Below are 143,748 nucleotides of genomic sequence, written 5' to 3'. Positions count from 1 at the left end.
CCCTGCTTTGGCCCCACTGGACATGGTGCCCGAGATAGCTGGTGCCAAATCAAAAACTGGCAATAAAACCTGCTTCCCTCGGGCATGGTGGTGTACCCATAATCCTAGGATTTGTGAGGCCGAAGCAGGAGGATTGTGGACTGAAGATCAGCCTGGATTATACACCAAGTTCCAAGTTAAGATGACCCACGCAAAGCTGGGCAGTGGTGGTGCACACCCAGCACTTGGAAGGCAGATTGCTGAGTTCTAGGCCAGGTCCTGGTCTACAGAGTGAGTTCCAGGATAGTCAGAGCTACACAGGGAACCCTGTCTGGGTGTGGGGGAGAACAACAAAACAAAACAAAAAGGTGGCCTATATAGCAAGGCCCTGTCTCAAAAAAATAAAATAAAATAAAATAAATGAAAACCTAGTTGGCATTCCCAGCTAACTTGACACTCAGTGACAAGGTAAGCGATGAAGACCCGGGATGAGACTGTCCCTGCCTCCCAATCTAGTCTGGTTTACCAGCTCCAGGAGCGCCGGCTCCCTTGACTTCTGGACTGGTTCCTGTTGGTGTACCAAGTGCTGTCTCTGCAGGCATGATGGGGCCCTCCAGCCTTAGGTCAGCATCACTCCTGGCTTCACCCAGATCTGAGGCGGATGAAGGATCTGTGGCCTGCCTCCTGCAGGAGTTCAGCAGCTGCAGTGGGGAGCAGCCCGCCTGCTAGACACCCTCGTCCTTTCAGGCTGCTAAGTAAGTCAAGTCGGAATTCAGGGAGTCCCCTCCCCAACTCCTGCACCCAGTGGCTCCTGGGCGCTGCAGTGTCCTACCAGGGACTGAGCAAAGGTCTAGAAGGAATTGGAGGAAGGAGGAGGAAGGAGGATTGTCACAGGAAGTGGGTTCTCTGTCACTGTGAGGCAGTACCAAGCATGCAGAGTCCCTATGGAGCAAGACTCACCCCTTGAGGAGCTGATGGCTCTCACGCGGGGCTTCCTCAGCCTGGAGTGGAGGGTGTATCTTGGAACTCTGCAGAGATTAAGTGAGCCCACACTCACAGGCTGGCATTCCCTGAGTAGGAAGGAAGCTCCCAGCAGGCCCTCGTGTCTCCCGCCTCCTGGCATTCATGCCCTTTGTGATAGCTCTTCCTCAAGCCTGGCTGAATTCTTCCTGAGTGGTCACTACTAGCAAACCTTCTGTTCCCACAGAGGGTGCTTCAGCCCCAAGAAGCCACTAACCTGACCTCAGGGGCGCCATCCCTGTTCTCAGCTCTGTTTTGGGGCAGGTCACCTAGTCAAAGGATCAGCCCATGGCAAAGGTTGCTCAGCATCTCTGTCTCAGAGCCATGCTGGGCACCAGTACCTCTGCTCTCTTAGACCTGCCAGGTGATGTCTTTCCTTCTGGGCAGCCACATGGAAAGGCTTTGCGTATGGCCCACAGTTGATTTCACCGGCAGGTTGTTAACTGTGCAGTCTTCAAGTTAGGAGTATGTGGTATTTGTTGGGTATGGTAGGAACCCTTTTGTCCCAGTGAGTCCAGTGGTCCTCCCAATGGTCTTTGAAGAAAGATCTAGAAGGATCTATTATTACCCACATTTATAACTGAGCAACTGGAAGCTTAGAGTCCGCAGGAAACCACAAAGCAGAAATTTGAACCTAGGCCTGTAGATCACAAAGCCCATGCATTGCCCACTTCCCCTCACCCTCTAGACCGCCTGGGTGACACACGGTGCCACCTACTCACCACACTCGCCAGACGCTTAGGGGCCCAATTTGGTTTCCTGCCACAGGATTGGTTGCACTGGTTCCATGCATCCTGAGTCTGGTCTCTCTGGCCATAGACCCCAGCCCAGGGGGGCCAGAAGAGGCCCAGCCCAACCCCAGTCAGCAGCTCCAAGTCCCAGAGAAGCTGCATGAGGATGGGAAGCCAGAAAATGAGGGGAGCCACTCCGCCTTCTGCATCTGCTTCCCCCATATGTGCTGGCCTCTACCTTCTCCTGGGCCCGTAGGCTCTGCTCCATCTCCAGCAGCGTCATGGGCAGCTCCAGCCCTGGGGGACCATCCCAGCCCTCGTGTACCTGGAGTGGGGATCATGGGTGTCAGGTCCCTGTCTACTTGTCCCCTGGAAGCAGCCCTCAGCCTTCCGTACCTGCTCTGTTGCAGTTTGGAGCTGGCCTAGACCTGCAGGGTGCTGGAAGAGAAGTTGGTGAAGGGTCAAGGCTTGCTTGAGGCTACAGGGGAGTCTTGGACCCCCAGGGGTGGTTGCCTGTGCCATGGGGAAGACAACAGGACAAAAGTCCTCTTCCTCTTTCCTATCTGAATCTGCCACAAGGGCCTCAAGAGAGGTAGAGGACAAGGAACAAAAGCTTGGATCTCAATAATGCAGGGCCCTGACACCTGAGCCTCCTAGGGACACTAGGCTCGCTCTCGGGTAGGTTTCCTGGACCAGAGGTGGAGTACAGAGCATACCTCAGCACACGTACCTATTTCCAACCCTAGTGATATTTACGGATGCATTGTTCTGGTTTTCTGTATGCTGCTGTGGTAAAATGGTCCAACAAGAAGCAACTTAGTGGGGCTGCAGAGATGACTTAGCAGCTAGGAGCACTTTGCAGAAGACCCAGGTCAGGTTCCCAGCATCCACTTGGCAGCTCACAACCATCTGTCAAACCAGTTCCCAAGGATCCTCCACCCTCTTCTGGTCTCGGTAGTCACCGGGCATACGTGCCATGCCCTTATAAGCACGAGGCAAACACAGACACATAAAAGAAAAATAAATGCATCTTTAAAAAAACAATTTAGGGGAGAGCGGTTACAGCCCATCACTGTGGGGGAGTCACAGTAACAGGAGATAGGTGGTCACATCACATCTGTAGCCAAGAGCAGAGAAAAGAAAGACACACGCTTAGCACTCAGCTAGCTTTCTCTACCTGCATACAGTCCAGGGCCCCCAACCAGGGAACAGTGCCCCACAACATGCCCGGAGGACAGCCTGATCAAGACAATCCTTCATTACCATGTCCTTCCCAGGTGCTTGTTGGTTGTGCTGAGGATTAGAATTAACCATTGCATGAATACATCCATACTTACAAGAATTTCCCACCTGTGTGATCTGGTCCCCAGGTAAGTACGCTATGTATGGATCATGGTGACAGCAGCAGCTCCTGGCAGTCTAACATGTCAGGACCCACACGCCTCTGCATGTGATTCTCTCACACATGCTATGATCATCCTAATCACACATCACGAGACTGGCAATGCTTCCCTCACTTGGAGGGACATGACAGACGCACTCTGGGAAAGCATGATTCAGGGACAATCAGTAGGAGGTGAGCGTGAGCAGAGGAGTCAGCCCAGCAAGAGCACAGCCTCTGCCTACCCGCTAAACATTCTTCCGAATCATCCCACCCATGCCTCTTCCTTGCAAGACACATGCAATTGCTGTCCTCATGTGACATAGGCAAACTATTGGAAGGAGAAGGACCAAACGCAGACAAAGGTCTACTCTACAGTTGGGATGTCAACTATTCCCGGGAAGACCTATGTGTCAAAGGCTTGGTCCCCAGGCTGGCACTACTGGGTGATGCTGTGGTCTTTTAAGGGATGAAGCATTGTAGAAAATCCTTAGGTAATTGGCAGTTGAAGCCTATTTTGGGGCCCCTGCCCTGTCTTGTCTCTCTTTGTTTCCTGGCTCATGATGTGAGAAGTTAACTCCAATGAATAATCCCTGCTGTTACCACCTGCTCCCCTCACCAGAGGCCTAAAGCAACAGGGCTAGCTAATCTTGGATGGGAGCCTCCAGAATTGTGAGACAAAACAAGCCTTTTCACTTATAAATTAAACGTGTTGGGCATTTCATTGCGGTAATGAAAAACGGAACTTGACAGCCTGTGTTGTCTGAGCAGTGGGGCTTTCTTGCAGCCTTGCCATCCCTGCTAGAGCAAACTTTTCTTTCTGGCCCCCGAATGGAAATGGGCTGCGCTGGGGGGGGGGGGTGGGCTCTAATTCAACTTAGCACACTGTTGCCTAAGAAAATAACAAAGATCGCCGGGCGGTGGTGGCGCACGCCTTTAATCCCAGCACTTGGGAGGCAGAGACATGTGGATCTCTGTGAGTTCGAGACCAGCCTGGTCTACAGAGCTAGTTCCAGGACAGGCTCCAAAGCCACAGAGAAACCCTGTCTCGAAAAACCAAAAAAAAAAAAAAAAAAAAAGAAGAAGAAGAAAATAACAAAGATCTTGAGCCCTCACTTTCAGAGCTCATATATGGCAAAGAGGACTCAAATTCTGGATTATTTCTATTTTAAAACCCACGTTCCCTCCCCTACAGTGACGTCTTGGCAAGCTGTTTGTACTGACTCCATGCCCACCTGATGCTGTGACTGCGAACACACACATGACATGCATGTACGTGACATATTTCTAAGGGTACTCATAGATGCACATGAAGCTGTGTATACTTGTATTATCTCTCTTCCTAGATGATGAGCCTCACGTCACCAGTTCTTAATGTGACCAAGAAGATGAAGCACCTAGTACTGCCAAACCCAGAAGAAATAGGAAGACTTGGTTTGTGCCTCTTCTCAGAGGCTCTGCAGCCCCTGCAAGGCCCCACACGGATCCACAGAGGGTCTCACATAAGAGTCACAGGCAGTGGTGGCACACGCCTTTTGATCCCAGCACTCAGAAGGCAGAGGCAGACAAATCTCTGAGTTTCAAGACCAGCCTGGTCTACAGAATGAGTTCCAGGCCAGCCAGGGCTACACAGAGAAATCCTGTCTCAAAACAACAACAACAACAAAACAAAAGCAATCAGTCATGCCTACCACACAGACTAGGCACAGGGCAGGGACCAAGGCACTTGGGTCATTCTTTCCATTTCAAAGTTTCCCAGACAGCACCAGGAAGTCACGAGTGCCATGAAGAAATAAATACACACACAAGGAAGTCATGGGCAAGTGCAGAGTTTATTCTTGTGTTTTGGCACTATAGATGTCTGGAGTACAGGCCCAGGATCCCATTGCCTGAGCAGGACACTGTCTGTCTCTCTACAACTGTGGCCTGGAGGTTGCTGCTTACCAAGGGTGACGTCTGACCAGATAAGTCCTGGCTGAGGGTATCCTTAACTCAGGGTGGGACAGGGGGCTGCTCCTGACTAGTACTGGGCAGCATGTGAGCTGGTTAGTCGCCAGTAAGCAGGACTGGTGGGCAGGCCTCAGGTGGGATGCAGTGGCCTTCATGTTCCAGCAGGCCCGCAGGACACCGGCAGCCTGGAACACAGGGCCTCACACAGTGGGCTGCCAGTTCCCCTAGGGGTATGTGCTGGTTGAAGCAGGTGCGGGGGCAGGGTGGTCCACACTCATCAAACACAAAGCCACGGTCCGTGGGGCAGCCCACCACTGCAGGCAGAGGAAAGCTGTGTCACAGAGGTCCCCTAGCATCTCTCTGGTTGTTAGGACATTGGGCTATGTCTCCCTGTACCCTCCCTGCCCAGACTTCCGTCTATTGGGCTACCCCTTCTTTCTGAACTGGGCCTTCATTTCACGCAAACTGGTATCACCCCCTTACCACAGAGTGTAGGGCCCCTCCAGACAGGAGTCGCCCCAGCCTGGCGACAGTAGCTGGCATAGGCTTCCAGGACATCACAGAGACAAGCGTCAGCTGAGGTTCCGGGTCCACAAGCACAGAGGTCATACACACAGGCAGCAAAGAAGGGTTCTGGGGGTACCACAGCATGGCAGTGACTGAACGGTGAGGTCTTCAGGAGCCCACACCGGGCATTGGCCTCACGCCTGGCACGGTAACCTACTGCCTGACATGGGTCCACCTCTCGGCCTGCAGAACAGGGCCGGCTAGGACCCAGGCCTTCAGGGACCTACATGGAGAGAGCAACCATGATATGAAAACATCCCTGGCAAAATCTCCCTTTGAGTAGAACATGTCACGCTCCTGTAAACAAAGTCTTACCTACAACCTTAAATGGAACTCATTGGATTGGGGGGGGGGGAATCAAAAGGAAGGCCAGGGGGTGGTGGTGCATGCTTTTAATCCCAGCACTCAGGAGGCAAAGGCATGTGGCTCTCTGTGAGTTCGAGGCCAGCCTGGTCTACAAAGTGAGTTCTAGGACAGGTTCCAAAGCTACACAGAGAAAACCTGTCTCGAAAAACCAAATTAAAAATAAAAAATAAAAAAGACAAGAAAGTAGAAGTGGGGGGCTAGCTGGGAAGAAGAAGGGGATTAGTCGGAACAGGGGAGACCAAGAGAGGGCGATGGGGAAGATAATCAAAATATAGTAAATACATGTATGAAAATGTCAAAATGAAACACATTATTATGTGTACTTAATACATGCTAATGAAAACACATCGTTCAAAGAGCCAAACATAGTGGGGCACACCTGTGATTCTAGAAGTCTGGGGGGGGGGAATCCTGGGCGAGATAGAAAGGTCCGGGCCAACCTGGACAACATACTGGGACTTTGTATCAAAAAAGAGAAAGCAAATGAATCAAGCACTCCCTTTGGGAATATTTGGGAATAGCAAAGGATGGGTTAGGATGGGGCGCAGTTGGGAGTGCTTCTCTCTCACAAAGCCTTTGCTTTGATACTCTGCACCTCAAGGAAAAACCAGGATGGTGCTGCACTTTGGAGACAGAGGCAGGAGGGTTAGTCACACAGTTCACGGCTACACAGAGAGTTCAAGGACAGTCTTCTCAAATCAGAAAAGAAGGAATCAAAAGTGCCCATCGCTCAGGTCTGTGATCCCCATACAATGGAAGCTGGGAGAAGAGGACCACAGGTGAGACAACAAAACAGCAAAGAAAAGCACTGTCCCTCTTTTGAGATAAAATAAGACTAGAGTAGGTAGACCTTGACCTGTTCAAGGTCACACAGCCTGTGAGTAATGAGAGACAGAGCAGGCTTTAGGGATTCAGGAGATAAGGCTTCCAACAGGCCATCCTACCTCTGCTATTAATCGAGACAGGCTTCAAGCCTCCAACTTCCATGAAAACCCCCACATCTGTCTTGGGTCCCTTTTCGCAGCAAGGGCCAGTGCCCAGTTCTTCTAGTGCCCAGACTCCTTGCTCCCAAGTCACTCACCTTCCAGCTGTTCCCAAACACAGCCTCTGTGGCGTGGAGCCTCCCATCTGGACCCTGCAGATCATCCTGGGCAAAGCCATTGAGGTTCCCACAGAGACCACAAGTCCGGCCCCGGTAGGAGCTGGGAACTCTCACCTCCACCTGGGACTGCCCATCCCACAGCACCTGCACGAGAGGCCCGGGACTAGGGATGCGGAAGGAGAGAGACCCCAAGGAGCTCATGTGCTAGTCTGATAGTTTCCCTGCTGCGGGATGAACGGGTGCACATTGCACACCGAAGGGCCACTTCCCTAATCCTGGCCAAACACTGATGGTGGAGAGGCCTGCCCACTATTCCTGGGTGCCGTTCAACTGGGTTTCCGGTGGAACAAACCCACTTCCTGAGATTCACTGTCTCGTGGCCTTAAGGTGATACAATGTAATTAGAGTCTGGATCAAGGGCACAGAAGCATGGGTTTGTCAGTTACGACTCTGGCTGGAAGCAAGAGAGCAAGCCACCTTCCCCCATGAGTTAGCAGAGCCCACAGAGATCACCTTGAACACCTTCATGGCCGCTTCCCTATCCCTATCAACTCCCCACTTTACAGACAGGCAAACTGAGGCCCAGAGAAGGCTGATGACGGCTCAGAGTCTCAGGATATGGAGGGCTGAGCCAAGACTGAAAACAGGCTCGGGACAGAGCCTTTTAAGGATGTAGCTGTGCGTTCTCCCTTCCGCCTCCTCCTTTCACCTGTAGGATGGAGGAAGCATGGGACCCCAGGCCCACCCAGCGTTGCCCTCTAACCACACCTGAAGTCCAGGCTGGGCATGCAGGATCACAGTGTGACCTCGAAGTTCAATGTACAGCAGGGGCTCCTGAAGGAAGGGCAAGGTCACCGTGTGCTGGTCCACCTGGGAAAGAGAGGGAGAAGGGAGGGGCCGTGCTGGGCCAGACAATGAACTGTGCAGGACTGACCTTCCCCCGGTCCTTGGCTCACCACGACTGTCCTGCCCTGCAGCAGCCTCACAGCCACGGTTCCCAACAGCACCGCCACCTCTTGGGTCCAGGCCACACCCCTCCGGCCCCGGTCATCATTAGTCACGTGGACACTATGGGGAGGAAGGGCCTGGGTGCCAGAGGTCAGAGGCGCCAGGTTTAGGCGGCAGAGAGTAGGGAGAAGGGTGCACACCTGAAGTCGTCGCCGTGGCAGTCCTTGGCCAACACGTAACTGCAGCTGCCCTGGAAGTGCAGCAGGCGGCCATCGAAGGTGCGGTAATGGGGGTCCCCGAAGGCCATGCAGGAAGCCGGTCGGGGCAAACAGCGGGGACAGCAGCTGCCGGGGCTCAGGGCAGGAGCCTCATCCTGGCCTCAGACCCAAACACGGTCAGTCACAGGACACTCCCTTGTCAAGTCTCAGCTGTCTCTCATAGTAGTCTGAGCATCCGCCCATCTTCTCTCTGACCCCTTGAACCCAGATTCACTGAGACCGGGTCAGGTCACCCTCTGGTGGTCACTCCCGGAACAGCACCATCCCTGGCTCCACTAATAGCTCATGAAGGCAAGACAAGGCCAAGCCCCCCTCACGGCTCAGGGATGGCAGTGCCCTGTGCACCCCGCTCCTATCACCTTGGACCAAAACACTCACCGAGCCACATGCGAGCTTACTGCAGCGTTGGCTCTGGCATCGCACAGTGCCAGCCAAGCAGGAGCAGCTGGTGCAGGCATCCACGGCCCAGCGTTCCCCAGAGGCTACCCGGCGGCCCTGATGCATGCAAGACTGGGTAGAAACTGAGGGAAAATGAGACAAAGAGGGTCAGTGGCCTACTCAAACACTCCCGTGCCGGTGGAAGGACACACATTTCTCCTTCTTAAGCTGAGTGGCGGAGGATCTCCTTCCCATCTGCCCTGTTGTACGCTCCTATGGGGCAGACAGACGGGATCATCTGTGTCGCCCTTCCTCCGCCGCCACAGCCCTCACCTTGGCGTTGCTCACCCTTAGGCACCTTAGGCACCTCCAGCCAGTCATGAGGACAGGGCAGCTCTTGGCACTCTTAGGTGCCACTCCACACGGCACTATTGCTGAGGGGCTTCCTGCCGGAAGCAAGCCTGCGATTTCCGGGGGCCTTCTGAGGAGGGTCGTAGTTCCATCTGTCCCTCCTGTCTGCCCCCAACAGTGCAGGTGGGAATGAAGCCCAGGTCTCAACTCCTTGCCCAGAACAATGAGGCCACCACTCACACGGCCCATATTTGCTGGCGGATGTTGGACCCTCTTCCCTTGGCACACCCGCCTGTCCCCAGGTCCCATGACAGGTGCAGGTAATGCAAGCGTTGCTAGGATTCTGCCAACCCACCATCCCCCACACTCCTGCCGAGCCCCCCCCCCCCATCAGTCTAAGGAGGAGGAATGCGTTTCCTTTCAGCAATACTCTCCCTTCTTGGAACTCAGCCCCATTCCGCAAGCACCCTGAGGGTGTTCATTTCCTCGGCAAGCCTGGTAACCCTGACAGGAATCAGGCTGATTGGTTATGGAATCCCGGAGATCCAAAATGCCAGTCCCTAGAACCCCCTATTGGGCCAACCCCCAACTGCAAAATGCAATGCCCACAGTGGGCCTGGGGACCACAAGGCCCCTGAAAAACCCTCAGGCTTGAGAAAGCAGGCTTTGTTCCCTACTTCTTCTGCCTCCTGGAGCTCCCCTCCATCCCAGTGGGTACCTTCTCCATTTCCACAAAAGAACGGAAGCTGCATTCCGCCTGCAGACCTCAGGGCACCCATGAATGCCACCCCTTCCCTCCTCCATCCCCAGGCTCCACTCTGGCCACTCACCCTTACACACGGGGCAGCAGACGTCAGCGGGTGTGTGGCGCTCCCACGGGTGACAGCTGAGCTCAGGACAGGTCCGGCGAGTACAGATCCATGTCGGATTCTATTGTGGTCATGTAAATATGATAGAGAGAACACAGCAGGTCTTGTGGAGTCGTGGGGGCAGAGCTGGGAGTAGGGTGTAGGCAGGAGATGACATTCAGGACAACTGTCAGAGTGAGCAAGAGCTCAGGGGTAGCTACGGGGAAGAGGCCAGCCATAGCTCACAGAGCGGGAGAAAGGGGGATCTGGGAGTCCCCACAGCAGGAGGGATCACCTGACATTGGCAGGTATAGCAGGGGTCTGGTGGCATCAGCTCAGTCCCCCGTAGGTCCTCTGTGCAGTTACTCAACGCCTCTGTGAAGGCAAGAATCCAGTGTGGGGTGAAGGGGTCAGGGGACAGAACTGCCATTCAGTTCTCTCCATACAAAGAAAAGTTGGACCTCCTGGGATTTTTTTCTGTTTGTTTGGTTTTGTAGGTGAGCTCAATGAGACAGAGAAAGTGGAATTACTCATGAATTTGCATCTCATCCTTGCCACAGGGGCCATGATAATCCCCACAGCAATGGTGTATCTGCCCTTTACCAAGCCAATTTTAGTACATATGCTGCTGAAGTCCCTTCAGCCCCTTGGGAGAAATCTGCTACTAAAAGGAGTGGGACTGGAAACCCACACAGCATGGCTCCCTCAGCCTGGGGTTACTGAGCATGGAGCACGGCCAAGATGCCTGGCCCATTCTTCTTTGTTCTTTCCCTTCATGTAATCTGGCCAGAGGGGGAGTTAGTGAGGGATCCCAGGTTCTGGCTCCATCACCCCATGAACAAATGAATCTACTCCCGAGTCTCAGTTTTTCATGTGTAAAAAGGGAACTTTTTACGCACTTTTCCTGACTGGGTCACTGTGAAAATTAGATGAGATACAGTTTATGAGAAGCACCGAGTGGTGTGTGATATGCATTAGGTGCTTAATAAAGGAGTCTTTCGTGCAGTTCGTGCTAGCGAGTGCTATAAGAACATCCCGACAGATGGATGCTCTCACAACGTTATGCACGTACTGAATAGCCCCGAGCTGTAGCTTAAATATGATGAGGATGGTGAACTCTGTGTTACCAAAGAGTTGTATGTCTCAAAGAGGACAGAGGGGCAAGCAATCCCCCCCTCCCGGGGAATCCTGTCTGTGTGTAGGAAAATGTGCGCGTGCATAGCCAAGCTGAGCCATCATGTCGCTGATGGCTTCCACAGCAAAGATGGGGAGGCCGAGTACACGCCAAGTCTTAAATCTAGGAAACAACTGTGCTATTTTTCAATATTTAGAATTAAAATATGACTCTCTTTACTTCCACATATCTTTATGAATTCTTTTTTTTTTTTTTTTTTTTTTTTGGTTTTTCGAGACAGGATTTCTCTGTGGTTTTGGAGCCTGTCCTGGAACTAGCTCTTTTAGACCAGGCTGGTCTCGAACTCACAGAGATCCGCCTGCCTCTGCCTCCCGAGTGCTGGGATTAAAGGCGTGCGCCACCACCGCCCGGCTATGAATTCTTACTTGAAGAAAAGAAACAGAACGGCTCTCCCTATCCCTGCTGCTGAGCCATTCAACGTCCCTATGGTATTTGCTTCGCGGCTCCCATAGAGCCAGCCGACAACTGCTACCCTACAGCGCCCCCTGCCGGGCAGGATGTTCCACGAAGCGCACCTGGCAGCAGAGGCCAGCAATTCCTGCCAGCTTCCACTTAGGCGTGGAATAGGCTTCACCCATTTAGGTCAAACAGTACACTTGAGTCTAGAGAGGGCTGAGGCAAAGCGGGGGAGAGCTAGCTGGCTCCTCTAGCATTTCTCCAGGGGTGCAGCCCTGCCCGCCTAGTTTATCGCCCCCTTCGCCTAGGACTCACCGGCGCAGGTGGGGCAACAGTGCCGGGGCCCAGGGGGTAGACGCTGGCTTGGTGGGCAGCCCACCAGAACGGGGCACTGCCGCCGGCGACAGTGAAGGCTGGGAGGTCTCCCAGGCTGCAGCTACAAGAAGAATGAATGAGGAGAGAGAGATGAGTCCAAAGTCGTGGCAGCTGAGCTGCCCCTGGGCACCAGGATTCCCAAGGGTGTCTGCTGCACCCTCGTCTTCAGGTAGTGTGGGCATGTCACCTAGCTCTTAATCTGGAGATGATGCCCCTTGGGGCTTGAACCATCACGTGACCTCTAAACCTTCTGCTCTCTTCAACATCCTCCCCACTCCACTGCCTGTCTTCATACCCATAAACCGTTCATCACTTTTGTTTCTGGCGATAGGGTCTCATGAAACCCAGCCTGGCCTCAAACTGGATATGTAGCCAACCCCGACTTTGAATTCCTGGCCCTCCTGCCTCTACCTCCCCAGTGCTAGGATAACCAACATATGCCACCACGCCCTATGTATGTGGTACTTAGGACTGAACCCAGGGATTTGTGCATACCAGGCCAGCACTTTACCAACTGAACTACATCGCAGCCCTCACCACTACTGCTAAAGTAGAGAGTAAACACTTCCCATGTGGGCTGCTCGCTGAACACCACCACCTCAAAGACCAGGTCCATCGACAGCTTCCCCACTTGGACCCTGTGCTCTGCCTAAATCCAGACCTGGTCCCGCTGACCAAGCTCAGCTTCTGTCCTGGGCCCAGGGACACACTCTGTCTGATTGCCATGGTTCTGCTCCATCAAGCAGTCAGTCCCAAACCCTGCCCTCTCCTACCTCACAGATGCAGACTTCACAGGGGTCTGTCGCAGGCTGGAAGCTCTCCCCAGGCTCGTACTTCCGACCCTCATGCTCACAGCCTTGGGGACAAGAACAGAGGAGAATGAGGAACCTTCAGGCTGACTGCGATGTCAAGAGGGGGGCTCCTCCACGCCCCAGCTCTTGTCCCTCGCCCTGGGGCTGAGGAGTGTACAAGAATGAAGGCCACTGCTCCTGGAGTCCCCTCATACCCACCGCTGCCACCCAGCCCAGCACTAAAGCAGGGAGGTGCTCACCACCTGCCCAGTGCTCCCTCCCACACCAGGTTCCAAGTACCAGAACACCGAGGGCAGCAGTCACCGGCCTCCTGCTGGGGCTGGATGCAGGCGCTGGCACACTGGACTTGGGCACAGGTGACGACGCCCTTGTGACACATGCAGACGGAGCAGGGGCTGTTGGCAGGCACCCAGCTACTACCTTCAGGATGCTCCTCCCCATGAGCGAGGCAGCCTGGGTCCCAGGCAGGCAGGTATAAGCTTCGAGTCCAAGATCTGGCTATCTGCACCCCTCCCATCCCACCTGTGGTCAGCAAGACATGGAGGTGGATGGGGCTGTGGCATGGAGATGGCAGGGATGTGGCATGGATATGGGTCAGGACAGAGTGCATGTCTACAGTGGTGCAGGGAGTCGTTTGTGTGTTTGATCAAGTTGCAGGCAGCAGGCGCTATTAATGAAAGCCCATCGGGCAACACTGACATGAACATGGGATGAATCGCCCTATGCACCCAGGATATCTCTCCAAGCCTCAGTCTTCTCCCATATCCAGTGGGGATCATGTCTGTCCTGACTTGTTTACAAGGCAAGGGATGCTGAGGGGGTTCTGGGTTGGCTACATAGGGTGGGGTGAGAGGCAGCAGACTGCCTGAGAAAGGCTGGGATTCTGGAGCCAGAGACCGGAATGTGCAGCTTGACCTTGCGACCTGAGAGCTGAGTGGCCAGGAAATTTAGGTCACCTTTTTGTGTCTCTGTTTTTCATCCTCAAAACATGAGAGGAAGGGGACCAGGGAGACGGTTTAGCCAACAAATCCACTGGCCACCAAGCTGGACAACCTGAGCTGGGTCCCTGGGACCCATGTGGTAAAATGGGGGTAAAAAGATCCCCATGAGCTGTCCTCTGATCTCCATGTGCAGGCTGTGATGGGCTCCCCAAACAAAATAAATGAACAAATGTAATAAAAAGTAGGAATGAGGGGCTGGAGAGATGGCTCAGTGGTTAAGAGCATTGTCTGCCCTTCCAAAGGTCCTGAGTTCAATTCCCGGCACCACATGGTGGCTCACAACCATCTGTGATGAGGTCTGGTGCCCTCTTCTGGCCTGCAGACATATGCACAGACAGAATATTGTATACATAATAAATAAATTTAAAAAAAAAAGTAGGAATGAGGACAGCATATCCAAATAAGATAGCTGTGCTTTTAAAGTGAGGTGAGTGTGTGTGTTTGTGTGTGTGTGTGTGTGTGAGAGAGAGAGAATCTTTTACCTGTAATAAATGTTCTAATAAATGTTATTTTTTTTAAATATTTTATTTATTTATTATGTATACAATATTCTGTGTGTTTGCCTGCAGGCCAGAAGAGGGCATAAGATCTCATTTTTAGATGGTTGTGAGCCACCATGTGGTTGCTGGGAATTGAACTCAGGACCTCTGGAAGAACAGGCAGTGCTCTTAACCACTGAGCCATCTCTCCAGCCCTAATAAATGTTATTAATCGTGATTATTATTACTACTGAAATAGACAGGAATCTAGCCTGCCACTAAGAGTATGTTGGTCCAGGAGAGGAAAGGCTAAATGTGGATTAGGGGGACAGCCAAGAACAGAGGCACGGTGGGGGTGAAGGAAAGGTTATAGGATCAGGGGCTGAAGTGTGGGTACAAGGTCGGGTATACCTGCGCATTGAGGACAACAGCTCCCTGGCTCTGTGACCTGAAGCAAGCAGGGCAAGGGCGGGCACCGAAGCCTCGTACAGCTGACCTGGCCGGCCTGCGGGCAGGAGATGCAGGGTCAGGGGCGTGCCATGCAGGCTTGGACCCAGAAGCATGGGCCGCCCTGGCTCAGCCTTGCTTCTACATACCCAACAGCGGCAGTGCTCGCAGCTGCCCTCGGGTCCCTCAAACTCCTCCCCATCTTGGTACTCCCGACCCTGAGAGAGGCAGCCTATGGGAGACACACATTCTGTGGGGAGTGGGTCTACCTGGCAGAAGGAGAGGGAAGGAGGAGGGGACAGGTGCCAGGCACACAGAAAGATGGTGGCAATCTATGCTCACTGCGACAAACAGGGCAGAAGCAGGGGCCTGGGGAAGGCTGTGTGCAGAGAGCCGGAGGACATGGTTTCTTCTGGCAGTGCATAGAGCCATCCTGGATGAGAGATCACAGTGTTACTTGGACTTCCACGTCACCTTCCAATCAGACGGCACTACAATCCTGGCAGGTACCCTGCTGAGCTTATCAAGCCCGAGCCCCTCTTCCCTGGCAGACGAGACCTGACCCCACTTTCGTCTCATCGAATATCACAAGCAAAATATGTTTATTGCTGCCTAAATGCAGACAACCCGTCCCAGGCCAGGAAGAAAGATAAGGGATGAGAAGATGCCAAGACCCCAAAGATTCCCTTCACCTGGCAGGTGCAGAGGGAGCAGGTAGGGTCAAGAGGATCAGGAAGGGTCTCTCCAAGAGCAGCAGTGATCCCATGGTACAGGCATCCTGGCAGAGTGGGGAATGGGACAGGTGGGCCACTGTCAACAGAGCCCTCCGCTGTCACGTGCACACGTGCACACATTCCACACACACACACACACACACAGCTTAGCTAGAGCTAGTAAGGCAGAGAGGGGCGGGGAGGGGAGGGAAGAGGTGCAGGGGAAGCTATTATCAGGATATCAGATTTTGCACAGAGATTTGCATGCATGAAGAAGCTGTGGGAACAGTGGATGTGAAATGGAGATGAAAGGCCTAGGAGAACATCCTGCCTCCATGGGAGAGGACAAGGTGGCATAGGCCAGCTGGATAGGTGACCAGCTGGGTTGGGTCAGAGGAGGTGGGTTAGAAAAGCTGCCCATCCTGGTTGGTGACTGGGGGCAATGGGAACCACTAGGCTGCTTTCGAGAGGGTGACATTTTAAGTAGGCAGCGAAACAATTTAAGAGATAGGAAAGTTTAGAACACAAAGGACCAGTTGGTGAGGCGACAGTGGGAACAGAGAGGAGGGCAGATCATGCGTATGGGGATTCTGGGAGTAAGAGAATCTCTGTGTGTCTATCTCAGGGGGTTCAACTGTATGCAAACCTCCCGCCCACTGGTGCTTAGCCCCAGGGAACCCCAGCAGGAGTAAGGGAGTGAGGCGGGTAGCTCATACCCTGGCAGGTTGGACAGCAGTGCTCAGGTACAATGAGCGGGTGGCTGCAGGCTGGAGGCTCACAGGGCTGGCGGGTGCAAGTCACAAAGCCTCCAAGGCAGGTGCACAGGTTGCAGGGTTCCCGAGGATCTGGAAATTCCTGGCTGCTCAGATAGGATACCCCCAGATACTCACAGCCTATCAGAGATGGGAACCGAATAGGAAGGCAGAGAAGGGAGAGAGGAAAGCAGTCATTCCCTGAGCTTGACCGGGCAGGAGGCCAGAATCTCCAAGACCTGGCACCTGGGGGCTTTGGGGTGAGGCTGGGTCCAGGCTCTAGTAAAGGAGCCTTGACCGACGGGGTGGGGTTTGGACTGGCCAAAGGGCAGGTTTTCTCCCCTGCGCCCTGCAAGAAATACTAGTATCCAGCCGGGCCATGGTGGCGCACGCCTTTACTCCCAGCACTTGGGAGGCAGAGGCAGGCGGATCTCTGTGAGTTCGAGACCAGCCTGGTCTACAGAGCTAGTTCCAGGACAGGCTCCAAAACCACAGAGAAAACCCTATCTCGAAAAACCAAAACCAAAAAAGAAAAAAAAGAGAAAAAGAAAAGAAATACTAGTATCCATCTATAAGGAAAACACACAAGCTCTGAGACAGGGTTAGATGCTCAGCAGGCCCCACTGCTAGAAGGCTCCAGTTCTCCCAGACTAGAGTTGGGGAAGCAGTGATGTAGATTCAAGTTAGCCCCATTCCAATCTACGTCAACACAGGTTGATTAAGGAGGGAGACCTGTACTCCTCTATGACATTTTGCTTGCATCCCTTAAAAAGGGGAGTAGTGGGGGTGATTCAGAAGTTAAGACCACTTGTTGTTCTTGCAGGAGACTGGGGTTCAATTCCCAGCACCCACATGGCTTGTGATCATCTGTAACTCCAGTTCCAGGGGGTCTGACGCCCTCTTCTGCCTTCTGAGGCCATTAAGCACACACATGGCACACAGGCATACATGCAGCCAAAACACTCATACACACAAACTAAATAAACCTAACAAACAAGCAACCAACAAGAAAAACCTAACGAGGTGAACAGGGTGTAACAGCACATGCCTATAATCCCAGCATCTGCCAAGTGGACGATCAGGAGTTCAAGAGCAGCCTCAGCTACACATAGAGGGGAGGCAAGAGAGGTGGCTCAGTGGCTAAGGATAGGTTTGCAGTGTGCACAAGGACCTGAGTTCAACTCCCAGTACCCAAGTAAAAAAAGCCAAACAGGGTGGCCACACACCTATAACCCCAGCTCAGCGGGGACAGAGTATACACATATATGCTATTATGTATGTATGTATAGATAATAGATGATAGGGAGATGATAGATATCTAGATAGATAGATAGATAGATAGATAGATAGATAGATAGATAGATAGATGTTTTTTGAAACAGCACATTGCTGAGGTTGGCCTTGAACTTCTGATCTTACTGTCTAGATCATCTCAGTCCTAGGATTACAGGCATGGGCCACCACATGCAGGCAGAATTTAACAGTATTGTGCTTTGGGGGGGCGGAGTTCAAGACAGGGTTTCTCTGTGTAACAGTCCTGGCTGTCCTGGAACTTGCTTTGTAGATCAGGCTGGCTTCAAACTCACTGAGACCTCCCAAGTGCTGGTGGGATTAACGGCATGCACCAGCACCATGCGACAACAGTATTGTCCTTTAATTGTGTTCATTTTCATGGTAATCTGTTCATGACAAGCCTAATTTTCTCATTTAATCCATCTAGGAGGTTGGTGAGATGGCTCTTGCCAACGTGCCTGGTGACATGAGTTCAGTCCCTGGGAATGGGTGGAAAGAGAAATGACTCTCAACACTTAGCTGTCCTCTGACCTCCAGCTGCATAAACTTAACCAGTATGTTCATTTGAAGAAAAGGACTGGGGCTGGAGAGATGGCTCAGAGGTTAAGAGCACTGTCTGCTCTTCCGGAGGTCCTGAGTTCAATTCCCAGCAACCACATGTTGGCTCACAACCATCTATGAGATCTGGTGCCCTCTTCTGGCCTGCAAGTATACATGCAAGCAGAACACTAAATATGTAATAAATAAAGATTAAAAAAAAAGAAAAGGACTAAATAAATAAATAAAATTACATTTGGTAGAAGATGTTAAAATAGATTGGGCTTGCTGATTAGCGCCTGTAATCCCAACATTTGGGAGGCGGAGGAAGGAGGAGCAGGGCAAAGGTCATCCTCTGCTATACAGCAAACTGGTGGCCACCATGGGATACATGAGACCCTGTCTCAAAAAGTAAAGAGTGCTAAGATAATACAAGAGTGACGAGGAGGGAGAATTTCTCTGACAGGAGTTAAAGCTTAGGCACGATGGGATTTGGTAATTTGCCCAAATTCATGCTCTTAGATTGTTTCAAGCTCAGGAAAAAAGCATAGAATTTTGTTGTTTGTTTTTCGAAATAAGGTTTCTCTGTGTAACTCTCAGTGGCTGGCCTTGAACTCAGAGATCCGCCTGCTCAGCCTTAGGGTGCTGGAACTAAAGTCCCGCGTCACCACCGCGCTTTCTTTCTTCTTACAGTAGAAATTGTTTTACTCTTTTGATCGACTTTGGGGCAGTGAAGAGGAGGCTGGCTCGGCTCTCTCATCAGCACCCCCTCCGAGTCCCAGCAGGGTGTGTCCTGTTTTTCCCAATCCCCAACTCACCATCACAGGTAGGGCAGCAGTCTTCCCTGGCGGGGAAGGGACACTGTGCAGGGGCACAAGCCCGGGGCTCGCAGTTGACGCTGCCCTCCCAGCAGAGGCACACGTGGCACGTGGTGCTAGGAGACGGGAAGCGCTCTCCACTGGCAAACTCCTTCCCCTGGTACAGGCAGCCTAAGAGGGAAGAGCACGGACTGGGGGAACGTGGTGGCTGGTGGCCAGACCCTGATATTGGGACTTTGTCCTTACATTCTTATTAAAGTTCCCAGGTAGGAGAGACCGCCCGCCCAAGAAAGGAGGACCTCTGGAGGCATATTCTAAGAGCAGGGACACCGAGGCTGGGCGACGGGTAGCCGATGGCAAAACGGGATCGGGGGGGGGGGTGTGCCACCCGGATCGATACCATCACAGGAGGGGCAGCAGGGGCCCCGGCGCGGGTGGGTGCAGGGTGCTGGCGGGCAGGGCAGTCGCTGGCAGGACACCGAGCCGTCCAGGCAGAGGCAGCGGCTGCAGGGGTCTCCCGGTGGGAAGAAGTGCTCCTGGTGGCGGGCGGGAACCGCATCCCCTGACCGTGGGCAGCCAGCCGGGACATCTGCGAGAGAGTGTGTCACGTGGCACGAGGGGGCAGGAGGAACCGCGGGGAGGGACTGCCTTGGGAACGTTGCCTACCTACCACGGCACTGCGGGCAGCACTCTCCCGGAGGCAGGACTGGCTCGGGACAGGACAGCGGCGGACAGCGACGCGCCAGGCACTGTACGTTGCCGCTCTGAGGATGGACAGAAATATGAAATCAAGTCGGATTAGTGCGAAGTGATCCCCAACCTTTACACACACTCCCTTTGACTCCGGGTCACACACTCACCAGACAGTGACACAGGCGACACGGGTCAGTGGGGTGAGGGAAGTCCGCTCCGTTGGGGTACTCTTTCCCACCAAAGGCACAGCCTAAAGAGGGGGCAGCTATGGGCCGCTGTCTACAGGGCTTAAGTACCTGTTGGGGAGTTCTCCATGCCATGTGCATCCATTCCCCAACCTCGCGACCTCACCTTTGCAGTCTGTCCTGCAGCAGGTGCTGGGCAGAGGGTGACCACAGGGGGCGCTGGGGCAGGCACGAGGCTGGCAGCGAGCTTGGCCTTCCTGACAATGGCACTCTCGGCAGGGGTCTCTTGGATGAGGGAAGCGCTCTCCATCCACAAACACCTGTGTCTCCAAGACGCAGTCTGGGTGGCAGACAGTGGAGAAAGGTGTGTCGGCAGAGGGTGACAGGGCTAGGTGCCACCTGAAGCCTCTCCAGTTCTCCCAGAACCCAGAGCCACCAATCAGGGAGAGGAGGATGGGAGCTACGGGTAGCAATGTATATCTCTCTCACTAGTGTGAAAAGTCTGAGTCCCTTTACTTGCAGATGGAGATGGGTGTGTGTCTCTGGGGGTGCTGAGTAGAGCTTACACTAGTGTGTGCCTAGGACACATATCCATGCACACAGGATCATGCCCCATGCACGCACCCGCACTGCAGAAACCTGTGCTACCTGGGCTACTGAGAAGAAATGTAGGGTCACTGAGAAGGGTGGTCTGATAACACAAAAAGGTAGCAAGTCTCTCTTTTCCTTCCAGCCTTGCCCTTGTGAGTTCCAAAATCAGCTCCGAAAGCCCTGGCTTTGGAAGATATCTGTTGGTCCCATCCAGCTGTGTGACAATGGAGTCCGGATCTCCAGACCAGTCAGACACAATAAACACATACCTGGACACTTGGGACAGCACTGGCCCGGTCCAATTTGAGGCTTGGCACAAGTCGTGGAAGGACAGTTGACCAATGAGCACCTCACAGTCCCGTCCTGGGAGCAGGGAATGGACAATGGGAGAGGGCCCAGGAGGGGCTTTGCAGGGCAGCTTTAAGCCCAGGAATGTACCTCACAGTGGCAGGCATGACAGGGGTTGTCCACATCTGTGAAGTTCTGCCCATTGGCATACACGAGGCCATGGTAGGTGCAGCTCTCACAGCTGGGGCAGCAGGCACCTAAGTGGGGCAGGCTGGTCAGGGTGGGCTGGTCAAAGCCAAAGAGGAAAGATGAGATCTGGCGGGACACTCACCAGGTGGCTGGGTAGGATGTTGGCAGGGTATTGGGGAGCAAAGCACAGCCCTGCACACAGGCACCCCATCTTGGCAGGAACAGGTGGTGCAAGGCTGTCCATCTGGTTCCCACTGGATCCCCTCAGCAAACTCCTCACCATTGAGCACACAGGCTACAGCAAGGGAAGGGGACCTGTCACCATGGCAATCTAAATAGCCTCATCCATCCTTGTCCTTCCTAGTCCAGGGGGACCCTGGTTTGCAAATCCACCATAGCCTCCTTACTGGCAGTCACTCCCCAGAACATACACAGACACACCTGAGCAGAGCTGAGGGCCAGAGGCAGACCGAGTACAGGGGGCGACCGGGCAGTCCTGTTCCTCACAGGATACGTCACCAGCCTAGGAAGAGGGTCGAGTGAGCGGCCCTTAAGGAAGGACACAGAACTGGGCAGAAGGTAGGCACACTCACCTGGCAGGAGCACCGGAGGCAGCGGCCATTCTCTTGGAGGGTGAAGGTGTCCTCGCTCTGATAGTCATGTCCCTGGTATTGACAGCCTGGACAGGAGGACAGACAGGGGTCTGGGGAACAGGACTAGTGGCTGAGCAGGAGGCATCATACCATTCCAAGGCATATCATCCCACCCTGAGGAAGATCACCTAGGCAAGTCCTCCAGGAGGCCCTGCCTGCCTCCACCACACACACCACAGAGTGTGTGCCGTGAGAGTGAGGTGAGAGGGGGTAGGAGCATAGGTGCGAGGAAGGCAAAGCTCACCATCATCCTGAGCCTGTCCCTAGCTGGTGCCTGCCCCTGGCACTCACCATCACACACAGGGCAGCACTGCCCAGGAATCCTGCCCGGATATCTGCAGGGTGCAGGCGGGCAGGGTAGAGGCTCACACTGGACACTCCCATTCTGCCAACAGGGCCCAGTCAGCAGGGAACAGGCCCTGAAGCCAGGCCCTCCCTGCCAGGCAGACATACTCACAGCACAGCGGCAACTGGAGCAGGGGTCCTGGGAGCCCACGGGCTCCCCACTGCTGTGCTCCCGCCCATTTAGGAAACAGCCTGTTGGGAAACTGTGCTCAGATGCTTCTCAGGGCAAACTCAGTACCTCAGACCCCCAGTCCAGACCGTCACAGGTAACTCATGCTGGGCCTCTGCTCCACTCCTGACTCACCATCACACACTGGGCAGCAGGTGCCCGGAAGGGGCCTGGCGGGGTACGGACACAGGCTGGCACACTCCTGCTGGCGGCACTGGATCTGGCCCTCCTAGCAAGGGTAGGCAAAGGAGAGATCCCCGTCGCAGGGTTCAGCCAAGAAACAGAAATGGCATTAGAAGTCTCTATGGGATGAAATGCGCCCCCCCCCCCCCAGATTCGTACATTGATGCCTCAGAATATGGTTGGTCTCTTTGGGAAACAGAGTTAGTGAAGATGTAGTCAGTTAATGAGGTATTACTGGAGTAGGTTGTCCCCTAGCCCACTATGACTTAGCATCCGTATATAAAGAAGAACTCAAGACACACAGAGGGAGAATGCCCAGATGAAGCCAGATCTGGATGCTGCGGCTGACTCAGCCGTTAGAGCGCTCAGTGCTATTGCAGAGGAAGCAGGCAGCCCCAGCGGCTCAAGGGGTCTGTTGCCGACAGTCTTCATGGGGGCTGCACTCACACACACAAACCCACACTCAGACACGTGTGTATTCGCACAGTTAAAAAAGAAAAACAAGGCCAGCTGTAGTGCGCACGCCTTTAACCCCAGCACCTGAGAGGCAGAGGCAGGCAGATCTCTGTGAGTTCAAGGCCAGTCTGGTCAATCTAGTGAGACTTTCAAAAAAAAATTTTTTTTGACAAGTGAAAAATAAATCTAAAATCTTAAGAAAAAAAAATACTTGGATGCCATAAGAGCCACAGAATGGCAACAATGATGAGAAGCCAGGAAAGGCATAAAAAAAATTCCCTTTCATAGCCATTGAAGCAATCAAATCTGCCACACCTTGGTCTTGGACCTCAGGTCTCCAGAAGCATGGAGTATATTTCTGTCGTTTGAAGTGGCTTAGTGTGTAGTCCTCAGTTACTGAGGCCCTAGGTAGCTAGTACAGACATACAACCTAGCATGTCACTTAGCTACCTGTGACTCAGTCTGTCTTTCTGAAAAAAAAAAAAAAATAGATGACCATAGTCCGCCGCTCAGAGGCTTGTGGGTTAAAATGAAAAGTGTGGGCGGGCCTCTACCTCAGGACGCCGGTACTTTCGACTGCGCCCTTTACCGATTCCTAGGGTGTCTTTCCCTACATCTCCCTCCTCACCCGCTCCCCAAGGCCTAGGCGAACAGCACCCTCACCCATGAACTTCTAGATCCAAGCAGCCGAAGAACAAGGTAACTCGAGCCACTGAACCCACGCAAACTTTTTTCAAGATCAACTTTTAGAACTCAAAAGGAAACAGAGAAAATTAAAATTTCATATTGTAATCTACTTACCCATCACAACATATGACCAACACAGAGTATTCGAGATATTTCGCATTCCTTTCACTCCTAATATCCCTCTCTTGTCTTTTTGTGGGTTTTTTGTTTGTTTTGTGTGTGTTTGTTTGCTTGTTTTGAGGAAGGATAGTTGAGACAAGGTCTACTAACTACGTAACCTGTGCTGTCCACATATTCATGATCTTCCTGCTTCAGCCTCCTGAGATTTGGGATCACAGGCAGGTGCAACCACTTCCAGACAGGGTCTTACTACGTAGCCCAGGCTAGCCTCAAATTCATAAATTTCCTGTCTCTGCCTCCTAAGTGCTGAGATGAGATGAAAGGCATTTGCCACCACATCTAGCCCAGAGCCGTTCTGGCCAGCCACATCTTAAGAGTTCTGGTGTTGGGCTGGAGAGATGGCTCAGCGGTTAAGAGCATTGCCTGCTTTCCAAAGGTCCTGAGTTCAATTCAAAGCAACCACATGGTGGCTCACAACCATCTGTAATAAGGTCTGGTGCCCTCTTCTGGCCTGCAGGCATACACACAGATAGAATATTGTATACATAACAAATAAATATTTTTTAAAAAAGAGTTCTGGTGTCACAGGATTGGCTACTGCCTAGTCCAACTGTATTCCTCTCTCTCTGGTGCTCTGACCACCCAGTGTGTCCTGCCCTATTGGCTCTCCTCCCACCTATGAACTTCTTGAGCTAAAATTACCAGCCTGCTGAACAGAGCAGGAGAACAGGCAAGCCCACCAGGTCACATGCTCACAGGGCCCACAATACAATCGTCTCTATCTCTGCATCTTTTCAGTGCCCCCGGATGTGGCCGGTGGAATAAAATCAAGAATCCAGCAGGCCCGATGGCAGGGCAGGGTGAGGGACAAGCCAAGGGCGCCTCAGGACTCACCAGGCACTGGCAGATGCGGCAGGGGTCTCCAGGAGTGGTCCACTCTTGGCCATGGTCCCTGTGAGAGTTACCTTCTGTGCAGCCCGGGGCTAGGGACGGAGAGTGGCAATAATGGGAATCTTCCTGGACCCCATCTTGCCTTCCTCTCTCCGCTCCTCTCATGCTCCTACCTCTGTCTAGACCGGTGGTTTTCAACCTTGCTAACTCTGTGGCCCTTCAATACAATCCTTGTATTGTGATAACCCCAACCACAAAATTATTTTCATTTCTACTTCTTTAGCTGTAATTTTGCTACCGTTACAAATCATAATATAAATATTTTTGGAGATAGAGGCTTGCCAATGGGGTCGCAACCCACATGTTGAGAACCACTGGTCTAGACTCTCAGGGACTCTCAGTGCCCCAGACAGGGTGAGGTCCTCATTGCTCCTCAGCTTGCTCGTCCATGCCTTCCCTAGACAGCACAGCATACCCTCAGTTAGTGAGGACTCCCCTGGAATGCCCTCCCTTCCGCGGTCAGATGGACTAAGCAGACAATAGTCACTTATTATACAATACCAGAAGGTACATCAGGTGCACCTTACAAATGGAAAACAAACGGAGAAATAACGGCTTAGAGTCGCGTAATCACTAAGAGACAATGGAAAAATGTGAATTCGGGTATTGACGATCCAGAGTATGATTGGCCTGGCATTGCTTGTCCACTGATCAGACATCAGTCTAGAAGGAAGGGCTCTGGAGTCGAGAAAGTGTGACACCCTGCTGAGGACTCTATAAAGAAAGAGTCATAGAAACTGGAAAGATGGCTTGGCATTTTGAGGGCACTGATTTCTCTTCCAGAGGACCTGAGTTTGATCCCCCGCACCCTCCACAGGCACTGCATACACATGGCGCACAGATGTACGTGCACCCATATACGTTAAATAAATACATGAATAAATGAATGGGTAATGGGCTCTCACCTTGGCAGACTGGGCAGCAGTGTCCAGGCCTCAGGACTGGCTCAGGGCAAGGGCTTGGCAGGCACTTCACAGGCACACAACGGACCAAGCTCCTCTACAATGGACAATGTCTGTAAAACCCCTGGGTGTGACTTTCCACAGGTTCAAGGTGGGCCGGTGTTTAGCAGCAATGGCACCAAGTTCAGACGGCATGGACAAGGCTAACAGTGGCGGACACAGCAGGGTGGGACAGAGATGGCCCAAGCAAGCAGGCCTGGGCAAGGGCTATAGCGACTCACCAGGCAAGAGCACTGGAGGCAGGGGTTGGAACTGGACAAGAAGCTGGCCCCTTCCTCATGACGCTGTCCTTCATACTCACAGCCTGGAAGGTTGTTGGCCAGGATGGCAAGGGTCACTAGAGAGCAGGGTAGGTGGGCAGCACCCAAGAGAAGGCATGGCCCCAAGCAGGTGTGGATCCATGGAGGCTGAGGGGACCCATGGGTAAGAACAGGGAGTCACCTGGACGGCAGACGGGGCAGCATTCCCCAGGTGGGGTGAGGGTCTCCAGGCAGTTGAGCTCAGAGCATGAGGGACCTCGGCATTGTACAGCTCCTGCCTGCAGAGCAGACATCAAGTCCTCCCCGGAACTCTCTCCACCGTCCATGCTGGGGTACCCTGCAGGCCTCAAGGCCTAGCAGGCTTCAACTGAGATGCTCAGAGGCAAGGCCAGGCCTCGGGTAACGCAGAGCAGTGGGGCGGGGGGACATAAACATTGGTGGGGGTTATACCCTAATTCTCTTACCTGGCCAGTGGAGAGGACATTGGTCTCTGGATGTCACATTTCAACAGCCCTGTGGCCCCCAGAGCAGCCTTCAGAACCAGGCATGGATCCCCAAGTAGGAGACCCAGATGCTTGGGGCGACATCAAAAGCTGGACCGCCTATTTTTATATTTCCTCCATCTTTCCAGCAAGCGGCAGTCAAGGGTCTGACTCTGACAGTGTGCTGGCTTTATTTATAACGGGTGGAGGAGGGTGTCCTGAAAGGTGAGCCCATTGCCCCCTCCTCCAAGCCTGTGCCACACAGGACACAATCATCAAAGGCTCTTGTCATATGGAGTAGCAGTGGCCCCAAGTCACCATGTACCCTGAAAGCTCTCTGTGTGTGTCCATGGCTTTGAATTATACAGTTTGGGGCATGAGGAGAAGACTGCTGGGGCTCTAAAGCAATGTCTCGTTTATGCTCATCAAATACACCAAGCTAGCCCCAGAGTCCCTTTAAAGTCCACCAACTCCCAGGACTTCAGCCTTGGTCTCTATCCTGGGGCTGGCTGGAGTCCTTGTCCCCTCCCTAACTGACCACCAGCTGGGATGCCTCTCCTAGTAGGATACTAGACAAAGAACAGGTGGCTCAGTTACAGTGGAATTCCAGAGAAGTGACACTGGACAGCCTGGCCTGGTGATGCAGGTCTGTCATTCCAGCTACTCTGGAGGCCGAAGCAGAAGGATCAAAAGTTCAAGACTCGCCTGGGCTGTAGAATGAATCCAAGGCCAGCCTGAGCAACTCAGCAATGAACTCAAAAGAAGCAAGAGAGTGAGCAAAGACCATGGCAAAGAGGTCTGTGAATATAGATTAGTGTGGAAGTGCTTGCCTCACATGTAGAATGCTCTTGGTTTAATTACCAGTCACACACACACACACACACACATACAATGTGGTGGCTCACACTTGTAATCCTGGCACTCAGCCTGAGTCAGAAAGATTGCTCTGAGTTGAGCCCAGTTTGGGCTACCCAGTAAGTTTCAGGCTAAAGCCAAGTATGGTGGAGGTACATTTAGAATTTGGGAGGAGGAGACATAAGGATCAGGATCTCAAGGCCAGCCTCAGCAACATTAAACAGTCTAAAAAAAACAAAAACAAGAACAAAAAAACAAGAACAGAGAGTATGTCCTGAATACTGTATGGTGTATACTGTATATATTTAAATCATGTGTTTTTTGAAATTCAAATTTTGCAAAGACTAATCAAAGAAGAAACAATGAACTTGGGAGGCAGAGGCAGGAGGAGCCCTGTCACTTTGTGATCAGCCCGCTCTACATAGCGAGTTCCAGACCAGACATGGCTACATGTGAGACTCCGTCTCAAAACAATAAAACTCCCACAGAGTCACGGCCTCCGTCCTCCCAGCTCTTCTCAAGCCTCTGCCATCGCTGCCTTTCTAGTTTCCCGTCTGACCTCTCTTATTCCATGGGATCTAACTAGTCACTGTCTCCTGCCTGTTCTGTAGGAACAGCCCCTGCCTGCAGCCCACTGCCCTCTCTGACCCTGTGTAACAGCCTTCCAGCTGGTCTCCGCACCCCTTCCATACCAGGGGGATATTCCTAACACTCTTTGGCTCTGTGGACTCCAGTGGAATCCCACCGCCATAGAAGGAAATCCAAACTGCGGAAAGGGCAGTATCCTGGCTCTTCTGGCCTTCCTAGACTGTCAGTCCTCAGTACCTGAATACAGAGGGCTCGCTCTCAAGCCTTCCTGTTTCTAGTGCAATTCCACCAGGCACCTCTGGGGGCCCAACAAGTATGTGGAGATTGAGCTCCAGAAAGTAGAACCAATGGAAATCCCAAGGACGAGAGTCCCGGCAGGAGAGGCAGACAGCCGCCAGAACAACCAGCACAGCATGTCAGTGACAGGTGGCTAGAGAGAGGCAGACAGGACACAGGGACAGGTCTGGGATATCTAGGTGGGTCTCAAGCACTCACCAGACAGTGGCAGGTGGTGCAGGCGTCTGGGGAGAAGGTCTCCCCATGACCGTAAGACTGGCCATTGTGGCTGCAGCCTGAGGTGGAGACAGTAATGTCATTTGGGACCCTAGTGCCTTCTCCAGGCCCCCAAAGAGCTGCAGTGGGTGGACGAGGTGATACTGACCGTGGCAGTGGGGCAGGCTGGGCTGGGGGACACAGTGTGCAGTCCCATCACGGCACACACAGGTCGTGCAGACATCAGGCTCCCAGCGAGAGCCTTCAGGACAGGTGCGCTGCAGCCCGCAGCACTGGGGGGCAGCGGAGCAACAGTCACGAGACTCCAGTCGCAGCACCCTGGCTTGCAGGTCCCTGTTCTGGGGAAACAGAGTGGAGGGGCAGGCTCAGCTCAGCTCCCATCATAGACAATTCCTTAAGGATTGTAAAATGGAGAAACTGAGGCAGAATGAGGGTTCCTGAGCAGAGGTGGGTGCCCGTCCATCAGTATGTTTCAGGGAAAGTAAAACTATGGTTTGGATAGAGGAACTATGGATTTCTTCCCTGTACTAATAATTAAAGAATAATTTGGAGTGGGGACAAACCCTAGCTGGTGGTTACATGTTATGAAGCCTAGTCTGGTCGTACACTTATGCCTCAGTCTCTCAGGTGCTGGGATTACAGGCATACATCAGCTTGCCTGGCTTTTAAAGACCCCACTACCCATGACAGCCTTCTCTAGTGGTGTCTTATGCCTTCGCAGTATCCCATTCTCTGACAAACACATGAGGGAATATGTAAACCTGAATCAAAAACACATACCCTGGCCGGGCGGTGGTGGCGCACGCCTTTAATCCCAGCACTTGGGAGGCAGAGGCAGGCGGATCTCTGTGAGTTCGAGACCAGCCTGGTCTACAAGAGCTAGTTCCAGGACAGGCTCCAAAAAACTACAGAGAAACCCTCTCTCGAAAAACCAGAAAAAAAAAAAAAAAAAAAAAAAAAAACCACATACCCTGGAGGCACCACATTCCGAAAGAGGTATTAGGACCAGTCAGACAAGAACCTCTCTCTGTGCACTTATGACAGAATTCTTTTTTTTTTTTTTTTTTTTTTGGTTTTTTTCGAGACAGGGTTTCTCTGTGGTTTTGGAGCCTATCCTGGAACTAGCTCTTGTAGACCAGGCTGGTCTCAAACTCACAGAGATCCACCTGCCTCTGCCTCCCGAGTGCTGGGATTAAAGGCGTGCGCCACCACCGCCCGGCTTATGACAGAATTCTAAGGGCTGGTGATATACACCTTAGTGGCACAGCCCTTGCCTAGACCGTGTGAGGACCTGGGTTCAGTCTCAAGCACTGTCAAAACAATAACCAATGGGCAAAATAAGGGCAAGAGGATGGCTCAATGGTCACAAAGCTGGCTGCTCATGCAGAGGACCTGGGCTTGGTTCCCAGTCCCCACGTAATGGTCCGTAATTCCAGTTCAAGAAACCCAACTCCCTCTTCTGGCCTTGACGAGCAACAGGCACATGCATGCTGCACATATAAACATGTGAATAAACACCCATACGTGTAAAATAAAAATAGATCTTAAAAATAACAACAAAGGCTGGTCATGATGGTGCACGCCTTTAACCCCACACTCGGGAGGCAGAGGCAGGTGGATCTCTGTGAGTTCAAGGTCAGCCTGGGCTACCTAATGTGTTCCAGGACAGCCAGGGTTATGTAGAGAGACTCTGTCTCAAACAAAATGAAACAAACAAAACCTACTGTTTTCGTGTCCTTGGGTCCTCTAAACTCAATCCTTTCTTTTTCCCCAAAACGCAAAGTGCATCCTACCCCATCCCTGCCAGCCTGCCTCCACAGTACCTGCTTCCTGAGGTCAGTCACCTCGGCTTCCAGCCGCTCCAGCCTCTCCTCCAGGGGGCACCATTGCTGTTGGTGGGCCCCAGCAGGGACCAAAGAGCGGGAGGGTGCCTGCTGTTGATAGTCCAGAATGTCCGCAAGCCTCGGGCGCTCTCGCTCTCTGGAGACCTCCCCACCTAAAGGGCGCAAGAAGCCAGCTTGGCAGCAGTTGGGAAGGTCTCCTGGGTTCTGGCCTCTAGAGCACGCATGCACCCCACTGCGTCCCACATCCGTGGGAGGAGACACGGTCTGTGAAGGTGCTGGAGTGGAAGCAAGCAGGGAAGACCACGACAGCAGAAACGCACGGAGACAGAAACCCTGAGAGCACCGGAGTAGCCTAGTTCAGTCTCCAGAAGGGACAGAGAGCAGCATCCAGACCAAGGCCTCCCTGAAGCCTACTCTGACTCTGCGGGGATCCTTTGGCACGGAGCTGGGGAGTCCGGACCATCCATCCATTGTGGGCCAGAGATAGCTTGGAGACCTGACATGTTATGTTTGATCAAGGGTCCAGCACAGGCTGAATTGCAAGGGAGGGTGTTGGACATGTGCAAGAAGGGCTCTTTAAATATTTGGAGGTCTGGTATGTGTGTGTGCGCGCGCACATGTGTGCAGATGTGCGTGTGCACACGTGCACGTGTGCATGAATGATGTGTGTGTGCACACGCACATGCTCACACATGCCCCCACTCATCTATACCTGTCAGTAAAGGAACTGCTTTGGGAAAAGGTGCTCCTCACCCCACTGTTTATAAGTGTGTGTCAGAAGCACAGGAGGCCCCATATTGGATGAGGTGGGCTCTGGAAAGCAGAACCTAGCTCTGCTGTTCTGGCAAGGCCCCCAGTAGATGCGGCACAGTGAAGACAGCCTGTTCCTGGTTCCAGATAACATATGTCCAGGAAGGAGGAATGTGCCTCAGAGCCTAGGCCTGGAGAGGGGCACAGCCACGTTCCCCTCAGCTCATCCCCCCCTAAGCCGGGAAGGTAAAGGCAAAGGCCACTTCCCACAGACATCCAGAGAATGGAAGGGAGTGGAGGCTCCCCAGAAGAGGTGACAAAGGATGCTGAAAGTGGCTGGCCTTTCTTTCCCATAGCGGCAACTCAACCAGGACCAGCTGGAATAACCGAAAGCCTTTTTCCCAGGGACACTAGACCTGTGAGGCAGAGGGGCATCACCTCCTTCTTTCTTGACCACCCCCTGGGGAGGGGGCATTCCAGTCCAATATCTACCCATGGCTCAGTTAGTGCCACCCCAACTCACTCAGCTACCTAAGGCAGAAACCCGGGACTCAGCACCACCCTTCTGTACCCCTCTTAATCCCCACCAGTTCCCCGGTTTCCCAGCTGTCCCATAACCAGCCCATCCTTTCTTCACCAACATGAAGGGTGTTCGTGGAAGGGTCTCAGTATCTGAATCCCTCCACCCAAACATGACCTCCTCCAGCTCCGCTACTCCCACAGACCCAGCACTCCAGCCTGCTCCTCCGGTTCAGCTTAAGCAGGCACAGCAGAGGGGGGTCAAGGAAGAGAGACCTGGGCGGGGGGTTGTCCTCTGGTCCACTGGAATCCCCAGCTGAAAACAGGGCCAGTCACTTTCCTGGAAGATCTGCAGAAAATCCTCCTGGAAGTGGCACGAGCCTGGCTGCACCCCAGAAACTGAATTCTGGTTCCCCCTCAGCCTTCTCCTACCCTGTTCCTGCAGAGACCATACATTCGTGCAAGCCCCAAAGGCTACACAGTCTGACAGGACAAAGTCAGTTCCCACAGAGAGCGTTCCCCCCTTCCCCCTCCCCTTCTCTCAATAGAAATAATTAACTTCAGACACCCAGATACCAGGACAGCCTCTGCTTCATTGTTGCTCAGGACTCCTTGGCTGGGACGGCAGGAGGACCTGGCCCAGTGCAGAAACCCCTGCCTGGCCGCCCCTCCCCCACTCTGCTCGCCCACCGACGGGGAGTACGGAGAGAGAGCACTGAGGCCGGCCGGGGACAAGTTACTCAGGCGGGGCTAGAGAAAAGGTCTAGCCCCGTCTGACGGATTGCCGGGCCGAGCCAGAAGTGGGGGCACACCCTGGACGCCCCGACTCACCGCACGCGGCCAGCACCAGACTCCCGAGCTGCAGGAGCAGAGGTAGCAGCACCGCCCCGGCCCCCGCCATGCTCTCTCCTCCCGCCTTGCTGTGGGTCGGTGCTCGGCGGGCGCTGCGGGAGGCGGGGTGCGGAGACTCAAGCCGCCGCCCACCCAGTCTTTGTTCAGGGAGGGCCCAGCAACTCTCCGCCCCTTGGTGCCTGCTCCCCTACACCACCAAGGGCTGGCTTCTTACCCCCGGGGGCCCCTGCGGGTCCTGACCCATAACAGTCTTCCAAACTCCGCAGGAAGCTGGGCGCAGAGTTGAGGGGTCAGGGCCAGCCATCTCCCTGCCCTTTGGGACTACTCATCCTTCAAGGGTTCTGAGTAACTTTTCTTCCTCTACCTCATGGGGATTATAAGAACAGCAGGCTCAGCTGGGTTCAAAACCTTCAGCAAGGGGCTGGAGAGAAGGCACTGTGGTTAAGGGACCTTGCTACTCTTGTGTAGGACCCGGGTTTGGTTCCCAATACTCACATGAATGCCCAGAGTCTGTAATTCTAATTCCAGGGAATCCAATTAGTAACTTCCCCAACACCAGGCAATACGCCCATGCAGGCAAAACACCTCATACATATAAAATAAAATAAAATAAATAAATATTACTCTATCCTAATCCCTATGTAGTCAATTCCCCATGCTTGTAAATAACCTTTAAATTCCCTCAGTGCCTGTGCTTTTTTAAAGCAGTGAAATCCACTGTCCACTTAAAACTGTACAGTGAAGAACAAGCCAAGTCTCTTAGATGAAGAATCTCGGGGGCTGGGATACAGGAAGCCTGGGTGTAAAGTGGGGGGGCACACACCCCCAATCCTGGGTGTAAAGCGGTGTGGGGGCACACACCCATAATCCTGGGTATAAAGCGGTGTGGGGGCACATACCCACGATCCTGGGTGTAAAGCGGTGTGGGGGCACACACCCACAATCCCAGCTTTCCCAGTTGAAGCAAGATGATCATAGGTTTCAACGCTACACAGCAAGTTTGAGGCCTGCCTGGGATACATTGAACAAAACACACACACACACACACACACACACACACACTTGAAATGGGGAGAGGAATCGAGGGGAGTGGTTGACAGATGGTTGACGGTCACTTTCAGTCAGGAGTACCCATTCTTCTCTTATCCATTTCTTTCCTGGACCCCACTCACCACTTCTAACCCAGACCCGGTCATGGCCCCAAATGCCTAGACCTTCCTTCTCTGGCTGGATGAGCCTCCTTTTCAGACACTGCTCTCAGGCAGGCCTTCAGCCCCCTGTAGGGAGCACGATTGGGCCCTTAGCAGGAAGGAGACAGTGTGGGAAAGAGGAAAACTGTCCACCAGGCCTAGGACTGGGAAACGGCTCAGTGCAGCTGGGAAGGCAGGATGGGGCCCCATGTTCACAGGCAGAGGGACATTGAGGGTGGAACTGTGAATCCAGCCAAAGTCCCTCTCCTGGCCTTGGAGATCTGGAATGTGAAGCCACCCTCCCCCAACAGAGGCAGGGCAGGAACTGGAGGTCTCCCTCAGGAGTCAAGGCTTGAGTAAAAAGAGGGCAGGGTCTCTTCCCCAGATGTGTGGGCCCCTCTTGGGGCTGAGCAGAGGGGTGAGGGAGAGACTGTGACTCAACCTCGCCTCTGTGACCTGGAGCTGGGGTCACACAGCAAAGGGAACGTCAGAGCCAGTGAAGCCAAGAGAACCAGGAACTAGCAGCTCTCATCCAACCCCGAAAGTAATGAGAGCGAGTGAGAGACAGATAGACAGACAGAAACAGAGAGAGAGAGAGAGAGAGAAACAGAGACTGACACAGAGAAACAGAGACTGACAGGGAGAGAAAGAGGAGAGAGAGAGAGAAACAGAGGAGACTGACAGAGAGAGAGAGAGACAGAAACTGACAGAGAGAAAGAGAGAGGAAGCGTGAGAGAGAGAAAGAGGAAGAGAGAGGAGAGAGAGAAAGGAGGGGGGAGAGAGAGAGACAGAAAGAGACTGACAGAGAGAGACAGACAGAGACAGAAACAGACACTGACAGAGAGAAGAGAGACACAGAGAGAGAGACAGACAGAAACAGAGACTGACAGAGAGAGGAAGAGAGAAAGGAGAGAGAAGAAGAGAGAGATAAGAGAGAGAGAGATAAGAGAGAGAGAGAGAGAGAGAGAGGGGGGGGGTGTTCAGGCATGTGCACGCCACACCAGTGTGGACCAGGAGGGCAATCGCAGCAGGTTTCTTCCTCCACTGTGGACCCAATTCAGACGATCAGGCTTGCGCTGTAAGCACTCAACCTGCTAAGCCATTTTACCAGCCCACGGTAGCCAGTTTTCCTTCTCTTTGGTCCTAACTTCTAATCACCCTCCTCAGTAACTATTTGTGCAGATGAAAATATTAATTCCCAATCTGGCTGTGGTGGCACATGCCTTTAATCCCAGCACTCTCAGGGGGACCTCTGTGAGTATGAGGCCAGCCTGGTCTACATAGTGAGTTTCAAAACAGCCAGGGCTACACAGAGAAACCTTGTCTCAAAAACAAAACAAAAAGCCAAACCAATCCAAACCAAAATCCCTGGTACAAATACCCACCTTTTCTCATGATCTCTAAACTGTACCCCAACAATGCAGGGAAGAGTGCCTCTGCCCCCATTTCACCCATGAAGTAGCTGAGAGAAAGTCTTACTGAGCATCAGCCGTGGAGCCTGCACTCAAGGCCCGGTCCCTAGCATGTCAATCCCTCCCCCACATACACACACTTCCTCACAGAACTGTGCCTAGTCCTGCCCCTCACCTTCCGAAAGATCTTGGTAGATGCTGAAACTTCTCTGGAATGTCAGTGTGACATTTGGATAATGCTCAGACAAAAAAACCAAACAGTTTAAAAGAAAAAAGAAAAAGAAAAAAAAAAGCTGGGTAGTAGTGGCGCACGCCTTGAATCCCAGCACTTGGGAGGCAGAGGCAGGTGAATCCCTGTGAGTTCGAGGTCAGCCCAGTCTACAAGAGCTAGTTCCAGGACCGCTAGGACTGTTACACAGGGAAACCCTGTCTCAAAGCCAAACAGTTTAAAATTAGTCTTGAGTTTTGGTATGACTCAGTTTCCCCAAATGGTTATCTCTATTAGTTATACATGATTTATTCTGGTAAGACAGCATTTACAAGTGTTGTCTTGAATTGATTCAGGTATTTTCATAACCTTAAATCATCAGATATATATCATCTTTCATCCCATCCCCTCATATAACTTTATCTTTCTGTAACTTGACTTTAAGGTTTTTGGTTTTCTTTTTATCTTTCCTTTTCCATTTTAAAAAACTTCAGTCATTTTGTATTTTACTATACAAAATGTTTTCTATTCTAAACTTTTCTCTTTCCCCACCTTTTCTAAAAAGTATAGCTTCCTTTCAACCCTTCTCCCTTTCAACCTCTCTCTTTCTCTAGACACCACACACACATACATACACACACACACACACCTATACACCTATGCACTGTTTCTTTGTTATAATTAATTTTGAGATTTATTTACTCTTATTTTGTGTGTAGGGGTGTTTTAACTGCATGTAATGTCTGTACACTGTGTGCGCCCTGTGCTCTCAAAGGCCAGAAGGGGGCGCGGAAACCCTTGGAACTGAAGTTACAGATGCTTGTGAGCTGCCTCATGGGTGTTGGGAATGGATGAGCCATCTCTCCAGTCTCTACGGTTTCTTTCCTATTTCATTTCTCAAAACAAGAGCTGAATCCAAGTTGCACACGTGGCGGCCATTGTGGCATATTAAGAGTACCCGCCCATTCGCATTATTAAGCTACCAAGCTTTCTTTTTTCCCCCTGATGCAAGTCGTGGGCAAGTCTCCCTATTGCTTGGATTTTTACAGCACCTCCTTTTTCTTGTCTCCCCCTTGATCTCACAGCATCTGATATACAGAGGACGTTTTACATTCTAGCAAGAGCCTGTGACGGTATCGGTGACCTTGATCAGGGAACAGTCTTTGCAAGCAAGAAAAAGCAGAAAAGACAGTGCACAAAGACCCCCAAATCTCTACACATCACCCAGGAACTGCAGAACTGCAGGCGCACGGGCACAGACTCCCTTGTCATCCCAGCTGTTGACGTGTAGGCGCCTGGGTGTCGTGGGTGTCATTTTTCCTTCCTCCACCAGTGTTGCTGTGGTCCTATAAGTCTCCTTTCATTTTTCATAAGAATCAGTCCTTCAAAACAAATATGGCTTCTCATGGAGCCTACTTATGCCCATTATGTGCTGTACGGTTTGAGAAATGTTCTAGAATGGCCATCTTTTCATTTCGAATGAATGAATTTATTAAGTATACAGATTGATAGACGAATCGATAGAAAACGCCCAGTGGAAATCAGCCGGGGAAGTCCTGTTGAGGCAGTCAGCTGGAGTTCCCAATAGAAGGGGCCCTGGGAAGAGCAGAGTGTCCCTTTGGGAACAGAGTGTCCCCTCGGGAACAGAGTGGCCCTTCAGGCGAGGCTTTCCAACTGAAACAACAAAGGACAGCAGAAAGGAACTGGCAACTCAGACACATCCCGAGGAAACCGCTGGAGAATTTGAGGCCGTCAGCTGGAGCTCATCATTGGCTCTCCTCTTATGGATGAGCTTCGCATGGCTGAACTGTCCTCTCCCTTCCCAGTCCAGGCTTCAGGGCCACCGGCTTGGACTCTAGGAGCACTGCCAAGCTTCAGGATGTCTGCTGAAGCAGGAAAGTCAATCCACACTCCTGCCCGTCACTGCTCACAGGACAGTACAGTTAGGACTCTTCTTCTTTGTCCCCTAGAAGTGTGGTTGGTTTCTGCTTTGTTTTATTTTTGTGGGAGAACATTGAGGTTATGCCGAACTCACCTCACAGCCAGCCCTGGTGGGTGGGCACATCGTAGAGCTGGCAGTGACAGCCAAGCCCTGGGTTCTGAAGCCAGAGGCAAGCTTCACCACACCAGGTCAGTCAGCAGAATGCCTATTCCCAGCCAGGGCTTCTGTCTGTCTGTCTGTCTGTCTGTCTGCCGTCTGCTCTTTTTAAATAGTTGCTCATTGGTTGGTGGGGACAGGTGTGTACCACAGCACACACACAGAGGTCAGAGAACAACTCCTGGAAATCAGCTCCCTCCTCCCGTCATGTGGGTCTTGGGGATTAAACTTGAGTTGTCAGGCTTGGTGGCGAGTGCCCATCTCGCCATCTTCCCAGTCTCCTCTGACTTGCTTTTCTCAGGTACTGGCACTGGAGATCCATTGGAGTTTAGATCCGTTAACAACTAAGACATGGCTGCCTGCAGAGGTTCTTTTCCCTCCCTCCACTCTCTTCTTCTCATCGCTCAGGCCCTCCGCCTTCTGCATTGCCTCCTGGGGCAGGGGCAGGAGAACTTTTGGTGCTAGGAGATATGACCTGTGCCTGGGCTGTGCAATAGTGTGGCCACGTGACTCTGGAGTGCCCTTAACAGGCTACCTCGCCAAGGGTCTCTATCTCACACTGTGATTAAGTTATAACAAAATAAATAGCCATATCATCTAGTGGCCCGTATTTTAACCATAAGGCAACTTGTGTGCATTCATAAAATTATCAGGGTAGTTTACGACCGTGGCTTTGCCGCTGTGACTCCCCAACTCTCCGACACCACTTATGTCTCTGTTGGGGATTTTGGCCGACCCTCCGGCAGTGGGCTGGATGAACTCCTTAAAGGTCTTTGCCCCTCTGCTCCTCCCTGGATGGGGCCTAAGCCCCTAAGCCCAAAGATGAAGTTGGGGACCCTGAAACTCAGTGGTTCCCCTGGTCCCTAACCCGGGGATAACTGGCTGGAGCCTCAGAAGTCAGACCTGAAGGAAGACATGCTCACTGGAGTTTAACAGACTTCTCCAAAAAATATAAGTAGTTAGTTGTCTTAGCATTGGCCATATGTTATTAATTGACTCTCAAGTTACATCTCAAATGGTTGCTAAGCCGTATTCCCCCTTTTCTTTCTCTTTTGATGGGAGACACATGAAGTGACTCTAGAGAGGCCTTGAGGGAATTATGACTTGATAAAGAAAAGGCAGAAGCCACGAGAGCTGTTTAAGGGATTTTGGATATGTCTTTTCCTTGTAAATGGGAGTTTTTGGTGAGGTTCTTAGAGAACTGTAGGCTCACGACTGGGAAGGGAGACAGCCTCAAGTAGTTGCTAATTGTGTTGGAATTCTTTCCTGGCAGAGACTTGCCCTGGATTGCAGGTTGGGGGTCGTCTTGCCCCTTCTCATTTCCCCAGGGCTTTCCTAGTCTTCCTGTCCTGTCTCATAAACAGTTAGCAGTTCCAGTTTCTTTAATGTTTTGTATTTTATACAGAGACAGTTGTGTCACCCACAGGCAAGGACAGTTTTCTTTTCCTTCCTGGTTTGTGTGTGTTTTAAGCCCTTTCCTCGTCTTGCCACATTGACTAAGACTTCTAGGACAGAGCTGACAGGAAGTGGAGAAAGTCGACTTCGTTGTCATCTTAGCGAGAGCTTTTAACTTTCTTAATGAGCTCACTATGGAGACCAGGCTAGACCCTAACTTGCCTCCTCTGCCCCCCGAGTGCTGGGATTATAGGCCAGCACCACCATGAGTGTTGGGGTTATAGCCTGCACCACCATGCTGGGGTTATAGCCTGCACCACCATGCTGGGATTATAGCCTGCACCACCATGAGTGCTGGGGTTATAGCCTGCACCACCATGAGTGCTGGGGTTATAGACCTGCTCCACCATGAGTGCTGGGGTTATAGCCTGCACCACCATGAGTGCTGGGGTTATAGCCTGCACCACCATGCTGGGGTTATAGCCTGCACCACCATGCTGGGATTATAGCCTGCACAACCATGCTGGGGTTATAGCCTGAACCACCATGAGTGCTTGAGTGCTGGGGTTATAGCCTGCACCACCATGAGTGCTGGGGTTATAGCCTGCACCACCATGCTGGGGTAATAGACCTGCTCCACCATGCTGGTGAGTGGAAGGCACTGTGGCCCTGACATGCATAGCCTCAAACCCCTACTTTCTCCAGCTCGAGACTTGCCCCCACCTCTCCGCAACGTTCTCTGGAGACCAAGGCTGAAGCATACGTGCTTTGGGGGCACATTTAAGATCCAAGCATATTGGTTATTTTTTCAGTGATTTCCTTAGTGTCTATCCATGGACAGTGCACAGTACTACATTCCTGTCCCCTCTAGGAAGCTGTCCATAGAGCATACCTAAGGAAGGATGGCCTTGGACCAGAGGTCCCCAGGAAGTGGGACTGAGGCACCGAGATGCTCATTAGTACCGTAGGAGCTGTAGCTTTGATGAGATTTCACAGGCTTTACAGCTCTAGGATTGTGCGAGTAAAGACAGTGTCAATGCCTTAGAAATATGTGTGTCGGTATCAGCAATGCTGCTGTCAGGTTCTCCTGGTAACCACCCCACTACCTGTTCTCCTGTGTCTCAACTGTGCCAGAATGGGCTCCTGAACTGTCCAACAAGTGCCTCAGCGCCAACACGGTTATCTGAGCAGGGCATTTCCTTTCCTGAGCATTGTAAAACCAGGACCTGAGCTGGGACATGCTGGAGGCAGGTGGGGACTGAAGGGCAGACCATGGCGTCCCAACATGGGGAGCATTGGGATGAAGGGGCTCTTGAAGGATCTTAAGAGGCTCTGACTTCTTTATTCATCACAGACTGTCCTCTAACCCTCAGCCAGGCCCCCACCCCTCATTTCAGCAATGCTTGGCTTCCTGGCATGCTAAATTCAGTAACAAGAGTTGCTACCTGCCAAGGTCTGCTTCAAGGCAGAAGAGGACCCACGAGAGAGACCCCTGAGGAGGAGATCAGACTTGGGCCGTTAGCCTCCCGTTCTGTTCCTCACCCTCCCTCCCAGTCAGAGAGCTGTCCCTCAGACCTCAAAGCTTTGCCGCCTTCTGTAGTGAGTCTAGAGTGTGGCTGGCAAGCTGAGCAGGACGGTGGCCGGCCCTGTGAAAGGCAGAGAATACTCCTATACACGTCTGCAGGTGCCTATCGCTGCTCCAGGCCCATCTCTGGCCGCCAGGGGGCAGGAGGGAAGTCTGCCCCACCAACTGCTACCAGCCCTGTCTCCGTGGCAGCTTTAAAATATGTGTGGTCATTCTCCGCTCCTCCCACCAGGAGGCGTGCGTGGAGGAATTCAACAGCTGCCTTGCAGATGTGCCCCGTGTCCCGTGTGCTAACCACAGACCCTAGTTCTGCACACAGCTGTCCCTCCCATCTCCTGAGAAACAGACAGCTAGCCGAGTCCCAGAAACTCAATCTGCATCCCCGAGCAGCCCAGATGGAGAAGGCAGTTCTCAGGGACCCATATCTTGGGGAGGTGTCCGGGAAGGAGGGCTTGCAGGTTCCCCAGAGCCTGGTAGCGGTTCTGTGATGGCTTCCCTTCATTGTTAACTTAGCTGGGCTTAGAATCACCAGGAAACATACCTCGGGGTGTGCTTATGGAGGTGTTTGCAGGAAGTCTTAACTAGAGAGGGAAGATCTGTCCCCAGTATGTGTGGCATCATCCTGTGTGCAGGGATAAATAAAAAGGGGGAGATGAGGGTGCTACATCCTGCCTGTGGATGCCGTGGGATTTCAGCCACTACGCCCTCCCCGTCGTGGTGCATGAACCCCCAAACCATCACATATTTGGTCCTAGCAGCTAAAAAGCAACTAACGCAGGCATCTGATCCCACCCAGCCTGACCCCTTCTCACGTCCACAATGTGTGTAAGACCCAGACTGAGGTCTCAGAAAATTGTCCCTAATATCCTGGAAGGATGGGAGCCCTGGGAAGCGGCTCACTCAGACCCTCCTCACACATCTGCCGCATTTCCATCCACTAATTCATCATCCGTTCCAGACTCCCAGCTGCACATCTTTGGCTATCTCAGGGGTGAAGGTGGGGGCAGCAATGGTCCTCAAGTGTTCTCCCCATGTGGCTTAGGTTTTTCTATCTACCATCCCGCCCCGTGCTATCCTCCTGTCTTTCCTGCCTTACTCCTACCCAGACAGAATCTGACCTACAGTGCCAGATTCCCTGTAGACTCTGGGTCTGACTTGTAGGAAACATTTGCTGTAGTCAAGACCACAAGAGAGTGGACCAAATAGAATTTCTTTTCTCTGACCCCATCCGTTGTACCCAACTTCTGAGAGCAGCTTTTCTGAGGAAGGCCTGGCTCTCCACGGATGGGACTTCCAAAATGCCTTTTGTTTCGCTGGCCATGCCTTGCTGGATGTTCCCTTCATAAACCCACCTCTGTTCAATATCACCCATGTCCTTCTGGGACCTCAACTCCCATGCCTGTCAGCTAAAGCTACTACATGAGGGTGGACCTGGGTCTCTGGAGCATCCAGGAGTCCTGGGAATCCTTGGGTGTAGACAAAGCTGACCTTGAACTACTGATCATTTTGTCTTTCTCTCACAAACGCTGGGATTACAAGAGTATGCCATATGGCCTGGGGAGTTTCTTAATTTTTGTTTTAAGCATTGTAGTTTAGTTGCAATATTTGCCCAGCATGCATGATGACCTGGGTTTGATCCCCAGAACCAGGTATGGTGGCACATATCTGTGACGTCGGCACACACAAGGCAGGTGTTTGAGGCCAGCCTGGTCTACATGTTTCAATATGTAGTTTTAGTTTGCTTATAGTTGAATTCATCCTTTGTCAGTTACAGTTCTGAGAACTTTTTGTTGTTGCTTTTTCAAGACAGGGTTTCTCTGTGTAGCCCTGGCTGTCCTGGAACTCTCTCTGTAGACCAGGCTGGCCTCAAACTCACAGAGATCTGCCTGCTTCTCCCTCCTGAGTGCTGAGATTAAAGGTATGCACCAGCACCTGAGTTTTTTGTTGTTGTTGTTCTTTTTTTTTTTTTTTTTGGCATCAGCACAGCTATGTTAAGACATTGGAACCTACTGGGCAGTGTTGGTGCATGTCTTTAATCCCAGCACTTGGGAGGCAGAGACAGGGGATCTTCGTGACTTCAAAGCCAGCAAGGTCTGTCTACAAAGTGAGTTCCAGGACAGTCAGGACTGTTACACAGAGAAACCCTGTCTCAAACAAACAAGACATGGGAACCACGCCAGTCACTTCGGACTATCCCCTTGAGACCAACCAATCCCATATTCCCTGGGTTTCTTTTTGTTTCTATGGTTTCTCAAGGGTCTCTTTCTAGCTAAGGATGCTCACTCTCCTGCTTTCCACAGCATCGCAAGGGCTCAAAGCCACCTCTCATGCACAGACAATATTGGATCCCAAATGTGGGGAAGGAGGCTGCCTTCCTCTGTCCTCTCTCTTGCTATATCTGGCTCAGGGAAGAAGAAGGAGAGCAAACGTTGGGGGCATGTCTCAGGGGCAGCCTGTCATGGGGGTCAGGAAGCTCCAGCTGTCAGAGTGTGGGGATCTGCATGTCCCTTTGGTTTCTCCTCCTCTGAAGATATAACCAGTGTGGTAGTTTGAATGAAAATGGTCCCATAGGCCCATAGGGAGTAGCACTATTAGGAGGTATGGCCTTGTTGGAGGAAGTGTGTCACTGGGGGTGGGCTTCAAGGTTTCGGATGCCCAAACCAGGCCCGGTGTTATTCGCTCTTCTTGTTGCCTACTGAACCAGATGTGGCACTCTTGGCTCCTTCTCCAGCACTACGTCTGCCTACATGTGGCCATGCTTCCTGTCCTGGTGACAATGGACTAAACCTCTGAACTGTAAGTCAGCCCCAATTAAATGTTTTCCTTTATGAGTTGCCATGGTCACAGCATCCCTTCACAGCAATAAAACCCATACTAAGGTAGCCAGGAAAGGGCACTCCCTAAAGCAGCTGAGAAGCAACGGAATGTAGGACGTGCCCTATGGCACAGCCGCTCTTGTGTTTATTCCTGTCGCCTGCACTGCGTGCAAGGCCCTGGGCCTGCCTCATCTTTATCCCGAGCGGTGCATTTTGTTGCTGACAGTGTACCGAGTCCACTTTACAAATGAGAACACTGAGATGCAGAGAGACTGCACGGGAAGCTAAGGCCAAGCAGCTAGCATCACCTGTCTGCATGAGAGAAGACACCTACGGGGCAGCTGGCGTCAGGTCCCAGTGTCTCGTTGTCCTGTTGCTATATGCCTACGGGTAGGTCACCTCCTCTTGCTGAGTCTCAGCGTCTTCAGGTGAAGAGCAAGCAGACCCTGCTCTGTGCATGAGAATGAACTATGGTCTCGGGATTAGTGCAGCCGGATGTGTGAAATACTCTCATAGGCTGAGCTGTGCCCCCTTTCCCTGCATTCGTATGTTGAAGTTCTACCGTCTAGAGCCTCAGAATGTGACCGTCTTTGAAGCAGGGTCACTGCACATGTAGTTAGTTAAGTTGAAGTCAGTAGAGGCTCCTTACTCCACGACAACTGGCGCCTTTATGGAAGGGGACATTTTGGGGGATGAGGGTTAGCTCAGTGGTACATCATGTACCTATCACCTTGTGTTTATCATGCACAAGGCTCCGAGTGTGATCCCAAGTACTGCAAAAGGGGGCACACTTAGATGCAGATGCATGTCTGTCCACAGAGAGGATGCCTTGACTTTGAAGATGAAGGCAAAAGTCTGGGTGGCATTCCTACAAACAGTGGGTCATCAGAGAACACACAGGATGAGGTGGGGGATTTAGTTCAGCAGTGTATAGCAAGTCCAAGTCCTGGGTTTTTGTCCCCAAATCTATTTTTAAAAAAGCACATAAAGTGACGTCAGTAGGTAAAAATACTTGCTGCGTAAGCATGAGGACCTGAAATAGAAATCCCAGCACACACCTGGGGAGTAAGCCCGAGACCTGAGTGTGGTGCCTGGAAGTCAGGCTGGAAGAAGAGAATGAGATCCTGAAAGAGGTCCTACAAGAGCATCACATCATGCACTTCCCTGTGTCCACAGCACACATTCACACACACTCACACACTTATACACACACACACTTACACACACATATTCACACATACACATTCATATGCACACTCACACATACACATTGATATGTGTACTCACTCACACACTCACTCACATACACACACATTCACACATACAAATGTTCACACACACATTTAACACACATAACCATAGTATGTGTGTTTTTTTTTACTTTATAGTAAATAAACTTCCAAAATTATTTTAGCTGGGTGTATGCCTTTAGTCCCAGCACTGGGGAGGCAGAGGCAGGTGAACCTGTGAGTTTGAGGCCAGCCTGGTCTACAGAGCAAGTTCCAGGACAGCCAGGGCTACACACACACACACAAAAATAACCTGTCCCAAAATACATACATACATACATAGTTTTTGTTTTTATTTTTGTTTTGTTTTTCTAGACAGAGTTTCTTTGTATAGCCTTGGGTGCCTGATGCACCTTTATGGAAGGGGACATTTGGGGGGATGAGGGTTAGCTCAGTGGTACATCATGTACCTATCACCTTGTGTTTATCATGCACAAGGCTCCGAGTGTGATCCCAAGTACTGCAAAAGGGTAGTTCTTGGCTGTCCTAGAACTCACTCTGTAGACCAGGCTGGTCTCAAGTTCACAGAGATCCTCTTGCCTCCGCCTCCCTAGTATTAAAGGTGTGCACCACCAAAACTGGGCAATAAAATTCAACCCCCACCCCATACAGAGAGAAGTAAATTGAGGAGGGTTCCAAAATTCGTGAAGTTAATTAGCAAGGAAGGAACTCAGCTCACTTCTTTGGTAAATGGAGGCACAAATAGCATCCACTGTCTAGTGAGTGCCTGCAATTAAACAATTAAGATATCAGAGGGCTTAACCTGTGGAGGGCATGTGTTAAGATCTCATTAGTGTAATCTAATATCTGTCTGACTCCAAAGGGTTAAAGTGTCACTTATGGTTTAGTTGACTTCAAAACCCAGCATCTGATGTCAGCAGTAGTCCTCGCTCCCCTGGTGAGGATATGGTTGGGAGTGGAGGGGAGGTGGTAGGATCATGCCTGCTTCTGTGTGGTTTAGGATAGGCTGTTGTGTGCAGAGATCCCCACTTCTATCCTGTTTCTTGGCTCACCCTGAACCTCAGAACTGCATCAGGCACCCAGGATGGAGCAAACTTGCCAAGACCCAAGGTGATTCGGGATGTTTGCCCTTGCCCTGTGCCTAGTCCCGGGCCCTCTTATAATCTGCCCTCTCACAACTCTGTAGACTTTGGGGAGCTGGTACAGAGGAAGAAGCCTGAGCAGGGGCCTCTTCTTCCCTCTCGTCCTGCATCTCCATCTCCCAGAAATGATTTCTGGTCAAGGCACCCAGGCATGCCAGCACCCCTCTGTCTTGAAAGAGCTGTTGAGGAAAAGGATGCAGGACAAACAAGGAAGGAGTCGACCACCTGGGCCGAGGACCTCCCTACTCTCTAGGCCCTTCAGCTCCTTAATGGTCTATTGTGCCCAGCACCATGGTTTGGCTGGGCATCAGGGTCTTGGCTTAGAAAACTGCAAAAAAGCCGGGCAGTGGTGGTGCACGCCTTTAATCCCAGTACTCAGGAGGCAGAGGCAGGCGGATCTCTGGGAGTTCGAGGCCAGCCTGGTCTACAAGAGCTAGTTCCGGGACGGGCACCAAAGCTACAGAGAAACCCTGTCTCGAAAAACCAAAAAAAAAAAAAAAAAAAAAAAAAGAAAAGAAAAGAAAAGAAAAGAAAGAAAAGAAAAAAAAGAAAGAAAACTGCAAAAATCCCTGAGGATGCAGGACACTAGCCTTCAAAGAGCTCAACGCTAGGTCCACTCTGGTGAGAACTGGCACCCTCTTCTTCTCTGTAAGCACCAAAGAAAGGAGGGGGCCCTGACCTGCAAGCCCCCCCCACCAGGGCTGTTAGCTCCCAGTTTCCTGCTTTCTTCCCTCTGAGAGCTCCTCAGCTGGTTCTGTGGGGCCCATCCATGCCCACTGCAGGAGTCCCAGAAGGCCAACTTCCTCCCTCCCCTTTTCCTCCTTGCCAGCTACCTGCTTCATGAGGACACAGTGTGTCCTCTAGAAGGGCAGCGACAGGGAGACCCTGTCCCTTCAATGGCAGAGTTCAGCAATGGGGAGGGAAGTTGTTTGGGGCTTATGCTGAGTTTAGCAGATTCTAAGCCCCAAGTGCAGGGAGTCTGGGAGGGGTGGCCGTCTAACCCAGTAGAGTCTGGGTGCCTTTCTAAACAGGCCAGAGGTGAGGCGGGCGCTAACACTAAGTGACCCAAGGAAGGGCAGTGGGAGAGGAGTCCCAGAGGAAAATGGCATCTTCACCACAGCCATTAAAGGGAATACTGAGAAGCCCCTGGATGTGGGGGTTTAAATAAGAGGTCAGGAAATGCTGGAGCTGGGAGGGACAAGGTCCAAGGGAAAAAGTCAAAATGGAGTTCATTGAGGACATCGGCGAGAGAAGTGACCGGCAAGGGACAGAAAGGGAAGTGCCATTTCCTTTTTTAGTAAGACAGAGGAGCAGAGAGCCAGCCTGGAAGTGGTGTCGGCACCGCTTCCTAGGCCCCAGGTTGTGGAAGAGAGACTGGGTGTGGGCTGGCAAAGGTGAGAACCTAAGGTCTGGAGGGACCCACGTGACAGTTTTGACTGAACGGGGGACTTCCAAGTCACACCTCAGAAGGCAGGGAGGAGGTGGCAGTTAGTAAAAACGGAGAGGAACCTCTGACAGTAATATCCACAGCACAGGTCATAAAACCGTTGGAAAATTCCAGGCCAGAACAGCTGGATTACATCTGCTGCAGCTCTGAGTTCTCCACTGACCCCAAGCAAAGCCGCCTCTGGGGTGGCCCTTATGGCTCCTCCCAGTCGTCCTGCCCAACAGGGGTTGAGTCTAATTGTCTCAGCCCATAGACTAGAAGCTCCAGGACAGAATAGATTTGTTTGCCACTCTATCCCGGCACGGGCAAGGAGCTTGATTGGCAACCTGGCATCCTCCATCCGTGAAAGGGATGGAGAGGGGCCTCCAGCGGAGCGGGTGTGTCATACAATTCCTGGAGAGTAGATCTAGGATTGGATCCCAGTTGGACCCAGTCTGATGTCTAGTTCACTCTCAGAAGTGTGGTGTGTCTGACAACCACGCCAGCCTGGAGACCCTGTAAAGTCTAGGCCAGAGAAAATGGGGTTCCTGTACGGGAGGTGTTGGGCAGCAAAGGCAGCGGGCACCTCTGAGGCCCTGCCTAAAGCGGGCTGCCCTCCAGGTGCTGGGAGTCCGTTTAGCTTCTCTTGGTGCGTCTGTCTGCCTTCTGTCACTCACACTGGGTTTCTTTCGGTTCCCTCTGGTGGCCCGGCTTCCTCTAACCCGCTTGTGCCTCTCCTCATACCACAGTTTTGCCCAAAGCAGACGGATGCACCTCTTCTCTTCTCACATGCTCAGAGGAAGTGAGTGACAGGGTCCTGTCACTGGTGGGGAGTCGCCAGGGCTCTTGATAAGCCCCTGGGACTGCAAAGACCAAGTCTCTCTGCACCCTCCTGGGCCCCCGGCGGCACAAAGGGAACTGAGATTAGTTTCAAGCAGAAGATTGGGGCCTCACTTCCCCTTAGCTTGTGATGGCGCAAGAAATCTAGAGGGCCCTTCGTCCTTGGGAGAGCTAAACAGAACACACAGGGCAGTTTTTGGCTAGGGAGCTCCTTGGCAAGAGAAGACAGGATCTGAATGGAACAGAGTCTGTTCAGGGCTCTGTTTATCCCCTGGCCTGCTGCCGGTGCTGCAAGCCCAGAAAAATCATCTTCCCTTCTGAAGACAAGCGGATGAGACACACCGATGTGAATGGTGCCTCGGCCACACATAGCCCCTGCTGGTTCTTGGTGAAATTCCAAAGCTCTATGGGTGGGGCCTCATGTGAGAAAAAGAGAGAGTGGATGCGGACTGGGCACAGATTGCCTGGAATCTCACGGTCCCCAGGATTGTTTGTGTGTTGGGAACATTTGACAATAAAAAGGCTTTTCTTGGACATTACCCCAGATACATTTCTAAACCAACAGAATAGTTTTCTGTTAAATGTAACCGTCCAGGGAGCTGGGATACACATAGCCCAGTGGTACAGCATTTTCCTAGCATGCAGAAAGCCCTGAGTTCAATCCTTACCACAGCAAAATGTAAGTGACCTCCAATGAAAGCAATTCTTATTTTGTGGAGGATATTGTTCAATTCTGTAGAAGTTTCTCTGTCCCTGGACTCCTGGCCATTCCCTTGCTTCAGTCCAAGGTCTGGGATTTCAGGTAAGTGCCTACCCAGGAAGCCAGCAGTTGGTTTTGTTTTGAGGCAAGGTCTCATGTAGCTTAAGCTGGCCACCAACTCACTACATAGTCAGGGATGGCAGTGAACTTCTGACACCCTGTTTCATGTTGGGATTACAGATATAGCCCCACACACCTGCTGAGACGTTCTCTGTTTTATGAAATAAGCCCGATGGGGTGGTACCTGTAATCCTAGCATTTCTGAGGCTGAGAGAAGAGGATTGCAAGTTCAGCATATGGGCTTGGGCTACATTGTAACTCTCTCATTAGGATGAAAGGGGCGGAGCAGTAATCAGAGGAGGCGGGAAGAGGTGGTGTGGTAGGCGGAGAGATGGCTCAGCAGGAAAGTATACTGCTTTCAGACAAGCCTGACACCTTGACTTTTATTTCTGGGACCCACATGGTGGAAGGAGAGAACCAGTTCCTGAAAGCTGTCCTCCGACCTCCAATGCTTATACCACAGCATGCATGCTTGTGTGTGCACACACAAGTACACACATGAGCATGCGTGCTTGTGTGCACACACAAGTACACACATGAGCATGCATGCTTGTGTGCACACACAAGTACACACATGAGCATGCATGCTTGTGTGCACACACAAATACACACATGAGCCTGCACACAACATAAACAAACGCAATAAAAAGAAATTTGAAAGAGTGAAATAAAAAAGGAAGAAACCCAAGCATCCACACACACCCCTTTCCACTATTTATTTACCTCATGAGAAAAAGCTCTCTCTATGCAGTCCAGGCTGACTTGGAACTGGATGTGTATAAGGCCTTCACGCCCCAGTGCTGGGCATGTGCCACCACGAATGGATCCACACATGGTTTAAATTTAAAAATATGAAACAGAAGGAGGTGTGGCTCATTGGTAGAGTGCCTAGCATATGTAAGATAGTGATTTATTCAGCAGATACAAATGATATATATTTTCATTTTATCTTTTTAATTATTTTTATTTTATGTGCATTGGTGTTTTTCAACAGGAAATGGGAAGTCACAGAGAATCATGAGCCTCCATGTGGGTGCTGGGGATAGAACCTAGGTCCTCTGAAACGACGGCAATTGCTCTTAACCGCTGAGCCATCTCTCCAGCCCCTATATTTCCATTTTATGTCCAGGTCACAGTGAGATATACAAAGAGAAGGAAAAACAAAGCAAACCTACAGGATTCTTTTCGCTCACTGAAGTTCAATCCAGGTATTCCTGGAAGGCAGCAGAGGTGGACAAAGAAGCCAAAATTTTAATTCATCTAAATAACACCACTGTGTCTGTTAGCAACTCCAGGCTCTAAAAATGGAAAGAATAAACAGCGTGTCTAGAATGTATATGTTTTATTTGCTATCTAAAAGTGAATAACTGAGCAGAGAGGGGTAGCAAGATGGCTAGGCAGGCAAAAGTGATTGCTGACAAGCTTGACAACCTTCATTCAATCCCTGGGCCCCACATGGTGAAGGAGAGAGCTGACTGACCCCAGCAAGCTGTGCTCTGACCTACTAATCCTCATGCGTACCCACAGATAAGCACGCAAAAGAAATTCAGGAACAATTTTAACTTAACAATTAATTCAGAACATTTCTTAATTAAAAATATCTTTAGGGCAGGAGAGGTGGCTCAGTGTTTAAAAGCCCTTGGTGCTCTTGAAGAGGACCTGGGTTCAGTTCCCGGCACCCACCTGTCTGGTCACAACCGTTTGTAACTCCAGGTTCAGAGGTCCAACTCTGTTTTCTGGGTCTCTGCATGTTCATGATGCACATACATGCAGACAAAATACTCATATGCATAAAATAAAAATAAATAAATCATTAAAAAGAATTAAGATGGATACTACACCTGAAATCTCAGCTACTCAAGGAATCTGAGCCAGGAAAATTGACCAGCATAGGCAGCATATCTTTTTCCTTTAAAAAAAAAATCCAACAAACAAACACAATCATCTTTTAAAACCATGATGGAGCAGGGCAGGTATATAGGCATGTGCAAGGTCCAGCATCAGTAACAAACACAAAAATAAAAATTTCTACAGATCATGAATGATGCAAGACAGGACTGGTCAGCTGGACGGTGGTGGCACACGCCTTTAATCCCAGCACTTGGGAGGCAGAAGCAGGCGGATCTCTGTGAGTTCGAGACCAGCCTGGTCTACAAGAGCTAGTTCCAGGACAGGCTCCAAAACCACAGAGAAACCCTGTCTCAAAAAAAAAAAAAAAAAAAAAAAAAAAAAAAAAAAAAAAAAAAAAGACAGGACTGGTCCCCACTAAGCTGAATTTCACTGAAAATCAGACATTAACATCACAAACCGGGACCTGTGAAATGGATCATCGATTGGATAAAGGCACTTGCCACCAGAGCAAAACAACCTGTGTTCGGTCCCCAGGACTCTGCGAAGCTGTCCCAACGAAACAAGCCAACAAATAACACCAAACACAACAACAAACCAGAAGCTGACTCAAAGAGTAGACCCTTCGGGAAAAACTACCTAGACTCCCAGAATATGCGATGCTAACCAGAAAGGTGAAGAACGGGAGTCAGCGAGTGAAGAATGTTCCTACACGAACAGGATGTGTGAAAGTTGAGGCCGGCATCAGCAGGTAGTCCGGTTTATGGAACCGGAAAAAAAAAAAGTTCAAATGGCAAACCCACTGTGAAGGTAGGAGAGAAAGAAGAGGCGGGATTGCAGCCACAGAGTGAGTCGGAGTCGGAGTAGGTTTATGTATGTGAAGGCTGAAAGGCTGACGACAGACAGCGGCCCAGGGTATGTTGAAAGGGGTCTCTGAGTTCTGCAGCCTACAGCTGGGTCGCGGTGGGAAGCAGAGGACCAGGGGATTCTCAGTCGCCTCGAAACGCCCTGGAGTGTGGCTCCCTTGACGCCTGTGCACAGCGGATCTCCAGCTCCAGGCGGGCGCGGACTGGGTGGGGACCGGCTACGGAGTATCTGGGGACCGGGTGATGGGTGACTCTGACTCTCCGGATTCCCGAAGGAGCCAGAGCCTTCGGTGCGGGCCGCCGAGCTGTCTGCTATGTCGGCGAGGCCCCAGGCCTGGCGCCTCGCTCCTCGCGGTGGGCGGTGGCCGGGTCGGTGCAGGGGACCCGGGGTGGTTGCGTGGGACGGGGCGGGGCGCTGCCCGAGGCGGGGGCGGCACGATGCGGAAGTGCGGGGCCGACTAGGCGACCCGCGGGAGACGCAGCTCGGGGAGGGCTCAGACCGGCCGCAGCGCCCGGCCGGGGCTCCTGGCTCCCCGCGGGCGCACCGCAGACAGGTAGGTCCGGGAGCTGTGGGCTGTGCTGGGTCTCGCTCCCGGAGGGTGGTGGGAACCGTCCCCAGCTACTGCCAAGTCAACTGCTTCGTCCCACGGCGGCCTGCGCCCCTGGCACCTGCCCAAGAGGGTCGGCGGGGCCGCGATCCGGCTGCTCCCCGGTGGGCGCTCATCACAGGCAGCGCCCGGACGACGCCAACGTCTTCAAGGCGCTCCACGCCCAGGCAGCTCGGAGTGCTGGGCTCCGGCCGCCATCATCCCACAGGCGCGGGGAAAACCCCGACAGGCGAGGGACGAGGAACGAATAACGAGTGCGCATCCTCCTCGCGCCTCGCCAGGGTCAAGGATGCCAAGCGCCCTCGCGCGGGGCCGCAGTCTGGCATCGAGGATCCTTTCCATGCACAGCCCCGTCCTTCCTCCCCGGCCACGCCTCACCTTTTCGAGTAAGAGGCTGAGGTTTCAGTCACCCTTCCCAAGGATCTTAAATTCAAGGGCAGGAATTTGTGGAAATACAGTTAGTGGGGAGATGGTGTCAAATAGTGGCGCCGCCCCTTGACTCGTGACTCAAAAGGGACACCGATTTTCTTAGCAGTCAAGAAGAATGAGGGGCGCAATGCTTGGACTGGTTTCTTGACTGCCTGCTTCTAAACTTAAGAGGAAACAACTTAGAATCTGAAAGTGGAGGGAAAGTGTTAGCAGTATGGCCGCAGCGCAGGCCAGGCAGGGAGATGCCCAGGGCTGGCATCCAACCGCTGTGCAGTTGTCTCCCAGAGCCGGTACCTAGGTGCAAGTGGAGGCTTTCCTGGCCTCCTCTTGGCGTAGCAGAGCGGGGCGTCCCCAGCCAGAGCAGTGATCCAGGAACGGATACTAAAGCCAGAACTCTGCGGTGACTTCTGGGGCCGACCCAGAGAGGGGATCCAGTGTGGGGATAAGTGAACAGGACCAGAAAGGACATGGACTGGGCTGACTGAGGAGGCTGGAGAAGCTGGGGGCCCCCAGGTGAGGAGTATCCGTCCCTACTCCTTAAGCTCCTGGTTTAGGACTAGGAAAGAGGTAGGAAACCACCCCTTTTAACTAAAAGCGCTGCTCCGGGGCTTTCCCTTGCACTCTGGCCTTTCCCCAACCTGACCCTGGGAGGAAGCTGAGAGAGGGTTCTTCCTGCCGCACCTGCTGCCCCAGAAAGTCAGCCTGTCTGCACTCCGCAGGGGCGGGGCCCCGGGTGTGTGGCTCACCTGGAGAGGGCGGGACTTAGGCTCAGGCCTGATGCAGGTAACCCCTTGCAGGCTCCTTGAACTGGGTGTGGGGCTTAGAGCCAGACAGGAGGAGTTTGAAGTTCTGCCTCTATTACTTCCGTTATGGCACCATATCCCCCACCAGCCCTCGTAGCTCTCAGTGATCTGACGACCCAGGTGACCTCTCCTGGGACTTCAGGACCCTGGGGTGAGCTGTGGGAACTCTCCATTGCAGCAGGGGCTCACGGACTGCTTCTCAGGACGCTTCTGTGCCTAATTTTATGTGGGATGTTTCCTCGAGTTTTCAGCAGTCTATACCCATCTTGACATTTCTGTGGTTTCTCCTTTACGGGGCTGATAGCCAAAGATCTCAGTCTGGGTGCTGCATCCATTTTACTCCAAACCTCCAGACCCAGGAGAAGGCATCATGTTTAGACACTGGAGTTGGGAACTGGCAGACCCAGGGTCAGACTCAGAGCCACTTCCTAACACTGAGGTCAGAGTAACAATTTCAAAGCCTTCCTCTGAATTAAACATCAGATTGGGACGGAAAGCTGCCCTGGTCCCTGAAGCATGGAGAGAGTCCTGGCCTTCCTTTCAGAGCACCTTGGCCAGCTACAGGCTGGATTGTGTGGGGTTTTCAGGGTAACTCGCCTGTCCTTGTGTCCACTTTCCTGTGAGCAGAACTGCCAGCTGCTCTAGGATCAAAGCTTCTTGAGAGCCACAAAGAAAGACGCAGGTGGTTGTCAGTATGTCTGAGAGAAAGGGAATGATCTTAAGAAAGAGGATGGGGGTTGCAGACTCTCATGAGTTTTCTCTATGCCCCCTCCCGCCATCAGCCCACAGTTCAGCCCAATGAGTCAGATTTCTGAATTGTCCTATCAGGGCCACTTTCATTTCCCTTAGGTCAGGGTGGAGGCTGATGTAGAAAGAGGAACTAAGCCTCTGTCTTCTTAAGCTTGGGGGCAGGGCTGGGAGCATCTCCACCCTCCCTGTCCAACGCTGGCGCTGGCATTACTGTTCATGGGTCACTGACAGCTGAGCTAGGCACTGCCCTGCAGTCTGCAGAGTGACAGTCTGCTAGCCTGGATGTGGCGTGTAGCAGCCACAACCCAAAAGATACTGGGTGGGGAATTGCAGGGGAAACGGAGGCTCCATGCTACAAAAGGCAAGCCCGCTCATTTTGTCCCTTAACTTGCCGAATAAGTGACCCCTTTCTAAGGAGCTGGTGGCACCGTGGCCTCCCTCTTTCCTGCCTCTGCCTCTGAGTCCAAGAGTTCAAGACCCAGGGCGTGGCCAAAGGAGGGAGAGAACTTTCCAGAGTGAGGGTGGCTAAGAGGGAGCTCTAGACTGCTGTAGATTTCCAGTTCTTTTTAGAGGAGAGTAAGCAGGGAGAGGGGAGGGTACCAGGGTCGTCCTGTTGCCTGCCCAGGGGCTTGCCTCCAGTGGAGAGCTGTTAGATCTTGGCTTTACTTCCTGCCACTGTGTGTGTGTGTGTGTGTGTGTGTGTGTGTGTGTGTGTGTGACAGGTCTGTAAACACTAGAGCAGTATTTCTCAACCTGTGGGTTATGACCCCTTTGTGGATCAAATGACCCTTTCATAGGGGTCATATGGCAGATAATTACCTGATAATTTGTAACAGTTGCAAAACTGTAGTCATGAAATAGCAACAAAAGTAATTTTATGGTTGGGGGTCATGAGAGACTGCATTGAAGGGTCACAGCTTTGGGAAGGTTGAGAACCACTGTTCAGAGGCTTTCTAGGCACTGAAGGAATGTGAGAAAAGGGGCAGGAACTGAAAGCTAGGACATCGATGGTGTCATTGAAGCTGGCTGCCCAGTGTCATTTGAGTAGACTAATGGGATTCCTATAAGAAGGTCAAGGGGGATGAAAGCATCACCCCTGAGAGAAACTGAGGAGGGATAGCAGCGCAGCACGTGATCTTAGCCAAAAGGCCAGAAAGTGATGACAGAGCCCTGCGGGCTGGGGATGAACTCACCCCACCCCATCCACACAGTCTGCTTCTGTCTAAAGCTGGCCTCTGTTGGAAGCCTGAGGTTGGATCCTAGTTTAGAGGATTTGGTGGGGATGGGGAGGGCAGTTCAGGGGACGGAGCTGGAGTAAACTGCAGAGGGAAAGACTGAGCAAGGATGGGAGGGATAAGGCATGGTGCCAATAGCCAAACGCACAGAAACACCTGTCACCCGCTAGCCCACTTCCATGTTAGGGAGCCAACTTTGGCTGCGGCCACGACTCTAGAGTGATGGGTGTCCTGACCAGGGACACTGGGACAACTGGGACAATTCTCCACTGAAGCAGCAGCTGGGTACTGAGTGCACCCTTGAAAACGGATGGTCTGTTAGGAAGGGGCCCACAGCACCCAGCAGCACAGAAACCACGGGGCGAGTGAGCCTGCGACAAGAAAGCCGAGGAGGCTGGGAAAACAGGCTTGACCTCAGCCTGCACTGAGCCATATCCGCAAGGCTCCACCCACGGCCTTCAGGGAGCATCTTATGTGAATCTGCTGAGGTCTGCTGTCCTTTCTTCTGCAGAGCCCTTTGCCATGAACCAGCCAGCCCCGGGGGTTCCCCCACCACCCCGCCGTGTGAGACTGAAGCCCTGGTTGGTGGCCCAGGTGAACAGCTGCCAGTACCCAGGACTTCAGTGGGTCAATGGGGAAAGGAAACTCTTCTATATCCCCTGGCGCCATGCCACAAGGCATGGGCCCAGTCAGGACGGAGACAACACCATCTTCAAGGTAAGCCTTGGTTAAGGTGCTGTCTAGACCTCTGGGGCAGCCCCTCCCCCAGTGAAGATCCACAACCATCTGGAGGTGGTCCACTCTGCAGCTACAGTGCTCAGGGGACCCCATGCCTGGACTTGGGGACACAGGATCACGTCTAAGCTGTAGCCTAGAGCAAGGTGGACAAGGAAGGTCTCTGGGAGGCCCCCTGTAAGTCCTTGTAACGCTCCTCGCTCTTGACTCGCTGTCACACAGGAGTACACGTTGAGGGTATGCACGTGCACTAAATGAAGCCACCAACTCAGCCTTCAAACACCAAATCTTTCCGTTTTGGTCTGGTTTTTGAGTCAGGGTCTCTCTATGATGCCCAGGTGGCAAGACTCTCGGTTGTAGTCAAGGCTGGCCTTGAGCTTGTCCTCCTCCTGCCTCAGCCTCCCAGGTGCTGGGATTATAAGCATGTGTCACAGGTCCAACAGTCTCTAACCCTGACCCCCGGCAGGCTCCCTACAGTAGTTTAACACAAGGCTGCACACTGCAGCATCTTAAGGCTTCAGTACGGGTAGATGATAGGCAACATTGGAATCTTTTTAAAATGTTAAGATGTGTTTTATTTTGAGATGGGGTCTCATTATGTCGTCTTGGTTGGCCTGGAACTCATTCTGTAGATTAGATCAGCCTTAAATGTGTGGCAATCCTCCTGCCTCTGCCTCCAGAGTTGGGATTACAAGCGTGTACCAAAATGCCTCTTTCTCATCAAAGAAAGCTTTATGCTAGGGATCAAGACCAGCCTTGCTCACGCTGTGCTCACCATCTGCTACTCGGGACCCCCCGATGTGCTATTAATTATTTTATATGTCTTAAAATGTTCTTAACATCGCTCAGGCTGGCTTCAAACTTGCTATGCAGCTGCCTCTGGCCTTAAACATCCGATCCTTCCGCCCTCCCGTCTGAAGGGCCCGGATGACGGTGTGTGTCAAAACAGTCAACCCATACATGTGCTTTCATTTTTGCTTATTTGTTTACTTACTTGTGGGGAGTGTGTAGTTACCACAGCGTGTGTGTGGAGGTCAGAGGTCGGCTTGCAAGAGCTGGCTCTCTCCTTCCAGTGTGGGTCCAGGGATCAGACTCAGTAGTCAGACATGACAAACACAGGGACAAATGCCTGTGTATGTTGACCCATTTCGCTGGATAAAGCCGTGCTGGTTTAGAACCTGCATCTTTCCACCCAGCATCAGGATTAGCTTTCTTTTCCAGCGCGCCTCTGCCTCACTTCTTGTGACCACTGAGTGGCCACTGGAAGGATTCGCTATACCGTACCTAGACTCAGTGTTTGGACACTTCAGACCGTGTTAGGAAGAAAACATAATTCCTCCTGGGTTCTACCCTTTGTTATAATGGTCGATCTAGGTCTGGAGTTCAGAGTTAAAAATTGTTAGACCAAAGAAGTGCTGATTGTAAAAACTTTAAAATCATATATGTTTTTTAGCTTTTATACTTGATTCTTACCACAATCTGTGTGGATATTTCTATATTCTAACTAAGTCTATCAAAATTGTTAGTTTAAAGAGAAGAAACACCTATAATCCCGATGTTACCGAATTGCCATGCAAAATAAGATCAGTTGCAGGTTGAGGGTCAGTGGTAGTGAGAAGGGGTTTAGTAAGTGTGAGGGTCTGTGTTCCATCTTTAACACCATGATGACGACGACAGTGACAACGACGGTGATAATTTGGCTGCTGATATAGTGACATGTTCCTTTCAGATTGTACCTGTTGGCCTTCCTAGCAGCAGCGAGTAGCACACAGACTTCATTGAGCTTGTTCCAACTCCAAGGGCTGGACAAGGCTTAGTCCTATTCACCTAACACAGACAAAGCCATAGCAAGGCTTAGCCTGGTGGCCAAAATTCTCAGCAGTGACGTCTGTAGGACAAGAGACTTGCTGGGGTCTCAGTGACAGGTACAGCTCCCTGTAATCTGCAGTCTTCTTTTCCTTCCGTAGGCCTGGGCTCAAGAGACGGGGAAGTACACCGAGGGGGTGGACGAGGCTGACCCAGCCAAATGGAAGGCCAACCTGCGCTGTGCCCTTAACAAAAGCCGTGACTTCCGCCTGTACTACGATGGTCCTCGAGACATGCCACCTCAGCCCTTCAAGATCTACGAGGTCTGCTCCAATGGCCCTGCTCCTGCAGGTAGGATGCTTGGCCCTGTGTGACACTGGGAAAGCTGTGACCTCTGGGTACAAGGAAGCCCGAGGACCTTCCAGCCAAGGGCTCCAGGGTGTGCTGTGTGGGCCGTGCCAAGTCATAATCTCAGGGCTCCTACCAGTATCTGAGAGTGGGGCAAGGGCTCTTGGCTTCAGGGGAGGCCTTGCTTGCTCTGTTGCATTTTGATGCTGGGTCCTTTGATTCAACCACATTTGGCCAGCTTTGCGAATCATGGAACCCCAGAAAATTTTATTCTTTTGAGACAGGGCCTTGTGTAGCCCAGGCTAGCTGGCAAATTTGCTAACTAGCTGAGGATGACCTTGAATTCTTCATCCACCTGTCTCCACCTCCCAAGTGCTGGTATCATAGGCCTGAATCACCAGCCAAACAGCCAGCTTCTCTGGTTGTTCAGATGGAGCCACAGCCTGGCCTGGTTCCTGTTTTGTTCCTGACTCCCTGTCTTGCTCTGTCTCCCTCAACATGCAGAGTCCCAGCCCACTCCTGGAGAAGATTACACTCCTGGAGAAGAGGAGGAGGAGGAAGAGGAAGAGGTGTGTGGGGTTGAGTGGCGGGCAGAGGGGCTGTACTCATAGGGCTCCTACACAAAGCTGATGAGGCTGGCCCTGGTGGGGTCCCTGCTGCCCTGCCCCACTTTAGGATTGAGTGATCCCTCCCTCTGGAGCCCACTCTCCTCTACAGCTCCTTTGATGACTCTGAAGGAGAACAGAGTGCCCGTCTTGCCCCTCCTAGGGCTTTGTTGCTGTACAGTGGTCACATGTTTGCCCACCGTCCACAACAGTTAGGCTTGGTGGTTAGTTCTCCCTGCAGAATGAACGTTTGGGAATGGGGAAACCGGTAGTTTTCATGACCTACTGAAGATGGCAGATCCGGGACCAGCAGCGGGGTCTGGCTGCCACTGGACTGAAGCTGGGGGACTGCCCTGTTTGTTGAGCACCGTTTCCTCGGCATCATACGAATTTAATAACTTGTCCTGCCTTCCCTCCCCCCTTGCCCGTGTCTTCCCTTCAGCTCCAGAGAATGTTGCCGGGCTTGAGCATCACAGGTGGGGCTCTGGGTGGTGTGGTGGTGGTGGTGGTGGTGGTGGTGGTGGGGTTGTCTAGCATAAGAAGTGACAAGTCTCCTAGGTAACTGGGAGGGTGCTGAGGAAGGCTGGGGGAGGCAAGGCTGGGGGTCAGGCCTGGGAGAGTTCTTGGAGGTGGTGAGGTGGCATTAACAGCCGCATTCACCATATCCTCTGTAGAACCCGTGCTACCCGGGCCTCCCATAGCACCCTACTCCTTACCCAAAGACAGCGGCATCAAGTGGCCACCTGCTCTCCAGCCATCTGTAGGGCTGGGTCCCCCTGCCCCAGATCCAAATCTCCTGGTCCCTCCCTCCGGAAATCCTGCTGACTTCCAGCAGCTTCTCCCTGAGGACCTGGATCCTGGACCGCTGGCTCCCAGTCAGCCCCCTACAGAACAGCTCTTGCCTGACCTGCTGATCAGCCCCCACATGCTGCCTTGTAAGGACTCTGGTGGGCTGGGGGGTTGGCAGGGATGGGGTCGGGTTGACTCAGAAGGAGGATGATGAAGGAGAGCTTTTAGGCCAGTCCTCCTGGATCAGGGATAAACTGGGGAGGTTGGGCCTACACCTGGCTCCCTCAAGAGCCATTGGGCTCACAGCCTGGGTGACCTGATGCTCTGTCCCATAGTGACTGACCTGGAGATCAAGTTCCAGTACCGCGGTCGGCCACCCCGTGCCCTCACCATCAGCAACCCCCAAGGCTGTAGGCTCTTCTACAGCCAGCTAGAGGCTACCCAGGAGCAAGTGGAACTCTTTGGCCCCGTGAGCCTGGAGCAAGTGCGCTTCCCTAGCCCAGAGGACATCCCTAGCGACAAGCAGCGTTTCTATACAAACCAGCTGCTAGATGTCCTGGACCGTGGGCTCATCCTCCAGCTGCAGGGCCAGGACCTGTATGCCATCCGTCTGTGTCAGTGCAAAGTGTTCTGGAGTGGGCCCTGTGCCTTAGTCCAGGGCCCACACCCCAACCCCATCCAACGAGAAGTCAAGACAAAGCTCTTTAGCCTGGAGCAGTTTCTCAACGGTGAGGTCCATTCCACGCTCCTCCTGGATGTCCCTCCCTAAGGATAGGGTTCTAACCTCTAACTAGAGGCCTTAATCTTGATGCAGAACTCATCCTGTTCCAGAAGGGTCAGACCAACAGCCCACCGCCTTTTGAGATCTTCTTCTGCTTTGGTGAAGAATGGCCTGACCTCAAACCCCGAGAGAAGAAGCTCATTACTGTACAGGTGCGCTCCTGGCCAGCTCTGCGTAGGGATGGACCCTTGACCCAGGATAGAAATGGGACCCTCTGGACCATGAGGACTTGGTTGCTAGGGCTGGATGAGACAGTCCACCATCTGCCTCTGGATGTCTTCATGCCCAGCTAGATCGAACACTCCTGGCACAATTCTCCATGCCCTGTCTTTCCTTTGTTCCCCAGGTGGTACCCGTTGCAGCCAGGTTGTTGCTGGAGATGTTCTCTGGTGAGCTCTCCTGGTCGGCGGACAGCATCCGGCTGCAGATCTCAAACCCAGATCTCAAAGACCACATGGTGGAGCAGTTCAAAGAGCTCCATCACATCTGGCAGTCCCAGCAGCGGTTGCAGCCCATGGTCCAGGCCCCTCCTGTGGCAGGCCTTGGTGCTGGCCAAGGGCCCTGGCCCATGCATCATCCAGTTGGCATGCAGTAACAAGGCTACAGATAGCGGCTGGCCTGGGTTTCCTGGGGCAACTGTGGAGATTGACAAGGCAATGCAGTGGCCCCAGCAGGCCTGGCTGGCTGCAGGGTTCTACTTCTGAGTCTGTTAAGAAAGAGTTGGGCCAAAGAGTTGGACATCAGAGAGGCCTCAGGTTACAGTCTCCCTAATTCTTCGATTTGAGCATTGTCTCCCGGAGATCTGTAATGTTTGGCTCTGAAGTGTAGCCAGCAGCTCAGTGGGAGGCAAGGACCTAGCTACATGGGTCCCGTTACCCCAGGGTAGCCAACATTTATGGTTACCCCATTCCTCTAGCAAAAAGTACCAAGGAGTGTTCGTGGGACTTCTGCAGAGAATAGGACTGATTTAGGGGTTCCCTAGCTTGAGCCTTTCTCATCTTCCTTCTGACAAGAACATCACTAGACACTTGGGGCTGACAGCTGCCTTCCTTCAGAGTCTAAGAAGCTGGGGTACAAAGTAGAATTTAATATATTTTTGGATTAATAAATGTTAAAAGCAGATCTGCTCATTCCTTGACTGTTCCCAGGTCCAGAAACTCCTCTGTTCTACCAGACCGTTCAGTTGTCGGCCAGCCTTGCCTCAGTGGGGTGGGCTGCCTGGCACTGGGATGGGTGGGTTGGGGAAACCCTGTCTTCCCATCAGGAAGTCAGCTAGGCCTTCACAGACATTTACCTGGCTGACTCTGCTTCAAGGAGAAAGCAGACTGAGGTAGATGTGGAATTTGAATGTGTGCCATCTTAAAAACTGCCCAAACCTTCCCAAAAGAGTGAGAAAAAAAAATTTGGGTGCTACTCCCCTTCGGACTGTCAGAATCTGGGATTCTTTTCTCTGATACTAGGCTGGCCTTAAGCTGTCCTTGAACTCCTGACCCTCTGTCCTTACCTCTATCTCCTAAGTGCTGGAGTAATCTAGGATCTTAACAGCCAGGGATGTAGCTCAGCAGTTGAGTGCTTGCTCAGCAATGCCCAAGGCCATGTTTGATTCCCTGTAACACACATTCAAAATAAAAAAGGCTGACTGGGCGGTGGTGGTGCACACCTTTAATCCCAGCATTTGGGAGGCAGAGGCAGACAGATCTCTGTGAGTTCGATGCCGGCCTGGTCTACAAGAGGTAGTTCCAGGTCAGGCTACAAAACTACAGAGAAACTCTGTCTTGAACCACCCCCACACACACCTCAAAAATAGATAGATAGATAGATAGATAGATAGATAGATAGATAGATAGATAGATAGATAGATAGATAGATAGACAGACAGACAGATAGACCTAGCTGTGTAAAAACCCTTAGGGAGCCTGCACTACTGAACCATTCACGAGCCAGGCAAGGGCCTGGAGATTTAAACACACAAAGACACACAGAGACACGGGTCATCCTTGAAACATAAATGCCCCAAGAATGCCCTTTATTGTGTACCAGAGCCGCTTATATAGGGATCCTTAACTGATAGCCACACCCCAGCCAAACCCACCAGAAACTACTCTCCTGCCATCAGGAACTCCTGAGGGTCTCATGCTCAGAGCAGCTGCAAGCTGTCTCAGAGCAGAGGAAAACAAGTTGTTTACAAGAAGTTCAGGGTCTGGGGGTTCACTGCTCCCAACATAGCTGGGTATGGTGCTTATGCCTGTAATGTAATCCCAGTTCTGAGGAGAAGACAAGAAGCTCAGTAGTTCAAAGCCAGTCTGGGACAGCGTGCCTACAAGAGTGGAATGTGACTAAAAGGTAGGTCTTGTTTTCATGCATGCGCTACTGATATTAGGATACTGCATGCAGATTGTGGCTCATCACTGGAACCTGGCTCACAGCAATATTATCTAGCCTTTCATTTCTCATTCCAACTCCCATTCGGTTTCCTACTGTTATTCTGAAGTAAATATGAGAAATAATAGTATCTAGTGTGTATTCCAAAAATATTTGGGGGGCACTGAGGATGTGACCTGTCACTGAGCAAGATCCCCAGCTATTAAAGAAAAACATGTGTGTCCTCCACTTCAGACGTACACAAATAAAATTTGAAAAATAAGAAACAAGGCTGGGGAAGCAAGCTTGGCTATGGGATGTGTGCTTTCCATGGGAGCCTTCATTCCCTATCTCAAGATGGAAACCTTCATTCCCCCACTTGCCACTAACACTTTAGTTAATTCTTTTGGTTTTAGGACGCCATCCAAGATTCTGTATTTGGTTGTTAATTTTTTTGTTGCTGTTGTTGAGACAGGCTTTCACTGTGTGTCCCTGGCTGTCCTGGAACTCACTATGTAGACCAGGCTGGCCAGATCTGCCTGCCTTTGTCTGCCTCCCAAGTGCTGGGATTAAAGACGTGTGCCACTACTGCCCAGCCCTATGAGGTTTTGATATCATGGTTTTAAGTACAGAGGGCCACAGAAATGTCCCTCCTCTGGTCTCCATGATGTGTGACCACCTCCCATGCACATATATACATATATCACATACACACTAATTGTTCACCATTTTATTAGCTATGGCATAATTTCACAGGTGTATCATGTCAAAGGTGATTGAACTAAACCTTTTTAAGCTTCTGGCACGTGCGCACGCACACACGCGCACACACACACACACGAGCACACAGTTTGTTCCCAGTTTATGTGTTTGAGACTATATGATGTGAACACAGTTCGCTCTCACTGAGGCTGCATGAAAAGTGAGAAGCAGCAGGAGAAGCTACAGAAAGGAAGAACCAGCAGTTTCTTGAAGGGCCTCACTCCCAGGGCGGAACCTGCCATTTTAAACTTTGCTCAGATGCCTGTTAGGCTCCACAAAGGCTGATTATACGGTAGGTGGACGAGCCAGATTCACTTTTAAGCAGTGAGGTAGTGAATGGAAACAAAAACAAAGACCGGTAAAATTTTAAAAATTGGGTTTTTATTTTTTCTTTTTTTTCTTTCTATTTTTTTTTTTTTTTTTTTTTTGGTGCTGTTGATTCATCTTGAGATGGTTACACCACAGGACAGAACAGTGCCCCTGTAATCTAATGGCAACACAAGACCACACTCCCTCATTAAGGTCTGTTCTGGGTTTCCCATTTCAGCCTCATGTCCCAAGAAGTCAATTAATTTTCACACTTTTTAAGCAAAATACAAGTAGTCTTGTAAATACATTTTCTCCATAGCCTTTTTTGTTCTTGCCCCTCCTATGTCTGGATGAATAATTCACTAAGAAAAAGAAATATTTAACACACATTTATATCCCTTCCACCCACCTCAATTTTGGTTTCTCTCCCCAAGGTTGATGACTTAGCATGTGAACCGGAGTGGACTCAGCAACTCAACAGAGCAGGGTTGGGCTCTACAGGAATAGCAACTTTGGCCCTGGCTAGTTCTGACTTTCATCCCTGATGGTGACAGAAAGCAGAACAGGCTCCTTGTCTGGACGCCTCTAAAGGTGGAACGGCTGGGGTGTGCATGTGATCCTTCTACTCATGTTTAAAGGAAGGACAACAGAGGAGACATGAACGACTCTTTAATTCAAGTGTAGCCATGTTTCTCATTTGACTTCCACATTTCCCTTAGGGAACGTGCCTGTCTCACAGAAAGTTCTCATGTTATGTTTCTGTGTGTGCACTGCATGCTGGTGTGTGTCTATCGTGTGCGTCATCTGCTACCAGGGAATGGTACAGTTCTGCTTTCAGCCCAGCTTCCAGGGTTTTTTTTTTCTTTCTTCTTCTTCTTTTTTTAAATTTCCTTGAATTATTTTTCCTTTTAGAAAGAAGTTCATCAGGAAACTAGTTCCCCTCCCACCACGCCGGACAGGCTGCGGCCACCTTTAAAACCGTGCTGTTTCTCCCTCACACCCCAAACAGGAACTCCTCAGGATGCCTCGGGAGGTTGAAGCTTCTCCCTGTCTGGCGGCAGTGAAGGTCCCTCTGCCACAACGGAGGTTTCTGATTGTGGGACACAGTCTGGGTTGTTTTCTTCCTGTCTTCTAATAAAAAAAGACATTCCTGACAAAAGAGAAGAGACGGTTGAGAGTTGGGCTCCAGAGGACAGTGAGCAGGATGAACGCCGCCTTCAGGCAGCACGATGCGTGTGCTCAGGCACTCACTGGGCTGATACAGGGCTCAGGTTAACACGCATGCAAAACCAAAGTTTGGCTTTTCTCAACTTGCAATTAATTTCATGGCAACATCAACTTCTCTAAACCACTGCCTGCAACATGTCTCCAGTGCTGAGCTGCAGACACTAAGGATGATGTAGAGGTTGGGAGGAAGCCAACAGAACTGAGCCTTCCATGGTAAACCACCAGAAAAGCTCCACTTTAGCCTGTTAAATACTGGGTTTTCATGCAAGATTTAGTTTGGAAAGAGGGCTTTGTTTACTAACAATGATTTAAACTCTATGGCAAGACTGCTGAACAGATGTGCCATCTACTGTGATGGCTAAAGCGAGGGCTCTGGTACCAGAATCCTACTCCTGAACTCTGCCTCCCCCGGCTTCTAACTAACATTTAGCAAATTGTTAAACATATTTGACTTTCAATTTTCTTCTTTGTAAAATGAGTACAGTAGCAGAAACCCATAGGAAGATTGTTTTGGCTAATATATTCAACACACAGAGATGGTACCTGACACTTAGTAAGGGCTTGAGGAAGATAAGCAGAGAACATCTACAGCTGCCTACAAGCAACCTCTTGAGGTCTATCAATGCACTGACAACCCCAGATTACTTACTAAAGAACCAACCTTTAGAATAATTTTTGGCGTGGTGAGATACTACTGAACATCACCTTGACCTAATAATGCATTCACTACAGAAACAACAAGTGCAGGATTCAGAATATTGCCTATTGGGTGGGACAATAAATCTTCCTTATGATGTCAAAGAGCGGGCTTACAGAATTGCCTTTCTTAGGCAATAAACTGGTAAGTAAATTTTACCACCTACTCATTCCTTTCCTTAGCCGAGCCTCTCACACATAGAGAAAGTCGACCATCAGGAGACATCTCGAGAAACTGCTGCTTTCCTACAGCTCCTTGGCATATTTCAGTCATAGAAACAATAAGAATAAGCTGCTCACACATTGATTCTTGCAAGCCTGCCTTAGATTGGTGCCAGGAATTAGACAGTCACCATTGTTCTCAGCAAAGGTTAAAAAGTACCAATTTGATTGTTACCACACACTTATTAGGCTAGAAATAGCTATTAGGGAAAAGTGTTTTCAGGTGCATCCTGCAACAGTTCCCCTCTATAGAATGGAAAATGGCATCCAGATACATGGTTAATCTGCCTGCTCTGGTCCAAGACAATCAAGGTCCTGAAAAGTCCCAAGCACTGAGATAACTGCACACTAAGTTCTTTCTTGATTTCAGCAATGAGCCTTAAATATAACCCCATTCTCAAGCCTCCCCACCAATCCAGAAAGAACCCAAAGCATATACAACTCACCTGGACGACAGGCACAGTGCAGGAGTGTGAGCTTGAGCTACCGAAACAACCTGGTGAAGTCTCGCAAGGCCCAGCAAACTTGCTTACATTCCTCGGCACTAAAAGAGAAAGGGTGGGTGGGTGGCGCTTGACTGCAGACAAGAGAGCCAACAGGTTGGGGAGTAGCGCAATGCCAAGGTTCCATCAACTCATGACTGAGATCTTCCCAGAACTCAGGTAAAAATGAACTTCCATAAATGAAGATAATTATAAGCTTGGTGGTTCTCAAGGAATAATGAACTTTGGAGACAAACTGTTGAGGGCTGATTCCTGGTCCTTGTGTTCATGGACAAGACGCCCATCCTCCCTCAGTTTCCTCACCCATCACTTACTTCATGTTGCTCGGGGACTCAAATTCATTCATATAAATGAGACATTTATGACAAAAGAGCAGTGAGCAAAACCAACTCAATAATGTGAGTTTCTATGACAATTCTTGAAGTTCCTGACACAAGGGAACCCAGAAGCCCTCAAAGGAAGACAGCCAGCAGGTTCCCTCAAGGCTGGGAGCATTTCAACTCTATGAGCTCTGCTTCCCTGTTCTCAAAGACAGATGCTTGTTTACAAGACCTCGTCCAGTAACTAGGACTATCAGCCACTGATTCTCTAGTGAACAGGATGCTCAGGATTTCCTCTTGGAAGGAGGGGGAGAAAGAAAAGGGTTAACATGCAGAAAAGGAGAACAGGACTTGGTTCTTGGCAAATGCTGAGATGCCCCAGTATTATCATAATATATAAGCCCAATATTCACCTGACTCTTCCCTTTGACACCTATCTAGAAATCAGCTGAGGCAAATCTCATTCTCCCCAACAGCTTTGCTAACTGAACCTGGGGCTAAGCCAAAGCAAGAGAAGCACTTCTTAACACATCCTCCTGAAGCCCTCTCCTGACTAAGAAACTTAGGCATAGGGATATAGCCTAGAATTCAAGAAGACTTGCCATCCTGTGCTGGTTAAATACCAGAGGAAGTAACTGGTAAAAGCTAGCAACAGAAAAGGTATCAAATGCCTATCTACAGATTCCCTCACCAAGTAGAAAGGTCCAAAATTGGTGTTTTACAAAAGAGTGGCGCCCAACATGGTAACAAACTCCACGTAAAACCTGAGAGGGCTTGAAAAGGAATTCTAGACACACACACAAAACCAGAGTTTAACACAACTTTTTGCTGTTTTCTAGTGCGTGCTGCAGAGAGATTTCCTGACTATGATAGACCATGCCCTCCTGAAAGATCACCATGAACACCTTCACAAAATTACTTCACTCAACTGCCGACTGAGATGAACCTAGCATACAGAATACACCACGAAAGATCTGATTAACAGTGCCCCCATACAGCATGAAGCAGTTTGGAGAGAAAAAACTACGTCCATATTCCCAAATCTTGTTTATAAATGTTCTTTTACATTTAAAGGGGGATATGATAGAGATATGGATAATTTGCATTGGTATGGATTTTGCTTTAGTGATATAAATTTAAGGTCAATTTTGTTATATGTAAAGGTATTTCTGATCTTGATTAAGATATTGTGATTGTGTAGTTCATTAAAAAATGTAATGTATAATTAGGAAATATAGGTTGTTAATGGATAATCATCAATAATAGTCAAGCTTGTAGTCATGTTAGTTAGATTTTCTAGATATATATCAGTTAGACAGGCATTCTTCATATCTTTCAAAGACTACAGAATATGGCATTTAATGTTTTAATAACTCAGGGTTTTTCATGACAATGAGACACGTCTTCTCCTGGTAGCACCAATCTACTTCAAGAGAAAGATGGGCATCGAAGAGGCTCCTTATGGAGTTTGATAGCTATTTGGGCAAGAAACTGTTCTTGCCTGGACTGATGTAGGACTGCTAAACTTGTCTAAAGGTGAGATGGTCTTTCAGGGTTCCTGATTCATGAAAGAGTCTGTGAGACATTCTGCAGGACACAGCAGATAGTGACTGAACTGCCTTTGAAATTTCCTGCTTTGTGGAAATGTCTGCTGGATACTATGGGCCTGAAGGCCGAAGATGGATGCCCCAATGGTACAGAAGAACTTTGGGTGACTGTCAAGGCAGCTAGATGTCTCTGTCAATTCTAGAGTTTCGGAAGTTGCTTATTTCTGGTTTACTTAGGTAATATTATATCCTTCTGGAATCTTTGATTTAGTTGAAGAATAAATAGATAGTTATAGTTTTCCTTAATTATGATAAAAGATAAAATAGATATAAATATAAATATTCTAACTGTAATTCTTGCTTGATAACTGTTTTGTTATATGTAATTTTACTATGTTAAAGTGGAAGCCTTTCTTTTTTGTTTAAACAGAAAAGGAGAAATGGTGTGGGAGGTCCTTCTATATATGTACTGATTTCATTGGTTCAGACTCCAGGAGCTGACAGAGTATTTCAGAAATTTTCTTCTAGTTTTTCTCCGCCATAGGCAACAATACTCTCTATCTAGCATGGTGGGAAATTGAACCCAGGGTCTTGTGCATGCTGTGCAAGCAACCTACCACTACCTATATCGATATACCTAACACTTCTACTGATTTAACAAGCTTTACTAACAACCTACCACTACCTATATCGATATGCCTAACACTTCTACTGATTTAACAAGCTTTACTAACAAAATTATATTTTTTGGTCTATTTAAAAATCAACAGCAATTCTAAGGAAGCAGCCAAGTTCATGCAAGCTCATGTCATTCATGTCTCCAATATCAGGAGGGAGGGTAAGTAACCCACCAGAGGCTGCTGTGTGTGTTACAACAAACCACTAAGAGAGAGGATACACAAGGACCCCCAAAGTGCTGGAGACTCAAGATTCTTTTATTATCCCAATATCCTATATGTTTAAAATTTTACCCAGTTTTCAATGGAGATCTTTCAATTTAACCCAGATGGAGGAATACCTCTATATATTGAAACTGAGTGCTGAGAATGGTGGTGTGTGCCCTTAGTCCAGCACTTGTGAGAAAGAGACAGGACGATCTCTGTGAGTTCCAGACTAGCTTGGTTTACAGAGTAAGTCCTAGGCAAGCTATGGCTACATAAGGAGACCTTGTCTCAAAAAAACCAAACCAAACCAAACCAACTAACCAATCAAATAAACTCCAAATAAGTAATGTTTAAAGACAAGAGAACTGTGGTAAATAGCAAAGTAAGTGTGATGATTTGAGTAAGACTGGACCCCATAGACTCATCATATATTTCAATGCTTAGTTACCAATGAATAGAACTGTTTGAGAGGATTAGAAGGATTAGGAGGCAGGCCTTATTGGAGGAAGTGTGCCACTGGGGTTTCAAAAGCCTATGTCAGGCCCAGGCTCTCTCCCGCTGCTGCCTGTGGATTAGGGTGTAAAGCTCCCAGCCATAGGGCCGTGCTCCCAGCGGTGGTTTAATAAGAACGGCCCCCACAGGCTCATATATTTGAATGCTTAGTCACCAGGCAGTGGAACTCTTTGAAAGGATGAGAAAAATTAAGAGGTATGGGCTTGTTGGAGGAAATGTGTCACTTGTGGTAGGGTTTTAGGAGTTTTGAAAAGCCCATGCCAAGCCCAGAGCCTATCTGTTTCTCTCTCTGCTTAAGAACCAGGATGCAGACCTCACAGCTACTTCTCCGGCACCATGTCTGCCTACATGCCACCATGCTCCCCACCAAGATAATCATCGACTGACCTCTAAAACTGTAAGCAAGCCCACAATCAAATGCTTTATTTTTATAAAAATTGTCTTGACTGTGGTGTCTCTTCACATCAGTACAATAGTGAATAAGATAGAAACTGGAGCCAGAGGCAGGCAGATCTCTGTGAGTTCGAGGCCAGCCTGGTCTACAAGAGCTAGTCCAGGACAGGCTACAGAGAATCCTTGTATTGAAACAACAACAACAACAAAAACAAAAAAGACAGAAGTTGGTATCCGGGACTAGTAGAGCATTGCTGCATTAGACCTGACCATTTCGTTTGTTGGAGGAATACAGAAGACTTTGGACAAGAAAACTGGTTAGACACTTTAAGCAGGGTTCAATGGGACATTGTGGTATTGAGATCAATATAGATCATGACAGCTCAGCTAAAGAGGTTTCAGTGGAGGAGACTATTAGCAAGTGGCCTGGAGACCGTTCTTGTGATTTTTTTGTTTTGTTTTGTTTTTTAAGATAGGGTCTCTCTGTGTAGTACTGGCTGTCCTGGAACTGCCTCTGCCTTCCAAGTGCTGGGATTAAAGGCACTGCATCTCCACCACCTGGCGATTCTTATGCTATTTTGGAGAAGAGTATGTCTGTTTTCTGCCCTTGTCCAAAAAAGTCTGACTGGGGCTAAATTGAGGAGTTTTAGATTATTAGCATTACCAGAGGTTTCAAGACAGCCCACTACTGACTCTGCCCTGCAGTTAACAGTGGTCACTCTATAATGAAAAGGATCAAGCTGAGCAAGGAAAAATACAAAATGTATAATTTGAGGAGAAAAGGAACACCAGAAAATGTAATGGAATAATGAAGCTTAGTCCTGTGCTCAAGGAGATAAAAAGTTTAAAGAAAGGCCTGATGCTAAAAGGAATAAAGGGAATGGTGACCTCAGGGCAAGATCCCACCTAACCTAACTAAGCTTCCAACTTGGGCAAAGGACTTAAAAGAAAAGCTTAAGCAGGGAAGGGAACCATCAACAGAAAGTTGATACAAATGTATTTGAATTAGGGAGCCAAGTTCCAGCTCCCACAGCAGCAGAACTTGGCAGCTTCAGCTATGTGGTTCTGGCTTTCCAGTTAAGGATACAAGAAAGGGGTTGGGGAATCTCCCTTCTTGGTTAAATAAGGGACAGGTGTGTGCCAGGGGTACCTCTGCATGGAGGCCCAACGATACCATTGTAAGAAGTTGTAAAGGTGAAGACCCCAAGATGCTGGAGATGCCAGAGCAGTGTGATACCCACTGAAGAAAGCCCCCAACAGGGTGAGGAATCAGCCCAAGAGAGAAGTGCATTGCAGTCAACAAGCTGAAAGGAGTGGAGATCTGAAGACTGATTTGATATGAGACACGGGGAAAGAGAATTTGGAATTTGCCCAGTGCTTTTGGTCTCAATTTGGTCCAGTATTTCCTCACTATACTCCCTTTCCTCCTCTATGAAATAGCAATGTATATTCTGTGCCATTGAATGTTGGAAATAGGTGATCTCGTTTTTTATTTTGATTTTACAGAGAGTTACAGTTAAGAGACTGTTATGAGTCTCAGAAAAAAACCTTGGTCTTGAGACTGTGAAAGACTATGAGGACTTCTGAAATTGAACTGAATGCATTTTTACATTAGGATATTGCTACAGGCCCATGGGGACCCAAAATGATGATGGACCAACCCTCGGAAACCCACAATTAAATGTTTTCCTTTATATGAATTGCCTTGGTCATGGTGTCTCTTCACAGGAATAGAACAGTGACTAAGACAGTAAGGATGACGTAAGTCTCCAATCAGCTCCACTTCTGTGCCCAATCCTATCAATTACTGACCTAGGTGGCAAGAGCTCCAGCTAATTTTGAACTTAAATGACCTTGGTGGGTAAGCCCACAAGAAAGGATCAAAAAGCTCAATGAAAAGATAAAACAAAAATACCCCCCTACACACAAAGAAAATGTGAAAACAAAATTTTAAAAAGCCCTTAAATGTCAACACTATTTTCTTACTGTGGTTCTTAATGGCACTGACTAGTTTCTGGTCTCAGATTTTACTTTCCAACCCCTATTACTATTTTCTATATTATAGTCCCATAATTCCAAGTCTTTCCCCAAATATGCTTGTGGCCACTATTTCTCAACCCTCATAATCCTAGGCAGGTGCTAGGAAATTTTTTCTGGTGTCTTGGTAGGCAATGACAACCTGACCAGTGAAGCACCTCATCTGGTCTCTAATTCCAGTGTCAACACTTCCTATGTTCAGCACCTTTTAGCTTTAAGAGTGTCATGCAGGGTATGATGTCATGTTAGGCACGGGCAAATAGGAAATAATGGCAGGATTTCTTTTAGTCTCAATCAATCTGAACTGATGATGGTTTATCATGCTTTTTCTTTTTTCTTCAGAAAAAAAAATGTATTGTAAGATGATAAAGCTCAGCTTTCTTCAGCTGGAGAATTCATTACCAGCACCATTTGCAAAGCAGGCCAGGACTTGCTACAATGAAGCTGAACCAGTTCACCCTCCCTGCTAGGAGGGCAAACAAAACAGCATGTTGAGGCAAGAGTTAGAGAACCTTAAAACCAAAGGGGAGACTGAGTCATGCACAGGTTCAAGGACAACACACACTGGAGAATTACTAAGAGAAGGTGAGCAATCTCAAACCCCTTTTTAGCTCAAGACTACACACACACACACACACACACACACACACACGCACACACGCACGCACGCACGCACGCACGCACCTGCCCCAACCTGCTCTGGGAGCTGCAGAACTTGTTCAGCAATGAAGGTCAAGGCTACTTGGTTCAGTTGCCACCTTCTCACTGAGCAAGGACCAAGGATACGGTTACTCACAATACTGCTTTACATAGATCCTTTTCTCTAGCCCTTTCACGAACTAGAATGCTGTCTGTGACTTGATTTTAGACTTACTCATTATTCTATCCATCACATATTAGCCCCATCATAAGCATATGGGCCTGTGGAGACATATTCCAGAATGTGTGGGTGGCTGCTGGAAAGCTGGCAGGAGACATGCCCCAGCTAGTTTTGCAAATAGGCAATGACAGTCTGGCAGTTTCTTTTCCAAACAAAAAGGAGTTAAACTTCACGGATTGTCTATTTTGTGTGGGAGCTTTGGGGTTCCATTTGGCATCTCTTAATGACCTTACAGGGTAGAACTAACCTTATTTAAAGACGAATTAACCGAAATGAAAATAACAGCATACAGTCTCTGGAGGATTTCCCCTAGGTTTCCATTTGCTTCAAGGAAATTAGAGCCAACAAATCATGGTTTCTGGTGACCAGCAAGATGAACAGACAAACAGAAGCAGGGAGAAGCAACCTTCTCCAGAGACCACAGTCATGTGAAATACCACCCATACTACAAAGTCACAATGAAAGGAAATCAAATCATTTCATAAGGTCACCCCAGTCTATATATGCTTACCTGGTACAAGGGAATCCCTACTTTGGAGAAATGTATCACAAAGGCCAGTTACTGTGCTAATTTTCAGCCATGCATATCAGCTGATACAAAATTAAAATATCAGTTCTAGGACATGACCTTTAGACACTTAGTAAGCTACAAAATAAACAGTTCTCCCCACCAACCTCCAACATTTAACTAAGACATTATAGCACAGGGTGACCCGAAACTGTATAGCTCAGGTTGGCTTTGAACTTAAAATGGATGAGCCTCTTGCCTCAACGCCCCCACCCCCTTTTAAGACAGTTTGATGTAGGTTAGACTGTCCCTGAACTCCCTAAGTGGCTGGGGATTTATTTTAAATTTAAATTTGTCACCTTTGCACTTCTGCCTTCCCAGTGCTAGCCACCACACCCAGCCCTGAGGCTTAATGTTGTTGTCTTATCAGCAACAGCCAAAGAAGTCTACTGATTCAGTACGATAACCACAAAACTGCAACAGTATTACAAAGATTTCCACAACTCACGTGGTATCTCAAGTACTCCAAATGCCCAAAACAGTCTTGAAAAGGGACAGCAAAAATTGGAGATCTCATAATCCCTGATTTCAAAATTCATGATATTGTCAAAGTAATCAAAACAGCATGACACCGGCAGTGAGACAGACAGCCTAGAAGCAAACCTCATGTATATGGTCAAGTATTTCTTGACAAAGGAGCTAAGACCATTAAAAGATAAGGAATGGTCATTTGAATAAATGTTGTTACAAAAACTGAATAGTTACTAGCAAAAGAGAGAAATGCCCTAACATTATATGAAATAAATAAGCTAAATGAAGGAAAGAGGGAGGGAGAGGGGGAAGGGACAGAAGGAAGACAGATCAAGTATTATAATTCTTCACAGAAAACCTAGGGGAATTTTTACGATGTTAGATCTGACAATTCTTGGCTAGGATAAGAACACAACAAACAAAAATAAAAATGAATAAATTGAACTACAGTAATATTAAAACCTTTAAGAAACTGGCTAAATATCTCAACAACAGAATGCTTGTAAGGTGCTCTATCCTTAGCACTGCAAAAATAAAAAATAAGCATGTTCTAACCGAACATCAAAGGATACAACCAACAGAGCTAAAAAGCAGCCACAAGATGGGAGAAAAAAACCTACAAATCATGTATCTAGTAGGGAATTAACAGGCCCAATACACAAGCAACTCTACAACCCAACAAGAGCTTGGAAGGCACCTCACACAATAATCCTAGCACCAGAGAGGCCAAAGGTGGGAAGCTCACAAAGGGCAGTAAGCTCCACCCAGCCCGTGCTATACAGTAGGGCCTTGTCACAAGAAAGAAAAACAAAACAAAACAACAAAACCAACCAACCAACCAACCAAACAAACAAACAAAGAACCCAAAACACAGAAAGGTCATTGTTGTTTAGATACAAATATCCAAAAAGGATACTAGGCTTAAATTGCTAAAGTAGCTACTAGTAAGAGCTGGAAAACACTGAGAAAAAGAAACCCTGCCCTCAATAACCATAAACAAATCAATAAATAAAAAATAAAGAGTCCACAATAAAACATTTTGCCAGGTGATGGTGGTACACGTCTTTAGTCCCAGCACTCTGGAGGCAAAGGCAGGCAGATTTCTTAAGTTCCAGATCAGCCTAGGCTAAAGAGTGAGTTCCAGGATAGCCAGGGCTACAAAGAGAAACCCTGTCTCAAAAAACAAAACCAAAAATCCCCCAAACCAACCCAACAAAATAGCCTGGAGGAGTAGAGGGACAGAAAACTGTAATTAGGACATTACTATGTGATGGGGGAAAAATCTATTTTCAATAAAAGAAAAAAAATACTTGGGGGTGGGGAGCCAGTGTTATTCAGAACAAGCACTGTATCAGTCTATAAAAAATAAAAAAAAACCTTGAAGTCCACTAGCACCTCCCATATCAAAAAGGTTGATAAGGATGTGGAGAAATTAAAACGCTGTGCACACCTAGAGGAAATATAAGTAATGAAGGTACTCTGGAAAATAATGTGGCTGTTCAAAAAAATTCTTTTTCCTTTCTTTTTTTCCCCAAGTACAATAGTTTCCAGTCTAGCATAAACGCAAAAGGAATGAAAGCATGGTCTCAAAGAGTATTTGCATATCCATTTTTCTCTTGTTTTTTTGAGTGAGGGATCACTATGTAGCCCTGGCTGGCCTGGAACTTGCTAAGTAGACCAGGCTCACAGAGATCCTCCTGTTTCTGGCTTGTGGATACTGGGATTAAAGGTTTGTATCACCATATTGAGCTCACACATCCATGTTTTAGGAGCTATGTGTAATAATGGTATCCATGTTTATGATAATATTATTTATACCATCATGATTCACAGTAGACAAGAAGAGAAGCAACCTTAAATATACACAAACAGAAAAATAAATAAAACAGGGCATATACATGGCTAATGCTGACTGTCAACTTGACAGAGTCTAGAATCACCTGAGACAAACCTCTGGGCATGTGTGTAAAGGAGTTTCTAAAACTGTGTTAACTAAGGAGGGAAAATCTATTCTAAATAAATGTAGCTGAATACAAGAGAAATCCAGCTAACTACTAGTGCTCATCTCTTCCTGCTTCCTGAGTACAAATGAGATGTGCCTCCTGAGCTCCTACACCTTAACTCCCTTCCAGATCCTCCAGAGCTAGAATTACAGGTGGGTTGAGCTGCCACCGATGGTTCTGAACCCGCCAGACTCTCAGAACACATGTATCTTATCCTGATACCACTCTGTCTGCCTCTGCTTCCTGGTTACCATAAGATGAGCAGCTTTGTTCTATGTCCTTCCAACATGACGTTCCTTTCTCATTATGGCCAAAAATTTTAAGAAGTAAAAGCATGTGTCACCATGTCTGAATTGTATGATTTTCTCATCTATCACATGTACTTCTTTTTTAATGACTATTTACTAGTGCAGACATATAATGAATTATTTAACCATTGTCTATTGATAGATAATTTTATTTCCATGTTGTTTTTTTTCTTCTGACATTATCACCCTGGCTACAGCACTCATTCTTTGGCTTACACATCATCCCATAAGTATATGAATAAAAGACTGTACTGAAGGTTTAGCCAAATTTTAAATCCAAAATCCAAATCAAGTAACTGTCATGAATACTATGTAGAGACCATAATGTCTCACACAGACTTTGATTCAAGGTTACATTTAGAAAACAACACTGTATTTTTATTTTTGAGGTTTTAATACTGAAAAACTGAAAACCCATTTCCTAATAGGAGCAATAAAAGGTATGAGTACTTTAATGACTATAAGACAGTAACTAGGAAGACAGTCACATTACATTTAAATTAAGATATAATGTACCGTAAATGACTCATGAGCCTAAAACATCTCAGAAATGTTTTATTTGCACAGTATTAAAACTTTAAAATTTCAAAAGAATCTGAGTGTTTTTAGGTTGGGGCATTGTGGTAGTCTGAATGTAATCGGCCCCCATAAGCTCAGGGAGTGACACTATTAGAAGGAGTGGGTATGACCTTGATTAGAAATGACGTCTCTGTGGGGGTGAGCGTTGAGGTCTTATATGCCCAAGCCATGCTCAGTGTCTCTACTTCCTGTTGCCTTCTGATCAAGATGAAGCCAGCACCATGTCTGCGTGCATGCTTCCATGCTCCCCTCCATGATAACACGAAGCGTAAGCAAGCCAGCCCTAATCAAATGCTGTGACCCTGGTGTCTTCACAGCACTAGAAACCCCAGCTAAACAGGCACTATAGTTGATTAACTGAAGGCCACACATCACTTGTAAGGCATGCTGAAGTTGCCACCCGCTGACTTTTTATGCCGATTCATGAAAAGCAAGTGTAAGCAGTTACTTTTGTCTTCCTTTCACAAGGCCCCAGCACCACTCACCTAGTGACTTGCTTGTGAAAATCTGTAAGCTGTTTATGCGTCGCCGTGACGGCCCCCACAGCTGTCTCCTTTGGCAGGCCTTTCAAGGAGTTCTCCAGCCACCGACAGAAGGTCTGTACAGAGAAATTAGATGCGAGTTTCAAAAGGAATAAGACCTGGCACCTACAGAGTCGGGCCAAATAAGATTAACAAAATAGTATCCCAGGCCTTCAAATGTTCTGGGTTGAACAAAACAAAAGCAGGTCTATCTTCTCTTCAGAGGGACAGAGGATAGCCATTCTTGTAAGTGAAGTCTCTTCTGGATGAGACTCTTGGTCTGTTCCTGACATTAATATATTTATTTAAAAAAATTACTAGGTGTCAGAAAACTCTTGAGATCAAATAACTTAAAGATCAAAAGCAATTTAAAATAAACAACTGGAAATCAGAAAGACCAAGGAAGGTGTTGCTAGCATGTTCCTACAGTCTAACTTTGAGAAGACAGAAAGAAGCTTGGAAAAGATCAAATCAAATGATGAAGAAATGAAAAACACCTATGGATATTACAGACAAGCAAGGTATAATTGAAAATATTGATACTGACTGTCCCACAACAGCTTAATTTTTTTTTATTTTATTGTATGTGTATGTAGGGTGAGTATATTGCCTGCATAAATGTCTGTGTATCACACAGTGCAGTGACTGTGGGGCCAGAAGAGGTGCTAGATCTCCTGGAACTGGAATTGCTGAGGGTTGAGAGTCACCATGTGGGTAGTGGGAATCAAACCCAGGTCAGGAGAAAAATTAGCCAGTTTTCTTAACTGCTGAGCCATCTCTGCAGTCCACAATGCGTGGCTTACATAGCCAGGTATGAAGACACAAGCCTTTAACCCAAGCACTTGGGAGATGGATGCAGGAGGACTGAGAATTTCTGGCCAGTCTGGAATACATAGGGAATTCCAGACTAGCTGAGGCTATATAGTCAGATCCTGTCTTAAGAAAAATAAAAAACAAATCAAACATCAACAAGACACAGACACACACCCTCTCTGTACACACTCACACTCTCTCTTTTTGCTTTGTTTCTGTAATATGAACTAAACACAAACCCTCAGCTAACCTAAAATTCACTATGTAACTAGGCTTGCATCAAACCTGTGGTCCTCCTGTCTCTAGCTCCCAAGTGCTTAGATCAGCTGGGATCAGTGTGTGTCATGTACCTGTGTTTTTAAAGCAATAAAGCAGATAGAAAAATAAGGAACTCAGAATTAACTAAATGAGAATTTTCTCCTTTACAAGTTTTCAAAATAGTACCATGGCCTAAATGGACCTCCTACTCTAGGTATCTATATAAATTTTTTTTATTATAATTATGAATTGTGATACTTAATTAGAAACATGCTAAAATTGCAGTTAACTAAACCTGAGTTGCTTAAACCATGTACTTTAAAGGTTCCTTTAGACACTTATTAAACTGGTAGTGATCAAAAACACTTCTTTTTTAAGACACATGCATGTGCACACACACACACACTCGCACATGCACACACAAATGCATGCACCCTTTTTATACTTGTACTGCTATTTCTTGGGGAAAGAGTCAGGGATATATAATTTCTGGGTCAGGTGATATAGAAACCATATCAGAAAGCATCGAGAATCAGGATTTTAAAGTCATCCTGCCGAGGGACTGTATTAATTCAGTTTCCTTGTAATATCTACCTATGAACTGAACAAATAAATAACTGAACTATAGTACAATTATGCATTTTTATTACTTATTTATTGGTTCTGGAAGATAGTTCATTTTGGGCCCTACTGTGTATTTTCATAAACGGCTTATAAATTAACATTAAAAATTAGAAAACATATTTTTCAAAATAATTTACAGGGTATTTATACCGTGTCACTATGCTCAAAGCTCTGACATGGTAGCTGGAGATATGACTCCTTATTAAGAATTTGCTTCTCTTGCAGAGGACTATGGTTTGGCTCCCAGTCCTCAAGTGACAGCTCACAACTGTCTATTCCTCTAGTTCCAAGGGAAGCAATGCCCTCTTCTGGCCCCTGCAGGTACTACGCACATGTGCTGTAAACATATATGCAGGCATTCATACACACATAAGAAAATCTCTTATTTTTATATAGTAGGCATAATATCATTTATGATTACATAGCTAGTACTGAAACTACTTGAGGAAGCGAGGGTCATTTGACTGCAGTATCTGTCACCCACTGAGCATGAGGGTTGAAATAACCTGTGCATTATTACATACCCTTATAAAATGTCCAAGGCTAGGGTACAGACAAGTAGTATACCACATCTTTAGCATGTATGAGCAGTTCCACCACTCCAAGTTGAATGGAAAAAGGACCCAGTCAAATCTAGGTGTGTATACTATGGTTTACTTCTAATACTTGTATCCCTACAGAAACTCTAGTTAAATAAGCACCAAGGATCAATGTCATCCAGTATAGAGTCCAGAGTGATTGTACATTTCTTGAATAATATGCATCTGGGTATAACTAATATATAAGTATCTCTTTTCCAGGCAGTGTTGATGGACACATGCCTTTTATTCCAGCACTCAGAAGGTAGAAACAGGTGGATCTCTGTGAGTTCAAGGCCAGCCTCATCTACAGAGTTCCAGGATAGGCTCCAAAGCTACAGAGAAACCCTGTCTCAAACAACCCCCCCCAACCCAAAGTATCTCTCACAAATGAATAGATTTCCCATGGACTAGACACAAGTGAATCCAAAGCTTAGTACACACTTCTGGTGATATTACAAACCTCAAGAATCCAATAAGGAATTACTAGCTTTCAATGGGCCCCTTGACTTACAAATTAAGCTTAGTGATATGTCTAAATTTGGTTTCAAGGACATATACAATAGAGCTGGTTCAAACTGAGGGCCAGTTTCAAGGAACCAAAGCTTATTAGGTTTGGGAACTGCGAGAACAGGCACCTTATGAAAGAAACTTACCGGTCTGTCAACCTGCATGATCTCCCAGAGCACCTCAGCCACATCTGGTAAGGTGTAAGGGGGCAGACAGAAGCAGCAAGTGTGGAGCAGCTGGCTTACAAGCTGCTGTCCAAGCTGGTTCATCACCTGTCCAATCAGTTCCTTACGCAATTCAAAATCCTCTTCGTGCTGTAAGACAATAGGAGCATACACTAGGAACCAGGGTTGTGCAGTATGCAGCACTTAGCACAGATGGCTGACATCCAGAGGTTAGTAACTTGGTCAGTGACTGATCCCCTATGGTACAGGTCAACTAAAACAAACCAAGTACACAAAAGAGACAGAAAAAAGCCACACACACACACACACACACACACACACAAAGGCATGTTTATACTCACATCATTTGCTACTCCTGTGTGGATGAGGTCTCGTAGGAACCTCATGACACTGCAGTTGGCATCTCGGTGGTCCAAGGTGGTAGACGCAATGGCCCACTGTAAGATGGGGATGACTACTTGGCTTCTCAGTAAGGTGACAGGGCTACGCTGAATAAATCTGGTATGTGAGGAGAAGTCAGGTATTAACAACAACATTAGGCTACAAAAGCTGCCAAGATAAAGGATAAAAACCATGGAAACAGTAAAAGCTATCGGGTGCTGGGAACTCTAGGGAAGGAGGGTTAAAATAGAGCACAGAAGACTTCTAGTAAGATCACAGCGGTAACCACTCCTTAGACCCTTCTCAGAACCCAGAGCGCAAAAATATCAGAAGTGAATGCTAATGTCCACTCTAGAGTCTGTGTTTCAAAAGCAAGTGTAGGAGAATGGATTTTCGTAAATGGACCATTCTGGAGGAGAATGCTGATAAAAGGGGAGGTGTGTATGCGCGTGCGTGCGGGGACAAAAAAGGGACAGGGAACCATACTTTTCACTGAATTTTGCTGGGAACTTGAAGTTATTCTTTCTCAATTTCAACTCAATGAGATCTGGAATTACCTGGGAGACAGGCCTCTGGGAATGCCTGTAGGGGTTATCCTGATAAGGGTAACTGAGGTGGGAAGGATACTTGTTTTGGGCGGTCCCATTCTTTTTTTTTTTTTTAATATTTATTCATTCATAATATATATATATAAGCCGGGCGATGGTGGCACACGCCTTTAATCCCAGCACTCGGGAGGCAGAGGCAGGCGGATCTCTGTGAGTTCGAGACCAGCCTGGTCTACAGAGTTAGTTCCAGGACAGGCTCCAAAGCCACAGAGAAACCCTGTCTCGAAAAACCAAAAAAAAAAAAAAAAAAATATATATATATATATATATAAAATATTCTGTGTTCATGTATGCCTACAGGTCAGAAGAGGACACCAGACCTCTTTACAGATGGTTGTGAGCTACCATGTGGTTGCTGGGAATTGAACTCAGGACCTCTGAAGAGCAGGAAATGCTCTTAACTGCTGAGCCACCTCTCTAGCCCTTGGGCGGTCCCATTCTTTGGGTTGGGATCTTAAGCTGCATAAAAAGGAGAAAGTCAGCCTAGCGCAGCTGCTTCAAGCTCCTACTGCTGTAACTTCCCCACTGTGACAGACTAAAGTGTTAGATTGTAATCAAAAGAAAACCCTTTCTTCCTTAAGCTGCCAGACAGGGTATTTCATCACAGAAAGAGGAAAATTAATTAGCAGTCAGACGAAGTTGGACATGGTGGTGCACATCATTAATTCCGGCAGGCAGATTTCAGCCAGACTAGTCTACATAGTGAGCTTTCAGGACAGTCAGGGACATGAAGGGAGACTCTGTCTATAAAATAAACAAACAAAAACTAGGAATCACTGGTTCTATCTTAAGGATGTTCAGTTTCTTCAAGAAGTAGAGTGGAGCAGGAAACAATGAGAGCAGCATGAGACAGTAACACTACTGGGGATTACCTGTGTGTGCTGGCTAGTTCATGTCAACTTGGCACAAGCTAGAGCCTTCTGAATAGAGGGAGTCTCAGCTGAGAAAATGCCTCCATAAGATCAGGCTCTAGGCAAGCCCGTAAAGCATTTTCTTAATTAATGATTGATGTGGGAGGGCCCAGCCTATGGAGGGTGGGTTCAACCCTTGCCTAACAGTCTTGGGTTCTATAGGAAAGCAGGCTGAGCAAGCTAGTAAGCACCCTCCACGGCCTCTACATCAGCTCCTGCCTCCAGGTTCCTGCCCTCACTGCTTTTGATAATAACTGTTATATGGAACTGTGAGTGAAATAAACCTTTCCTCCCAAAGTTGCTTTTGGTCAGTGTTTCATCATAGTAATAATAACCACGAAGACATTGGGTAAGCACTATTTTATTTTCATTTGATAGTGGGCACTGAGCTTGGAGTCTCCACTGAGACACATTCCTAGCCTGCCCAAGTACATTTTTATGTTGTGCACATTCCTTCCATGTTCCCACCTAATACCCCCTCACCTCTGCACATAGGGCAGTTCATAAAAAGGCTATGAATCATTAAACTACTTTTCTTGATGACCTCATTTTATAGAGAAGGAAATAATAAAATGTCAGATGGCAAAATTAGGCAGTGACAAGAGATGAGCAATTAACATTAAAAAGTCCTGTTCTTCAGAAGGACTTACCGGGTGGCTAACCTGAATAGGTCATCTACAGTGTCGGGGTGATTTTGGAGGCCATTCTGCTGTTCTAGGAGCTGAAAAGTGGGAATGCATAGTGCCTAGAACAAAACAGTAATTTTTAAAACAAATGCTTAAACATAAACGTCAATATTTAGACTTGCCAAACATAGCAAACACAAGCAGAAGCACGTAGGAAATGACAAGATTGTGACAGACAGAACAGAAAAAGAACTCTTGACCAATTCAAAGAACAAGCTTATATGTTTAAGAGAGAGAGAGAGAGAGAGAGAAGAAGAGAAAAGATCAAAAAGTCACCTATTAGGGACTGAGGAAGGAGTCAGCTCAGTAGGGAAGAGCACCTGCTATGCTAGCGTGAGGAACTGAGTTTGGATCTCCAGTGCCTGCATAAAGAGCCCGATGTGCCTGTAACGTCAATTTTTTTTTTTTGGGGGGGGGGGTTAGACAGGCAGATGCTAAGAGCTTACTAGCCAGCTGGCCTTGTGGAAAAAGCTTCTGCTTCAGTGAGAGACCCTATCTCAAGGCAATAGACAGAAAGCAGGAGAAAGACACCTGATGCTCTATTCTTGTCTCCAAATGTATATATATACAACTATATACTGATGTGTGTATATCACACACACAATACACTTAACACATACACAGAAGACATTTAAGGGACAAAAGTACATATTTCAGTTGATGCAACAAACTGATTATGTCTCATCCCCACTTAAAATCTTTTTACTTTGGAAGATAGTGTCACAGAACTCCTGAAACTGGAGTCACAGTATATATACCAAGGTTGGTCTCAAACTCACAGTAATCCTCTTGCTTCAGATCCCTGAATAATGAGAATATAGGCATGCACCATCATATTTGAATCTTTCATGGAATGTTTAAAAACGAATCTGTTTGTTTATGAATGTGGAGGTCAGATGACAACCCTAGGTCTGGATCCTTTGTTGTTTCTCTGTCGCATGTGCCATCCAAGTCTGAGAGCTTCAATTTCCACAGGAACCATGAGATTATAGATGCTTACACCACTGTATCTGATGGAAATTACTGGCTCTGAGAATTCAAACTCAAATCCCTATGTTTTTGAAGAAAGCACTTTACCTAGTGAGCTATCTCTTCAGCTCCTTGTTGATTTTAGGCCAGGCTGGCTATGAACTCAAGAGATTCGCCCGTCTCTGGAGTGATGGGATTAAAGGCGTGCACCATCACCACCTGACTCTACTCTTTATATTTTTGAGACAAGATTTGGTTATGTAGCTCAGACTGGCTTTCAACTCACAAAATGCCTATAGACACGAAATACCATACTTGGCACGGAATTAGAAATAGGATTGTTTTATGTGTAGGAGTATTTTGCCTGCATGTTACGTGTGTACACCATCTGCATGTCTAGTGTATTTGGAGGTCAGAGGTCCAGATCCCCTGGAACTGGAGCAATGGACAGCTGAAAGCCACTTCATGGGTGCTGGAATCGAATTCAGGTCCTCTGCAAGAAGAGCAAGCGCCCATCCCAGCATTAGGGAAGACTTTATGTATTGCACTAGATGTGGTCGAGTCATCAAACCTGGTATCTGAGTTTCATCTTCTGGGCCCACATGATGGAAGAAAAGAATCAACTCCTTAGCTGTCCTCTGACTTCCACACTCTGTGGTGATATATGTACCCCACACCCCAACAAATGCAGTAAGAAATTAAAAAGCCAGGCATAGTGGTATAAGCTTTTAACCTCAGGACTTAGAAGGTAGAGGCATGCAGATCTCCGTGAATTTGAGACCAACCTGGTCTACATAGTGAGTTCCAGGACATAGTGAGACCCTGTCTAAAATAAATAAATAGAAGAAAATAAAAACAATCACCAAGTGTCTACCTCCCCGACATTAGAAAATCAATATGCCATGGCTGTGATAAGAATAAAGACACAGCAAAGGTCCCCAGGCCCATAAAGCCTGGCATATTCTCCCCAGGAAAAACACACCTGGAGCATGTCTAATAATCCCTGCCGACAGCCTTCTTCCATGCCGTACTCATCCACAAGGATACTGCCAAGGTACAGGAAACAGGAATGCTGATGTACACGGTACACATTCACCATCTGCAAGAAGAAACTACCCAGTCAACTCATCCCTCACCCCTCAGAAAGAATCTGGAGTATCAACAATCTATCTGCAGGAAGAAAATCAGATGGGGCTTCTCTCTCTTTTTTAAAAGATTTGTTTATTTACTATGTATACAGTATTCTGCCTGCATGTATGCCTGCAAGTCATAAGAGGGCGCCAGATCTCATTATAAATGTCTGTGAATCACCATGCAATTGCTGGTGGATTGAATTCAGGAACTCTGGAAGAGCAGCCAGTGTTCTTAACCTCTGAGCCATCTCTCCAGCCCCTGGGGCTTTTCTCTTTAAGGCAAAGTTTTACAGTTTATTGGCAATACTTTCTGAAACACAAGGCTCAACTTAATTTTCAAGTTTTCTTTTTTTAAATCTCTCTAAAAGATATATTTATTCTTGTAACAGTGTTCTGTCCTCATATACACCTGCTGCAGGCCAGAAGAGGGAACCAGATCTCATTACAGATCGTTGTGAGCCACCATGTGGTTGTTGGGAATTGAACTCAGGACATCTAAAGAGCAACCAGTGCTCTTAACCTCTGAGCCATCTCTCCAGTCCACAAGTTTTCTTTTTAAAGAGTTCTTTCATGCCTTTGACTAGTTTCCTTCTGAAGACAATGTTGAAAGAACTGTCAAATACTTCAAACTACATACAAGCAATTTAGTACTTGGGGTAGTAGTATTTCCAAAATATAGCCTCACTGTCTAGGATTAAAGGTCTGCACCAACTATGCCCAACCCTCATTTTTCTTTTATTTTGGTTAAGGGACACACTGTAAAAGTGTAGTCTCATTGGCATAGTCAATGTTTTAACTCTAATTTGACAGTGTAGCACAAAAATACCCCCCAACCTCCCCAAAGATTAAATGTGCTATATTGACACAGGAGGCTAACATAACACAAATTACTTAATGATCTAAGGATAAGTGTTTCATGTAGGTCTAAATGCTACTACTTCAAATCACACCACCACAATTACCAATCTTAATGATTAAAAGAAAAAAAAATTGGGACCAGGAAGGTGACTCATGGATAAAAGCACAAGCATTAGGATCATCAGAGTTCAGATCCCCAGTACCCATGTAAAAGTTGGGAAGGTGGGATGGACACTTGCAATTTGAATACTTGAGAGGCAGACAAGGCACACCTAGAGCAAGCTTGCTACCTCGCTAGAACAGCCAGATCTCCAGGTTCAGGGAGAGATCACACCCCAACAAGAAATTTAGAATTTGATTGAGGAAGACACTCTTTGTTAACTCTGGACAGCACTCTCCCTACATACATGCATGTATACTACCCCTTGGGGGAAAAGGAAAGAATCACATCCTTTTTTGACAAATAGAAGAGACCCATGTGAAAAGCAAAATATAGTCAAGATAGAACAAAATCTTGCTGGTTCAAGAAACAGCAAGTTTGATTTGTTTCATTGTCCCCAAAGACATTAATTTACATGTTTACCGCTGACACATAGTCTGAGAACGAGCTCTTCACAGGATCTTAGCCAGTCTAGTCAGACTGCTGCTACACAAGCTCCTTCTCTATGGACAACATACGTACTTCATGTACTTATTTATTAAAATGTATTTTCCTTTCTAAATCAATCAATCAATCAATCAATCAAAACGGCTTCATTTCATCAACAGAGTTTTTGCGCTGAAGGTTTAGTTGTGTACACAGCATGTCCCTCAAGGAAAACTTACCTGTGTGACTAGTGGCTGTAGAAGGGCTGCGGACCCTTTGCCTACACAACGAACAGCAAAGCGCAGGCATCTGCAACAACGTTCTACAATCCGATTGTCAGCTCGGTGTTTATTTAGAGTCTCAGACAAAACTGGCCATATCTGAATCAAAAGTTAAAATATGAGAAAGAAAGCATATCAACTAATAGCTGAGAAAATAATCCTAAATTGGTAATATCTGATTTGTTTTAAACTAAGTAGTTATTATTAGTCTTACACCATAGATTGGCCTTCAAAGCTATGACAATCTTCCACATCAGCCTCCCGAGTTACTGGGATTACTGCATACATTATTACACCTGTCTGACTTGGACAGGATTTTCTTTATGGTAGTACGCACGGCCTGATTCAGCAAGTATGTATACAGATGTGCACAGGTTCATATATTACACATTACTAAAACCCAATTGCTTCTTGAGAGAAACACAGTGACTCGTTAGAACAAGACCACCAACTCTATAAAAATCAGATACCCATTTTCCTAAATTTCAGAATTCCTCAGTGAAGATAAAAAAGAATTTCAGAGGAAAAAAAATCTTTAAAGGTAGCTTTAGGAAAGCAGAAAACACACAAAAGAACTGGGGATATAAATAGTTATCGGCTACACTGAAAAATTAAGGATATCTAGTATTTATGTAACCTCCAAAATTTGCAATGCACTTCTAGAAACCATGACTTTGGCTATAGAGATGATTCATCAGTAAAGACACTTGCCACCCAAATTTATGACGTGAATTAAATCCCTGGGCAACACAGAATACAGAGAACCAACTCCTGCAGGTTGTGCTCTGACCTATGTGCCCTGCGAGTACATGTGCACAAATACACAATTTATAAAATAAGAAAGAAACTAACAAATAAAACCCCATATCTCTTGATCCTCATATTATTCTGAGTGGATAAAGTACAAGGGAGTATTTTTTTGTTGTTTTTTGTTTTTCGAGACAGGGTTTCTCTGTAGCTTTAGTGCCCATCCCGGAACTAGCTCTTGTAGACCAGGCTGGCCTCGAACTCCCAGAGATCCGCCTGCCTCTGCCTCCCGAGTGCTGGGATTAAAGGCGTGCGCCACCACCGCCCAGCACAAGGGAATATTATACTGAGGGAAAGCTAACGTCACTTACTTTGTCACAATATTAGGCTACGACTGATTAAACCTCTTAGCAATCAGTTAATCTTAGAATTTCTACCTCTTACCATGCCAACAAATTAAATCTCACTATGAACATGTGAAATCAGTGTCTCCTCAATACAGCTCCTCAAAGGGAAAAGAAAAAAGCATCCATTAGTACTTACTTCCTGTATGACTTTTTGGCATGGATGAGTCTGTCCATTTTCTACAATAGGATTGGTGTGCCTGGGAAAAGATAATAGCCCCAAATAGTGAAAGATAAATTTAACTAAGAACCCAGACCTCGCTCTGCTCATAAAATCAGGTGGTAGAGTCATTTACTTACACCAACACAGTTTTCTTCTAGCCCATTTCAAGTAAAACAAACATACTTTAAGCCACCCCCCATACACAAACATCAAACTGCCACTAAGGCAGTTCTACTAGAACAAGGAAATTTCATGAAACTCTGGTTATATGGGCTGCAGGGCAGGCTCTACTACTTTTTCTACTATTTCTCTTTATAAACCTAAATGTGTTTGTTTCCACATTAATAAAAATACATACAACCTACCCTGAGCATTAAAACAAAGTTCAGCCAGGTGTGATGATTCACACCTTTGATCCCAGCACTTGGGAGACAGAGGCAGGCAGGATCTCTGAGTTCAAGGCCAGCCTGGTCTACAGAGTGAGTTCCAGGACAGGCAACGCTATAAAGAAACTGCCTTGTGGAGTGGGGAGGAAGCTATTAGCAGGCTCTCACAGCTATGAAGGGAAAAGTGTTGCATCAAGTCACTTGATAGTAATAACTAATAAACAAAAACAATGCCTGGCATAGGCTTCTTCTACACAACTATGCAACTAATTACTCTGATACTCTAATTGCCCATGAGCCTAATAAACATATAAGCTATACAACTCAGCCAAGATCAAGTTTTGGTCACCATTACTCAATCATCTTTTTAATCATGGCTCCTCTTGAATGCAAAGGACTTATTTCATCCAGCATTGAAGAGACTTTATTAATTTTTGGATATATATAATATATACCAATGATCCCGAAGAGTATTGTCTCTGTAACAGCAGGAAGAAACAACAATATCACTACAGAACTTAAGAGAAATGTCAACTGTTTACATGTTACTAAAGATCCAATGAATCAAGATACCTCGGTGGACGGGAGCTAACAATCTGTTTTCAAAGAGTTTCAAGGTGATTCTGGTACACACTAGCTTGAGAACCACCAAAATAATAACCAAAGTGATGGGGATGATGGTGGTGTGTGTTTGTATGTAGCAAGGCAGGGTCAGAGACAGGATCTTCTTATGTAGCCTAGGCTGGCCTCAGCTTGCTGTGTAGTAAGCATGACCTTCAACTTCTTATCGTCCAGCCTCCACCTTCCTAGAACTGGGATTACAGGTTTGTACCATCACTATTGGCTTGCTTATTCTGGTGTTTCATTTGTGTTTTTATTTTAACTCTAGGAGTCCAAACCTCCCTTCTTACCTAAATATTACCGCCAGGCGATCTAAGAACACAGTGGGATCTGAAGATAAGCCATTGCTGGGTTCCTGAGACAACAGCTGAAGAAACAGACATTAACACACATAGACCTTTAGCGAATACTGCAGCAGACATTCTTATATATCAACCTTTGCCTCAACTTCTGCTTATCTCAAGAAGAGCTGAAAAACTACTCAAATGGTACAAATTTCTTATTTGCAGGCTACTTTCTTCCATCTTGTGCCCTGGATTAGACTGCATATTAGTGTATTCACTATGTAATCACTTGAGAGGATAAAATATCATTTGATTTTTTTCTCTATTAATCTATGATTAAGATGTCTCTAATAGAAACTGTACATTGTTATTTTATACTTAATATATGTAACATTTATATTTAGCTAAAAAATATTTAAGATTATGAGTAAATCTGAGTGAATATATATGTATACTGTATATAAGCCTGGTGCCCAAGAAGGCCAGAAGAGGATGCTAAGAACTGAACCTAGGTCTTCTATAAGAACACCAAGTGCTCTTAACTTCTGAGCTATCTCTCCAGTTCTTATATGCAGTATTTAAAAAAACATTTGCCAGGAGGTTGGTGGCACACGCCTTTAATCCCAGCACTAGCGAGGCAGAGGCAGTCGGATCTCTGTGAGTTTGAGGCGAGCCTGGTCTACAAGAGCTAGTTCCAATGTTACAGAGAAACCCTGTCGCAACAAACAAACAAAAACAAAGAAAAAACACAATTAAGTCTGGGGTGGGCAGAGTGTCGAGTGGAAGTCCAGAACAAGTAGTGAGAATCAGTTTTTTCCTTCTACCATGTGGGTTCTGGGGATCAAATTTAGATCCTCAAGCTTGGTGGCCAGCACCCTGGACCCACTGAACCCTCTTCCCAGGTCAGTTTTGTTTTAAGTTTTAGACAAAGTCTTCCGATGTATAGGTAGCCCAGGTTAGCTTCTGCCTCAGCACTCAACTACTGGGATTATAGGTATGTGTCACCATACCAAACTTATATTTAGTTTTATATAAGATAAAGTGTTAAGATTATTGCTTCTTTAAAGCATGTTTTAAAAGCAAACTGTCTCTCATTCTCTTTTCTAAAATTCCTTAAATACTGCTAGCCGTATAGATCATTACAGATGAACTTCAGGACCATTATGGCAAGTTCTAAAACTTCCATTAGTAAGTCTATCATTATTGCACTAGAAATGCAACTGGAGAAGAGCCGACAGCTTTAAAGTGTTCTTCAACAAAATATGGTAGACTAGAGATTTTCTGTTCCTCAAACAGGCTTACTAAGTAACTGAGGCTGGCCTTGAACTCATGATCCTCTTGTCTCAATCTTCCCCACCCAGAGTTGGGATTATAGGTGTGTGCCAATACTCCTGGTTTCTAGGTTTCTAGAATATGGTTGGTTTTACTTCCTGGACCTGCTTTTCACACTGGACCTTCTAAATTGTTATCACCAATATAGAGAATCTACTGTCTCCCACCCCCACAGGGTTTCTCTGTACAGCCCTGGCTGTCCTGGAATTCCTCAGTAAACCAGGTTGGCATTGAATTCAAAGAACCACCTTTCTCTACCTCCTGAGTGCTGGGATTAAAGGCATGAACCACTAAACTATCACCCTGAGAATCTACTAATTTTTAAATAATCATGTGACACATAAACAATGTTTTGGTCAATGAGAGACCACGTGTATAAAGTCACTTTACAAGATTATAATGGACCTGAAAAAGTTAACACTGATTTCACAGCTACTCAAACAGCAGTGTGCAGTGTTTACTCCTGTATTTGTGATGTTTCTATACTACTATTACTGCTACATTGGCTTTGTTTGTTTATTTGAAGAGCGTGTCACTATTTAGTCTGGGATGCCTGAAATTCACTACACAGTCTCAAAGTCCTGATCTTACTGAATTGACCTCTCAAGTGCAAGGGATACCATGCCTGACCTTACCATTATTTTAAATGTACCACATACTCAGGAAAAAGAAATTGCTATGGTAGCAGCAGCCCTTATATGCCCAGTGTTTGCTATGTCTCTTGACTTGCATCAAGAAGTCATTTGATGATCAAATGACTGATCTTCTGGGTTTGTATAATAGTCAAATGTTTGATACCTACAAAATGCCTAACAATGCTTTTCTCAGACTGTTCCTTGATGTAAATTAATGTCCAACTGCATATTTTCTAGGATGCAAATACAATTACTAATTTTAATGAATTTCAGTTAATTGTCTTGCCTTTTAAACATATAACTAACTTGTATACAGGAATTGTACTTTTTATTTCTGAACATATATAAGTACATATTTGTTTAATTCCTTATTTGGGCTCACCTTTTTCAGTGCCATAACCTGAACAGAGCACAGCTCACTAAGACATTCAGTAATCTTATCCAAAGGGAGTCTTGCTAGGACAAGAGCTGTTCCTGAAAAACAAAATGACTCAAGTGAAGAGCGTAAAGGCTGAACTGAGGTAAATTAGTTGATCTATATTACAAAAATTAACAGAATTCTTTTTAAAATATCAGTATTGTTTTTAAAAATATAGCTTTCTTGTGTGTTTGTTTAGAAGAATTCAGGCTGATTTTCACATTGATATAACACATCATTCATTTCTTCTCAGCAGCAAACACGAATGTGTTGTCTCTACCCCAAGTCTATAATTACACTATACATACTGCAAAGCAGTGTGAATTAATTTGATAGGCTTAAGTTTTGCTAAGAAAAGAATGTATGAACACATATTGGAAATTTCCCCTGAACAGAAAAGCAACTTTTGCCATTACTAAGAACATTATAACTAAAAAACTTCAAAAAACCCTTAAGATAACCACAAGTAATGGTTGAGAGGAGACTGTTACTAACCTTTTAGCAAACCCACAGCAGCTTCGGGAGACAACATGAAAGAATCAAGGGAGTGGGCAATTTCTAGGAGTCCATTAAAGTGCTGAGCCATATGATCCCGACAGACTGAACAAATGTTATGAATGGCTTTGGCTGCAGCAGAAGCCAGAGGCTTTTCACACAGGCCTTTCATCAAATAGCCCAATACAGGGTCTACGAAATAAAAGAAAAATACAGATTATACATCATACTCAAGAAAAGTATATACTTTGTTGCAACAAAGGTCGGTATATTTTTCAAAAGTAACCCATAAATGAAATATAAGTTACCCTTGGTTTAAAAAAAAAAATTCAGCAGGTGGTAACACACACCTTTAATCCTAGCACTTGGGAGGCAGAGGCAGACTGATCTCTGTGAGTGTGAAGCCAGTCTGGTCTATGTAATGAATTCCAGAACAGCCAGGGCTACATAGCTCATGAGATCTTGTCTCAAAAGAATCAACAAGGGGCTGGAGAGATGCCTGAGTAGTTAAGAGCACTGGCTGCTCTTCCAGAAGACCCAGGTTCAATTCCCAGCACCCATGTGGCAGCTCACAACTGTCTGTAGAACAGTCCAGTTCAAGGGGATCCAACAACCTCACATAGGCAAACATGGAAGCAAAATACCAATGCATTTAAAATAAAAATGTTAAAAGAACCAATAAAACAAAACAACCCACAGATTTGGAGGTGATCTCACTGATGCTCTGTCAGGAAGCCCTGAGTTCCATTCACTTCAGCTTTCAATTTTTTCTTCATTGTAGTTAACTGTTCCTTTGAACCCCACAGAATCAGGCAGCAGTTTGAAAACCATTGACCGTGAGCCCAAGGGATGGCTTAGCCTTAGGAGTGTGCACTACTCTTCCCAAGACCTCAGTTCAGTTTCAAACACCTAGAGTGGCTTACAACTGCCTGTAACTCCAGCTCCAGATGGATCTGATGCCTCTGGCCTCCACAGACACTTGCACTCCTATGCACACATCCCCACTGTTGCATATACTTTAAAAGAACAACATTCAAATACAATTACGTATGTGTGCATATGTATACGAATGTTCACAGGTAGCTCCACAGTTGGTGTTAGTGTCCCTCTATCACTCTATTTATAGAGGAAGGGGCTCTTACCTGAACACACGGCTTGCTGACGGTTTTACTAGCCAGCCCGCCCTGGAGACCGCCTCTGTCTCACTAATGCTGGGATTTCTGTTGCCCATTTCACCTGTCCAGTTTCTAAGGGGACCTAGATTCCCGCCAAACTTGCAGGGCAAGTGCTTTACCCACTAAACCATGTCCCAAATCCCATCGGTAGCACTTCTAAATGAAATTAATTGACTACTATGATTTTATCAAATGTAACTGCTCCAACAACCTTGACTGCAAAAGTTATTTCTAGAGTTGATGCTATTCTTCTTTTCCCTTTTATAAAATCAGATTTTTTTTAAAGAAAGGAAAGATGATTTTTAAAGAAAGGAAATATTAGATGTGCTATATGATCATAAGATCATTTTCATGGTTACCATGAAAAAACAAACAAAACTTAAGGAATCAAAAGATACTGTGTCAAAAACCAATTAAAAGAGTTATCTTGAAGTGAGAATGTGGCTCAGTGGTAGGATGCTTAGCTAGTGTAACTGTGGCCCTGGAATTGATCCTCTGTACTATAAAATTAATTTCTAACACAACCTACCATAGTCTATCCTTTTCCCCAAAGGCCCCAAGCCTGTTCAGTTAAATACTCAGAAGATGGAGAATTGGAAATGATAGCTCAAACAACTCCAACATTGTAGGCTTTGACTCTCAAATAACATCAGCAGTTATTCCCAACACAGCAATTTGTTTATTGCTGATGTACAAATCTGAATGAAATACTGCAAGCAGGGACTGAACTTTGCTGCTTATTGGACACGACAAACAATGACCCCACTTTTGCTTCCTGGTAGAAGGTTGCACACACACCATAGGAATTTTGAAAATATTATGGAATGGCATGCTCCACTTGCTAAGTAGCTTGGTAATAACTAAGCACACCTATCATAGGATCCATGCACAAAAGTGAGAAAAAAAACATGTACTTATTTTGGTGTGTGTGTGTGTGTGGTGTGGTTTTTCAAAACTGGGTTTCTCTGTATAACAGCCCTGGCTGTCCTGGAACTACTCTCTCTGTAGAGTAGCTGGCCTTGAACTCAGAGCCCGGCTTGCCACTGCCTCCCAAGTGTTCACCACCACACTTAGCTACTGGTTTACTTTTTGTGGCAAATACTTTAGTCATTAAAACCAGATTATTTGCAAACATTCACAAAATTGGGAACATGCTGGGCGATGGTGGCGCACGCCTTTAATCCCAGCACTCGGGAGGCAGAGGCAGGCGGATCTCTGTGAGTTCAAGACCGGCCTGGTCTACAGAGTAGTTCCAGGACAGGCTCCAAAGCCACAGAGAAACCCTGTCTCGAAAAACCAACCAAAACAAAACAAAACAAACAAACAAACAAAAAAACAAAGTTGGGAACACATAAAATACTCAGAATGAATAGTTTTAAATATTGGGAGTTTGATTACATATTTCTCTGGACAAATTTTGTTGTTGTTGTTTTCCTTGGATCTCAGTGCATTCATTTGCAAAATAAGGGTGTTGGGATAAATGATTCCAACTTTAACTCCAACTCTCAAGATTCATTTTATTTTATTTTTTATTTTTTTTATTTTTTTTTAGGTTTTTCAAGACAGGGTACAGCATAAAGTTTTGTTTTTGTTTCGAGACAGGGTTTCTCTGTAGCTTTGGAACTAGCTCTTGTAGACCAGGCTGGCCTCAAACTCACAGAGATCTGCCTGCCTGTCTCCCAAGTACTGGGATTAAAGGTGTGCACCACCACCACCCAGTTTATTTTAATTTATTTTTATTTTGAATAATTATTAGTTTAGATTTAAAAAAATCTACTTATGGGGCTGGAGAGATGGCTCAGTGGTTAAGAGCACTGCCTGCTCTTCAGAAGCCCTGAGTTCAATTCCCAGCACTCACACGGTGGCTCACTCATCTGGTGTCCTCTTCTGGCCTGCAAGCCAGACAGAACACTGCATACATAATAAATAAATAAATCTTTAAAAAAATCTACTTAACAGATAAACCCCCTACTTTCCTTTAGTTGGTGTTAGAAGGACAGCCTGATTAGCTAACACATTTACCAAAGACCATCAGAGACAGAAATGTCTGTGCTTAATTTAAGAAAAGTATGAAGTAGTCCAGCCCTCTGGAAGCCTAACAAATGTTCACACTAAGCAACTTACATAAATAACAATGTGCTTATTCTATGAGAAGTAAGAAAACAAGTGCAAAAGAAAAGAGACAGCTCAAGTGATGGCAGCAGAGGCAGAACCCACACTCACCCAGGAACTGAGGGTTCCGGTCAACCACTTCACTCATCTCACCAACCAGCTCGATGCTGGTGTACCGCACAGCCATATGGACAGTCTCTGGGAGACGGACAACTCCCTCTAGTACCTCCACAAGTGTAGGATTGTTCTCCCTGCCGACAGAAAGCAAGTACTTATAGTTACTGTCTATAGGGTACTATTCTGGCCAAGCAATAGGCAGCAGTGAAACTTCACATTGTAAAAAGGGCATCTAAGTAAATAATAACTATTCAACGAAAGAGCAGAACATTTTCATACAAGGACTTTGGCTTCTTTCTTTCTTAAGGTGCTAAGAATATGCTCTACCACTGAGGCACATTCTCCAGTCCTGAACATTTCCTAATACTTCAAAAAGTGACAAAAGATAGAAATTAAAGATAACAATATTCCAGAAGAAGTGCACTGCTCCTTCTGAATGACATGAAAGTATCTAGATATGAGCTAGCAAACAGAGGAGTTTGCAATTGGAAAGGCAGATGTCATGATGGTGACAGTCATCTTTTAAAGAACCTAGTTCATTTAGTCCCCTATCTGCAGCACCTAGAACAGTGCCTGGCACATAGTGGGCACTCAGGAAATATTGTTTAATACTTAAGCGAATGAATGAATGACAATCATAGACCACTTCTATTAGCTGTTATCCTCCAAAGGATTTCTTATGGCTGGATACTGGAAACTTTGAAAAGGAAAGTACAGGTGAACCAGTTCACTAAGTGAAAGAATCCAAGAAAACAGGAGCAGGGGCCATTAAGATGCCCTGATTTGGAACATGAGGGGAAATTTAAATCAATCAAACACTTTCCACAGTTCTGTGAATTTACCACCCTCATCCTCCTACTAAACTGGATTTAAAACATAGAATGGAAGATGTTCCCAGTTAGAATTTCATCCAGAAATGAAGATGTTTAAAATGAAGATATCTAGGATTATAGCATGACTATCACCTGCCAATTACTAGGCTTATCACATCCTTTAAATGGACTAAAAAAAAAAAAAAACAAAACAAAATGAAAACCTGTAATCATATGTTGGCTTGAAGAGAGGATAAACAAGTAATTATTCTCTCATTGATGCTTTAGACTGGACACTTTACCAGTTATGGGAGACTATCTACCTATCCCTTTTTCAAATCAATACCTATTGGGTATAATAGTAACCCTCAGACCACCAGAGAAGGCTCTAAAAGACACCAAATGGGTTAAGAGCAAATGCTATAGTAAGCAATTAAGAAGCAGAACTTCTATTAGAAAAAAGAAAAATAGGCCTAATCATTTCCTTAAGCATTTCTTAGGTTGAAAACACATCTAGGAGCTCGCAGACCAGGCCCAGAAAGGCAGCTAAGAAGAAGCACTGTGCCTTTAACAGGTGCCCCTCCATCTGTCTTGGCTGCCTTCCAATCACAGTCCTAAATAGAGCCAGAGTGTAAGTGCCAATCAAAATCCCACATAACTGGACAAAATCATTATATCAGTGTATAAACTCAGGACACAAGCAAACTCTGCTTAAGAACCTTTCCATAAATTTAATTTTCATGCTAACCAATTAGCAATTGCAGTTCAAATAATTTAAAATTTTCAATGGCAATAGCAAAAGTAACAACTGTCCTTTAAGTTCTCTATTTTTAAGTAAAATGGCACCAATGCTCTGCCTCTGAAACCCATAGATTCTCTAAGATTGAGAAGAGAACAATGTAATGAAACAGCTTAGCTAAGGTCACAAGAACAGGAGACCCAAATTAATGCCAAACAATGTAACACTCTAACAAACTCCTTGATACACTGTCACAAAGGAGCCACTGAGGGGAAAAAAAAAACCAGCATTCTATTTCTAGGATCAATAGTAAAAGAAGTTTAACTCTAGGAAACATATTAAAATATGGCATCAGCAATGCAGGTCATCCTGCACTAGACTAAAGCTGTAAGACTAGACAGCAGCATAGAAGTTGTAAGACTTTCCAATAATATACCATACAGAAACATGGTGTAAATCTCCTTTCTTTTGATATTTAAGAGTTCCCAGCAAAAGACTTATTAGACACTCACGGATCAACACTCTTTGCTATAGCAGCCATGATAAAGAGAACCGCTTCTGTCACCTCCCAGGGTGGGTTGCCTTCTTTCAGAGTAGAATACAACTAGAGAAGAAGAGGTGGATTATGGAGCCATTAAAAGAAAACAGAATTCCAAACACAAACAAAACAAAAAATGTTAGTTCAAAGAAATCCGGCTCTTTTTTTCTAAACCCAATTATCTCTCAGAGCCACCCAAGAACAGTACTTTCATATTTGGATTCTTGCTGTTTAAAAGGAACTACGATTTTAGTGCCTAAAATAAACATATTTAGAACCCCAAGACTTTCCAAAAAATGAGAATCATGGGGAAAATGTTAAACATTAATGGGTGTCTGGTGGTCTTGACAGCACATCAATAGGTAAATGTTCTTTTTATTTTATTTTATTTTTTTTTTTTGAGACAGGGTTTCTCTGTAGCTTTGGTGCCTGTCCTGGAACTAGCTCTTATAGACCAGGCTAGCCTCGAACTCCCAGAGATCCGCCTGCCTCTGCCTCCGCCTCCCGAGTACTGGGATTAAAGGCGTGCGCCACCACTACCCGGCTAGGTAAACGTTCTTAAAGCACACATCCTGCATGTGCATCTGCTTTATAAATTATTGGCTGCACCAACAGTAGTACAAGGTAAAGTGCTGGAAGGAAACTAACTGCTCAGAAGGCTCTATACAGTAGCACATCCAAGCACTTATTGTTTTTCTTTTGGTTTTTTAAGCAGGGTTTCTTTGTGGCAGTGTTGGAACTCGCTCTGTAGACCAGGCTGGTCTCTAATTCAGAGATCCACCTGCCTCTGCTTTCTGAGAGCTGGGATTAAAGGCGTGTGCCACCATCATCCTGCCAAAAAACACATCTTTTAAAAAAGCAAACCTAGCAGAATACTTAGTGATGTTCTGGTTCTTAATTTACCAGATCATATATATGTGTGGAACATCACTTGCTATTAGGCCAAGTAAAATGTTTATAGTCAAAAATAAATAACTGAAAACAAAACAAATTAAATTTCTACAGTCAGAAGAGATACTACAAAGGAAAGCAAAACAAGAACAAAAAACCTCTTTCCTTTCATTTTTGCCAAAGAACATTTTCTGGACCTGGTGCTCCACAGAACACATCTTGGTAACACTGACAGTTTATATAATTTTTAAGCTTAAATCAAAGACAAGAGTCAGTGAGAAAAGAGTTGAAATCTGAGTATAGGTCATCTGCCCACTGAATCTGCTTCCTAAAATTCTCCAAATCTGTATAGTAGATTCAAAAAACAAGCCTTGCAATGAAAAGTTGTAATTTACTGAATATTTCCTGGGCAAAATTATATAAAAGTTTGATATATAAAATGGGTGTCAAGTCCTCCCCATTTTTTTTTTTTAGTAAGTTTGGTATTGCTACAACACAGCATCCAAGCAGTCACATCAGGGCTCATTAAAGCATGATCCAGCAATAACTAACAACACCTGAAACTATTCTAATATTAAGTGATGTGGAATGATGATGATTGCAAACTTACACGGTAAAATGTCACTCAAAATGATCGCCAGGAAACCACAGGACTATGACTCTCTCTCAAGTCTATCTACCTCTGGGATAAAGCTGCACAAAAATCTAACTGTGGACCAAGGAAATACGACATAACTATTTAAATAGTTGTTAGGATTAAAGCAGGAAAACCTGCCCATTTTTTTCCAGTGGGATTCAAATCCCTATAAGTTTCCTGGAGACTTCCATATTTATTAGCTGTACACTTGGAATGGCTCTCATTAGTAAGAATAATAGAGGAAATCATAACTGAATTTATCTATCCACTACAACCGGTTTATCAGACCCTAAATGAACATTGCTACTATATGCCAGGCAATGTGCTAGGCACCTACATTATCTACTATCTCATTTAGCCACCAAGCTTGGGAGAGGGGGGAGATGGAACATTTACAGAAGATATAGAAGCAAGATAAACACAATCAATGCAATCAGTAAAACTGACTCAAGAATCTCCAAATGGACTTACCTGGGCAAAACATTCCATAGATCCAATCAAGAAAATCAGGTCCTTCACCAGGTCTGACACTCTCATTCGAAACTCCCCAAAGTCATCAGTCTCTTCAGGAACTCCCTCCTGAAATTCAAAACCATGTATCATCTGTTTAATAAAACTCACTGGTTCACCATGCACAAAACTCAAGTCCAAATGGATCAAAGACCTCAACATAAAACCAGCCACACTGAACCTTATAAAAGAGAAAATGGGAAACACACTTTGGCACAGGAGACCAATTCCTAAATATAACCCCTAAATACAACCCCAGCAGCACAGACACTGAGAGAAAGAATTCATAAATAGGACCTCTTGAAACTGAAAAGCTTCTGTAAAGCAAAGGACATGGTCAAACAAGACAAAACAACAGCCTACAGAATGGGAAAAGATTCTCACTAACCCCACATCAGACCCCACATCAGAAGTCTGATCTCCAAAATATACAAAGAACTCAAGAAATTGGACACCAAAGTATCACATAATCCAATAAATGCAGTACAGACCTAAACAGAGAATTCTCAACAGAGGAATCTAAAATGGCTGAAAGACACTTAAGGAAATGTTCAACATCCTTAGTCATCAGGGAAATGCAAATCAAAACAACTCTGAGATTCCATCTTATACCTGTCAAAATGGCCAAGATCAAAAACACTGATGACAACTTATGCTGGAGAAGTTGTGGGGAAAAGGGAACACTTCTGCATGCTGGTGGGAATGCAAACTGGTACAGCCCCTTTGGATGTCAATATGGTGATTTCTCAGAAAATTAGGAAACAACCTTCCTCAAGACCCAGTAATACCACTTTTGGGTATATATCCAAAGGATGCTCAATCATGCCACAAGAACATGTGCTTAACTATGGTCACAGCAGCTTTGTTTGTCATAGCCAGAACCTGGAAACAACCTAAATGCTCCTCAACCGAAGAATGGATAAGGAAAATGTGGTACATTTACACAATGTAGTACTACACAGCAGAAAAAAATAACGATAGCTTGAATTTAACAGGAAAATGGATGGAGCTAGAAAACATTATTTTGAGTGAGGTAACCCAGACACAGAAAGACAATTATCACATGTATTCACTCATAGATGGTTTTTAAACATAAAGCAAAGAAAGCCAGTCTACAAACCACAATCCCAGAGAACTTAGACAACAATGAGGACACTAAGAGAGACTTACATAGATCTAATCTACATGGGAAGTAGAAAGTAGAAAAAGACAAGATCTCCTGAGTAAATTAGGAGCATGGGGACCTCGGGGGAGGGTTGAAGGGAGGAAGAGAGAGGCAGGGAGGGGAGCAGAGAAAAATGTAGAACTCAATAAAAATCAATTTAAAAAAACATACATTAAAAAAAAAAACTCACTGGCACTGTCAATTCTCTGAGTAAAATCCATTAAGAAAAAGCTCTTCAGCAGTCAAATGCCAATAAGACAAGGTGCGAAATCACAACACTATGTTACCAGAACAGAAGGTCTCCTCAGGAGCTAGGTATGCTGAGTCAACACAGTCTACTCTCCACTTTACTATGAGAAACTCTTCTGTTTATGTATGTGACTATGTATCTTTATTTTGTTTTTTTAATTAAACATCTTGCTTGTTTACAAGAGTGACTGGAAAGAAGCTGTAAAAGGTGCCTATCTAGAGGTCAGCTCTTTATAATACTGAACAAATCTGAGGCTTTTTAAAAATATTAAACAAAACAAAAAACAACCATTATAACAATAACTTCACAAAGAGAAGTTTAGACTTTAAATCCTTTTTATCCCAAGGCTGGAGAGATGGCTTAGCAGTTAAGAGCACCACTGACTGCTCTTCCAGAGGTCCTGAGTTCAATTCCCATCAACCACATGGTGGCTCCCAGCCATACGTAATGAGATCTGGTGCCCTCTTTTGGCCTACAGGCAGGGTACTGCTTAAGTAAATAAATAATTAAAAAAAAAATCCTTTGTATCCCAATGAACTTCTCCAAATAAACGAGTTACCAACTAATTTTGAGAGGTTAAAGGCACCTTTGAAAACTTTGGGCTATGAACATTGTAGAACTTTAGTGCCACCAATAATTGCTCATCTAGCTCAGTCTCCTTGTTTTAGAATAAAGAAACTAAAAAGGAGAAATAATGAGGAAGTGATGGCTTTCCAGATGAAATAACGTATAAGATTCTACTTATAAACTATAAAGGACTATAAACTTTCAAGTGTGAAGAACATTTGCAAGGGAAATGATACCACAGAACTGGCACAGAACAGAGAATCCATTGACCAGAACAGCTCATGCGTGGTTTTTCAAGCAAATCGTGGTTACAATTAAGGATCAATCTTCAGTTTAGGAGAATTCAGAGATGAGCATGTCAAATTTCAATATAAGCAATTAAATGTACTCCAGGGCCTAGACTAAAGCCACCCAACAACCACCCAGAAGGTAAAAAAACTGAGGCATAATATGCAAAGACATTAAGCAAAGAAGGCAGTGGAAGAGCTTGCCAATGAAATATTTCATGCATCTAGTATATTTTCTTCTAAGCAAATGTATGCATTTTCTGTTAAATTATCAAATGATTATAAGTGATATAAAGAAAATGTATACACATGTGGAGGGAAATCAAAATTCTCAACTTCCTTACACAATTTTTTCACTTTTTTGTATTAATTTTTACCTAACCATATGTCCTACACTATTAAAAACACAGTATAAACTGAATGTGGTGGTGTAAACATGCAATTCCAGTAATCAGGAGGCTGACATAGATGAATTAAGAATTCAAAACTGGTCCCAACTACATATCAAAACACTGTCTCAAAAACACCAATAAGGCTAGGTGGGGTGGCACAATGCATTTAATCTCAGTGCTTCAAAGGCAGAGGCAGGTGGACCTCAAGTTGGGGCCAGCCTGGTCTAGATAGTAAGCTCTGGGCTAGCCAGCATATACATCGGACCCTGTCTCAAAGCAAAACAAAAAAAAAACCAAACAATCCACCAAGGAAATGGAATGTAGCTCAGTATGAGCAGTTGCTTAGAATGGTCAAGGCCCTAGGTTTGCGCCTGGCACTACAAGAAAACAAAAAGGCCCAAACAAACAGTACAGAACTCAACATTCTGATTTCTATCACTGATCATACCAATTACTATTGCAGAAATTCTCATTTTTAAATGCTGCATAGAGGTTCAACAAGTTTCTGAACATAGTCAAACATTTTACACACATATACACACAAGGCTTTGCACAAAAAATTAGCTTTCTTCTATAACATCATTTAAAGCAAATTCCTACATACACAATTACTAGCTCAGCAAAAACAATGTGCCTATATAGGTCTAATTTTTAAACTAAAGTGAAAAAAACTTGAAGACTGTTAGATCAAGTCAGAACCAAAAGGTGGAGAAGATTAAGTAGAGAAGGGTACTTACATGGTCTGGTTCCAACTGGCAGTGTCGAGCCAAGGCATGAAGCAGCCTCTGAATGTATGCTTTGAATATGCTGTGAATGACCTCATCATTGGTTTTATACAAATGTTCTCCTAGTCGGTACCAAAAGTTAAAGGAAATTTCTACTACCTGTTAGGTAAGAAAGTTGATGGTTTATTTGTGCATGAAAAGAACAGAGGAAAAAAATAGTTTTATCATTACTTACCATAAAGCTAAGGATATACACTATTCCCTATGTATATGCAGTCAGGAAACCACCCTTTCTGTGGTACAGGTTTGCTGTTACCTCCTAAATATCTTCCCAAATTACACCTCAGTGGTGACTTAGATGACTAGCTTTATACTTTCTATTTATAATTGAGAAAACTTTTCCCAAATCCCATTAGATTCTATAGAAAACAAAGACATGTAAGTCTTGAAAAGCAGTTTTAACCAAACTCTGGACCATTAATCACGCCAACATCACATGTCTTCCAGGAGAGCTAATTGTTATTCCCTAATACAGTTGATTTTTAAACTCACTAAGTAAGTAGCTGAGGATGACTCTAAATTTCCTATTCTCCTGCCTCCACCTCCCAAGTCTGGGATTATAGGAATACACAACCATGTCCAGCCCCATTTAGTTGTTTTCATGAACATGAAAGACAGCAGAAACAGACTGGAATTTCAGGATCAGCTAACCTTCCATGCAATGCTATTTTTCAAGTGACTACCATTGCAAAGAACCATACTGCTCGGGATTTTACCGCAACTAGAAATCCTCAGGGGTTCTGTAGACAAGTAAACAGCACTTTTTGTGATAAAGACAAGGTGCTGAGGACACAGGATTCAAAGGAGAGCTGTTCAAAATGATCCCCAACCCAAGAACACTTCTTTAATTTTTTCTTTTAATGTAAACATGACTTACAGATTATTTTTATTATGTTAACTTGTAGGGGTGGGGAGAGATCAGATTCTACTGGAGCTGGAGTTCCAGATGGCTGTAACCCACCACATGTGGGTGCTTGAAAGTGAACTCAGGTCTCTGGAGGAGAAGTATGCTCTCTTAACCACAGAGACATCTCTTCAGGCCCCTTTATATTTCTTAAGAGATAAATAGGAGGTATAATTTCTTAAATAGATGAACTTTTTAACAACCTAGGAAAAAACTAAACTTCCTACTTATTTTTCTCTGAATGGGTGTCTACCTACATGTCTGCGCACATGTGAGTGCAGTGCCCACAGAGGTCAGAAAGGATCTTGGATCCCTTGGGACTGTTCTAGTAATTTGGGTCCTTGGGAAGAGCAGCCATTTCTCTTAACCACTGAGCATCTCCCCACCCTCTAACATCTAGGAACTTTGTAAGTGATAGATGCCTATTGTCCGAACACTGGGAGATGGAGACAGGATCCTTCTCAGGCCAGTCTGCTAGCCAGAAATACATAAATGAAAGGTCTGACTGGTGTGGGACAATTGTTTGTATCCTGTCAATTATATTTTAAATAATCGCTGATTGGCCAGTAGCCAGGCAGGAAGTATAGGCAGGACAACCAGACAGAGAGTAGAGGCAGGTCAATGACAACAGGAGAATTCTGGGAAGAAGGAGGCCCATTCCTCTGAAGTTGGGGGCCGCCACAGAAAAAGCAAGATGTGAGACTGCCTAGCTGAAAAAGGTACTGAGCCATTTGGCTGGCATAGACAAGAATAATGGGCTAATATAAGTTATAAGAGTTAATAAGAAGCTTGAGTTAATGGGCCAATCAGTTTATAGTTAGTGTAGACCTCTGTGTGATTTCTTTGGGACTTAACGACTGTGGGAACCAGGCAAGACAGAAAACCCCCACAACAGCTGACTGGTGGTACCAGCTTGTATAACATGCACAAGGCTCTGAGAGTGATCCTCACTTCCACAAAGGAAGTAGGGTGATTGTAAATTGTCTTAAAGAATATTATTATTTTTATAAATACAGTGTCTATGTAGCCCAGGATAGCCTGGTGCTCAGAATGTAGCCTGTGTTAGCCTCAAATTCATGATCCTTTGTCTTAGCCTCCAGGTACTGGCATTATAGGCATGTGCCATTATCTCCATCTTATAAAAATCTTTAAGGATTTTTTTTTTTTTTTTTTTTTTTTGGATTTTTCGAGACAGGGTTTCTCCGTAGCTTTTGGTTCCTGTCCTGGAACTAGCTCTTGTAGACCAGGCTGGCCTCGAACTCACAGAGATCCACCTGCCTCTGCCTCCCAAGTGCTGGGATTAAAGGCGTGCGCCACCACCGCCCGGCTAAGGATTTTTTTTTTTAAAATGAAACTCAGTATAGACCAGTTAGCCTCAAAGTCATGGAAATCTTTCTGCCTTTGCTCTCTGAGTGTTAGGATTAAAGGCATGTGCCACCGTGCCTAGGTGAGAAGGAGATTCTTAAGTCTCATTCACACCTCTAGTCTAAAGAAACACTGAAGTCATGAAGACTCCCGGAGTTAACAGGAGCTAGTATAGTATAGAGTTTACAGCGGGGATGCCCAAAGATTCCTATGTGTAGAAGGCTGTGGTGCTACTGGGAGGTAGTGGACCATTATGAGGCTGGCCTTAGAAGAAGTGGGTCACTGGGAAACTTCCCAGAGGGAGTTTTGGGACCGAAGACTCTCATTGTTGCCTTTCTGCCTATGTGGCCAGATTGAGGTAAACAGGCTTCCTCTTTAACTGCACTCTTCAAGGCCTGGGCCCAATGGATAAAGACAAAAACATCCAAACATCCAAAACTGTGTGTGAGCTCAGAAAAAACAAAAACAAACATATTCTCTCTTTGAGCTGGTTATGTCTGCTACTCAGAAATTTGACAATACGATGTAGGTTTTCATTATTGCTTTTAGTGGTAAAGTTCTAAAAAAATAAGTGCAACTAGAAAGGAGGCACAGTGGGAGGTAACAGGTTTTCTTTCTGACAGATTCTCTGAGTTGCCTACAACAGTCAACCTTAACAACAGATTAGAAAATAGAAAGAATGCAAAATGGAAACCCAAACACAATTCTTTTTTTGTTTGTTTGTTTGGTTTTTCGAGACAGGGTTTCTCTGTAGCTTTTGGAGTCTGTCCTGGAACTAGCTCTTGTAGACCAGGATGGCCTCAAACTCACAGAGGATCTGCCTGCTTCTGCCTCCTGAGTGCTGGGATTAAAGGCGTGCGCCACCACCGCCCAGCCCCAAACACAGTTCTTAAAAGTATCCTAAATATGGGCCATGTAAGTGTGGGCCACTGGTAAGATACTTGGGAGGAGAGAAGTGTCTGTACTACGCTGCTTTGCTTCACACTCTCACCACAGCACGTAGACAGCACCCCACCCTCATATGCAAATAATGAAACTGAAAAAAATTATAACCATACACAACTTCCAGATCACATTAATAAAAAACGAGATTGCAAATTCTCAAGTGGAGAGTAAAAGCCTTAACATAGTAGAGATACTACCTCATACTGAGGGTGGCCTGCACAAATAAGAAGCAGTTCCAAAGTTCGAAGATCTCCCAGACCTTGGCCTGGAGTACAAACAATTTTTTCCAGGAAAGTTTCACATAGTTCAGTGAAGATACGGCAGTAATTCAGAACTCTGCAGAAGCAAAATGAGAATACCAAGTCAAGAAGCTGGACTTTACATACACAGATAAGAGTCAAATGAACAAAAAGTCTCTTTGCCTGAGGGCCATTCAAGTGAATACTCATGATGAGCATCATAACCTCTGCGGCAAATGCCTTTAACTTAGGTTGCTCACATCTATACAGATGAGCATATGATGGTAAGTCAATTCATATTCTCTATTACAAATCTTTGAATAAAAACTCCAAATTAGGGTGCTGGAGCAATGGCTCAGTTGTTGAGAGCACTTGCTAGCTAGAGAGCTTGAGTTCCATTAAACTAGGTATCTCTGTGTGGGTGTTGGCATGTGTGAATGCAAGTGCTTATGGAATACAGAAGACAGCATAGGATTCCTTGGAGTTGGAGTTACAGGCAGGAGTGAGGGGTCAGACATGGATGCTAAGAACCAAAGTCAGGTCCTATGCAAGAGAAGAGCCCATTCTTAGCTGCTGAACCATCTCTACAGCTCCTAAACTTGCATTTTAAAGTTTATCCCTATTTCTTCAAGTCTTCTCTTAAGTGTAAAACACTAGAACAATCAAGAACTGGTAGTAATCCTCTTTTCTAGATCCAAATTGCTATTCCAGACGCAGGTACATATCAACTATAGCACACGCTTCACACGTGCAAAGTCACACAGAATCAAAAAACAATGGATGATTATAAAAAAAAATTGAGGGAAAAATCCCAGAATGTAGGTAATCCAGGGCTCCTACTTCAATAGTTACTCACTTGTCTAAATCTTCTCGTGCCACAGCCATGTGATAAGCAGTCTCCAATGTCAGGACCCCCTGAAAAAGTTGCATGGCCAATGGCAAGTTCGTCTCCACATTTTCAATAGCATAGAGAGCTGAGCACACACAGTCTGAAGCAGCTTCATGGAGGTTAGATGAGGTTTTATCCTGCTGCTGAAAGACAGAATACAAAAGCAGAAATCAGAATCATTGTACTCCAGGGAAAACAAATACAACCTTCTGAAAGTTGTTTTTTGTTTGTTGTATGAAACAGGTGTCATGTAATCTACATTGGCCTTAAAGTCACTGTGTAGCACAAACTAGCTCCCTGTTCTAGGATTACAGAAATGCACACCAAATGTGCTTCTATATCCACCTGACTGAGAGTACACTATGAAGAGTTGTAGACTTTGCCAAGACAACATCTTCCTTACCCTACTTCTCCAGGCATGGCAAAAAAAAAAAAAAAAGAGCTTCTTTATCCATCAGTCAGACTTACATGAATTTTTTTCATTTTATTTACTTTTGTTTCTTTTTCTTTCTTTCTTTTGGAGAAAGGGTCTCACTGTGTAGCCTTGGCTGTCTTGGAACTCACTATATAGACCAAGCTGGCCTCAAACTCACAGAGATCCAAAGTATTGGGATGAAAGGGGCTGTACTACCGCACCAGGTTTCTTCTGTTAGCTTTCTTGGACACAGCATTCTGTCTCAGCCAGAGTTCTGGGATCAGCTGTGAGCCATCAGCCTGGGAGTTACCAGATTATCCCCATATTTCTCTCTGTACTATTTCTTCCATAAGGAATGCCATGTTTCTCAATGGCATTGAATGGATTTTGAAATTCATTCTCTTTTTAAGTACTGCTTAAAATGAAAAGGTTCAGCAACACCAAAAGGCCAATTACATACCAAAGTTAAGCAGAGGTTCTTAAAACTTTTGGGGTGGAGAAGTGAGTTATCACAGAAATGGCAAATTCTCCCAATTTCTCATTCACAGTAATACATGTAGTATATGAGAACAAAGCCTAAAACTACAGCTACCCAATGTATCAATCAAAAATAAAAACAATATTATTTCTTGCTAGGTATCATACAATACACTTAATAATTCAAATACTTTGGGAGGATGAGACAAGAGGATTACTACAAATTCAAGATCAACATGGGATAGACTGAGTTCCAAGGTAGCTTTGACTATAAAGTTGTAAGACCCTGGTTTAAAAAACAATTTTTGGAGCTGGTAAAATGGTTCTATAAATAAAGGCACTTGCCAAGCCTAGCAACTTGAGTTTGATCCCCAAGACCCACATAACGGAGACAACAACTCCTCTGTAAATTGTCCTCAGACATTCAAACGCATATAATAAATTTTTTTAAATGTAAAAAAGTTGTGGTCCTTTTAATCCTAGCACTTGGGAATGAATGGAGACAAAAGATCAGGAGTACAAGTTCATCCTTGGCTACACAGCGAATTCAAAGACAAACTGTCTTGAAAAAAACAACAAGAACAAAATATTTCTGAGACATTCAAAAACCTTCAAAAGTTTATTCTCTTTGTACATTTTCTTTGGAAAGTACTTGAGGATGTTCAAAAAACAATCAACCCAGGGCCGGGCGATGGTGGCGCACGCCTTTAATCCCAGCACTTGGGAGGCAGAAGCAGGCGGATCTCTGTGAGTTCGAGACCAGCCTGGTCTACAAGAGCTAGTTCCAGGACAGGCTCCAAAACCACAGAGAAACCCTGTCTCGAAAATCAAAAAAAAAAAAAAAAAAAAAAAAAAAAGAAAGAATAAGAACTTATCAGAGCCGACAGTGGAGCCGACATGGAAGCACAAGTTGCAATGTCAGCACCCAGTGGCGAGAGCAAAAGGATCTTGAAGACAACCTGGATCACACGGGCAGTTAGCTATAAGCCAGCCTGTTTCTTAGTTGAGACTGTCTCAAAACATTAACAAAAGTACAAGGAGGGAAACTGGAGGGCTCTTATTCATTGACACAGTTAAGAGCTTCTGTAAATTCAGTGAAGCTGTCACAGCTCAATCTTTCTCTAATAACAACAATGATAATGATAACAGACACTTAGACTCTCTCTATAAAGGATAAGAGCTACTTAAGCTAGGAGAGTAACAGATGAAAATCATCCCATTGGGTTCTTACCTCTTTTTAAAATATTTTCTTTCTTTATTTTGGTTTTATGAGACAGAGCTAACCTGAATTCATTCTGTAGACCAGGCTGGCCTCGAATTCACAGAGATTCACCTGCCTCTGCCTCTTAAGTGCTGGGATTAAAGGCATGTGCCACCACTACCCAGCTTTTTGTTCCCAATCCCTGTTTGTTTGTTTGTTTGTTTATTTATTATGTATACAATATTCTGTCTGTGTGTGTGCCTGCTGGCCAGAAGAGGGCACCAGACCCCATTACAGATGGTTGTGAGCCACCATGTGGTTGCTGGGAATTGAACTCAGGACCTTTGGTAGAGCAGGCAATGCTCTTAACCTCTGAGCCATCTCTCCAGCCCCCAATCTCTGTTTTTTAAAGGAGCAATCCTGGAGACACTTTATGAGGAAAAAGGGGCGGGACAGGTAAATGGTTCAGGGAGTAGAAGTGTCTGCCACACAAAGCCTGAGAACCTGAATTCAGATCCCCCGGAACCATATAAGAGCACTCTTCTGACAAGATGGGAGTCAGACACAGGAGAATCCACAAGAACCTTTCATGTCAGCTAGCCTAGAGAACAAGGGGAGAGATGATGCCTCAAAAACTAGATGGAAGTTAAGGACCTATACAGAGGGCCCCATCCACATGGGTGCTGTGGCATGTGCATATCTTCATACAGAAAGCACACATATACACAAAATAGCTGAAATATTTTAATTCTTTCAAAAAGAAGTATGCAGGTTTGGGATGAACGTAAGAAGCTCAACGGTGTCCATGCCCAGCAGACTGAAACTCCTGCATTTATGGGTCATTTGAAGAGCAGCACATGCTCCATTATTCGTCAGCCTCAGGGAGCTTCTATCTTTCCCTAAAATAGGGTGTTATTTAGCGCAAGTTTGCTTCCAATTTGCTATTTAGTTAAGGGTGACCTTGAATTTCTCACCCTCTGGCCTTCACCTCACATACTAAGATTATAGGCATGTGCCCTCAAGCTCAACGCCTTCTTATGCTATTCTTAAGACTCAGATAAAATTTTTCTCTTAAGCCGGGTGGTGGTGGCGCACGCCTTTAATCCCAGCACTCGGGAGGCGGAGGCAGAGGCAGGCGGATCTCTGGGAGTTCGAGGCCAGCCTGGTCTAGAAGAGCTAGTTCCAGGACAGGAACCAAAAGCTACGGAGAAACCCTGTCTCAAAAATAAATAAAAATTTTCTCTCAATACAAACACTGAGTTGTCCCAGAAGGTTGGTTATTAAAAGTGACAAAGGCAGTTATAGGTTTACTTACCAAAACCTCAAAAAGCAGCGCTAATAACTTATTATTAGCCATGAAGTTACTGTCCAAAACTCCCAAGTTAAACCAGCTTCCCAAACAGCGGAAAACTTTCATAAGCATCTTCTCATCAGTTCCTGCTTTTTCTACACATGTCATCTAAATAGAAAATATAATTTAAGAAAAAAAAATCAACCTTTATACTTTAGTCACTATTATATACTGTCTATAATGACATTAGCAACAAGCAATCACAAATATTTTGTAAGTACCACTGTTCTAAATCCTATTACCACATAATTTCCAGCAAAATACTACAATACAATTATCTTCTCTTTTTAGTGGGGAAACTGAGATACAAAGAGGTGAAAGATCCAAAACAGACATTAAAAATAACAAGGTTCTTAGTTCCCACTTATGCATTAATGTACTCTCATCAATACAACTACTTTTCATATGCAATCGGTACCTAATTCTGGGGGGACTGCTGCCCAAGCATCATGAGCTGAGTTTGGATCCCCAGTACTTACTCTAGCCAGGTATGGCGGTACACATCTGTAATCCCCTGCTGGAAAGGGAAGAAAGGAAGATTCCTAGGGCTTGCTGTCCTGATCAGTTGGTGTAACTGACTCAGTGAGACTGCTCTCTCAAAAAGAGGTGGTGAGACGGGTTAGTAGATAAAGCTGCTTGTTCCCTAACACGACGGCCTGAGTGAGTGCAATCCCTGGACCTACATGGTGGAGGAAGAACAAGTCCCACACACCATCCTCTCATTTCCACACGTGTGGCACTCGAGACACACACATAAAATAAATAAAAGTTAGGGCGAGAGTTTCTGGAAAGATGGTTCAACAATTGAGAGCATTCACTGCCGTTGTACCTACAAAGCAGCTCACAATCATCTGTAACTCCAGTTCTACAGCATCCAACACCTCTTTTAGCCTCAGAAGGCACCAGGTATGCACAAAGAAATGCATGCAAAACACCTGTAAGACTCTGCATAAAAGTAAATCATTTTTAAAAAGTCTTCTAAAGCAAGTTGTTAATTTTTGGGGGTGGGGGAATCTGGAAATATAAGAAATAATTTAGTGGTAGAACACCAGCTTAACATACGCAGAGACCTCAGGTTCAATTTCCAGTACTATGAAAGAAAGACATAAAACAAGTCAGACTAAAACTGACCACTGCCGTTATCTGAACATTTTGTGCTACATTTTAGAAAGCATAATGCAACTTCTTCTAGATAAGAATGTTTCAAGACAGCTCACAGGCAGTGGGCTAAAAGCATGACAACTGCCATGAGGGACAACAAGCAAGGAGAAAGGGAAAAGGGCTACATCCATGATGTATTACACACCAGATCTCCAGTCTGGTAGTTGGACTTCCAGGATTGTTTCCATTATCACAGAATAATCATAATTCATTGCCTGTAATCAACTGGTATCAATTTTTAAAAATTATTTCAAGCTGGTGGCAACCACAGTATACAGAATAAAATTATGATATTTATGTTTACACGGTGATACCAACTACATAGAAAAATCCCCCAGACTCAAAGCTTCATCTAAAATACAATCTGCAGTGATAAATTGTCTGACTGGCCTGGAACTTCCTATGTAGATCAGGTTGGCCTGATACAGAAATCTGCCTGCCTCTGCCACTGCTCTGCAGTGCTGGAATTAGAGGTGTGTACCACCCTTCTCCACAGATGATGGTTTTGTTCTCCTCTGGTGCTGGGGATTGAGCCCAGGGACCTGCACATACTGGGTAAATGCTCTAGCAACAATGTATACATCCCTAGCCATGGTGACCGTTTTTATAAGTGCCCTCCAAGCAGTACTAGACTGGTTGTAAAGATGAGAAGTGAAAGTTCAGTATATTACTATATACCGCTTCATTCCCATGGAACCATATTGAAAGAATAAGGTTTTTTTGTTTGAGAACAGTATCTTGTTATTTGGCCCAGGCTGGACTCAAACTCATTATCCTCTACTTTAGCCTCCTAGGTATTAGGATTACAGGTGTGTGCTGCCATACTTGGCAAAAACATCCATTTCAAAATCAATTTTTTCCTCTAATATGACAAACAGGAGACAGAAAGACTAATACAAGTATATAAATGGGCTTGCTTCTATTTTTTAATTTCTTTATGGATACTGCATTTTAGTCAAAGAAGTAACATATAACAAGTGACCAGCCATTACATGTACTGAACCCTATTATGTGCTAAACATGATTTTAATAGCTTTAAATGCATTAATTCAGTCTACACAAAATGAAATAAGCACTATTACTCTCATATACAGATGATGAAACTGAGGCAGAAGAGTTAATTATCTTGTTTAATATGGCAGAGCAAAGACTCAAATGTCACAAGTCTTGCTTCAGGACCTATGATCCAGGTTGGAGAGATGACTCTGGTCAAGTACTGGCTGTTCTTCCAGAGGACCCTGGTTGTATTCCCAGCACCCAAACAGCAGCTCACAACTATCTATAACTCCAGTTCCAGGGAATTTGAAGCCAGCCAGAGATACACAGTGAGATCTTGTCTCAAAAATAAATACCTTTTTTAAAAATTGGATTTTCCTAAAATAAGCTACTTTCACACAAATTACCCTGCAAAAACAGAAAGCACGCTAAGCATGGAGGAACCAGACTATCATCACCCTAATCCAGAGGACAACCCTAACATAACTAATAAAGTACCAATCAGACATTATAATACTGCCTAAGATATAACTCTGAGATGGGCACAATCCAAAACTTAAAAAACCTTTTCTTAAATCCATCAAGTCTCTTAACTTATCTCTAATCAGCATGCTGAAGGAAAACAAATTAAACCCTGAAGAAAGGGATCTAAGTAACTACTTTCTTAATTATCCTAAGGATGGAATGTAAGTGGTAGCATTATTAATACAGTAGAGAATTTATTACATGCAATGGATACCCTAAGGTAATTTCTTTTGAGGAGTCCTTACTCAGTAGGGCCAACTCAGATAGACCTTCCAATTAGAAGAAATAAGGAGATTACAAAAACAATCAGAGAAAACAAAGAACGTAATCATAAATGCTAAAGACATTCTCTAAGACAAATGCTCTCTGCGGAAAGACAGAGCAAGAGGACTGTGACTGCTAGCCTAAAACAAGACAGGGCTGTAAAGTGGACACTGTTGGTGAACTCTGTTTTCAAGTATTTTAGAACCAACTGGGAGAATGTGAATGTACTCTAAAAACATGGCATTACATAGGAAATGTTCTAAAATGAAAAAATAAAGGTAGATGACTGAAACAGGAAACTGTAATCACAGAGATACACATTCACGGGACAAGCATGAAAGGGTCAACAGCAGTCCGTCCACCAGTGTGCCCAGTCTCAACTACTCAGGAGGCTAACGCAGGAAACTACCTGAGTCCGTGCTCTATAAAACCACATCTCACAAACCAAAAGGTTGGAGGGCTGAAGAAAATGCTCAAGCCTGAGGTTAAGAGCACTTGCTGCTCTTCCAAAGACCAAAGAGCAGACACCAGAGCTCACACTGAGTGGCCTAGGAACTCTAGCTGCAAGAGAACTGAGCTCATCTTTTGCCTTCCACTGCATACACATGGCAGACACTGGCACAAAAACATAAAGAAAAATAAAAAACTTTAACAAAAATTGAGGGATGGGGCTGGAGACATGGCTCAGAGGTTAGGAGCACTAGTTGTTCTTTCAAAGGTCAAGTGTCAGCAACCATCTTATAATGAGATCTTGTGCCCCCTCTTCTGGCATGCAGGTATACATGCAGGCAAAACATTGCATACATCATAAATAAATAAATCTTTAAAAACTGAGGGACAAGTGTAGTAGCACACAACTATGACACTGCCTTTAGAAGACAGAGTCAGGTAGAAGAGAAAAGGGAGTCAGGGAATTAAAAGTGCAGGTCATCATCAGCTATGAGGCTATGGCTACGAAACGAGTTTCATATGAAGATATGAAACAAGTTTGAAGACAACTCAGGATGCATGAGACCCTTTTAAAAAATGGCTTGGTCAGGCAGTAGGGCGCACGCCTTTAATCCCAGCACTTGGAAGGCGGAGACAGGTGGATCTCTGTGAGTTTGAGGCTAGCCTGGTCTACAAGAGCTAGTTCCAGGACAGACTCCAAAACCACAGAGAAACCCTGTCTCAACACACACCCCCCACCCCAAAATGACTTGCTCTGTGTCTTAAAGATGCATGCTATGCAGGGTGGCGGTGGTGCAAGCCTTTAATCCCATCACTTGAGAGGCAGAAACAGATGGATCTCTGTGAGTTCAAGGCCAGCCTAGTCTACAAAGCAACTTACAGGACAGCCAGAGCTATATACAGAAAAACAAAGAACAAACAAAAAAGATGCATGCTAGAAGACTGATGGCCTGATCCCTGGGACAGTTTGAACAAACCGTTCGCTGACCTCTACAACATCCTAGGGTACACAGGTATGTGTGTTCCCCTCCCCACAATAAATACATGTAATTTTAAGAAACTAAAGCCAAAACATACAAAAGAAAATTGTGGTTGCAGTTCAGTGGTAGAGCACTTCTAGTATGCATGTATACTACCCCCAATACCCCAAATTAAGACAGACAGACACAGGATATGATTTCCAAGTTACTTGAATATTAATTGCTTAATTTTTTTTCTAATGTTCTAAAATACTATTTTCTTTAAAAATAAATGGTCAAAAATTACTTGAATATTAATTGCTTAATTTTTTTCTAATGTTCTAAAATACTATTTTCTTTAAAAATGGTCAAAAAAATTCAAAAAATGGTCAATTAAAAAATTTAAAGATATTTACTTTCCAAATAAGTTTTTAACACCAAAATGAATATAACTGAATGTAATTATAATTACACTATTGTTCAATGGCCAAGCAAAATCTTCTATTATTTCTTTATCAAAATGCTAATTTTTCTTTACTTTTTCCTAAAGTTTGTTTATATGCACTTCTTTTAGTGTGGTCCTTGGAGGCAAGAGCTTTTTTATATATCATATGAATTGAGTTCAAATTCTAAATTAAGAATCAAATATCAGTAAGCCCATTCACATTCACAAGAGATATCATCCTCACAGCATTACAAAGAAGCTCAAGTTTTAAAAGTATTTTGTATTATTAAAAAGTTTTGTATAAATAAATGCTAAAACAGTATTAATGCCGCATTTCCAAAGAAAACTGCTTCATACCATTGTGACCAGATCACAAAATAATCACTCCACGGTCTCTGTCCTTTATCAACAAATGAATATTTCAAACTTACCAATAAAGATACCACTGTACTAGAATAGAAGGCCAAGTCTTCTATAATTTCTGTGCGCCTATTGGCTCCAATTCGCAAGGAACGACTGTGTACCTCTTCAGGTAACACTGTAAGGATCTCCAGCAAAAAGGGCAAAGAAGTTACATCATTGCTATATCTGGAAAAGAAAAGAAGGAGGATGCATCACGAGTCACTGAGAGCCAGCAAATACAGAATCACAATGCCATCAAATAGCCCACAACAACAAAAGCAGCACTCTCCACAGTAAGAGGAAAAGAGCCAGGAGGTTGTGGCAGAGGCTGGCGGATCTCTGGAAGTTCAAGGTCAGTCCTGGTCCACAAAGAGAGTTCCAGGACAGCCAGGGCTCTGTCACACAGAAAAACTCTGTCTCAAAAAACCTTAAAAAGAAAACAGAAAAAAAGAAGAAAATGAAAATGTAATCTTTGCTTTATTTATTTGTTTGTTTTCAAGACAGAGTTTCTCTGTAGTTTTGTAGATGAATGAAATCTTTGTTTTATTGAGACAAGGTTTCATGCATTCCATGCTAGCTTCCAACTTGTTATATGGCTGTAGAAAAAAAAAAGGAGAAGGGAAGAAGGAAGGGAGAATAAATATGGCAATAGAAAGGAAGGTAAGTTAGTTTTAGTTAGATTTATTTTTTTTGTAGCCATGCAGTGGTGGAACATGCCTTTAATCTCAGCACTCGGGAGGCAAGAGGCAGGTGGATCTCTGTGAGTTTGAAGCCAGCCTGGTCTATAGAACAAGTTCCAGGACAGCTAGGGCTGTTGCACAGAGAAAATCTGTCTCAAAAAGAAAAAAAAATGTATTTTTATTATGTGTGCAGGGGAAGGGTATGTGCACATAAATTCAAGTGACTACAGATCCCCCTGGAGTTGGGGTTACAAGCAGTTGTAAATTGCCTGATCCCGTGATAAGAATTGAACTCAGGTCCCAAGAAGAGCAGGATGTGCTCTTAACCATCGAGCCACCTCTCCAGTTCCCAGTTTTAGTTAATTTTAAAAATTACATGCACACACACATATGATCGAATATTTTACTAACTTGGCTAAGTTCTGTATTATCATTAGCCTCCAGTTTTCAACACCAATATCTTCCTGACTTTGAGGTATGGCTAAGCAATCCTAATGCCTCAATTTTGAAGATAATCAGCAATTTCATGACTCCTATGTCATATGTGATTCATAAGTTTATACTATAGAATATTATTATTATTGCACATATTTATTTATTTAGAGATAATGTAGCCTTGACAAGCCTGGAGCTCAATATGCAGATCAGGTTACCTTCATAGAGATTTGCCCGCCTGTCTCCTGATTGTTGGGATTAAAGGTGTACAACAACCATGCCCAGCCTCCAAATTTACTTTAACAAGAAAGTTAATAATATAAAATTCAGGGGCTGGTAATACTGCAGTGTATAAAAGTGCTTGTTACCAAGCCTGATGACCTGAGTTCAATATACCCCACATGGTAGAGAGAACCAACTCCTTCAAGTTGTCCCCTGAACTTGACACAGTGATATGGCAAGCACACCTCCAATAAACAAACAAAAAACAATTTTTGAAGAGAAATAAAAATTATATCATTTGAGAATGGAGAAATAGATGGCTCCGTGGTTAAGATCACTTGCTGTTTTTCCAGAGGACACAAATTGAATTCCCCCATCCCGATCAGGCATCTCACAATCATCTATAACTCCAGCTCCAGAGGAGAAGATTTACCTGGCCTTTGTGGGCTTTTGTACCCATGTACACGTAGATACACATACCTATACATAATTAATTTTTAAAAAACATTTTTTAAGCCTTTGGTGGTGGCCCACACCTTTAATTCCAGTACCCGGGAGGAAGAGACAGGCAGATCTATGATTTTAAGGCCAGCCTGGTCTACACAGTGAGTTCCAGGATAGCCAGGACTGTTACAGAAAAATCCTGTCTCAATAAAACAAAAGAAAACTAAAGCAAATTGTAATTTTATGCTCACAATTTAGAAAACAATCTAGTCTAGTTACCAGGACAGATTTCTCTGTGTGGATTAATGGAAATTCAAATACTATCGATAAAAATTACTTACTTTTCTACCAATGTTTGTACGCATCCCTTCCAAGAAGGCATCTGTAGGGCAAGGTCTGCTATTGCTAAAGCCAGCTGAATGGGAAGAGAGATAAATAAATGAATAGACTAGATACAGAAACCATCAATGCTAACAGAAAAAAAGAGACCACAATTCTTTCAAACACTATGATAGTGAAGACTAGCATCCCCCTTCCTCCTTCCCCATGAATGTCTACCTATCCAGTCATCTAGTTAGCTACAAATTGCTTGGATTTAGAGATCAACCTTAAAAATTAAAGACAGACAAAAAAAAAAAAAAATCAACAAAACACACTTGATAGATAGGATACTTTTTTTTATTGTTGTTTCTGAGACAGCATTTATCTAGCTCAGACTGGCCTCAAACCCACTAGATATCGAGCCTGACCTTGAACTCCTGATTCTTCTTTCTCCACCTCACAAGTGCTACAATTAGAGGGTTTTTTGTTTTATTTTGTTTTGGTTTTGGAGACAGGGTTTCTCTGTAGCTTTGGAGCCTGTTCGGGAACTAGTTCTTGTAGATCAGGCTGGCCGAGAACTCACAGAGATCCACGAGCCTCTGCCTTCAAAGTACTGGGATTAAAGGCATGTACCACTACCACCCGACTTGCAATTACAGGTTTAAACCACTATACTCAATTTAAAAACATCAAAATCTGTTTAAAAATAGATACCCAAGACAGATTTTCTCTGTGTAACAGCCCTGGCTGTCCTAGAACTCTCTTTGTAGACCAGGTTGGCCTCAAACTCAGAGATTCGCCTGCCTCTGCCTCCTGAGTGCTGGGATTATAGGTGAGTGCCACCACTGTCCAGCCAATACTTACTTTTATTTGAAAATACAATACCATAGAACTTCAGAGACTGATAAATTATAGTTTGTCAAAAGATCAAAGCTACTGATAAAGTTAGACTTTGGTTCTGTCCTCAGATAATGGATTGCCATTTCCCTGCTCTTTCCATTTCTCATCTTGAAGCATCCTCTTCAAGAGCACGTCCACATCAGGCAAACACATGTATGTACTTTACTTTCTAATGTATTTCTTCCCTGGCTAAAGGGGAAAGCCAAGACGTTCATTGTTTCATTTATAAGACTTTTACTGCCAGTCCTTCCAGAAAAGAGTTTATAAATTAATAAAAATTGAAAAAAAAGTTACTGCATAGACTTCTAATTCAGAATAATACACATTTTATTAATCATCTGCAATTTTAACAGCAGGGGAGCACATGCTAGAGAAAACATATATGTACTTCCCCACTTTCAATATTTAATGTCTGGAGCCTAATGAACTCAAAGATTAATACAAATGATTAAACTTTTTATTCTGCTACAGTTGTGAAAATATAGCAATAAAGTTAACATTACCTTACATGGCCTACCAATAAAAACCAAAATAAATCATGATGTATCCAAATGACCTTACAAGTTTCCTTAGTGAGTAAAGGATTTACCTGTGTTACAATGACAGGTGACAAATCTTTCAAGTTCTGAATATGAGTTAGCAATGAGTCCCTTAAAGAAGCATGAGAGTCTGTGGGTAGCTCATAAAACGAAGTCTGAATCTTCATTTTCATGGTCTGGGCAGCAAAATAGCATGATTCCACATCCTGTCGGATCTGTAACAATTGATCAGAAATCTCCCAGGCATGAACCTGAAAGTAAATAAATGATATCATAAAGCATATTATTTTTATAAATAATTTTAAAGTTATATAACTTCTACATATATAGTTAGAATAAATATAATGGAAGAAAGAATTGACAAATTAACTTCAGTTTGCAGGGCCTATTCAACAAAAGTACTCCCTAAGACTTTGTGATTTACTCTAGTAAGGCCTAATGGCCAGATCAACTGAATCAAAAGACAGAATCTGAAAGACTAGAATAAGCAATTCTATACAGTAGTTATAAAAAAAAGTCCCAGAAATTTCTACTAAAACTAAAACAAAAACATTATTATAAAGCTTCTAATCCTATTTTTAAGTTGAATGTTTCTTCTCTTATTTAAATGTTTTGTTCACTCTAAGACTTAAGTCTGGAAACTTTTCAATATATCGATGAATAGGAAAAACATTTCATATTGGTCTCATTGGACATACTTTTTAAAGTTTAGTTAGTGCCTCATAAACAACAGGAAATATATCTTGGTCCAAGTGAAATTTTTACATCGTTTATTTTCTGATATGCTTATATATGACAGAGCTTAACAAAATGACTAAATCGTTTTTTATAAATTAACCTGTCTATAGAAATAATAAAAAAAGAATAAAATACAACAAATCTGATCATGAATAACTAACTGGTCATAATAAGAGGGAGTCATATTAAAGAGAACTCTTCAAGAAAAAACATATAGCACACAGTAGATATCTGACCAATGATTGACAAATTCTAATGCAGTTATGCAAGCTATCTCTTAACAAACTGGTAATAATACAATGAGAAAAAGGGGATCAGTCTCAATTTGAAACAGTGTCAATTTCGAATTTTTTTTTTTTTTGAGACAGCTACATACATCCAAAGTTATGTAGTGGAGGATCCTGATCCTCCTGCCCCTAGCTCCCGAGAGCTGAAAGTACAGGTATGCAATACCTTTCCCAGTTTAAGTAGTGCTGGAGATTGAACAGGGCCTTGTGCATGCTAGGCAAGCACCCCACCAAATGAACGTCTCCAGCACCATATAAATTGTTCTAATCAATTTCTTCTCTTTTTCTTTTTTTCCCCCTTTCCCTTCTTTTCTCTGCCATTTCTTCTTTCTTTTCATTTCCTGAAAGGCTGTCTACAGAGCCCAGGATAGCCTGAAACTCATTATCTTTCTCCTTCAGGCACGTGCCACAGACACAAACCTTAAGTCCATGACTTTTGTTTGTTTTTGGAGACAGGGTTTATCACTTTGGGGCTAATCCTGGAACTAGCTCTTGTAGACCAGGCTGGTCTCAGAGCTCTGCCTGCCTCTGCCTATCAATTGCTGGCATCAAAGGCACGTGCCACCACCAACGCCCAGCAAGCTTCTTAAACTGTGCATCATGCAAATGAACATGAAGGTCCCAAGAAAAAGACATTGGCAACAATAAAAGGTTTCTGAACACACAGTGACCAAAAAATAATTTAAAACTAAACAATAGGCGAGTCCAAGGAGTTTCAGGTTTGTTGACGAAGACAACTTTACCGCAGCCTTTGTTCTGAGCACAGTGTGCACACAACACTAAGCACACCTTCCCGCCACCCAGTGCCAATGATTGCTGCCTAAAACACCTCAGAGTTCAATTTCCAGGATCCACAATGATAGAGAACCATTCCCACAAGCTGTACTGAACTCCAAATGGTGGTATGACCCACACTCACACCCATGAACATATATGCAAATTAACTTTAAAAGCCAAGCTTCACATAACAAAATAAGAGAGTGAGGCTTCAACACTGGTGTGTAGTCAAAAGAGCAAATGAAGATTCAAAGGAAGAAAAGTGGTATGTAACATTCACATTGTCTGACAGTCTGCAGTCTAACCGTCCAAGAATGAGAAAGAAAATAGAGAACATACAAAAATAAACTTAACTGGAGAATGGGGTTGTGAGTATATCAGAAATGGCACCCTTATATTTCCTGTGCAAGAGCCTGAATTTGTCCTCAATTCTCTTAAGTAATAACCATAGCTGTCCTCATATGTGCATTGACAGTACTATTGGTACTATTAGTCTAAGGCTATTAAAAGTTAACATGGGATAACAACTGAAAATGGACTATTTTAATTCTACTATCCTCTATGTCTTGTCAACCCAAAATTTAGAACAGATGTAATACAGAACTTCAAATAAAAGCCTGGAGTGTAGTTCAGTGGTGAGTGTTCAACCCCCAGCACCCTCCTGCCACCAAACAAAAGAGGGGAAAAGAAATAAAGAGATGGCCTAGAAGATGGCACTGTCAGTAAAGCGCAAGCAAGCATGAGGACCGGAGTTCTGTCCCCAGCATCAGGGTCAAAGCTGGGTGTGAAAGCCGGGCGGTGGTGGCGCACGCCTTTAATACCAGCACTTGGGAGGCAGAAGCAGGCGGATCTCTGTGAGTTCGAGACCAGCCTGGTCTACAGAGCTAGTTCCAGGACAGGCTCCAAAACCACAGAGAAACCCTGTCTCGAAAAAACAAAAAAAAAAAGCTGGGTGTGATAGCACACAGGGAAGCAGAGACGAAAGGATCCCTTCATAGAAGTATTCTAGCAACTAAAATTTTTAAATGCATACCAAAACAATGATTTAACACTGACTTGGCAACAGAGTACATTATCAAAAATGAATGGGGAATGCCATTCAAGCCTTTAATCCCAGCACTTGAGAGGCAGAGGCAGGTTAATTAGCATGAGTTCAAGCCAGTCTGGTTTACAGGACAGTCAGGACTGTTACACGGAGAACTCTGTCTCAAAAAACAAGCAAATGGATGGTGAAAAGAGAACTGTAACTCAATGCTATTTCTAAAGAGCAAATCTATTTCCCTCTCCTTTCATGTGACCTGGCCTTGAGTAGTTTGTGTACCTGACAGAACACAGCAGAAGTGATGTGGGACTTCAAAAGTTAGGTCAGAGGCACCTTTCTCAGCATTATTCTGAGAACCAATTGCCACATGGGAATTCTCAACAACTCTCTTGGTGGGGAAACTCAGAAAGGCCCTGAGACTACAAAGAACAAGAGGGCCTGGCTAAGTCTAACTTTCTAGGCCTTTCTACTAGTGTCTTATTAGCATGTGTCTCAAAACTTCCAAACTAGCCCAATGACTAAGTGGATATCTTAGTGAGCATGATTATAAGCCAAGGACCCCTGCAACAATTCCTGTCTACCAAGTATAAGATACAATAAACTAGCTTTTGTTTTAGGGTAATGCTTCACAGTTTTAGGTAACCAGAACAGACAACCAGATATCACGTGCCTCTGGATGAACTACACGACCAAAACGACAAAGAGACCAAAATTATTTTCTCTTTTCTATTATTATTATCGTTATCATCATCATTATTATTATCATCATCATCATTGTTGTTATTATTATTATTATTTGGTGTTTTCAAGACAAGGTTTCTCTGTAACAGTCCTAGCTGTCTGGAACTAGTTCTGAAGGCCAAGCTGCCTTGAACTCAGAGATCCACCTGCCTTTGCCTCCCAGGTGCTGGGATTAAAGGCGTGCACCACCACCACCCAGCCAAAGAAAATCAAATTTTCATCTCATCAAGCTATGGGTTCCAGCTGCCAATCAGCAAGAGAAAACAGTTGTCCTTCTACCCTTGGATTGATTCCAGGGCCAAGATCTGTACATGCTCATGTTTTTTTATTAAATGGCATAGTATTTGCATACAACTATATTTTCTTTTTAATCTTAATTTTTTTGTTTCCAGAATAAGTTTTGCTATGTTGCCCAGGCTGGCCTGGATTTCCTAACACTCCTAGCTTAGTCTCTTGAGTGCTTACCATATACATTAAATTGTGGCTAAATTTAAGGAAGATAGTTCTGTACAGAGGAACTGGGATTTTTTTTTTTTTTTTTTTTTTTGCCTCTCCCCCTTCCTCCCATCCCTGGCTTTGTCCAATGCTTTGGGTCTTTGAGTCTAGCCATCTGGACTACTGTAAAACATGCATTACCTATAGATTCAATAAGGAACAAGCCACATAGTCTTCACTATCAAATGTGTCAGGCTTGGTGGTATGCATGATGAAGACTAATGAAGTATCATGAAAGTATAATGAAGTATCATAAAATATGGTTATTGAAAAGCTTCTAAAATTTGGAGTAGGATCATAATTATGTGAAAAACAAAGCTGTTTGTGTATAGTAACTCAACTTCATTGAAGGTACAATGTATTTTGTAATTTTAAAACAAAAATAATTTGTAGAAAATTCCCATTCCCAACTTTGTCCATTCCATTTTAAGAAACCTTAATTTAAAAAATAAAAAAAAATATTTGCCTTCTGGAAGTTGTACGTTTATCTGAGCAATAACTAAAATGTATTTCTTCTTTGTTTGCTGAGATGTATTAAATTTAAAGAAGATATTTTTAACAGTATAATTTCTGCCTTGTCTTTATTTTACTGCAACCTTGACTGCATTTTTAGAACCTTCCTCTTTTTTTCTTTCTTTCTGGTAAAAAAACACATGACAAAATTTTATTTTAGCTCTTTAGGATCAATGCTTATCCTTACGTTCAGATTACAGAAAATGTTTTTAAAATATGCACAAAAATCAAACATCTCTGTAAACAAAACAGTTAAAATTATTAAACATAAGGGACATATGTGGCTTTTTAAAAACACAACAAGTAACTCCAATTAAGTTTTGTTATACAAACCGTTTTTCACCCATTTGCTAGGACTCATAGACAGTTTGCTTCTATGGTATATGGTACACATCAGGCTTGATCATCAGTCCCACAAAAACACTTAAGTAAAACAAGAAAGATGGTATTTGGGGGTTACACAAAAATCACCCAAATTTAACAAGTTAACTTAAAAAGTCATCGCCGGGCAGTGGTGGTGTACGCCTTTAATTCCAGCACTCAGGAGGCCAGCCTGGTCTACAAGAGCTAGTTTCAGGATAGGCTCCAAAGCTACAGAGAAACCCTGTCTCAAAAAACCAAACAAAACAAAAACAAAACAAAGTCATCCATCACCAAAAGCACTATCCCATCATTTAGGTACCATTCTCATTCTGATCATAGCCAAAGAGCAGAAAAATAACTCAAAAATAGATTGCAGCCAGATACCTTGCCAGTCTAATGTGATATCTAAAAAAGTATGACAGAAAATAAAGAATTCTGTTTTCTTTAAAAGGGAACTTCCAAGTCCTGCCCAGACACTGGAGAAGATGTGACTTACCCCGCTGAAAAGGTACCGAGTCATGTGGCTAACATATGCTAGAATAATGAGCTAATATAAGTTATAAGAGCTAATATGAAGCCTGAGTTAATGAGTCAATCAGTTTATAACTAAAAAAATAAAAATAAAAGGGAACTTCCCAAAAGGAGATTGAGGCGTGGGGAGCAAGAACTCCATCAGCCTGGCTGGTGGCAGCTTGTGAAGGGACAAGGCCAACAATCTTCTGGATGTTTTTTCAATTGACAGTACAGAGAATACACAGGAAGATCAAAGTGTCATCTCCCAGCAGGTTTTAATGAGACAATCCTTGGATGGAAGAAAGTAGGGTGAAGGGGAACTTTGCTATGGCTGTACCATCAAATATGGAATTATACATTCCCATTAAGGCAATAAAAGCCAACCGCGAACATGGCTTTCATTCCTACCATTGACAGATTTCTATTGTTCTTTAGTCCCCCCCTCCCCCCGTGTGTGTGTGTGAACAGCAAATTATGCTATAGCTTCCTTCTCTAATTTTTTATTGTTTTTCTGTCTTCAATCTCTCGTATTTGCCTATCCTGTAAATCAGGATGCCTCAGTGAGCAACAGCACACATGGAGATAAAAACAATAAGCAGTATGTCTGTAAACATGGTACTCATTCACTGGTCCATCTCTGCATTCCCACCCATCACGAAGGAAGCACTCAAGAGCTAGACAGAGATCTGGATGAGGCTTTGCAGGACTGACCCCAGTGGAACACTCATAAACTCTTTTTTTAAAATCAGGGTACTATTTCCGCCATAATGAATCCCTTTTCAAAATCTGTGTGTATCTTTCCTGCAGCCTGAGAAACCTTCATTGTTTTCCTGATGGTCCATGCACACATTGCATCTGGGCCTGCAGTAAAAAAAAAAGTACTCTAGTTGGCGTGCTGATCTTTGGCAAAGCGGATTGTGTCCTGTTTACTTTCCTACTTCCAGCTACTTGTGTCTCTCCTCTGCACTCAACAGAGAAGCAAACATGTTTCTTTTGATCTATAACCCAGAATTTGACTTTGCATATCATATCATCTTCAGGCTTCAGTTTTTCTTTTTCTTAAGACAGGGTTTCTCTGTGTAACCTTGACTGTCCTGGAACTTGTCCTGTAGATCTGACTGCCTCTGAGTGCTGGCGTTAAAAACATGAGTCACCACTGCCTAGACTGAGCTTCAGTCTCTTATCTCCTCTCACACCCACCTTTTCTAGTTTTATCTATAATGGCTTCAATCATTTCCCCATCTTTTAGCAGAAGCTCTTCATGTATTATTTCTGCCTCTCAAGTGGGATCTACACTTCCTTCAACATGCATGATATTATCTATCATCTTCAAAAGTATGCTAGATTAAATTCCATCACAGGCACTAATACGAGATTTTTTAAAAAAAAGCATTTACTACGCCTGCCCATTGTGAGCTCCTTTCACAAGGCCAGCAATATCCACTACATTTAGAAAGGCAGTAACCTTTGTTTGCTGGTTTGCGATACTGGCACAGGAACTCTACTCTCATTGGAGTGGATAGTACAGAATGGGAAGTTGTCTGCCAAAGCCTGACTGCTGGTTAGCATATTGAAAAAGGTATGCTTTCCAACATTTGGCAATCCAACAATACCCACTTTCAGTGAGGTTCCAAATCTTCCGATGATTGGGGATGGTTTAATTCCATCTCCTCTCTTTTATCATCATGCTGAGGGTGGACAATTACATGGGGTCCCAGGATACAGAGACTGATGTCACTGGCAACTGGAGATAGGAAGGTGGCTGTTTTTTTGAGCTTGGGCTTGTCTTGAACCCATGGAAATCCATCTGCCTTAGGTGTATAAGCTACTGCATCCAGCTTAATTATATATATATTTCTGATTTAACTATCTCTACCTTTTTAAAAGTAGATATTTAAAAAATAAGGAGAGAAGGTTTGGTAGTTAAAAGCACTGACTGCTCTTCCAGAGAACCTGGGATTGATGCCTGGCACCCACAATGAAGTTCTGCTGTACTCCAGTCTTGGGAGATCTGATGCCTTCAGGCCTCTGCAGGTACCAGGCACACATGTGATGCAGATATGCATGCAAGCAAAAAACCTATACATATATAAAAATAAATAAAAATGAAGGGAGCCTAACAAAACAAAATTAAGTTGCCCTGGGCAAATTGGTTAACTTGGAAACAGGAATGCAAATTAGCAAACGTAAAGGGCAAAGAGATTTATTTTTCCAGAACCTTTCATAATACTGGAATTTGTTTTGTTGTTTGATTTTAATAACCTTTGGATACCAGACATGGTGGTACATACCTTAATACCAGTGCTTAAGAGACTGAGGCAAGAGAATGAAACATTTAAGATGGCCTGATAACTTAGTAAGACCTTGTGTCCAAATGTAATTTAAAAAAGAGAATTGGTGGACAACCTGAGATCACTTTCCAGAATCCACATCAAGACAAAGAACTGGCCTTACAAAGTTGTCATCTGGTTTCCATACATGCACTGTGACACACAAACACATTCACATTCTACACACACACACATATAATAAATTAAAAAATAATAAGTGAAATCAAAAGAGCCCCACCCTTAATTTTTACAAAATAACAGCAAAAAGCTCTCTCTAGCATAATAAGTTCTTTTATTTGTACCCTTGACTCTCATAGCTCAACTGTGACCCTCCATACTGGGATTATTCTAAGAGGCCATAGCTATCTTCAAAACACAAAAGCAACCTTAATTATCTCTGCATTTCCCCAAAGCATAGAGAAATCCTTAGGTCACAATAAGCTTTGTATAAAGTAGACATTACATTGTTAAGTATGACAAAAAAAAGATATCATCTCTTCTGTCTTTTTGTTTTTGTTTTTTAAGACAGAGTTCCTCTGTCTAATAGCCCTAGCTGTCCTGGAACTCACTCTATAGACCAGGCTGGCCTCAAACTTGCAGAGATTCACCTGCCTCTGCTTCCCGAGTCTGAGATTAAAGGCGTGCGCAGCTACACCTAGCTTCTATGACACTTCTCAGTTTTCCCAAACAGGCAGCACATGCTTTCCTAGATGTGTGAGACACTTATACATTAAGGATAACTATGACACCAGAGTTTAAAATATGTAAATAGAGAAAGGACAACAGAGCAAGCAAATCAGGTCTTTATAGACACAGAAGCACCAGAAGAATCTGACGTGTGTGTGTGTGTGTGTGTGTGTGTGTGTGTGTGTGTGTGTGTGTGTTCATGACTGCAAGTTCAGCAGTGCTATGGTGCCTCTGTGGAAGTCACAGGACTTCAGGTGTGCTCTTCACCTTCTAGGTTGAGACAGGGTTTCCTGCTCACCACTGCGCAGCCCAGGCTAGCTGAACCACAAGCTTAGGGGATTCTTGTCTTCACTTCCCATGATGTCACAGAGTTCACTGACTCCAGAAGCACACACTGCTTCCAGATCTATGTGGGTGTTGGGAATGCAAACTCGGGTCCTTGCTCTTTGAACAGCAGGCACTTCACCCGCTGAGCTGTCTCCAGCCCAGGAGACCCCTGTTCTCATCTGTAGAATTGCATAGGCTTTGCCACAATGGATCCTGAAGTTTGTTTGATTTTTAGTGATGAAAACTATAGAGAACAGCTATAAACATTTTCTAAGACAATTCTATGGGTAAATGACCTTAGGAAATAACCTCCCAGGAGTAAAAGTATTTTACCCCCGTAAAAATACTTGGGAGACAACGGCAGGGAGTTTGGGGCCAGCCTGATCTACAGAGCAAGTTCCAGGACAGTCAGGGCAGAAGAGAGAAACTATCTCTAAAAACCAAAAACAAACAACAACAAGCCGGGCGGTGGTGGCGCACGCCTTTAATCCCAGCACTTGGGAGGCAGAGGCAGGCGGATCTCTGTGAGTTCAAGACCAGCCTGGTCTACAGAGCTAGTTCCAGGACAGGCTCCAAAACCACAGAGAAACCCTGTCTCGAAAAACCAAAAACAAAACAAAACAAAACAACAAAAACAAACAACAACAACAAAATTCAGAGCAGAACCAAAAGAAAAGAAGAGCTATTTTCTAGTACCAAATACCTTTTTACTTAATTTTTAAGACACAGAAAGTGCCTCACTTAATAGCCCAGGCTGATCTTCGGCTCCTGACTATCTCTCCCTGCCTTAGGCTTAGTGCTGGGATTGCAGTTGTAGCCACCATGCCCATCTAGCATTTAAGTCTTAAAGCTGCCTTGTATACTACTCGATTGTACCTCTCCTTCCTAATATCTGTCTTTTGGAATAAAACTAATATGAGAATCACATGCAAAATACCTAAGGAAAATGACAATCAAAGTTACTAAATGCCAAGAATGGTGGTACATTCCTATACTCCCAGTGCTGAGTAGACAGAAGTAGGGAAGAGAAACAAGATCTTAAGGTCATCCTGAGCTACATAGGAGTAGGTCAACCTACTCTATGAGACTGTTTCAAAAATCTAAAACACGGGGCTGGAGAGATGGTTAATGCTCAGCGGTTAAGAGCATTGCCTGCTCTTCCAAAGGTCCTGAGTTCAATTCCCAGCAACCACATGGTGGCTCACAACCATTTGTAATGAGATCTGGTGCCCTCTTCTGACATGCAGGCAGACAGACAGAATATTGTATACGTAATAAATAAATAAATGTTAAAAAAAAAAAACAAAAACACTACTAAGTAAATTATTAGTTTAAAACAATAAGCCTTCCTGGGCTATACAGAGGTTTTTTTAATCTAGCCTGGACAATTTTGAAAGTCTGTCTCAAACTACAAAGTAAGAAAAGATCTGGGGCCCAGTGGTGGTGGTGATGCTTGTCTTTAATCCCAGCACTTGGGAGGCATAGGCAGGTGGATCTCTGTGACTTCAAGGCCATCCTAATCTAAATAATGAGTTCCAGGACAGCCAGGGTTACACAGAGAAACCTTGTCTTGAAGAAGAAAAAAAGATCTGGGGATATAGCTCAGTGTTAGAGTACTTGCCTATCATGCATGAGGTCCAAGGTTCAATGCCAGTGCTGGGGGTGGGGTAGACGTTAGGGATACAGCTCTATTGTAGAGCATTTGCCCAGCATGTGTGTATAAGGTCCTGAGGTCAAACTCAGCATCTGGGGCTTGAAAGGTGGCTCAGGGGTTAAGAGTACTGTTCTTCCAGAGGTCCTAAGTTCAATTCACAGCAACCACATGGTGGCTTAAACCCAGCTTCTAACCCCTCTCCCCTCAAAACTGCCAACACTAAATGTTAAGAGACAATAAGTTATCATTTCACTCTTTGCTTCAGCATTCTAGTGGCTGGGAGGGGTTAGGAGCTGTAGCTATAAACAGTAAAAAGTTATCTTGTTTTGGTCACCAATCCAACCAAATTCTGACCCCATGGATGCTAAGTACATGGCTCACCATTCCTCCTGTAACGCTGCAGAAAGAAAGATAAAGGAGGATAAAGAGGACTCTTTACAAGGAGAGAATAAAGCACTTACACTTCAAGGATTTTCTAGCCACAGATGCCAGGTGCTACCCACTGAAATCCAGGCTTGGACTAAGCTCCACATTCTCAAAGGGCCATCTCAACCGAAGCCTGGGGCTCAGAGTCAGCAGGAAGCTGCAGCTCCCACTAGCAGCACATTTCAAAGAGACTGCAACAAGAGAACATGTTCCATTTAAGGTCTAATTCCAATCTCCCTCTTCACACAGCAGCAGCAGAACAGACCTATACAGTCTTTTCTTTCAAAGGCTATTTCCATGACTCTGTGATGAATATGGGGCAGGCTATGGCTCAGCAACCCTTTCACTAGCATGCACCAAGTCCTACATTAGACTTCACAGCATATCTGCACAGTACTTGCCTCTTTTCTTCTTTATTGATGCACTGCTGTTCCAGGACTCACTGGTATACCAACGGCTCTAAAACTGCCAAATCAACCAAAATCACTCCGCAGGCCTGAACAGTGCAAGCACACAGCCAAACAGGAGCTAAAGGAGTCATTAGCTGCCAAGATTTAGACCCAAGTCAGGGCTGTTAATTAGTCTTGCACAAAACAACTTAAATAGAACTACTTGAAATCCTTCAGAGAACCCAAGAGCTCTGACAAACAGAAAATGAGTTTCTGGAAATAAGATATTCAATGAGACACAAAAAGTAACATCAAAGTGTCTGGTTGCTGCATTTTAAAGGAAAACCAATCAATGAATGATAAAATTATTAAATGAGAGTTGCTAGGCAATCTCAACTTCCTATAGTTATTAAGGTCAAAAGAACTGGGGCTATAGAGAAAGCAACAGTTGCGACCACTTGCTGTTCTTCTGAGACTGTCAAGGTGGAAGAACCATTTGTTGAAAGCATAGTCCAGGGAAGAAGACTTCCTGAAAGCCCAAAATATAGAAGACCTATTTACTTTCATTCCTGCCAACCTAAGGAAATGTATAATAATTCAAATATAAGATGAAATTTTAAAATTTTTATCACATTTTTAATTATTACATGTGTTTACATGCATGTGTGCCATTATACCTGAGTGGAGATCAGAGGTTAACTGGCTGGAATCTGTTTCTCCTTCCTTTAGATCAGGTTCCAGGGATTGAACTCGGGTTATCAGACTTGGCAGCAGGCACAGCTCATTAGCAGGAGGGTTTTTTTTTTTTTTTTTTTTGAGACCAAATTCCATTCTAGCCCCCAGCAGAGCCAAAGACGACTTTGAATTTCTTTCAGAACTTCTTGCCTCCATATACCTATCAGTGCTGTTACTACACCATATTCACCTCTACGCCTGGGTTCACGTATTGTTGGGATGTGAGCCCAGGGCTTCTTTGTACATGCTAGGCAAGCACTCCATAACTGAGCTATACCTCCTGCTGAACTCATAAAAGTTTACTCTGCATATTAACCATAGTAACAAAACTGAGAATCAAAAATTTTAAACTTATAAAAATAAATGTTGAGGGCAGGCAATGGCACACACCTTTCAATCCCAGCACTCGGTAGGCAGAGACAGGCAGATAGATTCCTATGAGTTCGTGGCCAGCTTGGTCTACAGAGTGAGTTCCAGGACAGCCAAGGCTACACAGAGTAGCTAGGTCTTGAAAAGCCAAAAATGAATAAAAATGTTTTTAAAATGTGAGATGTGATATTAGGGTACTATTTATGAAATTACTGTTTAAAAAGATCTGGGCCTTGCCTGGTAGGGTCTTTACTTCCATCACTCAGGAAGCAGAAGCAGGCAGATCTCTGTGAGTTCAAGACTAGCTTTGTCTACATAGCCGGGTCCAGACCAGAAGGAGCTACATAGTGAAATCTTGTCTTAAAATAAATAAATAAGGCTCTGAATTTTCAAAAATGTTTATTTTCAAATTCACTCATATACTCTCTTGTTTTGGGGATGAGTGTTCAAATGTCATTACACTATTAATGAGACAAAGCACGAAGAAACAATGAGCACACTGAGAACAAAGAACTGTGCTGCAGGATCAAGGGAGAAAAATAAGTAAAAAACGTAAGTTCTGCTACCAAAAATCTCATCAAAAGAAAAAGAAAGATTTGTTTCCTAATACTTTCTTTTGAAAAGTATACCAGGCAGGAAAAATGTGTAGTGTCTAAAAGGGATTCCTGCCGCTACAAACTCGCCGTGTAACAGAAATGTGACTTTCCAATAAAGACAAACGAAGCCTCTGTCTGGGCTACACCTGGACAACCATAAAGCACTGGTGACTGTCCAGGTCCAGCACTGTGGTGTAAGCTGTGGAAGACGGCAACAAAGTCCGAGTAATGATGTACCCAAACTTCCTATACTGTTATCAAACTCAATTAGAACCAAAGAGTCTAAAAACCTAAGACAGTTATCAGAATTAAAAACAAAAACTCATGTGATTTATCAATTCTATTTCTGAACATATATCCCAAAAGAAATAAGCAGGGACTTCATGCATAAGCTCTGAGAATACTATGCTACGCGAGAAAAGTCTGTAACACCACAAAATTGTTGATTCCAGACAGCAATTGGTTTCAAAGACACTGGATTGCTGTGGGAAAGGGGAACAGGGACTAGTTCTGTTTTAATGAGTATATCTTAGTTATTTTAGGAAAAAATCTAGAGATGTATGGTAGCAACAGTCACAAAATGTCAGTATACTTAATATCACTGAACTACATACTTAAAAATGACTACAAGGTGGGCGAAGGACACAGTTAGCCCATGTTTGGAATGTTTGCTGTTCTTCTAAGGACCCAAGTTGGATTCCTAGCACCACAGTGGACAGCAGCTCACAACTGCCTGTAAGTTCAGCTCCAGGGAGCTGCTGCCCTCTCTGGCCTGTGCAGGTGCCACACAAACATATTTTTCAGACTGGGCAAAGCCTGCAGTCTAGGAACGCCGGGACCGAGGAGAAAGAGCATGAGTTCAAAGCCTGCAGTCTAGGAACGCTGGGACCGAGGAGAAAGAGTGTGAGTTCAAAGGCTGTCTTCTGCTCCACAGTGGGATTTTGTCCCAAAGCAAAACAACAGAAATAGCTAAAATGGCAAATTTTTGTTTTGAATTTCTCCTCACACACAAAAAAATATCCACAATAGCTGGGCACAGTGCTGCAAGCCTTTAATCTTGCCACCTGGTAGGCAGGGAGAGGAGGGTCTCTGTACATTCAGGCCAACCTGATCTACATAGCAACTTCCAGGTCAACCAGATCTATACAGTGAGAGACTGTCTCCAAAAAAAAAATACTGCTCTTATGGAAGTCCAGAATGCAATTCCTAGCAACCATATCTGGTGCTCACAATCACCTGTAACTCCAGCTCCAGGGAATCTAACACTATCTTCTGGCAAATGTGGGCACCTGAATTACTCACACACAGAAACACACACAAATAATAAAAATAAAATAAATATATTTTTAAGTCAAGGTATCTTTATGTAGCCTTGGCTGTCCTGGAACCCACTGTGTAGACCGGCTAATCTCAAATTCTCTGCCTGCCTCTGCCTCCTGAGTGTTGAGATTAAAAGTGTGTACCACCACATCTGGCATAAACAAACGTTTAAAAATCCACAAAAGCTAGTCAACAAGACAGTTCAGTGGGTAAGAGCACTGGCTGCACAAGCCTGACCAGCTGAGTTCTAACTCCCAATCCATTTAAGGTAAAAACACAGACTCCCAAAAGATGTACGCAGACCTATTTGAGTGCCCATACATGCACAATAATAAGTATTTTTAAACCCATAAAATACACTTTTCATTTTCCTCATAAACATCAACACAATAAAAGCTGAATAAATACCTGGAAAAGTCTTGAAAAACCTGTGTTGTAATTAGAAAATGTAGCAGTGCCCTGACGATTTTAAGTTCTAGATCAAACTATCAACTGGACCAGGTGGACCAGAAATGAATGAATCCAGGTAAAAATGAATAGCACCAGAAAACAACCACACCCACAAAAACACCATCACAAATTCACACATAGTCCCTAAGACTCCAAACCATGTATACCCTGTCCAATTAACGTAATGGATTTATTTCAGCTTTCATTTCACTTTAAATAGCCATGCCTGGTTAATGGCTTCCACATGGAATGATCCAGGGAGATCAGTGAGGTAGCCTTTTTCTCTCAATCTCTTCCAATGAGAAGCATACAATATTCATTCCTATATTCATTACGCTAAATAACCCTCAGAAGTTATATAGAAACATTTTTTCTTTTTTAAAAGGGCTTCATTTCAAAATCAAGTTATGTTTTAAAGGTCACTTAACTAGAAGTTACAAACAAAAGCACAAAAATAAACATGTAAAAGATAAACTAAATTAGTAACTACAACTGCTAGAACAAACCAAAGGTCTAGGTATTAGAACTAAGCGGAAGATTCAAAGAATTTCAAGTGGCTTCCTTTGTCTGGCTGGGGAAGTCATCATTCATTTGGGGTGAAGACTTTGCAGGACAGCTGCTTTGGAGTCATCCATAACTCTACAAGGAAACCAAGGCAGAGGAAGCCTAAGGAACATGGAGAGTGAGTCACATATTTAGTAAGCGGTGAGACTGGGACATGAATCTAGATCATCTGTCTCTGATCTGGTACACACTCAGTACGATGAGAAGAATTCCTGGAAGAAACACAGCGGGCTAACAAAGGAAAACGAACCATCCAGTGACCTAAAGAGATTCTGAAAACGTCTGTGTGTGACTGTGCAGGTGACAAGCACAGGGCTGCACCACGTATGCAGAAAGACTTGCTTCTTACTATTTTGCCTCCTAAATAAAGTTCCAGAGGGAAAAGCACTGGAAAAGAAACCAGAAGCTGAAAGCCATGGTCCATAACCTTTCTGACATGCTATGGGAGAAAATTTCCGCTGACATGTGACAAATCATACACAAAAATACCAAGCGAGACCATTAAAGCATGACTTCGACTTTATTTCAATTTTTTAAAATATGCTTTTCATCATCTACTCAGTTTCCAGATAAGAACAGAGCCTACTTTTCTCTGGCTTTTGTTTTGTTTTGGTTTTGTTGTTTTGTTTTGGTTTTGTTTGAGATAGAATTTCTCTGTGTAGCCCTGTCTGTCATGGAACTCTCTGTAGACCAGGCTGACTTGAACTACCAACCAAGTGCTGGGATTAAAGGTGTGAGTCACCATCACACAGTTGTCTCTGACATCTTTAAGATAGGGTCTCATGCCCAGGCTGCCCTCAAACTCAGTATGTGGCTGTTTCCTCGTCTCCACCTCCTAAGTAGTTAGCATTATAGGCATGACTCACCATGCCTGGTTTATGCTGAGCTGTGGTTCAAACCCATGGCTTCACACATGCTAGAAAAGCGCTCCACCAACTGGGCCATAGCCTCAGCCTGAACTATAACTTCAAGACAACTTCTCACACACAGATTATCTCTGTAAAAGAACCAACTTAAAACAACTAAGCAGCATAATTACTAGCCCTAGAGAGAGACAGTCTGTGTTCCCCAGAGCTTTCTAAATTGTCTACTCATTCTGTATATACACTAAAGGTGGCCAAAGGAAACCACTGTTTTCAAAACAGGCAAACTGCTATCACATAAGGATTCCTTAAGATCTGATTCAAAATAACTTAGTTTCTTTTCAAAACACTTTGGAGTTGTCAGTGATATCTGCTTACCAGAGACTGTAACTATGTCTGAAGAGTCCCAAGGATTTTGGTGAAAAAGTCTGTAGAGCTGTAGAGTAATGAATAAAGGTTCTTCAGAAAACACCTATTTTAGCTAGACTTGACAGAACACACAGTAATCCCAGCACTTGTCCAGCTGAGGCAGGAGGATAAGGAGTTGCAGGTTTCAAGGCCATCCTGAGTTAAAAGAGACACTGTCCAAAAAAAGAAGGCAAAACCCACATGACAAAGACAATGGAAACAGATAACAACAAAACTGCAAAAACTTTTTTTTTGTGGGGGAGGCACTTTTTCAAGACAAGAGTTTCACTGCATAGCCCTGGCTGTCCTGGAACTCACTCTGCAGGCGAGGTTTATCTCGGAATCATAGAAATTGGCCTGCCTCGGCCAGGATTAAAGGTGTGCACGACTACAGTCTTCCAACACATAAACTGTCTTAATGGACAGACCTAAAAACAGCTTTAATCTGCTTGGGGACAGGATGAATCCTGTAGCTGAGAATTATAAACACCAGGTATAACGAAAGGCAGACACCCAGCTCCGTACAAGCAGCAGTGAGATTCCTGGATGCTCTCCTTGACTCTGGGCCTCTGGGCTATTATCCTCCTATCCTAAGAGGTTACCCTGTGCTTTACTCTGGCAGGACTCTGGATTGCTGAGAAAAGACTCAGGTAAGGACAGGAATATTATCTGAAATCAAAAGATTAATGAAAACCTTGAACTCCACCACCTGCCCTCATTCCCCTACCTAGCAATTGGGACACTGGCAACTAGCTTATAATCTCCAGGCAGAAGACTAGAGAACTCAAAGTAAAAGCGGCCCAGGAAAAAATGAGCAACATGAAGACAGTGAGAGATGCCATGGACTGCAGCCCATCCTGAAGCTAAGGCAGAAGAAACTCAAGTTCAAGACTAGCCTAGGACACAAAATAAGATCTAGGCCAATCTTGATTATGTAGCAAGATCCTATCCCAACTACTACCCCCTTCCCTATTTTACCTAAAAGCAAGTGAGGAAAAGTTAAGACAACAGTACAGTGGTACATTATAATTCTAACAGTTAGAAGACAGAGACAGAAGGATCAAGAATTCAAAGATGCCTGGGTTACAGAGTGAAACTCTGCCCTCATCCCCCTCAAGGTTTTTATTAAAAAAAAAAAAAAAAAAAAAAAAAAAGCTAAAAATAATTCCTCAGTCAAGGAAGAACTTACCTAAAAAAGAAAAAAAAGAAAAAGAAAATATACATATACACATATATAAGGTTTGAGTTTGAACCCTAGAACCCACAACAAAAATAAATAAATACAAATAAAAAGCCAGGCACCAGTTTGCAATTAATTCCAGCATGGGGAAGTTAGGGTTCAGCTGGCCTGTCCTCTGGCCTTTTTCCGCATGTACTCACATGCCCTCCCCACACACATAAACCTGCACACATAAGAGAAATGGAAGAGCAATAAACAATACCTCTTATCTGTGTTAAAGACTCTATAAAGCTAAACAACTAATTAGAACTTCTGATCACCCGGGTGGTGGTGGTGGTACACACCTTTAATTCCAGCACTTGGGAGGCAAAGGCAGGAGAATCCCTTTGAGTTCGAGGCCAGTGTGGTCTACAAAAGCTAGTTCCCGGACAGCTAGGACTGCTACTATCACACAGGGAAACAACTCCTGACCACACAAAGTTGGAATGTTGCAAATACAGAGTCAAATTATCTTGGGCTATTTTTAGCCCCCTCAACAGCATTCACTGCCTTCTGACCTTTAAGGTATATTCTCACCAGACCACTAACTTCTACCAATCCAAAGGCTATAAATTAAAAATGTCATCAGATAGTACCTAAAGCCTACTGTAGAACCAATTGTGGTGGCACATGCCTTTAATCCAAACATTGGGGAAGCAAAGACAGGCAAGTCTCCATGAGTTCAAGGCCACTTGGTAAACATAGTCAAGTTCCAGGCCAAACACAGCAAGACTCTGTCTCAAAATAAAACTACAAAAACCCCTATAAAACAACAACAACAACAACAAAAAAACCCAACAGTTTGTTTCTTTTCTATAACCCGATCATCCAATGCCCAACTAATGTATTCCGTAAATTCTCTGATTTGACTTTCCTTGTTCTTTTTATTTATTCTTATTTGTGTGTGAGTCAAGTTCCAGGCCAAACACAGCAAGACTCTGTCTCAAAATAAAACTACAAAAACCCCTATAAAACAACAACAACAACAAAAAAAACCCAACAGTTTGTTTCTTTTCTATAACCCGATCATCCAATGCCCAACTAATGTATTCCGTAAATTCTCTGATTTGACTTTCCTTGTTCTTTTTATTTATTCTTATTTGTGTGTGAGTGAGCGTGTGTGTGTGTGTGTGTGTGTGTGTGTCTATGTGTCTGTGTGTATGCAAACAGAAGGGAGCAGCAGATCTCCTGGTGCTTGAGGACAGCCAGTTCTGAGGTGCCAGGCAGGTGGGAGGAAGCGAACAGTGATCCCCTAGAACAGTAAGCACTCAACCATGGATCCATTATCTGCAGCCCCACTTACTTGTTCTATAACTCGTACAGTTTCATGTAACCACTTCCATAATAGAACACATTTCAGGGTACCCTGATGCATGTTTGTGGACTATGATCATTCAAGAATAAAATCTGTCTTTGAACTGAGGGCTATGTTTGGGGTTGACAGATCTTAGGGCCACATAGTCTTCTTCAGCCAACAAAGAAAACAGATTACTATGAAAATATAAAGTGGACAATTTATACTATGGACATTTGGGAACAAATGACTTAGATATATAGAAAACAAAATAAACTTTAAAAAAAAAAGCATACTGCTCACCAAGCAGAAAAAAAAGCTAAAACTTTGAAATTTTGATAAAAACTGAAATTACTTAAGATTTCAAAATAGTAAATACTCAAGCATGGGCCAGGCAGTGGTGGCACATGCCCTTAATCTCAGCACGTGGGAGGCAGAAGCAGATGGATCTCTGGGAGTTCAAGGTCAGCCTGATCTACAAAGCAAGTTCCAGGACAGTTAGAGATGTTACACAGAGAAACCCTGTCTCAAAAAATAAACTAACAAACAAACAAAATCCATCAAACATGGGGTTACTTAAACTTCTTGAGCCAGGAAGCAGTAAATAACAGATTGTGCTCAGAGAAGACTGAGTAGAGATCTGGAGACTGGAGCTTTTCGGTAATGACGAGATTCAAAGTACAACTTTGTGGCCTGAAGAAAATAAAAGAATCAAGAAGTCCAAGTGTCACCTGATCTGTCCGTTTAAATGCTCATGTGGGGCAAATGAGACGGCTTAGCGTGTGAGAACACTAGCGTGTGAGAGCACAAGCGTGTGAGAGCACTTAGCGTGTGAGAGCACTAGCGTGTGAGAGCACTTAGCGTGTGAGAACACTAGCGTGTGAGAGCACTTAGCGTGTGAGAACACTTAGCGTGTGAGAGCACTTAGCGTGTGAGAGCACTAGCGTGTGAGAGCACTAGCGTGTGAGAGCACTAGCGTGTGAGAGCACTAGCGTGTGAGAGCACTAGCGTGTGAGAGCACTAGCGTGTGAGAGCACTAGCGTGTGAGAGCACTAGCCGTGTGAGAGCACTAGCCGTGTGAGAGCACTAGCGTGTGAGAGCACTAGCGTGTGAGAGCACTAGCGTGTGAGAGCACTTAGCATGTGAGACCACTAGCGTGTGAGAGCACTAGCGTGTGAGAGCACTAGCGCGTGAGAGCACTAGCGTGTGAGAACACGTGCTGTCAAGCCTGCAGCCTGCATTAGATCTCTAGAACCCACGAGTCAGAAGAAAACTGACGTCCACAGGTGTGTCCGCATATACACACAATCAATAATTTAATGCTGAAGTTGCCCAAATGGTGATGTGTAACTGTGTAGTATTTTCTTACCCTTTTACTACTATCTTTTCTGCTCCAGGAAGCTGTCCTTTTTCCCCCTTGAGGCAGGGTCTCTTAACTAGCTGTCCTCGATCTCCAGAGCTGACCTTGAACTCAGAGACCCACCTGCCTCCGTCTACCAGTGCTGGGATTAAAGGCCTACATCACTATGCCTGACTATCAACAGGCTCTCCTGAATTGACTTTTTCAATGTCCCCTGGTTTCTGTCTGGTTGGCTTGGTCAATAGGGTATCCCAGAAAAATAGAGTCAGTAAATTCATTCTTCCAGCAACTGTCACTGCAAGGGACCTCAAGTTTGGTCACCAGAAACTCATCATGCCCCCTCAAACCAAGTAACTATACTTATCCTGCTCAGTTCTTCCAGCATAAAAACAAGTTTGTTACAATACTATTTCTTCTGGTAAGTTATTCCTGCAACTTTATAAGAAGTACTTTATAACAAACTCTGCCCTGGCATGGTAAAGGAAAGCAAGTCTTTGTGTCAAAATAAAAAGTAAAAAGGGCCGGGCGGTGGTGGCACACACCTTTAATCCCAGCACTCGGGAGGCAGAGACAGGCGGATCTCTGTGAGTTCGAGGCCAGCCTGGTCTACAAGAGCTAGTTCCAGGACAGGCTCCGTAGCTACAGAGAAACCCTGTCTCGAAAAACCAAAAAAAAAAAAAAAAAAAAGTAAAAAGGCTAGGGATACAGCTAAGAGATACAAAAACAAAACAAAACAAAAACAGCAGAAAAACTCTCTCTGCTAAGCATTTTGTCCAATGTGTCCTGTCTTCCTGTTGAAATTCTATGATAATGAAAAGATGCAACAGAGAATGATGGGGAGAGAAAGGGGATAGCTTAAGTAAGTGCTAACAGAAGTTGAACTTCTCATAGCTCTTGTAAGATATTACATTTAATCATCACAGATGATTGCTTCCAATTACCAACATCCAAAAGTTGTTTGTCAGGCTGGAGAGATGGCTCGGCGGTTAAGAGTATTGACTGCTCTTCCAGAGGTCCTGAGTTCAATTCCCAGCAACCACATGGTGGCTCACAACCATACGTAATGAGATCTGGTGCCCTCTTCTGGCATGCAAACATACATGGAAGGAATGTTGTATACAAAATAAATAAATAAATCTTTAAAAAAAAAAAGTTGTTTGTCCATTGTAAGCACTCCAGTACTGATTTAAAATGCACTTACCAGGTTTATGGGGGAAGCCCTGTCCTGACTTTAGCAGGTTATTTATATTTTAGGAAACTGTATGAAAATCAGAGAACTGTAACTCCTTTCACTAATGAACTAAAAACTACATGAGCCCTACCTACATGGAAGCCGCAATTTAACCTTTTTTCTTGTTTTGGTTACAGGGTTTCTGTGTTGCCCGGGCTGTCCTGGAACTCTCTGTAGACCAGGCTGGCCTCAAACTCAAGAGAGCCTCTTGCCTCTGCCTCCAGGGTGCTGGGATTAAAGGCATGTGCCACCACTCACAACAAAATCTTACTTGTCTTCCCACTATGTAAGCAAGGACTTGGATCTCCCATTTACACACAATGATCAAAGTTAAAGTAGCAATTTTTTTTTTAAATTATGTACTTGCATCCTCGGGGCTTATACCAGAGAAGAGCACCGTTAAGTATCAGTTATGAGTTAGAGTAAACAAAAATATGCTTGTAGGTATGAAATGCAAAACTAAAGGGAGAGAGAGCTAGGGATGGAGGTTGGACTGGCTCTCCAGCACAACACACAAACGAAAAATAAAGGTTACTGTTTAGTCCGTCAGTTTGTATGAGACTCCTCAGTTTTCAAAAAATTTCACAGCTCATACACTAAAACCTATACACTGTCAGCAAAATCAGCACGCATGCGAGGCGGTGGTGATGCCTGCCTTTAATCCCAGCACTAGGGAGGCATAGGCAGATCTCTGCAAGTTCAAGGAAGGACAGCCTGGTCTACCAGAGCTAGTTCCAGGATAGGCTCCAAAAGCTACAGAGAAACCCTGTCTCGAAAAAAACAAAACAAAAAAAATCAGCACCCATACAAACTCATAAAAATAAAACATAGCAAAGCTGAGTGGTGGTGGCACACACCTTTAATCCCAGCACTTAGGAGACAGAGGCAGAAGGATCTCTGAGTTCGAGGCCAGCCTGGTTTACAGAGTGAGTTCCAGGACAGCCAGGGCTACACAGAGAAACCCTGTCTCGAAAACCAAAATACATAACATAAAACAGCAAAAGTGCGGGTGAAAATCAAGGGAGAAAATACAAAACGTGAGGCAACAAAGTTACATGAACTAAAAAACTTAAACATGAGGAAATATAACAGATATAACACAAACACTCCACCACCTGCTCACATAATTATATGGGCTAATTAAAGCAGTTACGATACCCATCTTACAAATAGAAACCCACAGGTGGAGGAAATAAGGTAAGAATCCAATATACAGCAAAAGAACTCCAAAGATTTCCTGAAACAATAATTAATATTTTATTATTATATTGCACTTCAAAACAAGGGAAAAAGTCATGAATATGAATCTAGAAGACTGAGAAATTTCGAGAATAACGTGAGTGAAAATCGGTTTAAGTAAGGCTACCACCGGGAAGAAATTGCCAGATGCATCCCTTGGACAGAGAAGGCGAAGCAAAAGCATCCTGATGTGAAAGATGGGAAAGCATTTGGGGTTGACTTTGGCTAAAGAAGATAAAACAGAGAGGCACGGCCGAAAAAGCAAAAGCGATGGCGGAACTTAAACGGGGGAGATCCGGGGGGGGGGGGGCTAGATCTATGCCACAAGCGTAAAGTACAGAATTACAAATCGGATTCTACGAGATAGCGGAAGAACCAATTCGTGGCCGATCAGGGGCCACCAGTTTCTGAAAGGCGGCAGCGATGTGGCCGCTCAGCCCCACCCCACAGCAGCAGCTCCTACGGAAAGAGGCTCTTCCCAGGCCAACCGCCCCGCTCAGACTCAACCCTACAGCCCACCCGGGCCCGGCCCCGCGCCGCAGAACGACCACTTCCCGCCCCTCACCGAACGTTGCAGCTCCCCAAGCCAAAACGAGGCGCGCTCCTTTCCGCTGGGATCTGGGTCGTGGTAAAGCGCCTGCACTGCCTGGTACACGAGCTGCAATGTTGGCTTGGCTCCTTCCATGGTGGTGGCGGCGGCGGTGACAGCGACGACTCTGATACTTCTCCGAGGCTTCCCTCCTGCTCCGCCTCTCACGATTTCTCACTGTCTCGGCCACAGCCGCTCCCTGACTGGCGCCATCTCCTCCTTTCTGGCCGTTACCAGGGAAGGGGGGGGGGGGAGGAAGGGTTCCTCGTGGAAGTCGCCCCCTCGGAAACAGCGGATAGGTCGTCTCAGGTTCCCGGATCCCTTTTGTCCTGTCTTTCTGCTAGAATCGAGTCTCTAGAGTTCGGACACGGATTCTTGGTTCCTCACCTCCCGCCTTGATCTCAGAGGCCTATCACCGCATGACACAAACCACGCAGCGAACCTGACACAGAGCTTTACCAGACCGGAAGCAGCCGCCCATATACCTTAGCACACTTCCGTCTGGTGCGCTACAAACTGCCTCCTTCCCGGCACGCCTCCTCTTGTTTCCCGCCTCCTCCCGGAAGTGACCCTGCCGGACCAGGAGAACTGAAGGGATGAAGGGATGGGATACAAGGTAGTTACCTAGGTCTTTAACCTCTTCCCGAGCTTTAAGAACGACTTGTGTCACGTCCCTGACCAAATCTTATCTCCTTGACAATGAATGCAAAGTCTTTCCTCCCATTTCCTACTTCCGCAGCCCTCTCCAGGGAGTCAGTCCTTCCTATCTCCGATGGGCACTCAAGGACTATCTGTTCAACTGTCTCTAAGGTCCTACTGTCTATACACCTGCACAGTCAAAGGTCACTTAAAACACGGTTTCTACTCTGATTCACATTAAAATCACATTAGGTACACTTAACCAAATTACTATTTTCACACCTGAAGCATGTGCCGCACTGAATAAATCCAGAATGAGCCTCTCTCTTTTTTTTTCTACTAAGATCTTAACATTAAAAAAAAAAAAAATTCTTGTTCTGTTTCAGGTTCTTACCCTCTAGGGTCATTTGCATATTGGATATTGCTTTTGTAATATACCTTTCTTCTTATATAAAAAGTCAATACTCTGTTGGATTG

The 143,748-nt window shown here is 45.4% G+C and overlaps 3 protein-coding genes and 1 pseudogene across 4 annotated transcripts; 1 reads left to right on the top strand and 3 right to left on the bottom strand.

Annotated features, from left to right (window-relative positions):
• Nucleotides 1–4,978: 4,978 nt before the first annotated feature.
• Kcp (kielin cysteine rich BMP regulator) lies at nt 4,979–31,901 on the bottom strand. The gene is made up of 38 exons (XM_057776913.1): nt 31,832–31,901; nt 29,711–29,883; nt 28,036–28,225; nt 27,870–27,946; nt 25,631–25,727; nt 25,411–25,493; nt 25,133–25,226; nt 24,171–24,259; nt 21,966–22,059; nt 21,774–21,853; nt 21,608–21,701; nt 21,257–21,342; nt 21,105–21,186; nt 20,806–20,958; nt 20,625–20,731; nt 20,456–20,549; nt 19,762–19,935; nt 19,578–19,660; nt 19,388–19,481; nt 19,118–19,306; nt 18,718–18,888; nt 16,034–16,210; nt 15,297–15,382; nt 14,947–15,037; nt 14,754–14,836; nt 14,569–14,662; nt 12,957–13,130; nt 12,639–12,721; nt 11,806–11,926; nt 10,195–10,274; nt 9,882–9,981; nt 8,701–8,843; nt 8,245–8,417; nt 8,053–8,164; nt 7,865–7,966; nt 7,076–7,240; nt 5,545–5,851; nt 4,979–5,375 (listed from the first exon to the last, which is right to left on the bottom strand). The coding sequence occupies exons 1-38, from the start codon at nt 31,899–31,901 to the stop codon at nt 5,158–5,160; spliced, it is 4,683 nt and encodes a 1,560-aa protein (XP_057632896.1). The 3' UTR covers nt 4,979–5,157.
• Nucleotides 31,902–51,133: 19,232 nt separating this feature from the next.
• Nucleotides 51,134–60,757, top strand: Irf5 (interferon regulatory factor 5). Its single transcript, XM_057765995.1, has 9 exons — nt 51,134–51,302; nt 55,085–55,290; nt 57,276–57,465; nt 57,967–58,031; nt 58,510–58,543; nt 58,742–59,002; nt 59,192–59,584; nt 59,671–59,789; nt 59,984–60,757. Exons 2-9 carry the CDS (start codon nt 55,096–55,098, stop codon nt 60,230–60,232), a joined length of 1,506 nt encoding a protein of 501 aa, XP_057621978.1. The 5' UTR covers nt 51,134–51,302; nt 55,085–55,095; the 3' UTR covers nt 60,233–60,757.
• A 2,436-nt stretch (nt 60,758–63,193) lies between these two features.
• Nucleotides 63,194–143,084, bottom strand: Tnpo3 (transportin 3). 2 transcript variants are annotated; one of them, XM_057765982.1, is made up of 24 exons: nt 142,609–143,084; nt 130,042–130,197; nt 119,164–119,364; nt 117,695–117,768; nt 115,602–115,758; nt 110,335–110,478; nt 106,894–107,069; nt 105,996–106,134; nt 102,537–102,683; nt 99,100–99,207; nt 97,075–97,166; nt 95,006–95,145; nt 91,608–91,799; nt 91,077–91,168; nt 88,734–88,810; nt 87,413–87,473; nt 86,081–86,221; nt 84,247–84,363; nt 82,260–82,354; nt 80,051–80,207; nt 79,671–79,838; nt 76,706–76,818; nt 65,661–65,758; nt 63,194–64,219 (listed from the first exon to the last, which is right to left on the bottom strand). In XM_057765982.1, the coding sequence occupies exons 3-23, from the start codon at nt 119,284–119,286 to the stop codon at nt 65,698–65,700; spliced, it is 2,574 nt and encodes an 857-aa protein (XP_057621965.1). In that variant the 5' UTR covers nt 119,287–119,364; nt 130,042–130,197; nt 142,609–143,084; the 3' UTR covers nt 63,194–64,219; nt 65,661–65,697. The 2 variants fall into 2 exon arrangements, with proteins under 2 accessions (XP_057621965.1, XP_057621958.1); XM_057765975.1 differs by lacking the exon at nt 130,042–130,197.
• LOC130877525 (calcium load-activated calcium channel-like) lies at nt 123,775–125,205 on the bottom strand (annotated as a pseudogene).
• Nucleotides 143,085–143,748: the final 664 nt, after the last annotated feature.

This window comes from Chionomys nivalis, chromosome 1, assembly GCF_950005125.1.
Source record: "Chionomys nivalis chromosome 1, mChiNiv1.1, whole genome shotgun sequence".
Lineage (NCBI taxonomy): Eukaryota > Metazoa > Chordata > Mammalia > Rodentia > Cricetidae > Chionomys > Chionomys nivalis.
The sequence above is the reverse complement of the archived record's forward strand: the minus strand, read 5'-3'. Positions and strand labels throughout refer to the sequence as shown.

Coding starts and splice junctions, on each gene's coding strand:
- Tnpo3 (XM_057765975.1), bottom strand. CDS start 142,728: ATGGAAGGAGCCAAGCCAACATTGCAGCTCGTGTACCAGGCAGTGCAG. Junction 88,811..91,076: donor AGGTTATGGCACTGAAAAAG/GTGAGCCCAAAT, acceptor CTGTTTCTTCAG/CTGTTGTCTCAGGAACCCAG. Junction 84,364..86,080: donor TACAGCCACTAGTCACACAG/GTAAGTTTTCCT, acceptor TTCTTCTTGCAG/ATGGTGAATGTGTACCGTGT.
- Kcp (XM_057776913.1), bottom strand. CDS start 31,901: ATGGCGGGGGCCGGGGCGGTGCTGCTACCTCTGCTCCTGCAGCTCGGG. Junction 19,661..19,761: donor CTGCAGGACAGACTGCAAAG/GTGAGGTCGCGA, acceptor CCCCCTCTTTAG/GCTGTGCCTTTGGTGGGAAA. Junction 8,418..8,700: donor GTAAGCTCGCATGTGGCTCG/GTGAGTGTTTTG, acceptor GTCTGAGGCCAG/GATGAGGCTCCTGCCCTGAG.
- Irf5 (XM_057765995.1), top strand. CDS start 55,096: ATGAACCAGCCAGCCCCGGGGGTTCCCCCACCACCCCGCCGTGTGAGA. Junction 59,003..59,191: donor CAGCCCCCACATGCTGCCTT/GTAAGGACTCTG, acceptor TCTGTCCCATAG/TGACTGACCTGGAGATCAAG. Junction 59,790..59,983: donor AGAAGCTCATTACTGTACAG/GTGCGCTCCTGG, acceptor TTTGTTCCCCAG/GTGGTACCCGTTGCAGCCAG.